This window comes from Solanum dulcamara, chromosome 6 (genome assembly GCF_947179165.1).
Source record: "Solanum dulcamara chromosome 6, daSolDulc1.2, whole genome shotgun sequence".
In the NCBI taxonomy this organism is placed as follows: Eukaryota; Viridiplantae; Streptophyta; class Magnoliopsida; order Solanales; family Solanaceae; genus Solanum; species Solanum dulcamara.
In genome coordinates this window covers 8,934,233-9,078,411 of record NC_077242.1, presented here as the reverse complement: position 1 = coordinate 9,078,411, position 144,179 = coordinate 8,934,233, and the positions used below count along the sequence as shown (strand labels likewise).

Below are 144,179 nucleotides of genomic sequence, written 5' to 3'. Positions count from 1 at the left end.
AAGCCAAGCAAGCTTATCCACCAATGTCTTTCCTTTTTTCGATGCCTCAAAACGTTTCCAATCTATCAAATATATGATATTCATAAATACACAAGTTTGTAGACACCTATATTACTATGTATCTAGCCTAGACTCAATAACCCATCCAAATTTATAATCAAATTCCTAAATTTTGATAACAACTAATATCTCAAGTCTCGTATGCCTAAATCTTAAGTAAGGGTTAAGTCTCAATTTCCTTCAAATATCATAAATTTGATGTTATTCGTATAATACAATACACCTAAGATTTAATTACTTATCTCAATAAATCAAAACATCAATTATAATGTGATAATTGTGAGAATAAATTAATGCGAAAATAAGAAGTAAGGGCGCAGGCGAACAAACTGCAGAACCATTCACAAACCAATTTCCCTATATGTGCAATCTGCACCCATGATTTTTTGTGTTACCAGCCAATTTCTTTTATAGTAAAAATTATTTTCGGGGCGAAAAGGAGCAAAGAAATTGAGTAAGTTGGCAAAAGGATATATAATGGAAAAGTTTTTAAACTGATAACATCATATCTATTATCAAAAGCATGATTAGGATCTTAATTTAATAAACTAAATCATAAATATTAATTTTAACATGGCCAGGTGCACCAGCAAAATTGAGTGGGTAAAGCAACACTATCTCTGCAGCTAGCTTTGACATCAAGACCATGCCTCTGTTGACATGCTACCCAACAGTTGCCCTCTGCCACCTCTCCTCGGCAATGCATTGTAATCCACGGCAGCCCTTCGCTACATTCTTTTGCCTCAATCCCATCAACTGCATAAACAATTTGTAAATCACCAACAAGATAAAGAGTTCAGGTAGCCAATCAACTGAGATATAAGAGTGAGTTAAATTGTCCCATCGACAAGGGTAGCTTAATGCCTTTGCAAATGAGGCATCCGCCTTATACCCTCAAATTTGAGGACCAATTTTTAAGTAATAATAGAATTATTATAAAAATAATTTAAAAAATACATTGTGTCATTCAATTTATTTGACTTAATTTTTTATAGTTAGTTTCAAAAAGAAAGTTTTTTTTTTGTCAATTTTTTTTTTGTATATATATATGACCATAAGATCTGAAAATCTTGTTTATTTATTTTAAATTTCGTATCAAGTCAAAATCAAACAAACTATTGAAACGGATGGAGTACTATTTATAGAAAAATAAACATTTTTATTAAAAAGAAAAAAATAACTTTGCATCTCAAAAAATAATTTTAAATATATTAAAAATTCTGCATTTTAAAAAAAAACTAGAAGAATAAGTTACAAATAAATAAATAAAAGTTTAATGCCTTTAATTTATTTTTGACTTTAGGTCACTAATCAGCTTGAGCCACTCCCCGCCCAGTTAAAAAAGACAACTTTTTATGGTTGTATAAATATACTTCATGACTCAAAAGTTGCTATTTTGTTCGGTTACATAGAAATCTTTTAATTTTTTGCTTCAATCATCATAAAAGTAACTTTGACTTGCAAAATCCTACTCATCAAATACTTTTTAGCCAAATAGATGACGAAATTAAACTACTCAAAAATATGTTTAAGTGACTATTTTAAATCTACCTTCAAAACTTAACCTATAAATCTGGTCAATTATAAATTAAAGGGATGAAAAAGTGAATACCTGATAGAAGAAAAACAATGAATAGAATGCCATAAAGCGATTTTGAGATACTGGGCTTGGCCATTGTATACTATTCTGAGGTTATGAAATTGTTTGTAATTAACATTCTTTCTCTTTATTTATATAGGGGAGGGTTATGAAAAAATTAATTATTTTTTCTTTTGTTATAAGGAAAGTTAATATTAGTTCTACCTATATTGTCGATAGTGAATCCTATTTGCATATTACTTGAGCTTGATTTTCCTCCCTTTATGGTATGTCATTGACTTTTTTGCCAATGATATCACAATTTCCCCCTATTTCCAATAAAAAGTTAGTATATTAGCATTTCTGGTGCTTTAGTTTTTGATAAAACATTCATTCAAGTACTCTCAATACAATATGTTTTGTTAACCTTCCAAAAATTACTGTAGACTTTATATATGGTAAATCCAAATTCATTAGAAAATACTTTTTTCACTATTTGATAAACAATTGTGGTTCATCAATCTGATCAAAATAAAATAAAATTGAGTGTTAAAGTACAAAAAAAAAAAAGACAGTATTACATTCAATTGACAATTAGTATTACTTAAGTAAAGAATTTTTTTTAAAGTATGCATATGAACTATGAAAGTCTTTTATTAATTAAATTTGTAGCTTCTCCCCAAATAAACTACTCTGCAGCTCAGAAGCACGTTTGGTTTTTGGCCATCAAAAAACTTGATTAAATTCATTATAAGTATTTAACCTTCAACAAGAAAATGTGCATATTCTTTGCTAGTGCCTAGTTGCTAATCTTCTTGTAAGTGAATGAATTTATAAGATTAAGCAATTAGGACTTGTTTAGCCTGATTCCGCTGATATCCTTGATGAATATGATCTCACACAAGCTTGATGTACACAAGAACTAACAAATAAACAATGGTGTTGGCGTGCTTGCAAGAATTTGAATAGAATATTAAGTAAAATCTTGTAATGACTCAGCTCTTCATTTTTGGAAATTTAAATAAAATTATTGTTTTATCCCTCTCGATATTGACCCCGAGTCATTTTTGATTGATTTGTACAATTTTATTTTGAGTTTTGAGTAAGAAATTGTGAAATGTGGAAATTTTATGGATTAAGTTGTTCTAAAGTATTTTTTTATGTCTTTTGAAGTTTCAGATCTTGGAATGTAATTTCCTATATTTCATTAGCTCCAGAATGTAGAATTACTTCTATGAGAGTTGTCGGTTTTAGAATTGGAATTGTTTCGGAGATTTGAGGTCCTAATTTGGAATTTATGAAATTTTAGTTTTTGAGTTGACTTTGATCGACAATCGGGGTTCGAATGCTCGGATTGAATTTTCGACAGTTCTTTTAGATTTAGGGGATGATTTTAGGCGTAGAGAAGATCTTGGATGAATTTTCAGAGATCCCGAGCTTGATTTGGTATTTTGAGCCTTAAATTTGATTAAACAGGTTTCAGATCAAGAAAATCTTGGATTCATATTTCGATGGTTCCGTTAAGTCCAGAATGTCGAATTTAGTAGGGTTGCATATATATTTTATTTGTACGGGGTACCGAACAAATCTCGAAGGTCCATTCGGAGTATGTTTGAACTTTGTGGAAGTTGCTGTGTTTTCTGGTGCCTCTGACCTTGCAAAAGCGAGAGGGTGGTGCTTTCACGACCTTTGCTTTTGCAAGACCCTTCGCTTTTGTGAGGGTCGAATTTTTGCTCTGGGATCGCAAAGCGACCCGGAGCCGCTTTTGTGACATCTCGTAACGACCTATCCCCGTTGTTAGGAATAGGCCAATGGGAAAGGAATTTGGCCAGAAAACTTCGGGTAGTAACTTACGAAAAATTTAGCCTTAGCCATGCTAGGATGAATTCCGAGTTTGGTGAGGTCTAGGGTAACCCTGTTATAGGTGGGGTATCAAATCAGTAATCTGAATTAGTTAGTTGATAGTCAAGATGATACGGAGCATTTACGGCTTTGCGGAATCGTATTCAGGCCAGTAAAACTCCCGGAGTTGGACTTATCGTGAAGGGTATAATTTAAGATATCGTGGGAAGTGGGTGTGTTATGAAATGGGAGTTTGGAGCTCAAATTTTGAATTCTCAATTTTTGTGCAACCCGCCAGAGCAGAATTTGTCCCGCCAGAGTGGGGCGGGCATGACTTAAAGACGGGGAAAACCCTAGAACGATTATTTTGACGCCCACTTCGTTCTTAAGAGATCAGAAGCAACCTAGGGCGAATTCTTGCTGATTTCCACCATATTTTGTGTCTAAGGTAAGTAAATCACTCCCTGGCTTCATAATTTGATTCATAGAACCTAGACACTATGGTTGGAATCATTGGGGGAGGGTTTTGGATTGAAACTAATAGTGGGAAATAACACTAGAATGGGGTTAAGATCATGAGTTTTGGCCTAGGAGGGGAAGTTGTAATGACCCTCAAGGTCATTTTTTTGGAATTTTTGTAAAATGACCATTTTACCCCTCCCTTTAGATGCCTCGAGTCGTTTCTAATTGTTGTTGGGTGTTGATTTTAAGAAAATCCTATGAAAAGTTAAGTCCTTGGAAATTTTGAGTTTCATAAGCTTTAAGTATTAAAAAGTGGTATTTGGGGTCAATTAGAGCTACGGGTCTCGGAATGGAATTCCGTTGATTCTAGCAGTTCCGAAATATCGAAATAGGCTTAGGAGACCTTACGGAATCGGATTTGGAGTTGTAAGGAAGATTTGAGGCCTTGAGTTGAGAATTTGAGGAACTTTAAGCAAAGGTTTGACTTTGGTCAACTTTTGGAGTTCCGATGCTCGGAATGGAATTCTGATGACTCCGTTGAATTCGGGAGATGGTTTTTGGTCTAGAAGAAGTGTTGATTGAATTTTTAGAGGTCCCGAGTCCGTTTTGGTATTTTGAAGGCCTAAGTTGGTTTAGTTGCGACTTTTCGAGTTTTGGGCCAACGAAATCTCAAATTCAAATTCTGATGGTTCCATCAGCTCCGGAATGACCAAATTAGGCTAGTAGCATTGTTGGAATTACTATCGAGTCAATCGATACGAGTTTGGGGCCATTTGATGCTTTTGACTTTGAAACTTAGCCTATAGTTGACTTTGGTCAACATTCTTGGAAAACGCGCTCGAATAAAAATTCTGACAGCGCGGTTAATTCCGGAATGTTGATTTTGGTCTAGAACTACCCTTCGTTCGCTTTTCAAGGCTTCCGGACTAATATCGAAGCCCGTTGTGGAATATGACTTAAAATAGCTCTGGGTGTGGGACCCACTTTTTATTAAAATGATCTCGTATGGGAATTCTGAATGTGTCATTGAGTCCGGAACGTCGAATTTAGTGGGATAGCATATTTGTTTTATTTTTATCGAATTCCGAACGAATCCCGAGCACCCCATCAAAGATTTTGGAAAATTCCAAAATCTGAAAATAAAATGCAGCAGCAGGCTTGAGCCAGCAGCAGCCCTTTTGTCTTTTTTTTGGGATTTTTCTCCAACTTTGAACCTTCATAACTTGAGTTCTAGAGCTCCATTTTGGGTGATTCGAAGCCCAGTGTGTTCGGGAAGTTCACGGCTACGCATTGGAGTTCTTGGGGACTGCTAGGTACTCTTCGTTTGAGGTAAATTCACGTTATAGCACCTGCCCTTTCTATTCTCAGAATCAATTTTTGTTGAATTTTGAGAATTTAGTTCTTGACCTATATAAATCCGATTTTGGTGATTCAAGGGTCTAAATTCAAGAGAATTTTGTGAGTAATCTCGTGGTAATATCAGAAATGCGAGGAGAAGCTTCGTTCGAGGTAAAAATGTGTTTTAAGTTACTAATTTAGTCATTTTCGGAATAAAATTTTGTGGAATTTTGGAAGAGTGTATTTTGGTCAATATAACTCCGTTTTGAGTGATTCTTGAGGCTAGATTATGGGGGTTTTCACAAGGAACGTCATGGTGTAATTTTTTTTGATTGACAGATTTTCGTTTTTGAGAAATCGATGTGTAAAGAGGCTGCCTTATATTGTTTTCTTAGTTTGAAAATGTGGAAATTGATTGTTTGATCGTCTTACGTAATTTCCCACCCCGAATTGTGTTATAAATCTGATTTATGAGCTTGGGGTGACGTTTAGAACCTGTTTTGGGGGTCAAATCCAGAATTTCGTATGTGGGTCCCACAATTCCCGCTTTCGACCCCAAAATTGGGCCATCTCTAAAATTATGAAATTAGTGTCTAAACGACCGTATCGACGTTGTGGTTCTATTTTTGACAGCTTGGCAGCGTTCCGAGGCCGTTCGAAAGGAAAAAGCTCCAGCACAGTGATTTGAAGCCCGCGTGTTTGGCCTACAGGTAGGCTACGATTTTACCTATCTTTAGATTGAGCTAGAATGTGTGAAAGCATGTTGAAATAGTTGGAATTTGGATTGGGTAGTTTGATTGTATATCTTAGGTGGTAGAAATCATGCTTTAGGCTTATGATCGGGTTTTCGGATATTTAGAAGCATGTGTATCTTGTCGTTATTTGTTAGTATTATAAGGAGATTTGAATGAGCATGTTGTTGATACTGTGGGGTATGTTGGCCTTAGTATAGGATGTAAACTTGCTTTAGATGTCCCGATGTCGTTCCGATGGACTTAGATCCTTGTAGAATGGTGTAGCGGGCTAGTGCCTGGTAGTTTGGCCTTAGTTAGGCGTTAACCTTGCTCTTAAGAATATCTTCATCCATAAATCGATACAATCGTGACTTTCGTGATGCATCGGCAATATTATATTTCATGATCATTGCACTTGGCTCCGGTTCTATTTTTGGCGGCATAGCAGTTGACTCATTTGGGAAAATATTTTTGGTACTGTTGTATTCTAGTTGGGAAGTAGAATGTTTGGCATCATGGGATAAATTATCTGTGAGCATCCGGGTACCCAGTCCCGACCTCTATTCTGAATTATCGGGGAGCATCCGGGTACCCAGCCCCGGCCTCCGCCGACTTGCTAGTATGATGAGCATCCAGGTATCCAGTCCTGGCCTCGATCATATCGATGTGTTACGGCGAGCATCCTGGTATCAGTCCAAGCCTCGACCGCTCCGATGTAATACAGCGAGCATCCGGGTACCCAGTCCCGGCCTCGACCGCACTTATGTATTATGGTAAGCATCCGGGTACCCAGTCCCGGCCTTTACCACTTTGAACATTCGGGTGAGCCTCTAGGTCCCATTTCCAGCCTCGACCCCTAAGTCACCACTAGATCGATTGACTCTTAGAGATTCTGGGTTTGGAAATGATATAGTACTTCGGCTCTTAACATCGCAGATTCTTGGTTCCTGGCCTTGGTAGTTGTAGCTATTTTGTGTACTCGGCGGGCTTATTGGGGTTCGTCTGAGTTTTTATTTAACTTGCGCACGATTGTCCCGGTTGGGATTATGGGGGCCCAGTTGGGTATAGTTAGCTATAGTTTTCATAGGTAGTACTCTTTTCCCTTTTGATGCTTATGTTGACTCCTATTTAGGCTATTCTTCTTTTTCATATTGTTTTTACCTTTTCTGCTCAGTCGGCCTATGATGCCTACTGGGTACCTGTTGTCTTGGTACTCATATGTAACACCCCTCAAAAATTTTCGCTAAGATTTGAACATTTCTTCACGTGTGGGTAGACTCGAACTGGAGGACTTGTAATTCTACACATGAGTTAGGATTAATTCCTAAGTATTTGAAGTGTGTTAGATGTGTTTAGGGGTCATAAGGGATCTCTAACACCAAGTCGAGTCCAAAGAACTCCAATTGATTAAGTTTTCGGACGAGTTAGTTTAAGGGTCAACTTCAAACGACCATATCTCCTATTATATAAAGAACTGGGTGGCTCACAACCTACCAAATTAAAGGTCTTTGAGTCTTCTTTCCAACGCCACCAAGATTGCAATTTTTGGAGTTCGGAGTCAAACGTTATGGCCATTTTACTACGAACTAGCACTGCAGGAATATTCAGGCCTGGGCGAAATATAGGCTTGGCGCCCCAGTGGCGCGACGCGCCACTATAGCGCCAGAAAACAGCCTCAGTAGTTTGATCCTTGGCGCGACGCGCCACTATTAGATGTGCAGGGTTTTAGGCCTATTTTGGCTTGGCGCTGCAGTGGCGCGACGCGCCACTATAGCGCCAGCAAGACTTTTGCCCAATTTTTCAGATTTTTGAAGAGGGGCAACTTGGACTTTTTCCCTAATTATATATACCTATCCTTGGACGTTTTGGGACCATATTTTCAGTCCCTCTCTCTCTCTAAAAGCCCTAATATTTTCTCTCTTCTTCTTCTTCTTCTTCCCCAAATCCATCTCCAACAAAGGGTGCCTTCAAGAGTTTCAAGGATTCAAGTCTTCCATTAAAGACCTAACATCAAGTTCCTTCAAAGTCTTCAAACAAGGTATGTAAGGCTAACCTAAAATATGGATTGAGTTCTTCCATATGCCCATATATGTGTTGGATAGAAGTTGTGAAAGAGTTGAACCTTCTAAGAAGGTTTTCTTGAAAGTTTTCCTAAACTATGAAAGGTTTTTAAGTACTATTAGTTGATTGATGTTTTTAATGACTTGAGTTACTAAATAGTTAATTTTCATATTATTGACTACAAATGTATCTTTGTAATGGATTTATAGGTATTGACGATTCTCTTGAGTTGAGTTTTGTTGAGAGTATGGGTTCATGTTTCATTCACATGAACCCAAGATGAAATTTCTTGTTATAAATGTCTTGAGGTTGAGATGGATAGTTGTGTGTATATATGTATTGATTGGAATGAAAAGAATGAATTGGTTAGTTAAGAATGTCTCTTTGCTTCTATAAAATGAACATAGGACAAAAAAATAAGGATTTTAGAGTAAATATTTGATGATGATGTAAACGATAATATATGAGGATGATGTGATGATGATGTTTTGATGACGATGTGAGGGATGACGTGAATGGTGCTTATTTAATATGTGTAGAATGATTGATGAAGAGGTATATTGATGAGGATGTTATGTGATGAAGTGGATTGGAGTCTAATGTGATTTTGTGGTATATGATGTGCATAATTTGAGTTGATTGGAGTCTTAGGAATATTTTAAAAATAAATGATCTCTTGAGGAGGAGCTTTAAATAAAGTATTTGTGAACCTTTTTGCATAACCTATTTATACACTATTATGAGTCTAAAGAATTATTAGTTTCATCTTTGATTTAGAAAGGAGTTTAAGTATGAGTTGAGTATGAAGAGCCTTTGAATGAGTTGAGTATCTTTACATTAAAGTATTTATTTTGAGTTTGAGTTGAGGAGTTGAAATTATATTTTGATGTACATAACATTTTCTACATTCATTGGGTCGAGATTGTATAAATTTTTAAAGAGAAGAGTTTGATGATTTGAAATGAGTCGATTTGAAAGAAGGTCCAATGAGACTTGTCATTATGAGTTAATTGAGTTGAAATGAGAACAGAGTTGATGAGGTGACAATGTTCCACATGAAACTAGCCGTGAGGGCTTGTTTGAGATGATTGAAGGAGTTTTATGAGCATGGAGTCATGGGAGGAGTATCGAGCACCGAATTGAGCAAGAGTACAGTCCATACTCGAACCCAATACCTGTGTTGCCAAACGTAGGGGGGATTGAACCGTTAAGTCGGATGCTTCCCCGAGAGATATGTCCTGACATTATAGGACTTGGTTGGATTGGATCCATGAGGTTCGTCGTTCATGCCCTGGCAAGGTATGAACGGGCATGGCAACGACGTCGTTTCGTTGTACCTTCACTGGCTCATAAGTGTTGGTTGTCGGTTAAGAGAAACTCCCATTTAGGTCTTGATAGTGCTCTGAGTCAGTTGAGTTGAGTGAGTTGCTATATGCTTATGAGTTAGTCCTGTCTAAACTATTTCTTGTTAGACTTAGGATACTTGAGTGAGTTGTTACATATTTATTGAGTTGAGTCCTTTGAGTTGAATTGTAAAACGTCGCATAATTTAATTTGCATATTTACTGAGTTGAGTCTCTTGAGCTGATTGTTGAGTTGAATGTTAAGTTGATTGTATACGGTCGGATTGGAGTAGATGAATTGTGATTGGATTGAATAGGATGGTATGTGACTAGATTGGATTTGATTATTGAGTTGATTGTTGAGTTGAGTGTATATAATCGGATTGTACATGATTGAAAGGGATCGAATTGTAAATGATTTGATTTAACTGTATTATACATAATTGGATTGGATTGTATGGTATATGATTGGTCTCTGTCTAAACTGTATCCTTACTTTAGACTTATGATGCCTTGTTGAGTCTCTCTTATCTTTCAATTTGAGATATTTGGATCGCTGCTATTCTTCCTTGAGGTATGTTCCATTCTGCCATTTTACATACCAGTACATTCCATGTACTGACGCCATTTGGCCTGCATCGTTTCATGATGCAGAGACAGGTTTAAGAGATCGTCAATAGGAGTATCATTGGGGATCTATTCGCACTCAGCATAGTGGTGAGTCCTCCCCTACATTCGGAGGACACCGTCTGTGTATTCTTGCATCGAGTTAGCCCTTTTCATTTTGATTTGAGGTAGCCATGAACATGTCATTGGCACCAATTAGATAGTAGTGATAGAGGCTTCATAGACTAGATAGTGATGAGTCGACTGAGTTATTCTTGTCAAACTATTTTTAAATGACAAATATTTTAGTTGATCTGTCGGCCCATGGCCTTTATTCTTTGAATTGAATGGATGATTTGAGTTGCCCGCTAAATTATTCTTTACTTTTAAACTTTCCGCTGAATGAATGAATGAACGGATGTGTGATTAGGCTATGTGGTTCGCTTGGGAGCCAGAAATGGTTTCTGAGTGCCGGTTACGTCTAGGGTACCCTCTCGGGGCGTGACATCATACTACACTCTGCATCTACTTTCGTAATGCAGGACCGAGCACCAGCTATCGACGTGGATAAATCGAGCCTGTTACAGTCAACTTCGGAGACTAGGGTGAGTACTTGGCATTTTTGGATCATTCCTGTCTCCTTCAGTATGGATGACCCATCTTTTGCCTTCTGAGATTAGCCAGTTGATATATATATTTTTGGTCCACTTTTGGGACTTGTACTTGTATTTCATTTTGAAGCAGCTCTGTACTTGTGACTTCCAGATTCTGGGAGGGATCTTTAGTTGTTTAAAACATATTTTGGTTTACTTTCGCTTATTCATTCTGTTTACTTTTATAATTCGATACTCTTATTTAGTTTCTACCCTCAAACCCATTACTTAAAGTTCCGGGTTGACGGATTGGCTTACCTACTAGAGGATTATAGTAGGTGCCATCATGACCTAAGGAATTGGGTCGTGACAGAAGTATGTTATTATTCATGTGAATTAGGTCATTGTATTGATCCTTTATATATATGTGACTTGTTTTAGACCAAGAACAAATAGAACGAACCCAAAAGGGGAAAGTTCTTACATCTTAGAGTGGTTGAACCTCGAATTCGAGGTAGGTGATGGTTTTGTGTATGGGTTTCATGTACTTGCTAAATTACCTCATGGTATGCATATGTGTATATGAATAGGGAAGCATGCTAGAAATTATGTGAAATGATCACTTACTGACTTGATTTGTAATGAACCTGTTCTTGGTGGCATAATGTTGATTACTGAATGTAATTGTGGCTATTTTGTATATTTAGATCGGGTGTCACATTTTGAAACACAATTTGATTAGGTGTCACATTCCGACACACATTTGGATCGGGTGTCACGTTTCGACACAAATTAAGTGTTTGCAGATCTAATGAGAGGATCCTTATATGAAGTTGCATGATATTAAGGTTGTTGAACTGTGATTTTGCTGAGTATTATTTGAGATTAAAATGGTTAAGTTATTCTGTATATATGTGCATGTTATGTTGGGTTTACTTGTCCATGACTCGTTTATTGTCTAACCGCGTGATCCTACCAGTACATTGTTGATTTGTGTATCGATACTACATTTGCTGTCTTTGTTGAGTACATGACATATTTACCCGGCTGCAGAGAGACCTCGATAGGAGAGTGAGAAGTTGTTCGAGTTCAAGGGTGAGCTAATTCTTTTAGGCTGCCGTGAACTCTCTACTATTACTAGTCCTTCTTCTGGAACTTAGATGTTCAGACATTGGTTAATTCTTTACTGACTTTCTTATGGGAACTGTACTCCCTTTATAGACTTGTTAGTTCTTTAGAGTTTTGGTACGAATGAATTTCCGTTCGTAGGATATTTTCACCATGTTTAAGTTGTTGACTATACTTTTCTGAGTTTATGGGGACTCAGGCTTATATCTTTAATTAAGATTGCTTCCACATCCTTATCTTGTTTATCTACTGTGTTTGCTAATAGTTGGGCAGTTGAAAATGGTTCTCCCACCAGAGGGTTAGTATGGATGTCAGCTATGGTGGGTCGGGGTCGTGACACATCTAGGGTGGTTGGCATGAGTTTTTAGGGTTAACCCCATTTTCCCCATTTTTGGGTTTTGGAAAATCCTTTAAGGTGATTTTTTAAGAGACTTTTGCGGTGAATCAATTGGGTAAGTGTTTTTGATCCTAAATCTTCAATTCCCCTTTTATTAATAGTGATTTTAACATCAAAAATTTGATTTTTGATTGGCAAAATATGGATTTTCAAGAACTTGAGTTTTCAAGGTAAGATGGTGATTTTGAGTTCAATAGAACTCCATTTTCGAAATGATTTTCACCAATGGATTCCAAATGCTTTGGGCAATCCATTTATGTAACAATTTTTGAATTCAAACCTTATTTTTGAAATCGAATTTTTTAGCATTTTGACCCATTTGCTCAAATTGTGTAATATGAGTGTTGTTAGTTCCAGAATCTCATTGTGAATACTTGTGCGAGTAGATTGTGTTTATTTGGATACCGTTCGGAAGGGGAAAGTTCAAGTTTTGGTTTGATCGTGATTGATTAAGGCAAGTGAACCTCTAAAACTCCGTAAACCCTGGAGAATTCTTAAATACTCTTCCTGTATGTGTCTCACTCTATTTTTGAACTGGTCGAAATAGTTCGCAACATAAAATGGTTATATCTCTGATTTTTCAAAATTGTTTAGAGCCGCCACCTAATTTTAAGAAAAATATTAGGAAAATTATTTTAAAAAAATATAAATGTAAACTCTATTTTGATTTGTGAAACCGGTGAGATTCTAGGTAAGGATTTTGATTACTCGAGGGGAAGGTGTTAAACATTCCTCAAAGCCTATTCGAAGATAGTCCTTAAATTTAGTTTTAAAAAAATAATCGGGGATATTTGATTATTTATTTGTTTTAGAAAATGTTGATAAGAAAAGTTTTCATTAATTTGAGAAAAAAGGTGAGAATACAAGGCATGTCATACATATGCCTACAATATCCATGAAAAATTTAATAGTAATATATCTATTGTAAAAAAATAAAATACAATAAATAAATGTATTTGAAATATGTGAAAATTTACACTCTCTATGTATAAAAGTTGAGTTTAAAGGGTATGATAATTTGTTACTTTATTTACACATATAGAATTAAGATGTAAAAATAAATAAATAAAAGGCAATAGATAGGATGTAAAATATAGTAATGCGTGTGATGTATAGTAAATATAATTTGAGTAAATATAATTTGAGTAAATATAATTTGAGTAAATATTCGATAAAATAGAGTTTTCATGAAAGTAATAATAACAAAAGTGTTAAAATATTATATAAAATCAAAGATGCATATGTATTTTGTTCAAAGCTTATGAGATCTGATTATTTTATTTATGTGCAAGGATAAAATGTCAACGGATATATATGTAGTACAGTAATGTGTGTATTAAAGTGTGGAAAAAATAACATTCATAAAAGGGATAGTAGATATAGAAAAAATATGTTGTGTATAATAAAATAATACATCAAGTGTAGTAAAAATTAGTGTAAAGTAAAATATATACCTTGTATGTATGACATATATATGTACGTACCTTGCATTTTGAACCTGTTAATAAATCTAAAATCTTGAAATGATACATTAGGGAAACGAATAAAATACCTAGGCTTATACATTTGGTTTGAAGAAAAATAATGATCACTCATATATATATTAAAAATCTAAATGGCCCAAATAGCAACAAATTGTTTTTATAAAGGATTTAATTAAGAGAATCTAAGATGAGATTCATTTTATAATGATATTAGTCTTGCAGAAATATGATATGAAGCCATATCTATTCTTGATAAAAGAAAAAAAATCTATTTTTCCTAGCCTTTAAACTAGTTTTTTAACACATTTAAAAATCATTAACAAATGATATTAGCGCATATACCAAAATGTCTCAAATAAAGAAGAGAGATTAGTATTAATATTCACATATATGCAAATATATATGTAAAGATAAATTAATATATATCAAAAGAAACATAATAAAAAATAGTAACAAGAAAGGACAAGAAATGTTGACTCTTAATTTACAAGAGTCTGAGCTCTATGATAATCCTAATAGCTATTGACCCAATATTTTGGGCCAAAAACGAGATTAAAAGTGAAAACTCCAGCCTTTCGGTTGTACATGAAACATAAGAAGAGAAAAAAAAATTAGCAACTAATAAATAGTGTGACAATATAAAAATGCATACTAACGAGGGCACAAACCAAACACTAATACCAAAGGTTTGGTTAAAATATTACTTTAACATGTAAGAATTTACTGCTTAATTATCCAGAAAACCATGAATTTAATTATTACCAAAAAAGAGAGAGTATATTACATGATTTTTGCAATCTTTCAAGGGTAACAAAAAATTTTGTTACTTTATATATTTTTAACACAATGCGAGATGCACCAAAATAGTTACGGTGAACCTAGTGAACTAATTGTCCTTGACCACTTAGCCTATATACACTCAATCAAAATCATGTAAACATGCTTGGGAAGAGAATTTGAGAATATTAGTACACTGAATGATCTAGTTTAGAAATCATAACATAAACAAGCTAAGTTCTTGAAAGCCAAATAAAGAAATAAATTGTTAAAGCTGGAAACTTAAAATTTTATTAGCAATGCATAACTAGGAGAAAAGGTGGGAGTGTCTACTAGTGCTGACATGATGGCATCCCACAATAACTATGTTATGTGAGAACGTTTTGTTAAAGTAATATATTTCCCTGTTAATCCAAGAAAAAAAAAAGAAACTAACAAAAAAGGACAACGTGTTTATTAGATAGATACCACTTACGTTTAAATACTCCAATCACTTTTTTAAAGTAACAAGAAGCTCAAAAATTCAACTAAAGTGGCATCTACTTTGCAAGCAACATTCACTTTTTTTTTTTACTTTTTAGAAAAAAACTAGAGTGAAAGGTAACAAGCTATTCACAAAAAAGACTTTCATCTATAGTTATTTGGTCTCTCCCATAACACTGAAGACATGTTTTGAGTATAATGTGAAAAAATAAAAAATAATAATAATAAAATAAAATGAGATCAGGAGACACTACATCTAATTATAATATAACAAGGTATGAATCTAAAGAGTTGGTTTAAATACAGCTCACCACCTAAATTAATAAATTCGTACAGTGATAAGTATGAAGCAATTGAATAACAAAAAATGGCTCGAGCAAGATTATTAAATAAACTCTAATCACGAAACGACATCTTATATATTACATGAGTCTATCAGTAATTTCTTTAAATAACACTAATTCTTACTAACCTTCTCTTTTTTTTTTGCATGAACTTACAGAAGACAGAATAACCAAACAGGTTTGTATAGGCAGAGTCAAGATAAATGAGAAAGAACTATTTAATAATTATATTTTTATTTTTAGAAATTGAAGACAAAATGTGAAGAGGAGGGTGATTACAAACCTTGTGTGGAGCAGCAAACTAAGAGCTTTGTCTTCAAGGTCCAAACTTGTCTCAAATTCGAGAATCGGAAAACAACAAAGTAAGAGAGAAAACAATTTCTGAACCAATTCTCAGGTGAGTTTTTAAGGTCCTTTTGAAGTGTGAAATCTGGATCGTTTTGGAGGTGAAAAACCTTATTATTTATAGGCAAATTCGAACTTAAAAATCCAAATTTGAACTTAAATTGAAGGCTTTTATGAGGTACATCAGAGAGAAGGTGAGAAAATATTTCACAAATCTTACTTTTCTTTGTTTTTGACCAATTGTTTGAGCGAAATTTCTGGTGATGATGGTTGGCGGATCTTGTGTGAAGTGAAAGGAGAAGAAAATGAAGGCATGGTCTCTGGTCTTCTTTTTTTTGAAAATATGAAAGTAAAAAATAGAGGTATGGGGGAAGAAGAAAGAAAGAGGAGCGGTGGGTGTGGAAAAAAGAGAAAGGTGAGGAGCGTGAGTGGTGTTTTTCTTCTCTTTGGAGAAGATGATGATAAGGATAGAGAGAGTGAGAAGTGTGAAAATAGTTTTAGGTTTTGGGTGTTGGTAGAAAAAATAAAATTAAAATTAGGGAATTTAGGATTTGGTCAAAAAATTGGTTCAATTAATTAGACTAGAATTATAAATAATTGTCAAGAGAGTGTCTAAATAAATTGGATAAAAAGACTATGCCTTAAATAAATTGGAGGAAAATTGAATAGATTGTCATCTAATTAATAATCATAATATATGTTGAATAAGTAAAATCATAAATTGTATCAAGTAATAACTTTATATATATAAAGTAAATATGCATGTACATACAATGTATATATATATAATGCCCACATGTATATAATACGTACTAAAATAGATGTGTAATATATATTAACATAAATAAGTAAAATATATAATAAACTTAACTAAGTAATAACTTTTATATACGTATACACATAAGGTGTATTAATATATATATATAGTAAATTATAAAATAAACTTAATTAAGTAATACTTTTATATACATAAAATATACATACTAAAATAGACATGTAAAAATATTTTAACGTATGAAACTTATTATTTTAATTTTTTTAATTAATAATAATAATAACAACAATAACTAAAATAAAATCCGTCTTATAAACATGGGAGGACTTGGAAATCGACGGTAATTTATTCATCGGCCATTTTAACTTACAACTCATCCAACAAGTAAGAAAATATGAAACTAAAATTCTAAAACAAAGAAAAATAACTTGAAATGAATAGTGATAATTCAAAACCAAATAAAATAATGTAAAATCAATAACATAATAATTGTTGGGATTAACTATCTGGAAAAAAAAAACCTCTAACGTAATAATAATATAAAACAAAACATTCTAGAGAAAACATGAAAGTGGAATAGTATTCAAATAGCAAGTAAATCAATTTTTTCAATAATGAAAAGCGTAAACATAAAGTAAAAAGTTAAAGGTGTAAAACGAAGAATCAGTAAAATGTTAGAACAAACTTTAAAATTCAACACACACAGTGAACACAATTAAACAAAATTAATCAACTTCTTAATAAAACCCGTCTTTTGAAATAAAGAGGCCTCAAAAATCGACGGAGAGATTTTTTCATTGGCCATCTTTTAATTTATATTTCTCAAACACAGAACCATACGAAACCAGTCAAAATAATATTAAATGAATTGAAGCAACTAACGATAGGTAGTCAAATGCATGAAATTAATCTAGATAAATTAAGAGTAGAAGATGTTGCAGTGAACAAAATAGAGTTGCGATCAAAACTAATATAACATTTAAACAGATTCAAAGACAACAATTCCATAAAATTAAAAGGCAACAAGAATTACTTCTTGGTCAAACTCACAAAAATAAATAAAATAATAAACAATAAAAAGTAACAATAAAATAAAGAAGAATAGACTAGCATTTAATGATCACAAGAAAGACAAGCAGTATCATAAAGCTATAACAGTGAATAAAGAAAGGCCTAAGAAAATAATATAAAATTATGCTAATGGAGCAACATGTGTAGTAGTAGTAACCAAATAGCAATACCCAAATTCAACAAAAATATACAAGTCCCGCAAGAGCATAACAGTAACAATGGAGTCCCCCCCCCACACAAAAATAAAGCAACCAAATGAATAAATAAAACCAATCAAAAATAAAATTTTAAATTTTTAACGTATAACGTATATAAACTTAAACTAAATTTCTTTCTTTTAAAATAGAGAAGCCTCGAAAATCGACGGAGAGATTTTTTCATTGGCCAGTTTAACTTAGCATCTATTCAATATCAATTAAAATAATAACAAATGACAAAATTTATCTAAACATAGAACAAAAATAATTAAAATAATAGGAACGTCCAAACAATAGTGTGAAACGCGCGTGTGTATATATATATATATATATATATATATATATATATATATATATATATATATATATATATATATATATATATATATATATATATATATAAAGTAAATTAAAACACCAAAGAAAATGGCATTCCAATATAATAACAATATAAATCCCAACAAAAATATCAAATCATAAATATATTGGCAGATTAATAAAGTCACAACATCAACATAAAATAAACATAACCAATAAATAAAATAATCATAATAAAGTAGAAAGACAAATAACAGTAAAACAATAATGCAATATCTATCCATGTCACCATCATGATTGGAGCAAGAACTAATGAATAAAATTGTCCAAAATCAACAATAAAAAATAACAAGAAACAGTAGCCATGGATATGAGATAAAATAGAGTAACTATAGAATCAAAAACAGAGAAAAGCAATAACTAAGATTTTCTACTTGAAGATCTTTTTCACCTACTAACATACTCAAAGAACAAGAATATGCATACACGTATATATAATGTAAAAAAAGGGAAAAGATTATGAATATCAAAATAAATAATTTATTGGGCAAAAATTAAATATAAACTCATTTACTTAGTAAATAAATAATTTTTTTGAAAAAATGCCTATTTGTTAAAATGGCAATCCGAAAAGTAATTATAGATCGGTCAAAATTGAATGTCAACAGTAGATGTTGGGGAGTAACGAGAAAGATGATGGGTTCACTACTCGAATGAATTTACCTTAATTATTGAATGAGGTTAATGAAATATGCAATATGTTGATAATGTTGTGTTGAAAAATGTGAATTGTCATGATATTGATATTGATATTGATGTGTAGTCGAAAAAATGCTTTGATAGCTTTGTTGTGATTGTGAATTATTTAAACTTGTCATTTTTCTTCATTATTGTGTGAACATGCCTGTTTGCATTAGTTCTATAAATGGTGATGAGATGGATATGTTATTGATGCCGAGGTCATTGCCGATGAGTGTATTGATGTCGAGGTCATTGCCGGCAAGTGTATTGATATTGAGGTCTTTGTCGGAGAGTGTATAGATGCCGAAATCATTGTCGGCGAGTATATTGATGCCGATGTCATTGCCGGTGAGTGTATTAATACCGAGGTCATTGTAGGAAAGTGTATTGATGTCGAGGTCGTTGCCGGCAAGTGTATTGATATCGAGGTCATTATCGGCGAGTATTATTGATGCCGAGGTCGTTATTGGCAAGTGTATTAATGCCGAGGTCATTGTTAACAATCGGAGCTATCGTTAATCATGATTAAAAAGAAATTTGCAAGAATTTAGCTTGACTGGGTACCACTAGAGCCGGATGATCCCACCTAGGCGGCGCTGTCAAAGCGGGAATAAGGCCGCTAGAGCAGAAAGTCGTAGGACAGAACTTAAGTCACAAATTTTCTTATTTTCCTCACTTCTCCCAAGTGGAGGTTAGAGGCGAGGGTTTCTGCAAAACCCTCCAAAAAAGACTGCTCTTAAATGAAGAAGAGGATGGGAGAGAATCTCAGCTTTTGGAAGGCTTCAGCCCGTGGAATTCAATCTTGTTACATCCCGTACTTTTGTACCTTGGAAGGTTCTTAAGCAACTTAAGTATCTTCAAAGGTTCTTAAGTTTTTGGAAGGATTCTTAAGTTTCTTAAAGCTTCTCAAGCTTCTTAGAAGTTATCATGGGAGTCAGATAGTCCATAACGCTATCAAAAAACTCTAAGGAAGGGAGAATGTGACACTTCATGATAGGAAAGATTGGAAATAGCGTTAAAGACATCAAAATAAATCCATCACTATCTAGTCTATGAAGCCTCTATCTCTACTACCTAAATGGTGTCAATGACAAGTTCATGGCTACTTCAAAAAAACTACTCATAAGCAATAAAAAGAATGAATATGATCCCTCCGAAGGCAAGGAGGTGTCACCACTATCAGGAAAGAAATAGATCTTCAACGAAGCGCCTATTGATGATCTCTAACACCTGTCTCTGCATCATAAAATGATGCAGTTTCAAATGGACGTCAGTATGTGGAATGTACGAGTATGTAATATGGCCGAATAAAATAAAAATACATCAAAGGTTCTCAAGATAGAATGAAACTCACCCAACTCAGTATGATATGTAAGTATAAAATATAACAATGCTTTAAGAAAGACTCAGTAATATGCAACTTGTTCAAAATATGTCATATACTTTCATGTACAATTTGGGAGTCTCTCTTAACCGATAACAATCCCACCACCTATAAGTAGGTGATGCACAACGAACCGACATCGTTGCCACGTCCGTTCAATACTTGCCAAGAGAAAGGATAAATCTACCAATATGTATCCACCAATCAATCAATTCCTATCTTTTCAGGACAATGAAACAGGGAAACATCCGACTTTAACGGTCCAATCCCCTCCTACGCTGGCTACATAGTTATTGCGTTTTACTCTTACTCAATTCGGTGCTCGATACTACTACCAAAACTCAAAATGCTCATGCAACTTAAATAAATCAGTTTAATCAAAACTTCCGACTAGTCTCATTGGACTCCCATCGAAACTCAATTTCATCTCAATCATTATGCTCTTTCAAATCAACTCAATCAAATCCACTCATTGAGATTAAATACTCAACTTTTTAAAATCTCTTTAAAACATGAAATTTTGACCCAAAATAATGCATAGAGAAATCACGATCAAAATGGTTAAAATTGTTAAAGACTCTTTTAATTCAACTCGAGCTCGACTCAAGCTCAAATCAAGTTCTTTCAGAAATATATTTTTGAAAATCAATCATAACTCATTAAAACTTTGTCTCAAAATCATCATTTCTGCTCAAGATATCCATGTTCAAAATAATAAAAAAATTAACTTATGTGAAAACTCAAACTCTTGTACAATCAATGTTCAAAATCAAATATAATCTTCAATTAGGGTTCATGTGTATGAAGACATGAACATGCATCCAAATCAAGTACTCAACCCATGAACAATATCAATACGTATTTTAAATATGTACAAGGAACCAAAAGACAATAGATAACTCAAGAATTCAATTCAAGTGACTCAAAAACTCCAACTTAACTCAACTTGAATCAATAAAGATGAAGGGACACGTGGACGAACTCGGTCCAACGTTGTGTTAGCCTTACATACCTGAATCTTAGGAGTTATTGGATAAAAGTGTTGGGTTTTGAACCTTTTAGCTTGAAGTTGAGAAACCAATCCATGAATTTGTGAATGAGATCTTGAACTTGAAGTCTTTAGATCTCCCAATATTGGAGAAATCCCTTTCTTGAAGTTATTTATATTTGGGAGAAGGAGAATTTGGAATTTTGAGAGTATCTCTACATATAAGAATATTATTAGGTTGAAAGATTGAGAAAAAACACCTTTTAATAAATTCCGTCAGTAATTTCAGCGAGCTGGGGGTCTCCTCGCCGAACCATTCAGCGAGCCGCAAAAGGGTGATTTAGCTTGCACAATCCAACAATTTTTGAAGGATTTCGGGTACTATTTGGCTAGCTATGTCGTGGTTCGACGAACTATTCGGCGAGTCGCCAAATTGGCTGGTGAGCTCGCCGAATTTTCCTTTCCGGACATGCTTATAGAAAACGATCATAACTTTTTACTTTGAACTCCAAAACATATAATCTTGATGGCAATCAAAATAAGACTCAAATACCTTTAATTTGATAGGTCATGGACCACCCAATTAGTTATATTCTATGAGATATGGTTGTTTGAAGTTGACCCTTATACGAACTCATTCAGAAACTTAGCCAATAGAAATTCTTTGGACTTGACTTAGTTTTAGGGATCCCTTATGACCCTAAATCACATCTAATATCCTTTAAATACTTAGAAATTTATACTAACTCATATATAAAATTACAAGTCATTCAGTTCGAATCTACACACATATGAAGAATGGTTCGAGTCTTGGCAAAACAATTTGGGGTGTTACACTATTTTAGATTAATACCCAATTTGTTATAACCAATTCATAACTGGAGATCCATCTAAAATCCGTGCATGAATGTCTATTTAAAAAATATTATTATATTTTATTAACATAATATTTTCTAGTAATTATCCAATTGTCTTGTTCATTCTCTCTTTTTATTCTTTTTTAATCTCTTATTCTTAATTAGGATATCAGAGACTCAAATTTGAAATGAACCTAGATATTCATATCTTTTTAATTTATATTATTATCATGGTGGGGTAAGGGTGTGGATAGGAGAAAAGATTATTTTTTTCTTCATTTATTTTGAATTTTGGATATACACAAAAGAAAAAATGTTATTAAATTATCTTCTATTGAACTGATTATTTCTATATGACTGTCCTTATTATTTTCTTTCTTTTTTCTCCCATATTTTATCATAAGTTTTAAAAAATTAAAATTAAAAATTGTGGACAAGATTTCAAGAAAAAAAAATGGAAGAGAGAGGAAGTGACCAAGTTTAATGGATAAGGGCCTAAAATACCCTTAAATTATTAGATTTGGTATAATATTGCCCTCCCATCCACCTAATGAGTGTGGGCCGTTAAAAATAAAGTATTTTTGAGCCAAAAGGTTGACGTCAGAGGTATTTGGGAGCCAAAAGATGGACGGAGGGTAATTTTGTACCAATTTAAAGAGTTGAAGGGCATTTTAGGCCCTTATCCGATGCAAATAAAGATCATAGAGAGGTGTCACATCACCTTGTCTATGTTTCTTCTTTATACTCCACTCGTTTGAAAAAGAATGACCAAGTTTGATTTGGCACGGAGTTTAAGAAAATAAAGAGACTTTTCAATCACGTGGTCCTAAATTAAAGTTTCGTCAAATGTATCAAAATGCCCTTTAATCTTGTGGCTTTAAACATGTCACGTAGAAAACTGAAATTAAAGTGTTGCTAAAAAGGAAAGGGATCATTCTTTTTGAAAAAGACTAAACATGAAAGTATGTCATTCTTTTGAAAACGAAGTGCGTATAATTATAGATTGAGTTTAACTTTGGTACATTGTCAGTGGATTATTTTCTTACACCATCAGGTAATATTGACCTGCTATTACAGGTTAGTAAATCTTTTTTAGTAATTTTTATTTGTTTATTTAATTTGTAAAAAAATTAAACATTGAATTTTTTTTCTCTATTTTCTCCATCTTCCTGTTTCACCCTCTGTCTAGCTCAGGATTAAATACCAAGAATTTATTACTATTTTCCCATGAAACTTAGTATTTTTTGAAGTGTCAATTTTATTTTTCCACTATTATATTTTCCATAAAACACAATTTTTTTGGATAATTCCCTTCATCTTCCATCACTTTCGAATCTTGTTCCTAGTTACACATTATATTATATATATATTTTGAAACTAAAATTATGTTATAATTATTATAAATGTAAATCTCATGAATTAAGATTTTTTGAAATTAAAAAATGGAAGAAGAACGGAATAATTTTAAAAAAATGGAAGGAATAAAATACAGAAAAGAGAAGAATTGCAACACTCTATCTCTGCCATGACAATAAGGAGAGAAAGTGGTGGACTAGGAAAGGAAATAGTCTAAAAACTAGTAAGAAATTTAGATTACAGTATAATTAGGATTCAAATTACCTTTAATATTTTTCTTAACTTATACTTATAATTTTTTTAAAAAGGTGCAAATATTATTTGAAAAAATTATGGTAATTATCTTTAAAGTTATCTGATGGTGCAAAAAAATCTTGTACACTGACAGTGCACCAAAGTTAAACTCTTATAGATTTATCAAGAATAAAAATAAAATTAAATTTTATACACTGTCAGTATACTAGACTTCTTGCACCATCAGGTAATTTTAAAGGTTATATATTGGATTTTTCATGTAATTATAATTATGCCAAAGCATATTAAAGGAAAATTTAATACTAATTTTAAGTAACCAAAATTCTTTCCTTTTCTGAAGTTATTTACATTTTTCATAGTTTTAATTTTAATCATTTCATAGTATTAATTGTTTTTAATGTTTTTGCACAGCTTTCATCCTAGTAAAGTAATTCTTCAATATCAATTTTTTTTCACAATTTAATTCTAAAGTGTTATTATTATTTTCTCTCAACATCATGGTAACTTAACTACTGAAGTAATTCTTCAACGACCTAAGACATTATAAATTTTAAAAGAAATAATTCTTTACTGTCTCAAATATTTAATTTTTGGAAAAAATAAATTGATGTTCATTATGAATTGCTGTAATTTCATACGAATTGAATTATTTACGATAATAATATTACCAATCAACACTCTCATTTGGAGATTGAAATAAGGAAATTTTTGTATCGATAAATATTACTTTCAATGAATCTAGAAATCTTGCACAACAGTGAGATGATTAAATTTCTTAATCACACACAAAAGCTTGTGAGAAAATCTGACGATTCTACTATATTTTATCTTGAAAACAAATAGAGAACAATACTCCCTCTAGTCCATTTAAAATGTATTTTTAGGCTTTTATTCATTAAAGAGCAAGTGGGACAATGAATTGGATATCCACTTGCAATAGCTTTCCTTTTTCTTGTTTGGGGCCCACTTAAAGTGGGCAATTTGTCCACTATTTTTCTTACTTTCTAGCTTTTTCTAACTATAAAATGCCCGTATTTTGGCATTGAAATATACACACACAGATATATACAAGGCAATTTCCTCTCTTTCTCATTTTATTTCACTATCTCTCTTTCCAATTAATTTACAAAGATAGTTTATTTTATAATACGTTATCAGCACAATGCTCTAATTTTTCAGAAAATTAACTTCTATATCAGGTATATCTACTGAAGAAATTAATTTTTTTGTTTTCTTTGTTATTTTTAAAATTAATTTTTATCATGTCAAACTTGTCAAAATTGGAAGTTGTAGCACTTGATATTTCTGGCAAAAATTATTTGTCATGAATAATTGATGCTAAAATCCACCTTACCGCTAAGGGTCTTGGTGATACTATAATTGAAGAAAATACAGCATCAAGTCAGGACAAAACAAAGAATATAATTTTCCTTTGTCATCATCTAGATGAAAGCCTAAAGGTTAAATACTTGACAATGAAAGATCCACTTGAATTGTGGAAAGACTTAAAAGGAAGGTATGACCACCTCAGGGCAACAGTATTGTCAAGGGCTCATTATGAGTGGATGCACTTACGGTTTCAAGATTTTTTAAAACTGTAATTGAGTATAATTCTATTGTATTTAGAATAACTTCCCAATTAAAATTATGTGAGAAAACTATAAATGATGAGGACATGTTGGAAAAGACACAAACTACTTTCAAGCCTCTAATGTGATATTACAGCAGCAATATCGTGACAAAGATTTTCAAAAATACTCTGAATTGATCTCATGCCTTCTGGTGGCTGAGCAATATAATATCCTTTTAATTAAAAAATCATGAAGCCTGTTTCACTAGAACTGCTTCATTACCGGAAGCAAATATGGTAGAAGCATATGGCTAATCTAAAAGAAGACAAAATAAAAATCAAGGCCACAATGATAATAATCATCATGGTGGTGGTCAACATAAAAGGGAGAACAATATGAGTTCTCAAAGTGGACCTTCAAGAAGTAACTGTCATCGTTGTGGCATGAAAGGCCACTAAAAAAATGAATGTCAGACGCCTGAGCATTTTGTAAGACTTTATCAAAATTCTTTTAAAAGAAAGGCAAATAAAGGTGGTGCCTCTAATGCTCGAATAGAGTCACACTTGGCGTTTGAAAATAATATTGAGGCAAGACCTTTGCATAATGATAATATTGAGGCAAATCTGGCTTTGAAGGATGACGATTTTAATGACCTCAATGATATTACTCATTTGGAGGTTGAAGACTTCTTTAAGGATTATAATTGATGTTTAATTTCATTGTATGATTTTTAATATGTTGTCATTTTTATGTATTTTGAATTATCGTGTTTTACATTTATCTATTTAAAAAAAAAAGGACTTATGTTTTTCTCGCAATATTTTCTAGCAATATTGTTACTTATTTTATCTCTTATAATGTATTTTTAATTTTATTTTATGAAGATAAATAAATTTCTCAATCTTCAATTGGATCCAAAATGAGTAATGGAGATATGTGTCTTTTGGATAGTGTCATAACTCATACGATATTAAAAGTAAAGAAATATTTTTGTTATTTAATTATGAAAAAAGCCTATGTTAATACAATATCTGGTAGTACAAAATTGATTGAAGGCTCTGAAAAAGTGACCTTATTCCTACCTGGAGAAACGATATTGGTAATTAATAATGCATTATATTGTAGTAAGTCTAAAAATACTTGTTAAGTTTCAAGGTTATTCACCAAAATGGCTATCATATTGAGACTGTGAATGAAGAAAATGTTGAATACCTTTATATTACTACAATAAATATGGAGAAGAAAATTGTGCACAAAAAATTACCTACACTTTCTTCTGGATTGTACCATACAAATATTGGTACTGTTGAATCACATGCCATATTAAACAAAAGGTTTACTGATTCTAATAATTTTATCATTTGGCATGACCAGTTGGGCCATCCCGGTTATAATATGATGCGCAGAATTATTAAGAATTCACATGGACACACTTTGAAGAATTGGAAAATTCTTCAATTTAAGGAATTCTCTTGTGTTGCTTGTTACCAAGGAAAATTAATTATTAAACCATCAGAAACTAAGGTTGGAATTGATTCCCCTGCGTTTTTGGACGTATATAGGGTGATATATGTGGGCCAATTCACCCTTCATGTGGATCATTTAAATATTATATGGTCTTGATAGATGCATCTATACGATGGTAACATGTGTGCTTGTTATCAACTCACAACATGGATTTTGCGAGATTGTTAGCTCAAATTATAAGGTTAAGAGCACAATTTCCAGATTATGCAATAAAGACAATTCATCTTGATAATGTTGGTAAATTTATATCTCAATCCTTTAATGATTATTATATGCCGGTTGGAATAAAAGTTGAGTATCTGAGTGCTCATGTTCATACTCAAAATGGTCTAGCAGAATCATTAATTAAACGCCTTCAATTGATAGCTAGACCATTACTAATGAGGAAAAAACTTCCTCTCTCGGTATGGGGGCATGCTATTTTGCATGCAGCAGCACTTGTGCGCATGAGGCCAACAAATTTTCATGAATTTTCCCTATTACAGTTAGCGTTTAAAAGGAAGCCAAATATATCCCATCTTACAATATTTGGGTGTGCGGTATATGTCTCAATTGCTCCACCGTACCGCACAAAGTTGGTTCCCCAAAGAAGGTTGGGAATATATGTTGGGTATGAATTTCCTTCTATTATAAAATATTTGGAATCTATGACTGGAGATTTATTTAAGGCAAGATTCGCTGATTGTCATTTTGATGAACCAGTATACCCAACATTAGGGGGAGAACATAAACAATTGGAAAATGAGATAGATTGAAATTCATTATCACTATCTCATTTAGATCCTCGAACAAATCAATGTGAGCAAGAAGTTCAAAAGATGATTTATTTGTAGAATATTACAAATCAACTACCGGATGCATTTACTAACCTTCCACGGGTTACTAAATCGCATATCCCAACTGCTAATATTCAAGTTTGAGTTGATGTCCCAGTAGGACAACTTGTTCAGGTAAATAATCTAGGCCACACTTAAAACGTGGAAGACCAATTGGTTTCAAAAATAAAAATCCTCGAAAAAGGAAAGGAATAAATGATCAAGATGATCATAATTTGAAGACAAGTGCTCAAGAAGTGCCCAGAGACACAACAAATGGTGATACCACAAAGGAGGTCCAAGTACTTGAAAATAATGAGAATGAAGAAATCTCAATAAATTATGTCTCGACAGGAAAACGGTGGATCCGAAATGATATTGTGGTCGATAATATTTTTTCTTATAATGTTGCCATTGAAATAATGCAACAAGATAAGGATCTTGAACCAAAATCTGTTGATGAATGTAGATAGAGAAATAATTGGCCAAAATAAAAGAATGCAATTCAAGCAGAGTTAACTTCACTTGAAAAAAGTGAAGTTTTCGGATCAATAATCCGAACACCTGAAGGTGTCAGGCCAGTAGGGTACAAATTGTTTTTTTTGTGTAAATGAAATGAAAAGGGTGAAGTCGTAAGATATAAAGCATGACTTGTAGCCCAAGATTTTTCGCAGAGGCCTGACATTGACTATATGGAAACATATTTCCCTGTGGTGGATGCAATTACCTTCAGGTATCTAATGAATTTGGTAGTTCATGAAAAGCTTGAAATGCACCTAATGGACGTGGTCACTACCTATTTATATGCTCATTGGACCACGACATTTTTTATGAAAATTACCAAAGGGTTCAAAGTGCCTGAAGCATACAAGGATTCTCAAAAAACTTGCTCAATAAAGCTTCAGAAATCCTTATACGGGTTGAAACAATCAGGGCGAATATGGTACAATCATTTTAGCAAATATTTGCTAAAAGAAGGATATAAAAATGATCAAATTTGCCCTTGTATCTTTATGAATAGGTCTGGATCTGAATTTGTCATAATAGTAGTATATGCTGATGATTTGAATATTATTAGAACTTCGAAAGAACTTTCAAAGGTAGTAAAATATCTGAAAAAGGAGTTTGAAATGAAAGATCTTGGAAAGATAATTTGTCTTGGTCTACAAATTGAATATTTTACAAATGGGATATTTGTCCATCAGTCAACATGTAATGAAAATATTTTAAAGAGGTTTTATATGGATAAAGCACATCCATTGAGTACCTCAATGATTGTGAGATCTCTTGATATTAATACAGATCCATTTCGACCTTATTAAAAAAATGAAGAGCTTGTTGGTGCTGAAATACCACACCGTAGTGCAATTGGTGCTTTAATATATTGTCACGACCCGAATTCGGGTGTGATGGCACTCATCTCAACCCACCGAGATAAGTCAGCCTAATACCCAACGAAAGTAGATGCGGAAGAAAAAGAAAAGAATCAAAATTTAACTTAAGCGAAAACACGTAAAAGAAACTCAACATCCCCCAAGATTGGTTGTCACGTGTACAAGCCACTAATTTATTATCAAAGTACGACAAGAAATACAGTCATAATGTCTTTGTCTCTAGAATAGGACTAAAACATAAGAAAAGAGCAAGAGGTGTCCGCTAGATAGATGTAACAGTTACCTCGACACTCGGAATGATGGCCTCGGATGTAGTAGAAAATGCTAGAAGATCAAGCAGGTCCGGGCTCACAACCTACACAAGTGTGGAAGCAAGGGGTGAGTACCAAACAACACGGTACTCAGCAAGTGGATAACTAAAACTAAGCAAAGCTTAATAGAAACAAGTACTCCTGTCCTCCCAACCGAACCTCCTTAACTACAACCTGCATAAAATCAGCCCAACTCTACACTTGTACAATAACAACAGTATTACAGTCTATAAATTCTCATCAATGAATCATACCAAGTCAAGTTCAACATACACAGAGCAATATAGGGGTAAACACAAATTCACAAATGTCAGAAAGGTGCAATGCAATGCAATGAAATGATGCATGTCTTTCCTATCGGTACACATCCGCTGAATCACAGTCCGGAACCCATGGGGGACATTTCTGTCCATGTAACCTGCCACGGAGCGTGTGGCCCGTCCCCTCAATATATATATCTTACCACGGAGCGTGTGGCCCGACCCCTTTATTTCATAATACCCGCCACGGAGCGTGTGGCCTGACCCCTTTGTTCATATTACCTGCCACGGAGCGTGTGGCCCGACCCCCTTTTGTTTCATATCATTTTCAGTATCAACACAATATGTCAGAACCAGGGCAATCAATTCATGTTCATATAATTCACGATAATAACATGACAACCATAATAATTTTTTATATCTCACATCAACATAGTCATTTCACATGTCCAAAATCACAACATATCAATTCCACCAATACATGTCATTAGATCACCATTTTATACCCTCATCTCCATTTTTTTAAGGTCAATCATACAGTCAATAATCCAGTCCAATTTTTATTACTCCCTAGTATATATGACACGGAAATACAAGCATCTATAAGCTTAAACTGAGGTTTAGAAATTCACTTGCCTTAATTAATCAAGCAATCACTCCGGAACTTGAGCCTTCCCTTTTCGTTGGGCCTCCAAATCAATGTAATCTAGTCAAATAAGTAGTCACAATAAGAATTTGAAACTAACATTACCCATATTACCATATGTCTAGCCTAAATCCAAAAATTTATCCAACGCTATAATCGGGTTCCTAATCTTAATGCCAATTAACATGTCATCTCTCATATTTTCTAAGCTACACGTCTATGATTAGGTCTCAAATTCTCCAAATATCATAAACCTAATGGTGTTCATATAATACAACACATCTAATATTAAATTATCTATCTCAATATATAAAAACTTAATTTATATTTTGATAACGAAGTAAGAATAACCAAAATTGAAGCCACTGGTCGAAACCAATGGCAGCAATCAGGTGCATAGTCATCGTTCCCCCACCACAATTAGTATCCAACATACTGCTAAGAAAGAACAAAAAAAATAACAAAACAAAACATATATCTTGGTGCTTTAATATATCTTGCCAATAATTCTAGACCGGATATAGCTTTCTTAGTAAACTTGTTAGCAAGATCTAGTTCTTACCCAACGCGTAGACATTGAAATGAAATTAAGCATATATTCAGATACCTCCGAGGGACCATTGATATGGGATTATTTTATTCAAATGAATCCACGTTATAATTAATTGGTTACGCAGATGCGGATATTTGTCTGATCCCCATAAAAGTCAGTCGCAGACAGACTATTTATTTACGTGTGGTGGTACAACTATATCATGACGTTCAACAAAGCAAACTATGGTTGCCACTTCTTCAAATCATACAGAGATAATAACCATTCATGAAGCAAGTCGAGAATGTATTTGATTAAGATCTATAGCTCAACACATTCAAGAAACATGTGGTCTTTCTTTGAAAAGAGATGTTCCAATAATATTGTATGAATACAATGTTGCATGTATAGCTCAACTGAAGGGAAGATACATCAAAAGAGACAGAACAAAATATATTTCATCAAAATTCTTTTTCACTCATGATCTTCAAAAGAAGGGTGAAATAGATGTCCAACAAGTTCATTCAAGTGATAATTTGGCAGATATGTTCACCAAAGCATTGCCAACTTCAACCTTTGAGAAAATGAGATACAAAATTGAAATGCGTCATCTTCAAGATATTAAGTGATGTTTTCATCAGGGGAAGCAAAATACGCACTGTACTTTTTTTTCCTTAGCCGAGGTTTTATCCCACTGGATTTTTCTGGTAAGGTTTTTAATAAGGCAGTACTCAAGACGTATTACTAGATCTGTGTACTCTTTTTCCTTCACTATGCTTTTTCCCATTGGGTTTTTTCTAGTAAGGTTTTAATGAAACACATTTCACGTGGACATCCAAGGGGGAGTGTTAAAGAGAAAGTGGGACAATGAATTGGATATCCACTTGCAATTGCTTTCCTTTTTCTTGTGTGGGGCCCACTTAAAGTGGGCAATTTTCTCACTATTTTTCTTACTTTCTAGCTTTTTCTATCTATAAAATGCCCGTATTTTGGCATTGAAATATACACACATAGATATATATAAAGCAATTTCCTCTTCTTTCTCATTTTATCTCACTATCTCTCTTTTCAATTAATTTACAAAGTTAGTTTATTTTATAATATTTTTACTTTTGGGTTGGTGATAGCCAATTCGAGTTTTCCAAAAAATGAGGACCACCTGGTAACCTTTCGGAGTGCGGTGGCTAAGACTCAGATATATTTTTTTATTCCTTAGGAAGGATGATAAAGGCCTGTGCAAAGACTGGAAGGTCATTCGGATCGACAACCTTACGACCCGACATAAGTTCTTGATGATGGATTTAGGGATCAAGAAGACGAGGAAGAAGAGGATTGGGGATGACCGACCTAGGATCAGATGAGGGAGTTTGACCAAGGCTAGCGCACTAGAAATGGAAGAGAAATTGAAGGATATGGGGGCCTGTGATAGTAGTGGGGATGTGAACACTATGTGGGATAGGATGGCTAGCTGTATTAGGGTTGTAGCAAGAGAAGTGTTGGGAGTCTCGACAGGTAGCCATGGCCAGCATCGAGGGGACTGGTGGTGGAATGGAGAAGTGCAAGGGAAGGTGGAAATAAAGAAGATCACGTATGCGAAGCTGATAGAAATCAATGATGAGGCAGAGAAGTGGACGAATAGGGTACTTTATAAGATAGCGAGGAAGGAGGCGAAGTCGGCGGTTTCGACGATAAAAACGACAACTTTTGAATGCCTTTATGCTGAACTAGAAGAAAAAGGCGGGGACAGGAAATTATTCAAGCTAGCCAGGGTACGGGAGAGAAGGGCACGGAATGTGGATCAAGTGAAGTGCATTAAGGACGAGCATGGAAAAGTTTTGGTAGAGAAGACCCTCATTAAATAGAGATGGCAGTCATACTTCCATAAACTCTAGAACGAAGAAGGGGACAAAGAGATTGTGTTGGGAGATTTGGAACATATAGGGAGGCTTCATAATTTTGGATGTTGCAGGAGTATTTCGGTCGAAGAGGTTAAGGGTGTTGTGCGTAGGATGCGCTGGGGATGAGCGACCGGACCTGACGAGATTTCTGGGGAATTTTGGAAGAGCGCGACCTTGGTAGGTTTAAAGTGGCTGACTAGGTTATTTAATGTCATCTTTAGGACAACAACGATGCCCAAAGAATGGAGGTCGATCGTAATGATCCCTATATACAAAAATAAGGGGGATATCAAGAGCTGCAACAACTATAAAGTTATCAAGCTTCTAAGTCATACTATGAAAGTGTGGAAAAGAATGGTGGAGATGAGGGTTATGAGAGGCGTGTCTATTTCAAAGAATCAGTTCGGATTTATGACGGGACGCTCAACTACAGAAGCCATTCATCTTATGAGGAGACTGGTGGAGCAGTATAGGGAGAGAAAGTGGGACTTACATATGGTATTCATAGATCTAGAAAAGGCTTATGATAAAGTTCTACGAGAGATACTATGGAGATGTTTGGAGGCTAAAGGTGCACCTGTGGTGTACATTAGGGTGATCAAGGATATGTATGAGGGTGTCAAAACCAGGATAAGGACAGTAGGAGGGGACACAGAGCACTTTCCAGTTGTGATGGGGTTGCATTAAGGATCAACCCTTAGTCCATTTTTATTTGCCTTGGTGATGGATGGATTGACACGACAAATTCAAGGTGAGGTATCATGGTGTATGCTTTTTGCGAATGACACAGTCCTTATTGATGAGAATCGTAGTAGAGTTAACGCTAAGCTGGAGGATTGGAGACATACCTTGGATTCTAAAGAGTTTAAGCTGAGTAGGACCAAGACAGAGTACTTAGAGTGCAAGTTCAGTTAGACACCTCAAAAGGCTGGCGCGGAAGTTAGGTTTAGTGACCAGGCCATCCAAAAGAAAAGTACTTTCAGTACCTTGGGTCTATCCTGCAAAGCAGCGGGGAGATTAACGATGATGTCACACATCGTATTGGGGCAGGGTGGATAAAATAGAGGCTCGCTTTCGGTGTGCTCTGTGACAAGAAGGTGCCACCACAACCTAAGGGCAAGTTCTACAAAGTGGTGGTTAGACCGACTATGTTTTATGGGGCGGAGTGTTGGCTAGTTAAGGTCTCTCATGTTCAAAAGATGAAAGTAGCCGAAATGAAAATGTTGAGATGGATGTGTGGGCATACCAGGAGCGATAGGATTAGAAATGAGGCTATCTGGGACAAGGTAGGAGTGGCCTCGGTGGAAGACAAGATGCCAAAAATGCGACTGAGATGGTTTGGGCATGTGAAGAGTAGAGACGCAGATGTCCCAGTGAGGAGGTGTAAGAGGTTGGCCATTGATGGTTTCAGAAGAGGTAAGGGTAGGCCGAAGAAGTATTGGAGAGAGGTGATTAGACAGGACATGACGCAGTTACAGCTTACCGAAGACATGACCTTAGATAATAGGGTGTGGAGGACCCACATTAGGGTGGAAGGCTAGTACATAGTCTCGTTATTCTTCCATATTAGTAGGCGCATTAATCTTACACCATAGTAGTTGTAGTTCTACTCATTTCTCTTGTGGAAGACTCAAATTAGGATAAAATGTTAGGTGACTTAATCTTACACCATAGTAGTTGTAGTTCTACTCATTGTTTATTGCCATTTGATTTCTGCATTGTATTATTGTTTATAGGTATGGGGTCATTCTACTGTGATTATCTTATTTATTTATAGTAGTTAATGCCTCTTTCTTTCCATACTATTCTATCATGACTTTCTCACTTTTGCTATTTCTTGTTTTCATTTTGTTTTCGATATGCTTGTCCCTATCTGACCTTTTATCTTGTTTTCCTCTCTTGAGCCGAGGGTCTTTCGAAAATAGCCGTCCTACCTTTCAAGGTGGGGTTAGGTCTGCGTACACTCTACCCTCCCCAAACCCTACATGGTGGGACTATATTGGGTTTGTTGTTATTGTTGTTGTATAGTTCAAATTAAGTGAATTATTCAAAGTTCAAGAGAATTGTTGGGATTTTTCGTTTTACATATCTAATTAGGAATGAATCTGGAAAACTTGCGCAATAGTGAGATGATTAAATTCCTTAAGCACACACAAAAACTTGTGAGGTCAAAATAATTTCTCAACACGATTAAAAAATATTTTGATAGAATCAAACATATATCTTCTCTTTAAGACAATATGATTTAAAGTCTTTTTCACTTTCTTAAAGTCGATGCCAAATCAAAATCAGACAAACAAATTAAAACAAAATCAAGAAATATTGTTGCTTATAAATGAATCAAACAAAACATAGACCTTTGAGAATATTGTATGGATCGGAGTAGACATCATTAAATTAAGGGAGTAGTAGTATTTGTTTGGGATTAACAAGGCCAGCTACACCGGCAAAATGCAGTAGGTAAAGATGGGTCTTTCCAGCAACTAGCTTTGACGCTTAAACCGTGCCTAGTTTGACATTCGTTCCAGCATTGCCCGCCAGGCTCGCTTCCTTCGCAATCTGTTGTCACCCACGGCAGCCCTTCGCTACATTCTTTTGACTCAACCCCTATACACGCATCAAAATTTTTTGTTAATGTCAAATCATTGTTAGTAGTCTTTTACGATGTTCGTTTCAATTTGTTTGACTAGACATAATAAAGTTTTGAAAAAATACATTATTATTTTTGAAATAAATACCTGAGAGAAGAAACACAACGAAAAGAAAGCCATAAAGGGATTTTGAGACGCTAGGCTTGTCCATTTGTTGAATATTTTGAGGTTGTGAAATTGTGTCTTATGAGTACTTCTTTCTCTTCATTTATAGAAGAGGTTTGGAATGTTTATGGAAAAATTAATATTACTTCTATGTTTATTTTGTAGGTTTTTTCTATAGTCAATCTTATATGCAAAATCTTGATTTTTCTTTATTTATGGTATGTCATTTACTTCTCCAGACCATTTGATTATTTTTCCTTACACACACCTCCTATGATTTCTGCTTCTTTAGTCTTGAAATTACGTACCATAATACCATTTCACAATTTTCCTTTACTGGTTGAAGAACTCAAAAATAAGTTAGCATATATTTGGAGATTTTTATACATTAAATGTGAATATTACGTATCATTGATTTAGGACTACATTAATGGTATAATATAATTCAATTTTTAGCTTTGAAGATAGTCAAATTGATTTTTGAAAAATAAATCAAATGTACGAATAAATCATATACAAACAGAATAATTATATATAAATTCTGAATTTATACACTTATGAATTTTTCATAACTTATACAAATCAAATATATTAACAAATCGTTTACAAATAGCTAAGGTAAACATATACAAATTTTGGATTTATACAATTAGAAACCAAATTATACAAATTCTGAATTTATTCAATGTGGAACCGAATTATACAAATTAAATAGCAAAATTGATTAAAATATAACCACATTTAATAATACTTAAGTACATAATAACCATTAAATATTTGCTATTTCACCCAATTTCTCAAGTTTACCACGATGTACTTGGGCCGACTTGGACTAACCTTTAACAGGCCCCCCAAATTAAATAGGGCTAATTTCATATATGTATCGAAAAGTTATTAGTTTACCAAAAATATAGTTATATTTCCATTTACACAAAAAAATAGCCAAAAATAGGCCATGAGCTGAACACTACAAGACACAATTTGGCCCAGAGCTTTTTTTGCTGAACACTACAGGGCTCAATTCGGTCCAAGGCCATTAAACTTTTTTTGCTTTCTTTCCTTTTCTTTTTAATTTTTTCTTTGCAGTGATGATTTTTTTAAAAAATAAATTTTATTTTTCTGTTTTTTTGCTGCGGTTTTTTAAATAAAAAATATCCTCTTTTTTTCAAAAAAAAATTCATGATTTTTTTTTCATCTATCAATATTGTATAAATGGTGTAAAAACATGCATATATATAATACACAAATAATTATGTAGTGTATATGTAATGTATTAATTTTTTATAAATAAATATGTAATGTATCGATATTGTATAAATATTACATAAACGTGTATCAATATTATATAAATGATGTATAAACATGTATATATGATGTATAAATAATTATGTAGTGTATATGTAATATATTGATATTATATAAATGTGCATAATCATGTATCGATATTATATAAATAATTATGTAATGTATCGATATTTATTTGACTATCATGCATTCTCACCTTAATAAATAAAAGAATAAACAAAAAAATAAAACGACACAAATACTCATTTTTTCCACAAAAAAAGTGAAACAATTATCAAGAAACAAAAATAAAAAAGGACAACATAAATAAATAAATTAAAGCAACGGCTTTCTTTTTAAAAGAGCATAACAATTTTTTTTAAATAAGAAAACAAATGGCTCACTTTCTTTGCATAGCCGAGTGACCATTGACCATTTTTTTGGTAAGATAAAAAACATGACTATTTTTTAAAAAAAACAAAAGGGTTGAATGGTCACTGACTGTAATTTTCCCAATTAAATAATGTGTTGGGCTGGAATGACATTATATAACTCACAAGAGCTAGAGCCTTTACCTTTTTAGTTTTGGGTAACTTACACAAATCTCACTATTTTAGGAGCTAATTATTTTTTTTTCTCATAACTTTACCTTATTAAATAAAATGTCATAAATAATGGGATGATGATACATAGGAAAACCTTTATTAGAAATATGGACAATTACTTTTGGAAATTTAAATCAATCAAATCCTTTAATTTAACAAGGAGGAAATCAAGGAATGTATCTGTGTTTAATTAATTTTATTTTATTACTTTTTAAAATAATAAATTTATTAATATCATTAATAAAAGACGAAAACATGTATATCTTGGTTATGTAATTTGATTAATTATGTTTTATTACTCTTAAAATAATAAATTCATTAATTTTGATGTATCTATTATCAATATAATGTATCAAACAAACTAAACACTAAGATTCGTATGTGTACAGTTGCACCTATATATTTATATGTATCATCAACACGTGCTAATCTCTTATTTAATATGAACAAGTAGACTATGATACATGGACGCACAAGTACATTCATATGTATCATAAAAATATCTAGTATTAATTTAATGTATATGTTATATATATCTATTTATATGTATCTAGTATTCATTTTATATATCAAATATCAATTTCATATGTTATATCCAAAAATATGTATAGAGTATTAAAAATATGTATCTCGAATACATGCTAAGCAGATATATTTAATTATGTGTATCTAAATATGATATGTAACTAATACACATGAATTTAGAAACATATCACGACTATAGAGTATTTATCATATCACTAATATACTCAAATACATGTGTATAATTGACAATGTATCACTAATCTACACATCTAACTATGAAAACAAAAAGAGTGGAAAAGACGTCCAATTAACAGGTGAGTCTATTGCAGACGCATCACCATAGTGTTGAAAAAAATAAACTTGTTTACATTATTTGCTTTGTTCACATTATATTTAATTTAGTTTATGAACTAATAGATTAATGTATTAGAAGATACAAGAATTGGTAGAAAAGTCTAGAATTGTTATAAAAATAAACTGTATTTAGCAAAGAAAAGCGGAGAGAATAAAAGAAGAGAAGGAAGAGCAGAAGAAAGAAAGATGAAAGCCGTGTATGTATTGTGTTCACTGTCTCTACATTTTACATTGCAATTGGGCATATTTATAGTAGTGAAAGAAAGCAAGTGGTGGACAAGTGGACCCCACATAGAAGATAAAATAATTGAAGTGGACAATCCACTTGCCCATTTGTTGTTTAACACTCCCTCTTGGATGTCCACGTAAAAAAAATGTTTTACAACAAACAATAAACATTGTTACACTGAACATCCATAGATGTTGTGCCTCGTTAAAACCTTACTAGAAAAACCCAGTGGGAAAAAGCCTAGTGAAGGAAAAAGAGTACACACATTTGGTAATACGCCTTGAGTGCTGCCTCATTAAAAACCTTACCAGAAAAACCCAGTGGGACAAAATCATGGTTAAGGAAAAAAGAGTGCAACGCGTATTTTCTCCCCCTGATGAAAACTTCATTTGATATTTTGGAGACGACACATTCCAATCTTATATCTTAGCTTTTCAAAAGTTGATGTTGGTAATGCCTTTGTGAATAAATCTGCAAGATTATCACTTGAACGAACTTGTTGTACATCTATATCACCATTCTTCTGTAGATCATGTATGAAGAATAATTTTGGTGAAATATGTTTCGTTCTGTCTCTTTTTATGAAGCCACTTTTTAATTGAGCTATGCATGCGGCATTGTCTTCGAATATAATTGTAGGTATTTTAACATCATTTTCCAGACCGCATCTTTCTTTGATGAACTGTATCATCGATCTCAACCACACACATTCTCTACTTGCTTCATGAATTGCTATTATTTTAGCATGATTTGAAGAAGTAGCAACAATAGACTGCTTTGTAGATCGCCATGATATAGCAGTTCCTCCGTGTGTAAACAGATAGCCTGTATGAGATCGAGCTTTATGTGGGTCTGATAAATAACCTGCATCTGCATAACCAATAAGGTCTGCGCAACCTTTGTTAGTATAAAACAAACTCATATCAATAGTACCCTTCAGGTATCGTAAAATATGTTTGATACCATTTCAATGCCTTCGCGTTGGGGTTGAACTATACCTTGCCAGCAAATTAACTGAGAATATTATATCAGGCCTCGTTGCGTTAGCAAGGTACATAAGTGCACCAATAGCACTCAAATATGGTACCTCAGGACCAAGAATTTCTTCATCCTCTTCTAGAGGTCGAAATTGATCTTTTTCCACTTCAAGTGATCGAACAACCATTGGAGTACTTAATGGATGTGCTTTATCCATGTAAAATCTTTTTAAGATTTTCTCAGTGTAGGCAGATTGGTGGACAAAAATCCCGTCTGCTAAATATTCAATTTGCAGACCTAGACAAAGTTTTGTCTTTCCAAGGTCTTTCATCTCAAATTCTTTCTTTAGATACTCAATCGCCTTTTGGACCTTTTCAGGAGTTCCAATGAGATTTATGTCATCAACATAAACGGCGAGTATAACAAACTCTGATTTCGTTTTCTTAATAAAAATACATGGACAAATAACATTATTTATATAACCTTCATTTATTAAGTACTCACTTAGGCGATTATACCATATACGCCTTGATTGTTTCAGATCATATAATAATCTTTGCAGTTTTATTGAGTACATCTCTCGAGACTTATTACATGCTTCAGGCAATTTTAATCCTTTTGGGATTTTCATGTAAATTTCATTATCAAGTGAACCATAAAGGTAAGTTGTAACTACATCCATTAGATATATATCAAGATTTTTATATACAGCTAAACTGATGAGATATCGAAATATTATTCCATTCATAATGAGTGAATATGTTTCTTCATAGTTGACCCCGGGTCTTTGAGAGAATCTTTGTGCAACAAGGCGTGCCTTATATCTTACAATTTCATTTTTCTCATTTCGTTTTCGCACAAAAATCCATTTATATCCAACTGTTTCACACCTTCGGGGGTTTGGACTACAGGTCCAAAAACTTCACGTTTAGCAAGTGAATCTAATTTTGATTGAATTGCCTTTTGCCATTCTGGCCAATCACATCTACATCGACATTCTTCGACCGATTTAGGCTCAATATTTTCACTATCTTGCATAAGGTTAATTGCAACATTATATGCAAAAATATTATCAACTGTGATTTTTGATCGATCTAAATTTATCTCATCATCGGTATAACTTATTGAAAATTCTTCCTTCACTTGAGTCTCGGGTTCACTGATTTCTTCAGGAATATCAGGATTACTCAAATATTGACCTCCTTCAAGAGGTTTTTGTATAGTATCATCTTTATTATTTTTTATGCTTCTCTTTCTAGGATTTTTATCCTTTAAACCCAGTGGTCTACTATGTTTCTGGCGTGTTTGGGATTCAGAAGCTATGATACTTGTAGATGGTCCTTTTGGGACATCAATCCGGATAGGCACATTCTCTGCAGGGATATGTGACTTAGTTATCCATTTTAAATCAGTAAATGCATCTGGCATTTGATTTGCTATTCTCTGTAAGTGGATGATCTTCTAGACTTCCTGCTCACATGTACGGGTGCGTAGATCAAAATGAGATAGTGATAAAACTTTCCATGCAATTTCTTTTTCTTTTACGGGTTCCTTTTTGTCTCCCCTTAATGGCGAGAAAATTATTTCATCAAATCGACAATCTGCAAATCGAGCAGTGAATAAGTCTCCAATCAATGGTTCAAGATATCGAATTATGGAGGGTGAGTCAAACCCAACATATATGCCCAATCTTCGTTGAGGGCCTATCTTGGTACGTTGTGGTGTGCTACAGAAACGCATACTGCACAACTAAAATTTTTTAGATGGGCTATATTTGGCTTATGACCAAATACTAATTGTAACGGAGAGTATTTATTATAATGTGTCGGTCGGAGACGTACAAGTGTTGCTGCATGTAAGATAGCATGACCCCAAACAGTAATTGACAATTTTATTTTCATTAGCAGAGGTCTTGCTATCAATTGTATGCGCTTTATAAATGACTCTGCAAGACCATTTTGAGTATGAACATGAGTAACAGAATGTTCAATTTGTATTCCAATTGATAAGCAATAATCATTAAAAGCTTGGGATGTAAATTCTCCAGCATTATCAAGGCGAATGGCCTTAATTAGATAATCTGGGAATTGCGCTCTCAATCTTATTATTTGTGCTAACAACTTCGCAAATACCAGATTGTGAGATGATAACAGGCACACGTGAGACCATCTAGATGATGCATTTATTAGTACCATAAAATATCTAAACAATCTACTAGGTGGATGAATAGGTCCACATATATCTCAATGTATACGCTCTAAAAAGCTAGGAGATTCGATGCCAACCTTCAGGATCGATGGTCTGGCAATTAATTTACCTTGATAACAAGCAGCACATGAAAATTCATCATTTATAAGAATCTTTTGGTTCTTTAACGGATGTCTAGTTGAATTTTCAAGAATTTGTCTCATCATTATTGATCCAGGATGACCTATTCGATCATGCCATAGCACAAATGTATTTGGATCAGTAAACTTCTGGTTTACGATCATATGTGTTTCAATTGCACTAATATTTGCATAATATAGGCCAGATGACAGAGTTAGTAATTTTTCCAAAATATATTTCTAGCCTGAGACACTCTTGGTTATACCAAGATATTCAATATTCATTTCATTTAGTGTCTCAACATGATATCCATTTCTGCGGATATCTTTAAAACTTAACAAGTTTCTTGGGAATTTAGAAGAAAATAGTGCATCTTCTATAACAATTTTTGTCCCCTTAGGCCAAATTATAGTAGTTCTTTCGGAGCCTTCTATCATTTTTGAATTACCAGAAATTGTAGTAACATTTGTTTTTCTTCTTAGCAAGTTAGAAAAATATTTCTCGTATTTAAATATAGCATGGGTTGTTCCACTATCAATTACACAAATATCCTCGTGATTGATCATTGATCCAAATAAAATTTGAGGCATTTCCATATTTTCTTCAATAAGAAATAAAATAAGTATTAACAAATGGTACATTACACAAATTTTATTTATTTACATTGACTAGGAAAATACAAACATCATATTTAATACAGATAAGAAGAAAAATATTTACAGATTATTAGTTCGATCAATATTCATATTTTCATCTGAAAAATTAAAGAAATCAGCTACATCCAAATACATGGGCTCAATATTATCTTCAGAGATAAAATTTATCTCTGAATTATTTTCTGCCCTCTTTAATGATGCCTGATATAGCTGAATCAAACGTTTTGACGACCGGCAAGTCCGCGACCAGTGCCCTACACCTCTACATCTATGACATACACTTTCTGGATTATTCTTCGATAAAGCTTTTGGCATTTTACCCTGTCTTTTATATTGCTGATCATTTCTCGGTGTCAGCCGAGTATCATGATTAAAATTCCTTCTTTGATCACGACTACAACCACGATCACGACTGGGGCCATAGCCTCTTTTTCGTTGGTTATAATTTGCTTGATTTACTTCAGGGAGTGGCAAAGAACCAACGGGCCGACTATCATGATTTTTCATTAATAGTTCACTGTGGCGTTCAACAATCAGAAGGTGAGAAAGTAATTCAGAATATTTTTTAAATTCTTTTTCGCGATATTGCTGCTGCAGGAGCATATTCGTGGTGGAAATATGGAGTATGTCTTTTCAAGTTTATCTTGCTCAGTGATCTCTTCTCCACATAAATTTAACTGAGCTATAATTCTAAACAGAGCAGAATTATATTCAGTTATATTTTTGAAATCTAGTAATCTCATATTTAGCCAATCATGATGAGCTTGTGGAAGCATTCCCAACTTTAGGTGGTCATATCTTTCTTTTAAGTTTTTTCATAATTTAAGGGGGTCTTTTAATGTGAGATATTGTAATTTTAGCCCCTCGTCAAGATGGTGGCGGAGAAATATCATGGCTTTAGCATGGTCTTGATTGGATGTCGTGTTGTCATCTTTAATAGTGTCTGCCAGACCCATTGATTCTAAATGAATTTCGGCATCAAGTGCCCATGATGAGTAGCCTTTTCCAGAGATATCAAGAACAGTAAATTCAAGTTTGGAAATATTTGTCATTTTATGAAAATAAAATTAAATAAAATTCTTACCGCTTTTTAATAAAACTCTTACCGCTTTTTGTTACCTTGAAAAAATAGTCGGAGCCTCGTGCTGATAACATGTTATAAAAATAAACTGTATTTAGCAAAGAAAAGCGGAGAGAATAAAAGAAGAGAAGGAAGAGCATAAGAAAGAAAGATGAAAGTCGTGTATGTATTGTGTTCACTGTCTCTACATTTTACATTACAATTGGGCATATTTATAGTAGTGAAAGAAAGCAAGTGATGGACAAGTGGACCCCACATAGAAGATAAAATAATTAAAGTGGACAATCCACTTGCCCATTTGTTGTTTAACAAGAATAAGTCTAGTTAGTTTTATTTATGAACTTTGAGGATGTGAAGTATTAATTATGATACATGTATGTTAGGCTAGATACATGGATGAATTCACCTATAAATAGTCATGCAATCTAGCCATATTGAAGTAAGAAAAGTTGAAGAGAAAATCATTTTTCTTCCACTTTTCTTTTATTAAGTATTGAGTATTATTTGTGTTGTCTTTCTCTCTTAAATTTTTAACATTTGATATCAGAGCTGGTGTGTTTGAAAGACAACAAAACATAGAGAAAAAATGAGTAACACTAATGGAATTCCATTTCAAGTTCCGATAGTCACCAAAGAAAATTATGAAAGTTGGTGCATCCGAATGAAGGCTTTGCTTGGAGCCTATGATGTATGAAAAATTGTGGAGAGTGGCGTTAAAAAAGAAGAGGATGTCGCTGCCACAAAGAATAAAGACCAAAAGGCACTCACAATCATCCATCAAAGTTTGGATGAAAAGATGTTCGACAAGATTGCAAATGCAATCAACTCCAAGAAAGCATGAGATATTCTTCAAACCTCCTTTAAAGGTTTGGACAAGGTTAAAAAGGTTAGTCTCCAAACTTTAAGAGGAGAATTTGAATCGCTGCTAATGAAGGAATCCAAATTAGTTTTGGATTATATTTCAAGAGTCTTGGCGGTTGTCAATCAAATGAAGAGATATGGAGAAGTGTTGAATGATGATAGGGTTGTTGCAAAAATATTACGATCCCTAGATTCAAAATTTAATTATTTTATTGTTGCTATTGAAGAGTCCAAGGACTTGGACACCATAATCATAAAAGAACTCACGAATTATTTTCAAGCACATGAAGAAAAGTTGAAGAAACCGAAATAAGAATCGATTGAACAAGCTTTGCAAGTGAAACTTTCTTTGTAGGAGAAAGATGAAAGGCGTGGCTCACGACAAAGCGATCGTGGGCGTGGAAAAGGTCGTGGTAGAGGATAAAGAGGTGGTAGTCAACATCCGATCAAAGAAAAAAGAAGTCAAGACTCCAACCAAGAAAGAAGCCGTAGAAAAGGTAGAGGATGGAGGTCAAATCAAGAAAGGTATGACAAATCAAATATTGAGTATCATACTTGTCATAAATATGGTTATTTTTCATGGGAATGTAAAAATAATTTGTAGAAGATAAATAATTTTGTGGAGAGACAAAATGAAGATGAAGATGACACTTTACTCAGGCATGTAAAGAAAAAGAAAGTGTAAAAAGAAATAAATGGTACCTTAATTCCGGTGCAGCTAGTCACATTTACAGAAAAAGCATTTAGTTGTTGAGATTGAGGAATTTAATGGTGGCAACATCACTCTTGGAGACTCTTCAAAAGTTCAAATCAAAGAAAAATGTACGATTTTAATTCATTTGAAAGATGGATGTCATCAATTTATCTCCAATGTTATGTATATACCGGAGATGAAAAGTAATATTCTGAGTTTAGGACAACTTTTGGAGAAAAATTATGACATTAATTTGAAAGATAAATAATTGACCCTCAAAAGATGAAAATGGGAGATTGTTAGCCAGAGTTCCCATGGCTAAAAAAATATTTGTGTTGAATCTTCAAAGTGACCTAATGTCATATTATCTTGGCATTAAAGTGGAGCAGAAGAATGATGACATCTTTATTTCTCAAGAAGAATATGAAAAGGAGATTCTTAAGAAATTTGAGTTGGAGAATTGCAAGCCTGTTAGCACGCCGTGGATTGTGAAATTAGACTGTACAATCGTGAAAATGGAGAAAATATAAATCCCACATATTTCAAGAGTCTTGTTGAAAGCTTAAGGTACTTAACTTGTACGAGACCCGATATTATTTTTGGTGTTGAACTTGTTAGTCACTTTATGGAAAGTCCAACAACTTCTCATTTAAAAGCAGCCAACAAAATACTCTGGTACATCAAAGGTACACTTGATTATGGAATTTTTTATGCATCTTCCAAGAACTTCAAGCTTGTTGGCTATTGTGATAGGATTGGGCTGGTGATGTTGATGATCGAAAAAGTACTACTAGATTTGTTTTCTTTTTTGAAAATTCTGCATTTACATGAAATTCGAAGAAGCAACCAATAGTGGCTTTGTCTACGTATGAAGCAGATCGAATATGTAGCAGCTTTTTCTTGTGTTTGTCATGCAATTTGGCCAAGGAGTTTGTTGAAAGAACTTAACCAACCACAAGAAGATACAACTAAGATTTATATTGATAACCAATCAGCCATTGCGTTGGCCAAGAACCCGGTGTTTATGAAAGGAGAAAACATATTGATACTAAGTATCATTTCATTAGAGATTGCATATAGAAGAAGAAGGTAGAGCTTGAGTTTGTGAAATCTCAAGACTAAGTTGCAGACATTTTCACCAAGCCGTTGAAGGTTGATATTTTTCAGAAGCTGCGAATAGCTCTTGGAGTAGTGAATCAAGTTTAAGAGGGGATGTTGAAAAAATAAACTTGTTCATATTATTTACTTTGTTCACATTATATTTAATTTAGTTCATGAACTAGTAGATTAATGTATTAGGAGATACATGAATTGGTGAAAAAGTCTAGATTAAGTCTAGTTAGTTTTATTCATGAACTTGGAGGATGTGAAGTATTAATCATGATACATGTATGCTAAGCTAGATACATGGATGAATTCACCTATAAATAGTCATGTAATCTAGTCATATTGAAGTAAGAAAAGTTGAATAGAAAATCATCTTTCCTCCACTTCTCTTCTACTAAGTATTGAGTATTATTTGTGTTGACATTTTTTCTATTACATTACGAAATAATGAAATGAGTTCGTATAGGCATTTTGGATGCTGCTAGTGAAATGGCCCTTCTAGCTATATTTTTTGTTACTCCACCCATTTCATAAAGTATTCACCCCGATTTAACAACTGCTAACCAATATTCAGGGGATCCTTTTCCTGAACCCATACGTGTTTCTGTCTTTCTCTCCCAAATTTCCAACACATAAACCCTGTCATGATCATTCTCCAAGCCATAGTCCATCATCTGACGGTACTCAAGATCGAACACAAATTTTGGCATCCCAATCTCATTCCTCCTCACATGTTCCCATAGATAATCAACCATGTTCACACACCTCAATTTTCCATTCAAGATTCAAACTATCTTGTAGATTGATAGAAGAAATCGTTTGAGGGAGAAAGAAGAAAGAGCGAGAATTTAACAAGACTAGTTTTTAGGGAATTGAGTACCGGAATATATCTAACCTAAAAAATAGTACAAAAATTATTAATTAGCGGTAATATATATAGATACTTAAAAGTATAAATAAGATTAGTATATATGATATGGATGTATGTCTAATAAGATACTTAAGCCTTTTGATTGGGTATTATTGGTGATTTAAACTCGCAATTTCAAGGCTAGAGGTGAAATAAGGCGCTTACTATATGAGTAACCCCTCTTGTTCTAGGTTGAAAATAAAAAAAAAAAAGGAATTATTTATGGAAGAGCTGTATAATTGACTATGAGCTTTGTGGTGCACAGGGGTCAGGCTAGTGACAGATAAACTACTACCTGTTTGAATTGTCTTTCAGGGCATGAATAATGGAAAATGGACCCATTCGTGTGTGGAAAAATTGTACAATATTCCAAGAAAGAACGGACCTGTCCACATTAATTAGGTATTGGATCATACTACTCCTAGAGTATTTTTTTATACCCAATTAGCCAAAGGACTCCCAACTTTTCCAAAATAAAAACACCAAATTGTTTGTTTCAATATTTTGATGTGCTTTAATTTAGGGCAAGTATTAGCAAGATACACTATTTAAGGAATCACCTCAAAAATGAAAGATCTTTTGTCACAACGTGAGGATGGTTTGAACAATAAATATAATTTCGATTTTTTTGTTGAAAATTATTCTGCAAAAAGAAGGATAGCTAATATAATTCAAGATGAAGCTGGGAATTGAAGGTACGTACCTTATAATACCTTCGGGAAGATATATAGAGAGATATTGATGCGGCTCAATCTGAAGACATGGCTATGTATATGATTAGCCATGTGATTTTGGATTGAGCCGTGTCAATATCCCTCTTCCTCTTTAATTTCTACATACTTTATATATGTCTTCTTCTCAACGCTTATTCTTGCTATGGTAAGTTACTCGAGATTTATTTAATTACTCGTAGGTAGTTGTTTTATTTCATGTGTGCCTCTTTGCCCATACAATTTTATTGTTTTTTCACTAATTTCTGGTTTTTAATTAGTTTTAATTTCTTCTTGCATATATAATCTTTGATACCATTCTTTTGTTGCCTTTCGTTGATAAACGTTTTTTGGATTAAATCAAATCCAATACATGAATGAATCGATCGAGGAGCTAGCACGGAGCTCATGGAAATTGTTATGTTGGTGTATATGCATTTTATTTATTAAAATAAAATATTAAGTGCATATTTTAGTGGATATAAATTGACAAAAATGTGGTCAATTATTCTTGGCGTAACTTATGTAACCACTAAATCATGTTCTACCTCATTATGCCTTGTAACATATGTAACTTCCAAGGCATAATTCCTCCATTCATTTACCTACATTATTATCCACTTTATTTCTATTCAAGACAAGAAAGAATTTCTCACTTATATATAGTGGTGTTTCTACCTTTGTGAAGTAGATGAAGAAAAAAAAAGAATGAGAAGAAATATGTTAAGTGTAATAAAATATTGTAGTGTGTAATAGTGAGAGAGAGTTGAGACAAAGAAAATATTCTAAGTCTTCAACTATATTCACTATACAAAAGAGAGTAATTATATGTGGAAGGAATGTGCTCTTTTTGTGGAGCTTTGAACTCTTCAACTAATTCGGAGTTGTTTGAGTCATACATGTTAGTAGACTTGAATCTCCTTAAAGAGAGCGAGATATCCGCACCTCAGCCTAAATATATTTTATTTTCAACTTTAATTTATTGTAATTGTGATATATTACACCAACACTTGTGTTGCATGAATTTCTTTTTGCTTCTTAAGGTAATTGCAACCTACTTTTGCTTATATTGTTAATTAGGGTAATTGATACTTCTAGTTTGCAGGCCAGTTTGAACACAATAGAATAACATGCTTAATAATTTGAATTTCAAGGCAGCCGACAGATATTCTGGTTACTAAAACTAATAGTTATTATTTTAACTTTTTTTTATTCTAATTTTTTTCAATAAAATAAGCGCCTTTTCTGAAATAATAAGTACTTAGATAAGTGATCATCCGAAAAAATTAGCTCCAAAAATTCTTAAGTTGAGTGTCACAGATAACGAAACTGCAAATTTCAGTGTGGGAATATTGTAGCCTCGAGCTAGTGCACTTGAACCTTCTGGTTAATATTGAGACATATATTTTCTTAAAAAATATATTTGTTTGACGTTAATGAAGCATCATCGACGCATCATGTTTTGCTATGAAACAACTTTTGGTTTAATTTGCAGGAATTGACATGATTAAAATACGCATCTACGTGATTTAACTCCATTAAATAATTTGTAAAGATGACAAAAATTTCATATCATAAGTCCCACTTTTGAGAGATACGTCTGGATTTGGAGACAAAATGTTTTTTTTTTTTGGTAGCATTCACCTTTTTCTATTTCTCCAGATTTCTTTTTACATGGACATAGACACCAATATTTCAATTTAATCGGTCAATTTCAATTTGAAAATTTAAAATTTCACTTATTTGATTCAATTTTTGATTTTAATTAATTAAATTCGATTAATCAAAAAATCAATATTGAAATTTTTATTACACTACACTCTAAATATAGTTATATACTTGTATATTGAAATTTTTATTACACTAAAAAAAAAAGGGCAGCCCGGTGCACTAAAGCTCCCGCTATGCGCAGAGTCCGGGGAAAAGCCTGACCACAAGGGTCTATTGTACGCAGCCTTACCTTGCATTTCTGCCAGAAATTGTTTCTAAGGCTTGAACTCGTAACCTCCTGGTCACATGGCAACAACTTTACACTACACTCTAAATATAGTTATATACTTGTATATACAGGCTGAGCCCAATGACCATTGTGGCCCAATTTGAGAATTGGGAGTGACCCAATTCAAATGCCTATAGAGAACTCTATATCCAAACCCAATTCCAAATTACTTTAGAAATCAGAATTGAAGACGTCCTCTAAATAAATTGAAATCCCTAGTTCTCATATTTGTTTTTAACTTATTGTTTTTATTTGTAATTGAAAATGTTTGTATCATTGTTTTATTGTAGAACACGTTTACTAGTAGTGTGTTTTTCGAAATGACAAAAAATTAGCAACGAACCGACCGAAATAAATCGAACCAAAATTATATAAACAAAATCGAATTGAATTTATTTCAGTTTGATTTGAATTAATTTTTTCACAAATTGAAAATCGAAAAATCGAACCGGTCTGAAATTATAAAAAAAAAACGAATTGAATTTATTTCAATTTGAATTAATATTTTCACAAATCAAAAATCAAAAAACCGAATCGAAATTTGTAAAAATCAAAAAACCGAATCGAAATTTGTAAAATCGAACCGGACCGAACCACTAACTACTATGATTTATTATTCACTCTGTTCCACGGTCTATATGCTCTCTCCGTTTCATTTAGCTGTTATTTTAGTTCAAAAAATTTCACTTCCAAGAGTTTAAATCTAAAATTGTCGATTATTGTTTCCAACCATACCCCTAACATTAAAGAAATATGCACAATATTTAAGAAGAAAAATCAATCAACCTTAATCGAATAGCAGTAACTTTTTTTTTTGTTGATAATTGAATATATTTATTACCAAACAAGTATTACGTAGAGTACTGTATCAAACTGTTAGCACTAGGCATCCCTTCATATATCGACAATCTGCAAGTTACAAGAGTTTACACCAGGGCATTAGAATGTATCTGTCTAGATTAAACAGAGTTTCTTTTAATCTCAATCTTCCGCCTCTTTATATTTACATAAGCCCTACACCAAAATGAAAAGATAGAAACCACTTTCTGGCCGGTGCGCATCGCGGCATATAGCCAAGTTCAGTTTAAAATGAGTCTGATCCTCAATTAATCCACTTTTATATGTGGAGATAGGAGAGACTCTGGATAAACATATTTCTTTAATCCAGTCACATCCAAAAGTATCTTGCTGGGGGCCTCTGTTGCTGGTTTCCCTGGCCCGGGGATCAAGAACCAACGTTGGAACCAATCTACAATCTCGGGGAAAAAAAGTACGTAGATGAATAATGTCTTGAACCATGGTGGCTCTGTTAGATACTTGTCTCCACGGCATGCACTTTCCACTATTGATCTCGCACACTTTTCCACGGGCAATACTGGAGTCACGCTCATTTCAACCTGGTACCAATCACAACAAATTCGATGATCTAATTCAAATGAACAAAAGTACACATCGTGTTAAGAATTAGTTAGATATAATTGAATGTTAGTGATCAGTTTGTTAGTTTGTGCAGGGAAGTGATCAGTTTGTTAGTTAGTGCAGTGAGCTGGAAGTTGTTATAAGTTTGTTATGTAACTAACTTCTAGCTGTCACTTAGTTGGCAAAATGCACATGGTGACAAATTTTGTGCTTATAAAAGCAGGTACTTCTCCTTCATTGAGATATATGAAAATAAGATCAAAAGGTTCCTCTCAGTTCATTCTCTATTTTTCTGTTTCTGCATTCTCTTCCATGGAAGATCAAGCTTCCATGGACTCCATTGCACAATTGTAAAAGTTTTCATGGTATTAGAGCAACGGCATTGGGATCGTATCAGCAGCTGCGTACAGATTCAAAATCAATCTCGAAGTTGCTGCATAAGTTTCTGTTATGGCAGAATTAACAGTTGCTACTTTACCACACAGTCATCCTCTTTATCTTCATTCTTCTTATATACCAGGAACATCTTTGATTCCAATAAAACTCAAAGGACCTGAAAACTATGGTCTATGGAGTAGATCACTACGCATTGCATTGTTAGTGAAGAACAAGCTTGGATTTGTGGATCGAACCTGCTTAAAAGGATCATTCAAGGGAGAATTAGAAGCTCAATGGGAAAGGTGTAATGCTGTGGTACTGTCGTGGCTTAGCAGTACTGTAGCTTCAGAATTAATCACTACAATTGTATATGCTTCGAATGCAAAATGAGTTTGGGATGACTTCAGAAAAAGGTTTGATAAGTCGAATCTCACCAGAGTCTATCAGCTATGGGACTAAAACAAGGTACAGATTCTGTCACAGTTTATTACTCAAAATTGAGAGATTTATGGGATGAATTAGATGTATTAGTACCAGCTCCTATGTGTAGTTGTGATGAAGCCAAGCCCTATATTGAACACTTACGTCAGCAGAGGTTGTTAATGTTTCTAATGGGCTTGAATGAATTGTATAGTCATGTGAGGAGTGATATATTGCTCAAGGTAGTCGTGCCTACTGTTAATCAGGCATATGCCAGAGTCATACAAGAGGAAAGTTAGAGATCACTAGGTGTAGTGGACATCAACAAGGAGCCTCTTACTATGCTAGTCAATAGAAGACAAGGATTACAAGGAAAGAAGTTGTTGGATAATCCCTGTGCACACTGTGGATATAGGAATCATCTATCCAAGGATTGTTATAGGATAGTAGGATATCCTACAGATTTCAAAAGAAAAAGGAAGCAGGAACAAGGCAATACTCAAGTAGGAAACACTGGGTATAGAACTAGCAACAATAATCATTATGCAGGATCTGGTTCCAGACCATATGCTAACTATGTTACTGCTGAAGGAGAAGGACATGAACTTACTCTCACCGAAGATGAATATAACTATGTGAAGAATTTGAGACATAATAAACCTACAGAAGCTAGTGTAGAAGATGGTGAATGCAAGGCCAATTTGGCAGGTAATGTGTCACTGACACCTTCTACTTATGATCATGATTGGATCATTGATTCAGGTGCCACTCATCATATAGCATCTTCTAAGGATCTGCTAGATGAATTGAATTGTCTAAGTGATCAAAAGTCAAATATTGTCCAATTACCTACCGGGAATAGAGCTCATATTACAAGTACAGGCAGCTCCACTATTTTGGGAAGTTATAAAGTGAAGAATGTATTACATGTGCCTCATTTCAAGTATAACTTGCTATCAGTTGCCAAGCTGACTAAAGATCTGTCCTATAGTGTTAGTTTTTTCCCTAACTTATGTGTATTGCAGGACCTCTCCAGTGGGAAGGTGATTGGGATTGGTAGAATATATGATGGTCTTTACTTGTTGAAGGATACAATCAAAGCAGTGGTAAATGCTGCAGTGAAGGATGATAGCTTAACCACATTGTGGCATCTGAGACTTGGCCATCCATCTATCACAGTCATGCAATACATACCATCTCTTAACATTCAACTATCTGAGAAACCATGTTGTCACATATGTCCTCAAGCAAATCAAAGTAGGCCAGCATTTCATGATAGCTTACATAAGTCTAGTTGCATTTTCCAATTGTTACATGTAGATGTTTGGGGTACTTATAAAACTCCAACTTATGATAAGAAACAGTACTTTGTTACCATAGTAGATGACTACAACAGGTTTACTTGGGCCTGTTTAATCCACTCAAAGGTTGAAGTTCAGTCTGTAATAAAAAACTTTCTGGTAATGGTGAACACTCAGTTTGGTGTTAAAGTGAAAGTGTTAAGGTCTGACAATGGCACAGAATTTGTGAATTCAAAATGTAGAGAACTATTTGCTTCTCTTGGTATTGTACATCAAACCTCTTGTGCATACACACCCCAACAGAATAAGGAGGTTGAAAGAAAGCATAAACACATATTGAATACTGCTAGGGCCTTAAAATTTCAGGCTGGTATACCTATTTCTTATTGGGGACACTGTATAAAGGAAGCATTTTATTTGATTAACAAAACTCCCTCAGCAGGTTTACAAGGAAAATCTCCCCATGAATTGCTATATGGTACTCAACCAAAGTTAAGTCACTTGAAAGTATTTGGTTGTCTTTGTTTCATTTTTGTGCTACCTAGATCAGATAAGTTTGCTCCAATAGCCAAGAAAGGAGTTTTCATGGGGTATGCAGAAACACAAAAAGGATATAGAGTTCTTGATTTAGAAACTCATTCCTTTCATATTAGCAGAGATGTCACATTTGCAGAACTTCAGTTTCCATTCAAAACTATCTCCAAACATCAAGACTCAGATATTTCTGAAGATGATGCATTTCATCTTTTCCTTGATGATCATACTACTAGTCTTTTGCCATCTGATCCTATTGATACCTCTCAAGATGAGAATTCTCATAGTGACTCAGATGAAGTTCTTCCACCTGAAAAGGTTGTAGTTCCTCCAGTTGCAGAAGATAGTGCCATACAAAGTCTTGCCCTTTCAAATTCACCTGTTCTTGATCCTTCAGCTGCAGAACCATCCACACCTGTAATGATTCCTTCTGAGTCTACCAATGCCAGACCAAGTAGGTCTCTTAAACCACCTATTTGGCACAAGGATTACCTTGTACCCAAGTTTTCCAAACAAGCTCACAATGCTTGTCTTGATCCTATTCAAGACTAATCATTCCTTACTGCTCTTTCAACTACTTCTGAGCCTTCTAGTTTCAAGGAAGCCTCTAAGAGCAAAGAGTAGATTATAGCTATGCAAGATGAAATTGCTTCTTTGGAGCTAAATGGTACTTGGACAGCAGTAGGTCTTCCTCCTGGCAAAAGGGCCATTGGATCTAAATGGGTATACAAGGTTAAACTTAAGGCTAATGGTGAAGTTGAAAGGTACAAAGAAAAGCTGGTTGCTAAAGGCTATAGCCAGCAAGAGGGTCTAGACTATCATGAAACATTCTCTCCTGTAGCTAAAATAGTAACAGTTAGGACTGTCATAAGTGTGGCAGCTTCACACAACTGGCCTCTTCACCAAATGGATGTGCATAATGCTTTTAAGCAAGGTGATCTTCTTGAGGATGTTTATATGGAGCTGCCTCAGTGTTTTCAGAGGCAGGGGGAGTATAAGGTGTGTAAGCTACTTAAATCCTTATATGGTCTGAAACAGGCTTCCAGGCAATGGAACTTGAAGCTCACTGAAGCTCTATTAAAAACTGGTTACTCACAAAGTCCTTATGATCATTCTTTATTTACTAAGAAGAATGGTGCAAACATAGCAGTTATTCTCATATGTGTGGATGACTTACTCATAACAGGAAATAATGGGAAGATGATACAATAGTTGAAAGATTCATTTCATAGCAATTTCAAGATGAAAGATCTTGGTGATCTCAAATATTTTCTAGGAATTGAGATCATGAGGTCCAAAGAAGGTATATTACTTAATCAAAGAAAATATGCACTTGAGTTAATCTCAGACACTGGGCTTAGTGGTGCAAAGCAGTAAATACACCTTTAGAAGCAAACACTAAACTCACCACAGTGGAGTATGACGAAATAACTGGAGCAAAGGAGGATCCTTTGCTCCAGGATGCCACAGGTTATCAAAGATTGGTTGGAAGACTCTTGTATCTTGCCATTACAAGGCTTGATATCAGTTTTGCTATACAAGTATTGTCACAATTTATGCAGCAGCCTAAAGTTTCACACTGGGAAGCAACTTTAAGGTTGGTCAGATATATCAAAAGTAACCCTGGTCAAGGGATACTGCTAAGTACTAAAAAGAGCCTAGAGCTTGAGGCATATTCTGATTCAGATTGGGAAGCTTGTCCTAATACTAGAAGGTCTGTAACTGGATACATGGTCAAGCTAGGAGACTCACTTATATCCTGGAAGTCTAAGAAACAACACACTGTGAGCAGAAGTTCAGCAGAGGCTGAATATAGAAGTATGGCTGGAGCTGTTGCAGAGGTGATCTGATTGCTAGGAGTACTGAAGGATCTGAAAGTCAACATTGTCACACCTGTAAGATTACATTGTGATAGCAAGGCAGCAATCCAAATTGCTGCTAATCCCATATTCCATGAGAGGACTGAACACATAGAAATTGATTGCCATTTTGTAAGGGAAAGGATCAAGAATGGGTTGATACTGCCCACCTATGTTAATACTAAACAACAGTCTGCTGATGTACTGACAAAGAGCCTAGGAGCAGCTTCTCATCATATGTTACTATCCAAGCATGGAGTCTTCAACATATACTAAGACTAAAGCTTGAGAGGGAGTGTTAAGAATTAGTTAGATATAATTGAATGTTAGTGATCAGTTTGTTAGTTAGTGCAGTGAAGTGATCAGTTTGTTAGTTAGTACAGTGAGCTGGAAGTTGTTATAAGTTTGTTATGTAACTAACTTCCAGCTGTCACTGAGTTAGTTGGCAAAATGCACATGGTGCAAAATGTATTGCTTATAAAAGGAGGTACTTCTCCTTCATTGAGATATATGAAAATAAGATCAAAAGATTCCTCTCAGTTCATTCTCTGTTTCTGCATTCTCTTCCATGGAAGATCAAGCTTCCATGGACTCCATTGCACAATTGTAAAAGTTTTCACATCGTCTCACTTATACCTTAAGGGGTCGTTTGGTTTGGATATAAGTTAGGATGGAATTAGTTATGTTGGGATAAGTTATGTTGAGAGTAGTTTTTGTTGCTTGTTTGGTTTGTCATATTCAAAATTATATTCATTGCATAATTTCTAAGAATAAGTTGTTTGTTTACAACAATACTCTCCACCTTATTTAGTTTATTTTTCTTACATTTTCTTTGCAAGTTTTAATTATTCATTCTTTAAAATTAAATTTTCATCTTATTTAACTTAAATATTTTTATGTATGTATTATCATGATTTTACCGTGTGTTTTTAAAAATTAAACTTTCATCTTATTTAACTTAAAAATAAAACTTCCATCTTATTTAGTTTTAAATAAAATTTCCATCTTATTTAACTTAAAAATAAAACTTTCACCTTATTTAGCTTAAAAAAGAAACTTTCATCTTATTTAGCTTAAAAATAAAACTTTCATTTTAAGCTTATTAAAGTAAAATAAATTTTATTATTAAAATTATCGACATTTAAAAGCTATCTACATTTTAACAGATATATAAAATATAATTTTTAAGTGAGTAATAAACTATTTAATTAAAAATGTGTAATTTAGTAATGAAGTCAACATTTTAAAAGAAATCAAAATATAAATAAACATAAGAATTAGACAAATAAATTCAACTTATAATATATTAATAAATAGAAATTGTATTTATAAAATGTAATTTTTTAATAGAAAAATATATTATCATAAAAATAACAATTAACTAAGGTTGTGAATGTTATTATAAATGTTGTTAAAACTTATGTTAATATACACGAATATAAAAAGTGATGTATAAAAGAGAGTTTAAGAGAGTATTTTTGTTATTTTACATACTGTATCCTAGGATAAGTTATCCTGGGATTACTAATCCATTCTCCTTGAGGGATAACTTATCCCAGTACTAATTGTTAATCCTGGGATCAGGGGCGGATCTAGCATGTAATTAGGGGGTTCATCCGAACCCCCTTCGGCGAAAAATTATACTATTTATACATGGTTAAAATATTTTTTTATGTATAAATAGTAGATGTCGAACCCCCTTCGTCTAGTTCGTGTGTCTACTTTTTCAGATTTTGAACCCCCTTATTAAAAATCCTGGGTCCGCCACTACCTGGGATAAGTTATCCCATCCATTGCAACCAAACAAGAGATTTAAGGACACTTAAAAATTATCCCAGAATTAAACTCTCTTATTCACCACACCAAATGACCTCTAAATGTTAGATGAGGTGATCACACAACTTGGACACAATTTAGCATTTGATATATAAAAGCTTGACATTTATAATCAAAAGAAGAAGAAACTTACATCTCTCATTACTTGGTCTACTTCCAACTTGCCTTCGGTTGTGAGAAATTTGCCTTTAGTCATCTCAGATTCGGTTAGTCCTGGAGTGACAATCGTAATCCCAATTTGTGTCCCAAGTTCTACCCGCAACGTCTCCAAGAAACTAATCAATGCAGCTTTACTTGCCTGTAGTAACACTAAGAACCCGTTTGGATGAACTTAAAAAAAGTAACTTTTATGTATGAAGTGCTTTTAGAACTTTGAAGTGATTAAAGTTATTTTTATAAATAAGCAGTTGAGTGTTTGGATAAAAGTGTTTAAATGAGGAAAATGATGTGAATTTTAGGGTTAAAAGAATAAAAAGGGTAGTTTGAAAATTTAGTTAAAATATAAGGGATATAAAAGTAATTTCCATGGTCAAAGAAAATGACTTTAAGCACTTAGAAAAAAAAAAGTTAGGAATCCTAACTTTTTATTTTTGTCTGACTTTAAGAACTTTATGGCTTAAAGTTAGCATTAGGCAAACACGTTCAAAAGCTAAAAAAGGGCTCAACCAACTTAAAGCTCATCCAAACGGACTCTAAATTAACTTCAAAGTGAACTAGGCATTAAATAAAGTCATAGCCAGATTAATATTACACTATAGAAGCTGATTCTGGCTGCAGGTAAATAACCAGCTGATGAAGTGATTCCTATGATTTTGCCCTTGGTTTCCTTCAAATGGGGAATAGCAAAATGTGTAGTATAAACTGCGCCCCAGAAATTTATATCCTGAACGTATAGAATACACCGAATTAATCTCTGAATTTTTTATCCACAATATTCATAAATCGAACAAACTCGAAGACATGTACACAATTTGTGCAACAATGACATGCCCAATTACCATTGCAGGTGCAGCATTGGTGACCTCTACAAGGTCCTCAAACATGTATAGGGGCGTCACAGCAGCATTGCTCACCAGATGATCCACTACATGAAAGCAATAAAATCATTTTCACTTAAACATAGTTGATTTAACTTTTTTGCATAATATAATATAAGTTCGTTCGAGGTCTAATTTATTAGTTTTCCACACTTACATCTACCAAAATTGCTTATGGCTTCTTCGATTAATCGCTGGCAATCTTCAACTTTGGAAACATCAGCATGTACAGATATAACATGTGGAGATCCAAGCCAATAGGCCATGTCTGCTACTTGCTCAAGACTCTTGCGCCTTCGTGCCGCAAGGACTAAACGTGCACCTTTCTTAGCATATTCATAGGCTAAGTGCTTCAATTACATAACAAACTCAAATTAATTAACCAAGCCTTGCATATAGAGTTCTTTTTTAAAAGGACCTATTCCTCTAATAATGATGATTAATCTAGCAAAGAATTTAAGTTATATATACCGCTAGTGTAATTACCTATCAATGTAGTTAGATCAGAAGTCTCAAATGAATGGATTGAACCAAATTTAGTCGCGTCAAAAATAAATTGGGTTTGTAACTGGGAAAAAGATTACTTGAGTTGAATTAAAATGGATTGGAGTCAAAGATGGCTAAACAATCTTGACAATGGGGCTTATTCCCACTTGCCTAACTCTTATCAAAAAATTACTTTCTTATAATTTGTCTAATTACCAAATGAAATTAGTTTCCTATTTATTATTATTGGTATATATAACGTATAAAAAATTAAAAATATTTGAAGTAATAAGAATTCTAATTAATTTAGGTTACATATTTAGCTCAAAATCAACTGTGCCCTTAACCGGACGAATCAAAATGAACCGACTAAATAAGTGAATAATTTTGGATGGTCGAACCAATCATTTTTTTCGGGGACTAATTTAGTCACCGTAGCTTAAATTTATTATGTAAATATTTTCTTAAACTCATTCAGAAAAAGTGTAGAAATTAATGTTGGGTACAAAATTACCTCGCCAATACCAGAAGAGGCACCTGTGATGACAACAACTTTATCGACTACGTTTTCAGTAAATATAGAACGGTAAATGAAGTGAAGAAACTTGAGAAAAAGATATAGAGGCATGAAGTGGATGAGTGCTGTTGTTGCAATATGAGGTAAATAAGTATTCAATAATTTGTGGATCAAATTCAAGATGAACTCCATGGCTAAAGAATATTGGAGCTTTTTTTGCAGCAAGCTGGCCTTGTTTATTTTCATTTGTAAGTGGGAGGACATAGGACGTGGCAGCAAAAAATACGCAGGAACTGACACGTACACCTCTTCCTTAATTGATACTTCAACTTTTTTAGAATATTTAATTGGAAGGAAATTTATTTATTTATTAAAAAAAACTAAATAAATAATAATCTGGCTTTAAACCCTAATCAAATTTTGGGGCCTAAACACAAATTTCTTAGAAAGACTTTATTTTTTAGCTGATATATATAAATTGAATAAGTATAACATATTTAGTATAATTCTATAAATAAGGTTTGGAGAAATAGGGTGTACGTTGACCTTATGTAGTAAGAACGTAAATAATGTAAATTTTTAATATAAAATTAGAATAATAAAATTTGATAAAAAATTTAAAAAGCTCATATAATAATATTGAAATAGTGTTGCATTGAATTTTATAAGTTGATATAATAATATAAAAATAGTATTAATTTGTAGTGCTTGAAGTTTAAAGAAGACACCAAAAAATAACGTTGATTTTTTTTCATAAAGACAACAATAAGTTGTTTTAAAAAAATGTATATCTCATGAAAAATTTATATCTTGAATTTGAAAAATAAACATATTCAAGTGACTTTATACAACCTATCATGATGGTATCCAAATATCCATCAAGACTTTATGCATTAATACAATCAATAAAGCGAATAGATTCATTGTATTTCATAGTATTAAAATGAATACAGTACATTGAATGTGTATACAACTTATTCATCAAGACTGTATATGTTGATACAATCATTAGAGACAAAAGAAGCATATGCGTTTTTGCTTGAAAATTATCTGATATGGATTAGTCATGCAAAACAACATAAAGCATGTCTTTAGTTACATGGGGCGATCAAAATAGGGTAACCCAACAAATTTTTATAATTTTTTGTGGGTCAATTTGAATTGCATATATATTAATTTAAATTTTGATGGGTTAAACTAATAATTAAGTGAGTCAATAATCAGCTCAAATTTGAATAGATTGGGTGAATTATATTTTTATGGGTTAATTTATTATCTAAACAAATCATAAACGTTTCTATAACTATAAATCGGGTCATTAAGAATAAAATAAAATTTAAAACTAAACTAATTATTTATATTTTAAAAAAAAAGCATTGACATTCTTTTTGGGATAGATTAGAGAAAGTATGTCAATTAAAACTGACCAGAGGTATTATTTGTTATAAATTCATGTCCATTACTTGTAAATGGGAGCTGTAGGAGAAAACTGACACATGGTATGATTGTTCTCTTGATTAAATTGTGCCAAACAATATCTTTTGAAAGTTAATTTAGATTCCAAGTTTTTAGGTATCTATCTCTAGTGTACATATACTAATCGCCTCTATGTTTTGAACAATGAGCATTACAAATAAGAGAGCTCGAAAATATGATCCGATCCGAACTCTTGAAATTGAAATAAGTTCAATGATGGATTGAGAAATCTTTGATGATCTCTTCTATTTGGGGAATTCGCTTTAAAATCGTCCGCCTTACCCCAACGCCAAGTATAAAGTTGAGATAGAGCGTCTCCGATCCCCTGGTTCCTGGTGGGACATTTTTAGAAGAAATTGCCACTTCATAGTGCAACCTGTTGTCTGCCACTTTTATTTTTTTGTGGGGATTAATTCATTGCTGAAAGAGACTCTGGATAAACATATTCATGTAATCCAGTCAAATTCACAAGTGTCTTACTGGGTGCCTCGGTTGCTGGTTTCCCTGGCCCCGGGATCAAGAACCAACGTTGGAACCAATCTACAACCTAGGGAAAAAAAAAAGAGTGTAGATGAATACTGTCTTGAACCATGATGGCTCTGTTAGATACTTGTCTCCACGGCAAGCACTTTTCACTGCTGATCGCGCATACTTTTTCCACTTGCAATACTGGAGTCACGCTCATGTCAACCTGGCAACAATCGCAACAAATTCTATGATACTACTATCTTCCTTGACAATTATAAGTGCACATCTCAAAAGAAGTAACTTACATCTCTCATTACTTGGTCCACTTCCAACTTGCCTTCTGTTGTGAGAAATTTCCCTTAAGATATTTCGGAATCGATTAGTCCCGGAGTGACAATTGTAATACCAATTTGTGTCCCAAGTTCCACCGGTAATGTCTTGTAGAAACTAATCAATGCAGCTTTACTTGCCTGTATTAACACACTAAATAAAACATATTATATGAACGTGCGCGCTTAATAATAATGTGCAAGTCAAAGTCAAAGTCATAGCTAGATTAATATACATTATAGAAGCTGATTCTGGCTGCAGGTGAACAACCACCTAAAGAAGTGATTGCTATGATTTTTCCTTTGTTTTCCTTCAAATGGTGAATGGAAAAATGTGTAGTATAAACTGAGCACCAGAAATTTATGTCCTGAGAATATAATATAAGGCCCAATCAATCTCCAAAATGTTCATAAAACGAACAAATTTCGAGACATTTATGCAGAGCAATGATATAAGAGTTACCATTGCAGGTGCAGCTTTGTTGACTTTGACAAAGTTCTCAAACATGTACACGGGCACCACACCCGCATAAGTCACCAGATTTAAACACACTAACCCTTTAATTACCCGTCAATATATTTAGTTCAAAAAACAGGTATCGAATGGGTGGATTGAGTTGAATTTAAACAACTCGAAATGAGGTAAGTTAATGCATGGGCAACCAATCCTAGTTTGAAAAAAAGGTGTTGAATGAACTGATTGAGTTGAACTTGAACAAATCAAAATAAGTTAAGTTAATAAATGGACAATTTGTCCTAAATAAAAACTGAAATGTCGAATGAGCGAATTGAGTTGAATTTGAACGGATCAAGCTGATTTAAGTTAATGAACGTGCAACCTGTCCAAAGGTTACTAGCTAGAGCTGAAGTGAACCGAACCGAAATGCACTAAACAATAAATTATAATCCAAATATTACCAAATTTTAGTATTTTTATGTTTTTTTGGTAGAATTTTTTAAAATTTCTTTTTGACAAGATTGGACCATCTTAGCTCAAATTAACCCAAATTTTAAATGAATTTAATTGAACGAATCAAAATAAGTTAAGCTATCAAAAGTTGGGTTACTAATCTCACCAATACCAGAAGATGCCCAAGTGATAGACAATAACTTTGGCAACAACGTTTTTGATAAATAGAGAACGAAAGATGAAGTGACAAATAGCAAGAGATATAAAGGAATGAAGCGTGGATGAGTGCAGTAATTTCCACATGAGATAAAAAAGTGTTCAATATTTTATGAATCAAATTCAAGATAAGCTTCATGGCTAGATCAAAGCTTTTAACTTCTTGCAGCTAGCAATCCTTGTTTTCAATTCCCCTTTGTTTGACCATTACATTACAAAATTCAGAAAATCATATCACCGAAAGTGATATAAGAAAATTAAAAATTAAATTATTTTTAGTTATAAAACGTCATTATTATGCAAAACAAGATAAAAGGGTAACTTGATCATCAAGAATAGTACTCATAGACTTAAATATAACCAGTTTTATTAGGTTTTCCCTAGAGAAGGCTCCCCCAATCATGTTAGTGAAGTATGTTGTATGTGTGAACAAAAGTCTTACATTTGAAGTAGAAGATCTAATTCAAATACTTAGTTTGCAGGATCATTGAATTCGTTTCACTAGTTAGAAAGTACAATTACATATAAAGACGAACTACACTATATAAAGTCACAGTCTATAATTGTGTATATGTTACACTTGTTCACTTTTCAGAGAAGATCTTCACAAAAAATTTCACTTGAACTTTACAGGAATTGGAGAAGGTAGAAGGTAGAAGGAAGAAGAAAGTGTTTTTTTTTTAGAAAAGATACATTGTTTTTCTAAAGGAGAAACCTTTTATAATCCTAAAGGAATACAATTTTTCAAATAATTGTGTTTCTTCCCTTTAAATTAATAAATTAAATATATACCATTTATATATTATTTATTTATTAATATGGATCCGGATTGACCCACATGGGTGATCCGATCCAATTTCCTTTAGAAGTTGAAAAGATTGGAAAGCTATATATAAGATGTAGAATTTCTTAATGGTGTGAGACATTTTGATGAAATTTATACGGACTTGATTTAAAGCAAACAATATCAGTATATTCGAGGTGACTGAGCCGAACAAAGTAGAACGCGGGCCGAATCAGAAAGACTTCTCAAGGTTCATATTAAGAAAAAGAGAGTAAGCAAAAGAGGGGGCAACTCTCAATCCGACCATTCAATTCACTCCAATGGACCTGCATGATTATGTAGTCAAAACAATTTCATTATTTTGTATATTATAAGGGGAATGAATAAAATTTCAACTTTAAATAAAGATTATCTCGGACTCACATCCTGAAATACTTGCGCGCACATATTTATTATAAGCTGGATAGGTAATCAAAATTCTCTCAGCAAAAACTCTTCAAATGGTTATTATGATAATTGACGCATTCAGAACGCCTAGTTGATTTTGTAGAATTGTGCATCTTGGTTTGACATAAAATGCAACTTAGCAGATATTTTCGGTCTCTCAACTCTCAACTGAGGGAGGATCAGGAATTTTATTTTATGGGACACTATTTGATTTGACACAGTGTTTTAAAAAAGAGAGGAATATTTTTAAAATTTGTGATCTAAAATAATTTTTGGATATTTGTGTGGTTGTAAATCGGTCATCAAGGATAAAAACGAAATTTTAAAGTTAATTTATTTTTTAATTATAGTAAGATGACATTTTTTTCTAAATGGACTAAAAAGAAAAATGTGTCACATAAAATGGGATAGAGAGAGTAAGAATTGATGCATGTATTAGTAATATGTAATTATTATAAGAAAATTTATATATTACTTTATGCTGATATTAATTATACAAAGTTTGTTAATTCATGAATCACTTATTTTATCTTTTATCTTGTATAAAATAATACATAAATTACCTCATAATTTAATCTTTGTATAACTCACCTTTGAACCAGCTACCAAGCACGTATGTTTGGAAAGTCATATACAATATATTTTTTGTAAAAACTACATATTTATTATTATTACCTATACTTTCAAAATATTACGTTTCTTACTACTAATTAAGAGTTTTCTTCCAATATATTGAGTAAAATACACTTAGATACATGTATTTTTACTATCAGATACACTAAAATAGAGAGAGAAGTGAGCGAGATATCGATGTATCTCAAATACATGTAAATCACACTAGATACATGCATTTGCTTATATCTAGCATGATTAGCATGAATTTGAGATATCGAATATATGCGAGAGTGACAAGCGAGATGGTAGAGAGACAAGCGAGATTTGTCATGTATCCCATGAATCCACTTGTATATAATATATCTAGAACAACTTACGTCTAATTTTGACTTTATATATCCGAAGATATATTTATTTAGATATATTTAAATGTATCTAAACGCACAAAAATATAATAAAATATATAATATTATAAATTAGAATATATCTAAATAATTAAATTCTAAACGAATTTACTTAAATTTCCTATACCTTTTTTCATAGGAAAATTTCTCCTGGACCTCTGTTGCGCATGAAAAAGAGCCCCCCTACCCTCCCCCCCCAAAAAAATAAATAAATTGTGGTGTGAGCATATGACACACTTCCCCTCCACAAATCCAAATTTGTGAATTATCCATTCTCACATCCCCAATCTTCTCTATCCCCTTATTAACCAAAAGCCGTCCAACTTCATATTAATCCCTTTCAAACTCTCACCAAAATCATCATCAAAAAACAGAAACATGATTATAAATCTTTCCTCTTCTTCTCCTTCTTCTTGTTCTCTCTCCCTCTCAACATGCATTAATTCCAAGTCACATATTTCAAGATTCCAATTAAGGACCAAGACTCACTTCTCTAAATCTCTATCTTTCTCCTCCTCTTCAACTTTTCATTCCAAGAATCAATTTTTACATGAAAAGAACAGACACCCACTTGGTAAAAGGAGAAATTTCAGGAGTTGGGTAATTCCTGGATTTGATTTTGGTGGCAATTTTGAGAGTACACAGTCAGTTTTGGAAGCAGTTGGTGTGTTGACAGCTATTATTGTAGTTCATGAAAGTGGTCATTTTCTTGCTGCTTATCTTCAGGGTATCCATGTAAGTAAATTTGCTGTTGGGTTTGGTCCAATTTTAGCTAAATTTAATGCTAAAAATGTAGAGTACTCACTTAGAGCATTTCCTCTTGGTGGGTTTGTGGGTTTTCCTGATAATGATCCTGATAGTGATATTCCCCCTGATGACAAGAATCTGCTTAAAAATAGGCCTATATTTGACAGGGTTATTGTTATTTCAGCTGGAGTAATAGCTAATATAATCTTTGCTTATGTGATAATATTTACACAAGTGTTGTTAGTTGGGTTGCCTGTGCAAGAATCCTTCCCTGGGGTTCTTGTGCCTGATGTTAGGCCTTTTTCAGCTGCATCTAGAGATGGATTGCTTCCTGGTGATGTAATTTTAGGTCTTAATGGAATTGACTTGGGGAAAAATGGACCTAGTTTGGTCTCTGAGGTTGTTGATTTCATCAAGAAAAGCCCAAAGAGAAATGTGTTGCTGAAAATAGGGAGAGGAGAAGGGAGTGTTGATGTTAGAGTCACACCTGATGAGAATTCGGATGGTACGGGTAGGATTGGAGTTCAACTGTCACCAAATTTCAAGATTTCGAAAGTTCAGCCAAAGAATATACTTGAAGCATTTAGCTTCTCTGGAAGAGAGTTTTGGGGTCTCACATACAATGTTTTGGACAGCTTGAAACAGACGTTTATGAACTTCTCACAAACCGCAAGTAAGGTATCAGGTCCTGTTGCCATCATAGCTGTTGGTGCAGAAGTTGCAAAATCAAACGTTGATGGCCTTTATCAATTTGCTGCTGTTCTGAATATCAACCTTGCTGTGATTAATCTCCTTCCTTTGCCGGCTTTGGATGGGGGTACTTTGGCGTTGATTCTCGTAGAAGCAGCTAGAGGTGGAAAAAAACTTCCTTTAGAAGTAGAGCAAGGGATTATGTCATCTGGAATCATGTTTGTGCTAATTGTTGGACTGTTCCTTCTTGTCCGTGATACTCTGAACCTTGATTTTATCAGGGATTTGTTATAAACAGTTGTCTATAAGTTCATAAATCTGGAAGAATTGATTAGAGAATTTTACGGACAACTATTAAGAACAGTAAGAAGCTACTGGTTCAAGGAGATGATTCACCCATGATTGTTGAACATAGGTCTTCTTTCCAAGACAAACTTTGCAAGGTGCTGGCTTCTCCTTGATTTCAGTTTATTTCAGATACATGGATATTTCTGAATTCTGCCACATTGTCTTCAGTTGTGTTGGTATCACTGGCTCGAAAGAGAAACCCCTTGCTCGTTTCACAGCTATACATGTATATGGAAATTTATACAAGTGCAATGTTTTACTTTCATATTCTTATTGTTTCTATTGAAGCTGAGGAAACGAGAGAAGGAACTGTTCTAAAACTTGGCAAACTAGTGATAAAATTTGGTTATAGGTTTCCTTTTGTCTAAAGAACCTATTTTAACACAAAGTTAAACTTGACTTCTCCTGTTTCTCTTTCCTTGAATTGTGTAGTGCAGCATTTTGTTTATGTCTAAATTATTATAGATGATACAGATTTGGCTTCTTCCTCTTCTCTTGGACTGGTTCATTATGTAGAAAAATGATGTATTTTCTTGTAGTCTTGTGTATTCTATATTGTATTTTCTACACTCTGATGATGCATGACAAGTCTTATGCTCGGTTAATGATCACGTAAGAATGTTGTTAGCTGGAAATAAGGTTGTTACTGCAGTTCAGCCATGTTCATTTCATAATTCGGAAACAACTCCAACTAAGGAGTTGTATACAGGGGTTCACAACCAAGGGATGCACAAATAAGTTGCCACCATGAACCAAGGATGGGAAGGATTGAGTATAGAGCTTCTTTTTTATTTTGAGGGTAGTTGGCAAGAGCTGTAACTGCTTACAATGCAGTTGATTCGGAAACATACATCAGGACAGTTGTTGTTGGGTGGGGTGGGGGTGGAGGTGTGTAGGAAGATCAGGCCACCGATCTTGCTCCACTTTATACTAAGTGAGGGTGGTTGGGTCTGTCATCCGTCATAAAGTTAGTACGCCAAGCAGCTTCAGATTCTGTTGTGCTGGTGCATGAAACAAGCACACAATAACTGCGTAAATCTTCGCTCTCTAGTGTTTTATGGCTTATTGCAATTTAAATGAGATAACGTATGTTATTATAGACTATTTTCTCTTCCTCATGACCAAACTAGTTTAGTATGTTGTATAAGGAAACAACTCCCAGCATAAAACTCTACATTATTAATAATTTAATTTTCGATATTGAATTCTACATAACTAATAGCTTCACAATATATAGGAAATTTCTGTGTGATTTTATGTGACAGAATATTATAAAATAAAAGAATATATGCATCAATAATATCATTATTTTATTTTATTTCCAACTTCTAGATTTACTCGCCTTATGTATATTTGAATTTGAACTTTTGTGTTCTACTTGAATGCTTCATCTCCCTCATACTTTCTCGACCCTTTCTTATGATTGTGTTATTCTTCACTTATAGTTTTTTTTGGGTTCAACTTTCGTCATCTCCCACCAATTCAGGGACGGATCCATGTTGAACTTTTCGGGTGCTCGAGCACCCATTGATCTCGTATCAAACTATTTAATATTTATATAGAAATTTAATAAAAACTCTATAAAAGTAAATAGTTAGCACCCAATTAATAAGTAGTCTATTGGTGCAATAGTTGTTTGTGGGTGCTCAAAGTTCATTATTAACTCTATTGTGTCACGAGATTGATTCCCACAATGGCTACTTTTTAAAATTTTAAAGACCCAAACTCTGTGCCAATTGTTCTCGGTTTCTGTAGATGTTCTTTTGCTAATTTTTTCGAAAAAAACTTTTTCATTATTCAAAATAATATTTATTGTAGTTTTTCGTTTAAATTCTCTTTGCTATTGTGTTTATAAATGATTGTCTCTTTTATGACAAGTCATAAAATTGCTTACTTTTATTTTGTGATTGGTAGCTGAGGGGAGCACCCACGACCTTAAAATCTTGGATTTCACTGGGTTGTTGTTGTTGTTGTTGCCATTGCCATCAATAACATGTATTGGATAACTCTGTCCATCAAGGCGAGGACAAATGGAAAAAATCACTTAGTATTTTAGTTTCCGTTAAAATTTGAATTTGAAACTTCGTGATTTTCAACCGTTTCATTTACCACTAACTAGGTCATTTCCTTGGTTCCTTTTTTTTTTACTTTATAGTTGATGTGGATGATGTTGGTGAGATTTGTTATCAGTTGTCACATAAAGATAGGAGGCCAAAAAATTATCTAAAGAGGTTTAAATAGATACTATAAAATCATCCCTTAAATTTGAATTTTATATCAAAATGAATTTTTTAACCTTCTTTGTCATTACGTAAAAGAAATTATATTAAGGAACTTTGACAGTATATATATAATAAAAAGATATTTTTTATTATTTATACGACATAATTTTTCGACGGGAAAAATTCGTAGTGTGCAATAAATTTTTTATAGTGGTGGTTTGGAGTGTTGATCGCCTCTGTTTTTGTTCCTTAGCCTGAGTTGGTTGGGGTAAACATCTCAGCATCTTATTTTGATCTCCCCATTTAAGTGATATTTGCTTTTATTAAAAAAAAAATCACGAATTTTTATTTCCTCATTGAAACACATATGATTTAAATTTTAGTCAATTTATCATAACTTTCAATCATGCATAATCAAGTGCAGACATACATGAAAAAATAAAAAGGGTGCTAATAAGCTTGTTATTATTTTGATAAATTGATAATTAAGATTTTGCTCTTTATGATACATAAAATTAATATTTCAGATTTTAATTTATTAGAAATGATATGGGTGTTAAAATTTGAAAAATAAGGAAATTATTTTTTGCTAAAATATTTAAGAGCCAATTTAACCATGTGTTTTAGTCATGTATGACTACACAATCATAAATGAAAAAAAAAATGAAAATGGCGTTAAATTGATTTGTCAGGTTTTATTATCATGAAAAATATAAGATTGCGATTTGTTCTTTATTATACAAAAATTGTGTTTCAAATTTGAGTTTATTTAGAGTAAATTTGAGTGTTCAAATTAGAATAACAAAATTATTATTATTTTGCAAAAAGATGCACATGCTTGAAATCAGCCACGTGTAACTAATTCGTTTTTTGCACTCATTCAATTTCTAATGTAGTCGGCATTTCGTTCATATATGATTGAAACACATATTAAAATTGACTAAAATTTTAATTGTGCATCTGAAATTTTTTCATGTAAGCAAGCACTTTGAAACACACCTTAAATTGGCTAAATTTGAGGTAATCTTTATATACACTTCAAACACAAATTTTCAACCACAGTCACGTATGTCTGAATTACTTTCAAAAATGGGTTAACTTGCAAAAAAAAAAATACAAAGAGAAAATAAGTTAAATTGTGACCCCTAAGTGGGTACTTGTGCACTTCGATGAAGTTTGTTTGTAATATTTGAATTTATGTTCAAAATTGATCTTATTTGAAGTAGTTTTAGGTGTTGAAATTTAAAGAAAAAAAATTTAATTAGCAAAACAAATTTAAATACACATTATTGAGAAATAAGACAATCTTTTCATGTACTTTAAACGTGAATTTTCAACCTAGATCACATATGCCTTAATTATTTATAAAATCAGATAAACTTGTAAAAGAATAAATAAATGTATATATACACTTTGAATGGTAATTGCACAAAACTTAGCCCAAATCCCTCCTTGGCCTTTTTCTCCTTCTTGAACATGTGTAAGTTGTTGGAATCAGTTAAAAATATATAAATACAAAGTGATTTGAACTTATATAAGAAAAAAAAAATAGATCTTAAAAATCACTTTGTGACATGTGTATATAACATTATATATCGTGTGTGTCATTATATATCACATGATATATCATTTGTGTCACTGTATATCACGCATACTTTCATGAATTCAACTGTGATATGTTATATCATGTTGTATATTGTATATACTTTCAGAAATAAATTACATAATCTGTAATAAAGCACATAAGTCATGCAATTATCACCCAGATTACAATAATTCTTGATCTAATTCAAAACACCCTGAATTCTCCACATTTAACCATTACTTAGCCGCAACACACAGTTGCAGAAATCAATCGCAGACAGACTATCTCTGTCTAAACAATTCACATGAAATCAGAAAGAGGACAGATTCCGAACTTGAAATAGACTACCACGAATTCTCCTTTTTATGTTTTATAAAGAAGAACGATAGCCTTTTCTTTTCACAAATTACAATGTTGTAATACTATTCACCGTTTCATTTTTTTTATGAAGTCGTTCATCCTTTCCCTCATGTAGATGGTTTATTTAGGGTGATTGGGTTTGGGTATATTAATTAGGGTGTTAGTAAACTGATGGTTTAGATAATTATTTGTGTGGGTCTTCTTTAATTTAGGTGATTTTTTTTATGAGTTAAATTTAAGTGAATAATTAGATAGATGCACAGAATGAGGACACGTGTCTATCTGTTAGTGTGAAGGATACAATTGCTCCACTTTTTGCACGGCAAGGCTTTGGTGTCTCAATAGTATAACAAAGGGTATATACACATACCATTTAGAGATAAGTGTCAAAAACACATCTACACTATCATATTTTTTTGAGCTTCATACATAAACTATTGGGACCTAAACTATCATTTACTAGTTTGAAAAACACACATCAGTGGTGTGTGTAATACACTCTCTCTTTTATTTGAAAAAATCTTGCCACATGACATTTTACATGAATAAAATATTTCATCTTGACAAAATAAAATAAACTTTTAATATTAGTTAAAATTTAAAGATCAAAGTATTACTATCCGAGAAAAAAGAAATTATTTTTTAAAATAAAATTTAAAATATTTTTCTCACCAACTCTACCACCTCCCCCTACCCCATCCACCCCGTCCCCAAACCCCACCCCCCGACAATCCCCCGCCCTTTTATTTTTTTAAATTTCTTTTATAAAATATTTTTGAAAAAATCTGACTCCTCCCCACTCCTTCCTAAAAAAATTAATACTATTTTTATTTTTAAAAATAAATAAAATTCTACTCACTCCATCTAATCCTACGCTTCTAATTTATTTTTATTTTTTTATATATTTTTCTCGTTTCGTGTTAGATATGTACATATATTTATAGAAACATATTTTTTTCTACTTGTATACTGAATATAACAAAAATAAAAATTTTATTTTAAAAAAAGTCCTGCGGCAAGTAAACGATATATATATAAAGCGAAGGATTAGGTGGGTGGAATAGAATTATTTCTTTTAAAAAATATTAAGACAATATCTAAATTATTATATGAGGGGGGGGGGGTTTACGGTGAGAGGAAGTGATGAAGTGGGGTAAGAAAAATATTTTATATTTAAGTTTATAAGAAAATTTTTGGGATGGTAATACGTTAATATTTAACTTTAACTAATACTAATAATTTATTTAATTTTTGTTAATGTGAAATGTTTTGTCCATGTGGAGTGTGATGTGACAACTTTTTTTTAAAATAAAAGAGAGAGTGTATTAAACACACCATGATGAGAGTGTAATAAAAGAGAAGAGATGTGTGTTTCTCAGACTAATAAGTGATAATTTAGGTATGAAACTCAAACTCCCAATAGTTTAGGTATAAAACTCAAAAAAGGATAGTTTAAGTGTGTTTTGACATTTTATCCCTACTATTTACGATAGTTTAAGAGTATATTTGTTATTTTTCCCTAAGTTAAATGACGATTTCAAATCAAATAGGCGTACCTTTCGTCCTCATATTATTGAGATGCAGAAAATCCAATAGTCATATTCTAGAAATAAATTACATAATCTGTAATAGAGCAGATAACTCGTGCTTTTATCACCAGATTACAATAATTCTTGATCTAATTCAAAAATTAAGATGGTCAAAAAAAAATTTAGTTAATTAATTTGATTCAATATTTTTATGTAGATGAAAGAATAGTACTTAAATTTAAAATAATATTCTTTTCTAAACCTTTTTCTTTTCAAAATGTCACCAACAAATAGTTTCTATATCTAGATTACAAAATTCACTTTTTTTTGTTTTAGATATTTAGAGTGCATTAGTGGACCTATATTTATATTTATGATGTCATTATATATCATCTTCCAATGTTCTTATATTGTAATGCATTAAGTGAAATTCTGGAATAAATTGTATCCTGATATATACACAAAAGATAACACAATTGTAATTTGTATAATTTGTTGTCTAACTCGATGTTTAGTATTTATATTGAGAATTCATAAACTAAAGTTCTCCCCTTTGCCTTAACTAAACAGTTGCGTAAGGTCCATTAAAGAGGTCTACTACTGAATTTTTTTCGTTTTTGGAGTTTGAACTTGAAATCTCTAGCTAAGGATAAAGATATCTTATTTATTCACTACAACAGAAAGTAACATAAAAAAAAATTCCCCCCTCCCTCAGCCTAGGGATAGACATGGTACAATAGATATCAAATTAACTACTATAATCGATTTTTTTGTTACCATAATTTCGATATCAAATTATTAACAGTAAAAATAGTAATTCGGTTACTCTTGCATTTCTATAAACTATTTTAAAAGAATATTTTTCTTGGTGAGTGTCTATCGAAAATAACCTCTATCCACAAGAATAGAAATAAGGTCTACATACATCTCATCTTTCTCAAATTCACTTATGGGACTATATATATTGGGTATGTCGTTGTTGTTGGCATGTGTTTTTAAAAAAATTGGTATTCGAAACAATATTCATATTTGTAGAAAGAATATTGAAATATCAAACTATATAGTTACATATACATGAATTCATTATTATTATTATTATAATAAAAAATATAAACTTGTATAAGGACAAAACTAAGAGGCCGTTTGGATTGACTTATAAGCTGTTTTTAGCTTTTTTTGAGTATTTGGCTGGCCAACTTAAAGTCATTTTGTGCTTAAAATAAGCCCCAATAAATAGTTGGCTTTATTTGGATGAACTTATTTTAAGCATTTTATAAATTGAAAACAGCTTATAAGTCAAAAAAAAAAGTTGGCCTGCTTTCAACTTCTTTTTTTTTAACTTATAAGCAGTTTTCAACTTATAAACTGATTAAAAATAAGTCAATCCAAACAGGCTATAAGTGTTTAGATGTTGAAATTTTAACTACTCCATTTTGATTAAAATATTCTTTTTGTGTAATTGATTAACGAAGAAATTTGTTTGTACTATTTTTTGAATATTTCTACATGTCTAAGGTGGTAGTATTATACAATTGAAACGTTTCTTGAAAAATCAAAATTGTATTTCTCTATTATAAAAGCATATGTTAGTCAAGTCAAATAAACTATGATTATTGATTTACCGCACCACAAAATATCAAAATCGAAATTACCAAACGGACATTTTCAATACCATACTATGTCCACCCTTCGGCCAACCTTACCCTCGGGAAAAAAACAAGGAAGAAGAGATATACTTTAATTGCCAAATTCAAAAATAGTTCCATAAAATTATTAACTTACATGATTAAAAATGCAAATTATTATACTTGTAGAACTCATTAAGGTAAGTGAATATAAAATCATGGATCAAGAAGGGAGAACGAAATATTGTGGCATTGAGCTTGCAAGCCGGGAAGCACCCCCTATAAATAATCACTACCTCTCACTTTTCTTCACACACAAACAAACACTTCATTTTCCAATATTTTCATATATGTCTTTCTCTTATCCCCCTCCCCCACCCCCACCCCCATCCCAGCTCCATCTAGTTTCTTTCATCCCTAAAAACATTTTTAATATTCATTCTTTAACTTAGATATCATATACCCTTTTCTTCTCATTTGCTCTTTCTCATCTAGTTCTCCTTAAAGGCTTAAATCAACCACAAAAAGTAGAAGAAAGAAAGAACAAGAGACAAAGAAGCTTATTTTGGTTTATCCTCCTTCCATATCAAATTGTGAGTAAGCCCAATTACCCAAAAATAAAGAGTTCTAAATGTTTTCTCCTCTTTCAAAGTTTTGTACATGGAAAAGTCATTTCTAGCATCACCTGCATACACACAAAAGATTGAAAAATGCTAACAAGTGTTTATATTTAGATTAATCAGGCTAGTAAAAACTAGATAGATATCAGATCGTTTTATAAAAAAATGTGTGTTATATTTTCTCATGTTTTTTTATTTATTTTTTTGCAGAAAAAGGAAGGGTTGATGGCCCCAGATGATAGAGGAATGAAGAGCGGTGGAGGGAGAAATGGTGGAGGAGGCAAGCAGGCGCTAAAGAAAGGGCCATGGACAACAACAGAGGATGGGATTTTAATGGACTACGTGAAGAAACATGGAGAAGGGAATTGGAACGCTGTTCAAAGGAATTCAGGATTGATGAGATGTGGAAAAAGTTGTAGGTTAAGATGGGCTAATCATCTTAGACCTCATCTTAAGAAAGGTGCATTTTCTCTTGAGGAGGAAAGAATTATTATAGATCTTCATGCTAAACTTGGCAACAAATGGGCTCGCATGGCTGCTCAGGTTAAATTTATTTTCAATTTTTTCTTTCTCTTTTCATATATGTCGGAACAACAAAACAATCGCTGTTCTTACATCTATGTCCTTTGTGCATATATATAGGATCTTGTATGTTTCTATTTTCTAGCCTTGTATTGATTTTACAAACAAAACTAATCATTTTCCTTAAAGGGATCCCTTGGAGAGTTGTTAATTAGCTTCTGATTCATTTAGTTTTGTTGGTTTCTTTTGATCTCGGTTATTATTCTATTCGTATATCGCCATGCGTGTGGATTTTTGGGTTTAATTTGTTATAGATGGTTATCTCGCTATTATTATCATTTCTCTATTGAATCTTTACTTCAATTTGGGCATTGACTTCATTAATTTTATCTTCTTGATTCATTTAGTGTTGTTGGTTTCTCTTGGTGTTGGTCTTTATTCGATTCATACTTTATCGCCATGCGTATGGAGTTTTGGATTTAATTTGTTATAGATGTTTATCTCATTATCATTATCATTTCTCTATTGAATCTTAACTTCAATTTGGATCTTGACCTCATAAATTTACAAGTTTTTTTTTTGTCTTTCGATCTAATTAATGATAATTTATCTAATTATATTAATATTTATTTCATTGATTACAGCTACCTGGAAGGACAGACAATGAGATCAAAAATTATTGGAACACAAGGCTTAAGAGAAGACAAAGAGCTGGTTTGCCTATATACCCTCAAGAATTACAATCACAAAACCAACAAGAAAACAATAAACCCCAAAGCCTTATTTCTTCACCATTTGATCCCCAAAGGGCAACTTATAACAATCCTCCCCCTCTTTCCCTTTTGAATGTCTTCAATCCTTCAACCATGAAACCCCCTTTTACACATCAATTCCCCCTTAATTGTAACAACATTTTTCGCGATCCTCCTAAAGGCCTTTCCTTGACATCACCGTCATCTATGAGAAATTCACCTTTTTTGTCAGCTTCAGCATCTATGCCTAACAACAATTTTGGTCATGCCTTATCCAATTTAGTGTCAGTGCCATCATTTCAACAGAACTATCCGAATTTTAGCTTAACAACAAGGCCTTTCATGGGAATTCCTTCGAATCAAAATGAATTAATCTCCGGTATGGATATTAATTCTATTAATTACCCATCAGGGCAATCATTAATGACTGCATCATCTTCTGAGAATACATGCAGTGATTTTGGTTCAAGCGATGTTAATAATTATGCAAATGTTGTTGGATTATCGCGAGGAAATAGTGGATTATTAGAAGATTTGTTGGAGGAGTCTCAGGTTGTAACTCGACCTACGAAAATTGAAGAGAATAATCGTCTTGATTTAAATGAAAAAGGAAAATTATTGTTGGAAGATTATGGCTTAGAGGAAAAAGAGGGAGATCATCAAGATGAAGCCATTTTAACTGAAGAATCAGTCTACAGCTTTGCTCATGGTGGTGATATCACCCTGAATAACAACTCTGAAAGCTCCAGTCCCCATCCCAATGCATCTTCAGGTAAATAATTAAATTACGATTTACAAAATAATAGTAATTAGCTGTGAAATTTGTCGCTTATCTCTTTTTTTCCTTTCAAGTGATTAGAAAATAAAAAAAGTAGTTAGTATATTCAAAATGATTACACATTCCCTCTTATCTGTTCATTTTTAGTGGTTCGTCATATTAAAAATAATATTATTATTTTTAATTTTTACTTGTCCATTTAACACATCATAAGAAAAAATATTTTTTTTCTATTTTTACTCGTAATATTAGTTACTTATTCCACAAATTATTTTACAAGATTTTTTTTGAAATGCTAATAGTCATGGGTTTATAATAAAAACACTTTATTTATTATTTTTATAAAGAAAGTACAAAGTACATTACGCACAAATAAAAATGAATGGAGGTATATTTTTACAAAATATTATCTCAATTCATTCTATTTCATAGATCCGGGAGTGTGATATATTTTCGAAGTCAATTACTAACAGCATTCTTACAATCCGTAAATAGGATTAACAACCGTTTTTGTCATTTATCGACAAAAAATGTCCGTTGCTAATTCCAGCTCATACCATAGACAAACTCTACAATAATAATAATTCTTTTTCTTTTTTTCTTTCTATGCAGTATTTTGAAGTAACTTTTAATTTTTTGCTTGTTATAGGGATATTCTTGAGAAAGGAAGGTTCATTACAAGGAATTAATCAAGTGGATGAGGAGCTAATGTGCTTTTTTGATTTTCCTCTAGATCAGGATGAACAAGTTCCAAATTGGTATGAGGAAAGTGATGACAAAAAAAATAATTCAAAAATTGGTGCTGATGATCACAAAGCTGAAAGTCTAGCTGAGGATTCTTCCAAATCACAAGTGGTAATAACAACAACATCAGGGCCAAAGAAGCATGATTGGGAACTTGGAGGGTGTTGTTGGAACAACATGCCTTCTTTTTTGTTAGAATAAATGGGGAAAAAAACCATTGATATAGAGGTTAAGGAAAATGGCAAAGATTGAGGGATTCTGATGTCACCTCTCTTTCCTTTTTTTTAGAAAACCTTGGGTTGAGATATATTTATAGGTATATTTGATCGATGATCAATCGTTTGGGATTGTCCTGGATTATTTGTTGTTTTTGTTGAGTCAGAGTAGTCTAGTTTTAGGGTATGTTGTTGCTCGAATTCTTTAGAAATGTTGTCGAGCGCATGTTTAGATCTTCAAAAAAAAATAGTGCATTCTAGAGAATCTCGCATAGAGTTTAACAATAATTTTAAAAAATCCAAGCAATATAAATTTTAGAGCAGTCAGTCCAGACAGTTGTTCTATGAACAACAAACAGGCTAGATGTGTTAAGCTTGTTTTACCTATTGGTTTCTTATGAACTATATATATGGGAAATTAAAAGTTATGTTAGTTGAGACTGAAATTGTTGTTATTTTTTTTTTTTGGCACGGTCTAGTGCCAAAGAGTTGGATGCCGCATTTTGAAATATGTGTGTTGGGTATGGCAAAAAATAATTTTTGGATCAATTTCGATACACTCAACACAAAATTACTTATCTGGCTCTCATTTGGAATAAGATTCATCTCATTTCCACTTAAAATAATATTTGTGTATTATTTTCTCTTAGGAAATTTAGAAAATCCTAAGATCACCAAATCCAAATAAAAAAAATTACAAGAGGATAAATATCTCCTCAAGAAAATAACAATCTAGTTCCAAGTATTTATGTACGTACCATTCATTAGTTAATAATTAGTTGTAACATGTGATTAACTACTTGTTTTTTTATTATTATTTTACTTAACTTATGTAATATTTGATACGCCCTTTAATATGTAAAATAGACAAGTGTTCATTTTTAGTATTTTTAGTATCGGATGTTTTCTTATATTAAATAATTTTTAGTATCGGCGGTTTAACCACTTCGTATTAATATGAATATTTTAGCGATAACCCCAATAAAATTATACCTATAAAAGTGGCTTTAACATTAGTATTAGTATTTCACTCCTAATTATAAGTGGCTTTAACATTTTACCCAATTTAGTATTACTTGTTAGTAAACTGTATTGTAAATATTAAAACCAGTAACAACAAGTAAAAGTAATAAAACACAAAATCTGAAAAATTAATGCAGAAACAGAATCGAGCCCACTGAATGCATAGTGTGTCCTTAAGGAAATTATTCCCCTCAAAGTACCCGAGGTTTTGGAATTTTTCCTCCCAGGATAGAACGATTTACTCACCAAAGTAGAGGTACTGCAAATCTTTGATGACTGCGAACCACTTGAAGGATGTATATCACACGATTTTAGAAAGTGCAGAAAGAAGAAGAAGAAGATGGTATGTTCAGAATTTCGTATGGAACATTCTGAAGATTAACAGATATATATAGACTGTTTACACATTTTCAGAAAAGGCACATGTTAGGAAAAGGTTTGCCTGTTGAGAAGGTTTGCAACTTTTCGGACAAGGTTGCAACCATTCAAAAATCCGTTGGAAAAAACGGAGGGAAATTTTAAATTAATCCGGAAAAGAAACGGGTCGCGGGTCATGATTTTTTTTTCTCACTTAATTAATTAAATAAATAAATAATATTAATTAATTAAAATTTAAAGAAAATTTGGTCCAAAAAGATTATCAATCAATCATATCAATTGACCAAATCCAAATCCAAATCCAAATCCAAATCCAAATCCAAATCCAAATCCAAATCCAAATCCGAAGCCGTAGCTGTAGCCGTAGCTGTAGCCGTAGCCGAAGTCGAGTCGAGCCGAGCCGAGCGAGCGACGACGACGACGGCGCGAGGGGAGACCCTCTTCTTGACCCTTTAGCAACATGAAGGAGTGCTTCTACTTTTAAGTAGGAGACTTTTCATTTCCACCACCTATGTGGGACCAAAGCTTATTTAATAAATCAAGAGAGAACATATCATTTCCTCTCCACTTCTTTTTCCCTCAATTTCCCATTCAACCTATCAATTAAACCCAACAATCCCCCACATGAATGAGGAATGTCTACAAGATAAAGGAATGCACGGATAAGTGTGTGATATACAAGCGAAGATTAATTGCATCTGGATAAGTAGGTTTCCCTTTGAACTTTCCATAGTGAACTTATATAGGATATACTCGATCAATCGGTAGATGCGATATCTTTGAACCGTCAAACTTTGTTGTATAACTAGACAACATAAGTCACACAATCAATCATTAACCATCTATGGTTCTCACGGTTGTGTTCGTTTCAGCCATGAACACCGCCTGGTTTCGTGAATGCATAGAGAATGGGCCTTTACTGTCATTCCCCTTGAAGCGGCTTATACTTCACATTCACATAGGTGATTTCTAAACGTGTAGTCCTATAGACACACTATCTAGTCATTTTCCGTCAGATTTAGATAATCATTAAAAAACCTTTAAAGCTTTATTAACTCATTAAAAAGCCTTAAGGTTTTATCCTTTGTTTCTGAACATTGTCATCATCACGAGAATGGGTTGAGTTATTTGACAATGTTGAACCGTCAATCATAACTTTGTTTGATCTCTTTGAACCTAGTTCTTGGGATCTCCAGTCTACTAGGTAGAGTTACCGCCATGTTGACTTGTCCTAGGCCTTAACCACATTCCTCTCGATGATCTTTCAACAGCCTCTCTAGATAAGCCTTTTGTTAGTGGATCCGATATATTATCTCTTGACTTTACGTAGTCAATAGTGATAACACCACTAGAGAGTAGTTGTCTAACAGTATTGTGTCGCCGTCGAATGTGACGCGATTTTCCATTATACATAACATTTCCTGCCCTTCATATTGCCGCTTGGCTATCACAATGTATACATATGGGTGCCAAAGGTTTGGGCCAAAATGGAATATCTTCCAAAAAATTTCGAAGCCATTCAGCTTCTTCACCAGCCTTGTCTAAAGCTATAAATTCAGACTCCATTGTAGAGCGGGCGATGCATGTCTGTTTTGATGATTTCCAAGACACTGCTCCTCCACCAACGGTGAAAACATATCCACTTGTGGATTTAACTTCAGATGATCCGGTGATCCAGTTTGCATCACTATATCCCTCAATTACTGCGGGATATTTATTATAATGCAAAGCATAGTTTTGGGTGTGTTTCAAATACCCCAAGACTCGTTTCATTGCCATCCAATGAGTTTGATTAAGATTATTTGCGAATCGACTCAACTTGCTAATAGCACATGCTATATCTGGTCGTGTACAATTCATAATATACATCAAACTTCCCAAAACTCGTGCATAGTCCAATTGTGAGTCACTTTTATCTTCATTCTTTTGAAGTGCAAAACTTACATCAATTGGAGTTTTTGCAACATTAAAATTTAAATATTTAAACTTATCAAGTATATTTTCAATATAATGTGATTGTGATAATGCTAGACCTTGTGGAGTTTTATGGATCCTTATTCCTAAGATTAAGTCAGCAACCCCTATGTCTTTCATGTCAAATTTGCTAGCAAGCATACGCTTCGTAGCATTTATATTGGCAATGTCTTTACTCATTATCAACATGTCATCAACATATAAACAAACAATGACTTCATGATTTGGAGTATTTTAAATGTAAACACATTTGTCACACTCATTAATCTTAAATCCATTTGCCAACATTGTTTGGTCAAATTTTGCATGCCATTGTTTAGGTGCTTGTTTAAGTCCATAAAGTGACTTAACAAGTTTGCACACTTTCCTTTCTTTACCTGGAACTATGAAACCCTCAGGTTGTTCCATGTAAATTTCTTCCTCCAATTCTCCATTTAAGAAAGCCATCTTAACATCCATTTGATGAATTTCAAGACCATATACAGCTGCAAGTGCCACTAACACCTGAATAGACGTTATTCTTGTTACCGACGAGTATGTGTCAAAGTAATCAAGACCTTCTTTTTGTCTATAACCTTTGACCACAAGTCTTGCCTTATATTTATCAATAGTGCCATCAGCTTTCATTTTCCTTTTAAATATCTATTTTGATCCTAAAGGTTTATTTCCAGGAGGAAGATCAACCAATTCCCATGTATGGTTATTCAAAATTGATTGAATCTCCCTATTGATTGCCTCTTTCCAAAATGCTGAATCAGAAGAAGACATTGCAGCTTTAAATGTTTGAGGCTCATTTTCAAGCAAGAATGTCACAAAATCTGGTCCAAAGGAAGTAGATATCTTTTGACGTTTGCTACGCCTTGGATCCTCTTCGGATGGTTTACTTTCCTTTTGAACTTCTCTTGGTCGTTTAGATCTTTCACTTGAGGATTCACTTTTAGTTTTATACGGATAAATATTTTCAAAAAATTCAGCATTATCTGATTCAATTACCGTATTAACATTAATTTCAGGATTGTCCGATTTGTGAACCAAAAATCGACAAGCTTTGCTGTTTGTAGCATAGCCAATAAAAACACAATCCACGGTCTTTGGTCCGATTTTTACCCTTTTGGGCAAAGGAACTTGGACCTTTGCTAAACACCCCCACACTTTGAAGTATTTTAAGTTGGGTTTTCTTTCTTTCCATAGTTCATATGGAATAGTTTGTGTTTTGCTGTGGGGTACTTTGTTGAGTATTCGATTAGCTGTAAGGATAGCTTTCCCCCACAAGTTCTGCGGTAAACCGGAACTTATTAATAAAGCATTCATCATTTCTTTTAATGTTCGGTTTTTCCTTTCCGCAACTCCATTTGATTGAGGTGTGTAGGGGGCAGTAGTTTGATGAATAATTCCATATTCTAAACATATCTTTTCAAAAGGAGATTCGTATTCTCCACCCCTATCATTTCTAATCATTTTTATCTTTTTATTCAATTGATTTTCTACTTCGTTCTTGTATTGCTTAAATGCATCAATTGCTTCATCCTTACTATTAAGCAAATATACATAACAATATCGAGTGCAATCGTCAATAAAAGTTATAAAATACTTCTTTCCACCACGAGTTGGTGTAGACTTCATATCACAAATGTCTGTGTGAATCAATTCTAAGGGACTAGAATTCCGTTCAATAGATTTATAAGGATGCCTAGCATACTTAGATTCAACACATACTTGACATTTTGATTTATTGCAATCAAAGTTAGGCAATATATTTAAATTAATCAGTTTTCGCAAGATTTTATGATTGACATGTCCTAAACGTGAATGCCATAAATTATTTGACTCAAGTAAGTAAGAAGAAACTTGAACTTTATTATCATCAACAACCATTACATTTAGTTTGAAAAGACCCTCAGTGAGGTAGCCTTTTCCTAGATACATTTCATTCTTACTGACAACTACTTTGTCTGAAACTAGAACACACTTGAATCCATTCTTGATAAGAAGGCCGGCAGACACCAAATTCTTTCGCATTTCTGGAACATGATACACTTTGTTCAGTGTCACCACCTTGCCGGATGTCATTTTCAGAAATACTCTCCCATATCCTTCAATCTTTGCAGTTGCAGAATTTCCCATATAGATCGTCGCATCAGGTGCTGCAGGGGAATAAGTAGAGAAGGCTTCTCGGACTGCACACACATGCGAAGTAGCTCCTGAATCAAGCCACCATTCTTTGGGATTACCTACTAGGTTGCATTCTGATAGCATTGCACACAGATCATCAATACCTTCTTTATTTTCCACCATATTGGCTTGTCCCTTTCTCTTGTCCTTTTTTGGAAGACGACAATCTGGAGCTTTGTGTCCAACTTTCCCACAATTATAACAATTGCCCTTGAACTTTTTCTTGTTCTGCTCCTGATTCTTTCTAAAAGGTTGCTTCCTTTTCATATTCTTTGGAGCAGCATCTTCAACGATGTTCGCTCCCATAATTGCTGAATTTCCACGCAACTTCTTTTCTGCTGTTTTGTTATCTTCCTCAATCTTGAGACGAATCACAAGATCTTCCAACTTCATTTCCTTACGCTTGTGCTTTAGATAATTTTTGAAATCTCTCCACGAATGAGGCAATTTTTCTATCATCGCAGCCACTTGAAATGCTTCATTAACTACCATACCTTCAGCAATAAGGTCATGAAAAATAAGTTGTAGTTCTTGAACTTGGGTTCCAACAGTTCTGCTATCTATCATTTTATAGTCTAGGAACTTAGCAACCACAAATTTTTTCAAGCATGCGTCTTTAGTCTTGTACTTCTTCTCAAGTGCATCCCATAATTCTTTAGAAGTTTTCACATCACTATAGACATTGTACAAATCATCATCCAAAGCACTTAGGATGTAGCCCTTGCATAGAAAATCTGTCTGTGTCCATGCCTCAGTAATCATAAATTTTTCATTGGCCGGCATATCAGCCGCGGGCACAGGAGAATCTTCATTAGTGAACTTCTGCATACCAAGAGTGGTAAGCCAAAAGAACACCCTTTGTTGCCATCCTTTGAAGTTGGCTCCAGAAAATTTTTCTGGTTTTTCTGCCGGTGGCACAGAAGTGCGGCTTGTTGCAGCAGCAGTTGCAGAAGTAGTAGCAGTATCACTTGTCATTTCTTTTCACTGTCAAAATAGATAAACTGTGTTAATATTTCAGAATATCAGACCTTTTACAAAAACAACGATGAAGTTTTTATACTCTTCAAATCGTTGTACAAGTATGAACTTTAATATTCCAACGAAGTTTTTATACTCTTCAAATCAAAATATTTAATTCATACGGAGTAGAAAACCACACAGATTTTAGTCTCCAAAGATAGAATACAGTTTGATTAGAAAACAATAATAATAATAATTTCCTTAAGATTGTTAGTAAATTGTATTGTAAATATTAAAACCAGTAACAACAAGTAAAAGTAATAAAACACAGAATCTGAAAAATTAATGCAGAAACAGAATCGAGCCCACTGAATGCACAGTGTGTCCTTAAGGAAATTATTCCCCTCAAAGTACCCGAGGTTTTGGAATTTTTCCTCTCAGGATAGAACGATTTACTCACCAAAGTAGAGGTATCTTTGATGACTGCGAACCACTTGAAGGATGTATATCACACGATTTTAGAAAGTGCAGAAAGAAGAAGAAGAAGAAGAAGAAGAAGAAATTAAATAAATAAATAATATTAATTAATTAAAATTTAAAGAAAATTTGGTCCAAAAAGATTATCAATCAATCCTATCAATTGACCAAATCCGAAGCCGAAGCCGAAGCCGAAGCCGAAGCCGAAGCCGAAGCCGAAGCCGAAGCCGAGCGAGCGACGACGACGACGGCGCGAGGGGAGACCCTCTTCTTGACCCTTTAGCAACATGAAGGAGTGCTTCTACTTTTAAGTAGGAGACTTTTCATTTCCACCACCTATGTGGGACCAAAGCTTATTTAATAAATCAAGAGAGAACATATCATTTCCTCTCCACTTCTTTTTCCCTCAATTTCTCATTCAACCTATCAATTAAACCCAACATTACTTTCAATATTTTTTAGGTTACACAGACTAGCATCTATGTCTCTCTATTGTGACAGCTTCTCTCTTTTCAATTTTAAATTTGATTATGATAAAGATAGATAATTAATATCTTTTCCACAATTTATTGCATGGATTTTTCGAAGAAATTCGAACAATTCTGTCTTAAACAAAAGTGATTAATATAAAAATTTGTGTTGCATTTTTATTCTTGCTACTATTTCTATTTTATAAATATAATATATATATGAGTAGTATTTATCGATTAAATCAACAACTTAATTTTTAAGGACTAAAAATTAATTAATCGAAAATCAAAAATAAATATCTTATTAAGTTTATTGTCGATTGAGCATGTTCACAAATTGAAAATCAATAAAATAAATCGATAATACATAAAATTGAATCAGATCAATCGATGTACACTCCTAAAATAAAAATTAATATAATAGATAAATAAAAATAAATATATATTTTCTTTCGTTGTTATCGGCCCCAATAAGAGAGCTAGACTTGGATAACATCCTTCTTTATCCGGAATCTCGCAGAAACGTGGTGATGTGTGTCATTACTAAATTTAGAATTTTACTGATGCCATAAGCCATAACTCATAAGAATATTAATTCATTATTCTTCAAACCATTTTATAAAAAACAATTTAATATAATATAGTACTTAGCTACCAAGACGCGTCTATTTTTATCATTTCAATATTCCCTATTAAAGGTTCATGCATACCATCAATTTCCCAAACCATCCTTCACTTTTAATTTCTCCTTTATTCTATTTTCTTTTTTTCAAATAAAGTCAATTAGCCAACCTTATTATAAAGAGAAGAAAAATAAATAAACAACTTGTTGACGGAATTGGCATGTTTCACGTTCGATGTCATTGTATTTGGTACTTTATTATTGAAACTTTACCGGTATAAATTTGACGTTATATATATATATAATATATGCTTTTTAAGGGTTTGGGGATTGTGTACCATACGTCAAAGCTATGCTAACGTTATGCCCATAATCCCATAGGATATATAGACGATTTTAATTTGATTCATTATCTTCAGAACATAGACCTTATTTTTTGGTTTTGTGTGATTCATATGAAAAGCGCAATTAAGTCTATAAAAATTAAATCCTAAAAAGAGAGAGAGAGAGGATTATGGGCAATGTCCAAAATAAAAAGGGAAATCCATAGTTTTCGTAATGTCCAAAATACAATGAACAGGCCATGCAACTCATGCTGTAATGACTTGCATAATTTCCTCCTTTTGTTCTTATAATTAGGAATTCTTCATCCTAAAACATTTAGCAACTTTTGAATTGTGTGATATACTTTCTTACCACTTAAGCTTTTAAAGATGGTCACACAACAAAAATAAAATAAAATATTTTCACGTACTTTCGGTTCACTAAAAAAAGGAATAATTATTATTATACCACAAAAAAAGAAACTATTTATCATTGGATACTCCATTACTTTTATATCCCTTGTTTTTAACTATCTCTCGAATTTGATACCATCAAAGTATAATATACTCTGATGGTATCAAAGAGGAACAAGGGAAGGGGCACTGACATAAATACACGTTTGATATCATAATAGTATATATATACTCCGATGTTATCAAGAAGGAAGAGACAGTGCTTCAGCGAAACTATTTGATACCATCAGAGTATAATATACTTTGATGGTATCAAAGATGAGAAGTGATGCTGATGTCAACATGAAGTCATGCACAGAATTAAAAGAAAGAAAATGGGGTAAAAGAATAAATAGTTTGGGTCATGAGTCTATTAAGGATAAATAATTTGAGGGGTCCAATTTGGATAATTAGTTTCATAATTGATCTATTTTGGATAGTTTTCCCTTACAAAAGAACATACATCTCAATACAAAATATTGCATCTATATAGTCATATCGATCATTTTACACTCATATAGCTAACTTTTATTCTGCAACAATATTTATATACATGATATACATTATTATATATTTATTATATACAATATAGAATTCTTATATAAAAAAATATATAATATATTTATACTCACTTTTACGTACATTGTGATAATGAATAAATAGAAACTGCTTCGACTCACGAAAAATGGCTCAAAAGCATTATAAGTAGTTCGAATCTTCTTCCAGCTTCAAATTGTAATCACAACTTCATGATGACATCCTTAATCATTCAACGAACTCCAACCATCAATATATCAAACAATTCAATAAATCACAATATCCTCCATCACAAGTTTTTTAAGCCCTAATAAAGAAGTTTTCAAAATTTTCACTTAAATTCACCCAACAATATAAAGGGCCTAATATATCCCTCAATTTTGCTATTATACAAGGCAACGAGGAGATTGACGATGATGTCACACATCGTATTGGGGAAGGATGGATGAAATGGAGGCTCGCTTTCGGAGTGCTATGTGACAAGAAGGTGCCACCACAACTTAAGAACAAGTTCTACAAAGTGGTGGTTAGACCGGCTATGTTGTATGGGGCGGACTGTTGGCCAGTTAAGATCTCTCACGTCCAAAGGATGAAAGTTGCCGAGATGAGAATGTTAAGATAGATGTGTGAGCACACCAGGAGCGACAAGATTAGAAATGAGGCTATCCGGGACAAGGTAGGAGTGGCCTTGGTGGAAGACAAGATGCGGGAAATACGACTGAGATAGTTTGGGCATGTGAAGAGGAGAGACACAGATGTCCCAGTGTGGAGGTGTGAGAGGTTGGCCATGAATAGTTTCAGAAGAGGTAGGGGTAGGCCGAAGAAATATTGGAGAGAGGTGATTAGATAGAATATGGCGCAGTTACAGCTTACCAAGGACATGACCTTAGATAGGAGGGTATGGAGGACCCACAATTCCTTGTGCTCTGATTTATGTTATTATCTATTACGGTTTGTACTTTGATTACTCTATTTTACCTGTGTCGCTTTCGTTATTTGCTCTCCCATATCTCTTTGAATTTCTTAACCTTATCTGACCTCTTTTATGCTTTTATTGAGCCAATGGTCTTTCGAAAACAGTTGTCCTACCTTAGTAGGAGTAAGGCTTGCATACATTTTACCCTTCCCAGACCCCACATTGTGAGATTTCACTGGGTTGTTGTTGTTGTATACCTTTCGTAATGAAAGTAATTTATATATACTCTTATTGTTATATAAATGACTCACATATACCATTTTTTTTAACGGAAGTGAAAAAAAACATATAGAGGTATATTTGATCCTTTTCATTATACGTGATTTTATTTTTACTTTTTATTTTCAACGACTAATTTGAATTTAATTTTTTGATAGTCAAATTTTTTATGTTTCACTAATTTTCTTATAAAATTTATTATAGATGCCCTTATATATTTTTCTCACGATCCCGACTTGCCGTGAATGGCACCCACTTTAACTCTTCAGTGGGAGAACCATTCTAACAAACCAACAACAATAATCGCAATGTATGCACAAGCTTAAATATGCGAAAGCAAGTTTAAATCAAAGATAAATGCTGAGTTCCCATAAACTCAAAAATCAACTAGTTATCAACCCAAATTATACGAAAGTAAACACACCCTAGGAATTGAAAGTCGTCCGTACCAAAAGTCTAACTAATAGTTAGTATAAGAAGGGAAACACACCCAAAAACGAGACATAATATTAAAATAGTGTCTGAATCTTAGTCCTGGAAAAGGGACTAGAACATATAAGAGTCCATGGCAGCTTGAAACAAACAGTTCAACCTTAAACTCGAACAAGCTCACTCTTCTAACCGAGGTCTCTCCGCAGCCGACTGAATATGCCATGTACTCAACAAAATGTCAGAGCAAGAATAATATCAGTACACAAAAACAGCGGTGTACTAGTAGGATCATGCGGTTAGCCAGTAAGTGAATCATAGATAAGTAAATTCAACACAATAAGGATATACATATACAGAATAAGTCAACTAGTCTCAAGTTCAACTATATTCAGCAATATTACAAATCAATATCCTCCACATATTATAACTTCACACAGAGGTCCTCTCAGGGGATCTACAAATAATTAATTTTGTGTCAAAATATGACACCTGATCAAAATATGTGTCGAAACATGACACCCGATCCAATTATGTGTTGGAACGTGACACCCGATTCAATTATGTGTCGAAATGTGACACTCAATCCAAATATGTGTCAGAACGTAACACCTGATCCAAACATACCACAATCACAATTACATTCAGTATGTACAACATTTATATCACCAAGAATAGGTTCATCACAAAAACAGGCCAGCAAGTGATCATTTCACACATAATCTATCATGTTTCCCTATTCATATATACGTATGCATATCATAAACCAATTTAGTAAGTATATGAAACACATATGGAAAACTAGACCATCACCTACCTCAAATTCAAGCTTCAACAACCTTACAATGTAAAAGCCTTCCCTTTTCGAGTTCGTTCTTCTCGTTCTTGGTCTAGAAAATAATAAATACATATAAAGGATCAACACAATAGGCTAAATATCATGAAATATAACACAATTCACACCCTAGGCCAAACTCATGATTCTAACCTCACCCTAGGGCTATTTTTCACCATAGATTTTTCAGTTCAAACCCTCCCCAATGATTACCCACCATATTTTCTAGGTTCTAGGAATCAAAGTATGAATTTATGTAGTAAAATCTTTACCTTAAACGTGGAAATCCATGAAAACTTGGTAGAATTCACCCTGGGTCGCCTCTCAAAGTCCAAAAAATTGATTTTGCAGAAAAAGACCATTTCTAGACTTTGTCACGATTTAAATCGCGACTGTTCCGCTCTGGCGGGACCCATCTCACTCTGGCAGCCCCGCTCTAGAGGGATATGTGGAAATATTGAGCTCGGAGTTTGTGCTCCAAGCCCCTATTTCACAACACACTCCCTTCCAATGACGTATTAAAATATACCATTTACGCCAACTTCAATTTTGGGAGTTTTACTCGTCCGAATGCGATTCCGCGAGATCGTAAATGCTCCATATCATCCTGGCTATCAGCCTATCCAATCAAATTAGAGGTTTGACCTCCCATCATTCACATGATCACCCTAGACTTCACCTGACTCAGAATTCGTCCAAGTCTGGCCTAGGCTAAGTTTTTTCGAAGTTACTACCCGAAGTTTTCTAGCACGAAATCCTTCTCCATTGGCCTATTCCTAACAAAAGGGACAGGTCATTACAAATTTTTTTACAGATACAAAAATTAAATTATTATATAGCCGCAAAAAGTAATTTTAAATTACAATATAGTAACAAAAAAATTAGTTGTAATTTTTTTTTCTCGTTTTCATTCACATATCTTTCTTTTTATTATTCTTATTTTTACACTAAATGTAACACCCCAATTTATTTTTAAGAATTATTTATTTATTTATTTTAAGTTATGTTTTTGGATGATCTGACTTTAGGAGGACATAACCCTATCAAAATTTGAAAATTTGGGAAAACCCATAAAATGAAAGTTGTAGATAATTGAAATACCTTTCCAACCATAGGTCATGTGCTTATATATGACATCGAAATAAAAAGTTATGGACATTGTAAGGCAGAAGGGTCAAGATGGGAAGAAAGTTTGGCCCAACCCGATTCCAAGTCGGGTCAGCCCATATTTCTTACCATGTAAGAGACAAGTTCAGCCTTATCTCTTTCCTTTCATTCAATATACTTCCAGAACACCATAGAAATATAGAGAGATAGAGAGAGAGAGAATTAAAAGTCATTTTTGACCCAAATTCGAGTCCCGATTTCCGAAGCTCGTGAAGAGAGAAACGTTGCACGTTGCGTTGTCTTCATTTTGAGCTAAAAATCAGAGAAGAAGGAGTGTATTAAGGTGGTTGAATTATACTTTAAGGTAAGATTTAGGTGTTGTTTTTCCTTATTATCAAGCTTGTTTAGAGATTTAACGGATTAGAACGGAGAAAATAGTGTTATAAACTTGTTTGTTGCTTTGTTGGAATTTATGGATTAGGGGATGTTTTGGTTGGATTAAATGGGTGTAATTAGTTAAGTTATGAAGTAGAATGATTGTTTATATTGTTGTGGATGTTCTTGATAAGTTGTTGTTGTCGAAATTGGGGGAATAAACTTTGGTTGCAAACCCGTTTTTGGTTGGGACTGCTGTTAGTAATTGTAGTATAACTCCTTGTGTAAAACTTATTTTTGAGTGATTCAAGATGTTTTGGAAAGCTATTTCATAGGGCTATAACGTTTATTTAGGATCCAAAATCCAGTTTTGCTTTTATTGACTCGAAAAAGGGTGATGAAGTACAGGGGAGGTACTGCCCAGATTTTGGTATAAAAATCCTACATGGACTGCTGTGGGTATTTTGAGCATATCTTGTTGTACATAATTGTTGTAGGGGTGATTCAAAGTTGTATATGACCCTAAGACATATATCTATAACTTTCTTTGAGGACACAAAGCCTAATTATCCCATTTACCCCTTCTAAACTGAGCAGCAATACAAGACAGTAGTGTTGCCCAGAATTTCCGTTTTGATACTTTGGGTTGATTTTCAGTGATTTTATGTTTAGTTTCGATATGCTGGAACTTTTAAACTTAAGTAGATATTTGATTGTGTATTTAAGGTGTATATTCTCTTATACAAGCTAAGAGGAACTGTTTGACGAAGTGGATTTTGGTTGATCTATGACATAGAGAAATTGAACTCCTCGAGTGGTGGTAGAACTTGTTGTGTGCTAAAACGCCAAGGTTCGTGTATAAACTTGAACTTGAAATATTTTATTTTTCTGAAATTTGAAGTATTTTGTTGGGTTGTTTCCTTAATCCTTGTTTTGTATTTTGGTATGACTATTATCTCAAGTATTGCAAAACTTTCGTTGAATCGCTCACTTGTACGAATTGCTTGATCATTTTGCATTCTTGTTGGGAATTTGTCCTTCTTGTTACGGTGACTTGTCATCGATATTGGCATGCCTCTCGATTCAGATCTTGCCCATCTTGACTTTGGATTTACATTTCGTCTTGATGATGGATTTTCGTCTATTTTTTAGTACGAGTGAAAAGCCACTTTCAACATGGTCTTTGATCTTCTTGATATTGGGTGACGACCCATCTTGATATGGACACTTCTTGATTTTGGGGCTTCGATCCGTCTTGATATTGATTGTGCTTAGTGTGAAGGCATGACGTACATATGGGGTGAAATTGATTATTTGACTACTCTTTTGAATTGAATTATAAGCATTCTTGGTACTTAAGCCTTTGAATATTAGTATTGGTATTTTGAAACTCTCTAAGATTTGTATTCGATACTTGATATACTTGTTCACTTGGACTTAATGCTACCTTATTGAACCGCTTATGATGAAAAAGGAAATTGAGAATTTTTAATGGCTCTAAGTCCAAAGGTTATACACCACTAAGCTTTATGCTTAGCGATAGTTGTTTCCTATCGTAGGTGATGTGCGAGACGGGATATGAAGATGGTCATGTGGAGTAGACTTTTTGGAAGCTATTTTGAAGATCACATATGCATATACATCTAGTTTTTGTATATTATTTTGGGGACTTGTACATGATACATGTGTGGCACTTATGTACGAAATTTTGAAGGCTTGTAACTTGAACCAAGTGACTAATTTTGTTATTTTAGAGTGTGCTTTTAACTCAAGTTATGCAATGTACTAGGTTATATTTTGACTTGTCATTATGCACGAAGGAAGATAATATTTTTGTGATAATTACTTATTTGAAGTTTTGTGTATTTTATGGACCTGCAGTATTGTTGAATTGGTAATCATTTCTTTAAATAAAACTCCTATATCGTATTTTAATAAGTTTTTTTTAGGGTAAAATAATAGTAATAATTAGTTTTTGTTTCGTAAGTGGTATTCTCCTAAAAGGGGATGCTACACTAAAGAATGAAAAAGAAAAAAGAAAATAAAAATTAGAAACTCAAATAATAATAAACAAAGATATCAAAAAATAATTTGTGTGTGAAAAAAGATTAATTATACCCTTGAACTTTGCTTGAGGGATCATATATATCCTTACATGGATTTTTTAAAAAAATTAAAAATTAAAAAAATAAATTTAACACTAATTTTTTTACTTCCGTTAGATGAAAGATATATGTGAGTCACTTTTGTAATGGTAGTGATATATATTAGTCACTTTTGTAATAGTGAGGGTATATATATCCACTTTTGTAAAGAGAATATATCAACTCTAAATGACAAAGTTAAGAGATATATTAGGCTCTATTGCTTAAATTTAATTTGTGATGATAAACATAAATATCACTCCCAATCAGTTTCTAAGCATAAAAATGACAATCATAATCACAAACTAAGGAATTATTGCCTTTTCTTTAAGTATTTTAAATTAAATACAGATGAAAATGAATTTTTAAAATTCCAAATAGTTTTCAAAACATACTTTTAAATTATTGTTTTGTGGGAGGAGGGGGTAGGGGTGGTCAGTAATTGGGGGATAGGGATGGTCAGCGGTTGGGTGGGATAAAAGAAATTAAAAATTTTAATATTTAAGTATTTTTTAAAAATAATTTTTTAAAATTTTAATTTTTTGGTTGGGGAGGGGAAGGGGGCGCTGGGAGTTGGTTTGGGGTATGGAGGGTCGGGGTAATGTGGGGGTAAGAAAAAAAATGTAATTTGAGGTTGGATGAGAGTTTTGGAGGGAAGTCATTTTTCTTAAATTTGAGAAAAATAGACTAATTTAAAAAAAAAATCAAAATATTTAAACCAATCAAAAAAGAGAAAATTAGACCAAACACACAAAGTTGCTTCAAATTCTTGGTAGTTTGCGGTTCTTTATTTTCTAACATTTATGCGATATTTATTATAGTACATTACATAATTACATTTGAACAAATAGTCTCAATTTCCTATAAATCATTTATCCAAGATCACGCACAAAATACAGTGATGCGCCTTTTACTAAATTTAGAATCTGCAGATGACCTCATACCTGGAATTTCAGAAAGTTTGAAAATAATAATGATGGCGCCTTTAATTACTAAATTGTTGTATTTTAATAGAAGTCTATTTTGCATTTACAAGTCTAGTTTGTTCCAAAATAAGCATCATCTTAAAGAAGAAAAATATTCAGAAATAAGTGTCACTTTAGAATTCAAGACAAATATTATATCTTATACTCCATTTTCTTGGTGATGTATAATTTTCAAGAATATTTATTAAATAGAAATAACTTAACAAATTAGATATTATATTTATTAATTTAATAATGAATATAATTTTAACTAAGATAATACTTATTTCGGGACAGAGAAATTATTTTTTCAGTTAAAAAGGCATATTAATATAGATATTTAATCCGCAAAAAATGGGAGGATCTCTCCTCCCATAATAGTGTCGTTATTACAAACTTGGCCAAAAGACTAGCCTTCAGTAATAGGGTTATGCAAACAAGTTTTTCTACTAAAATAAGTCCCAACTATATCTACCCAAATATGCTTTTTTGCTGCCATAGGTGGGATCATTAACGCTTCTCCTTCATTCAAGTCACCAGACCTCACTCCTTCCTTGCACAGGATGTCCACTACTCTGTTTTGTTCCCTGAATATATAGATCAACAATGCATTCCCTAACATCTGAATCAATAACTTGCACTCAAGAATAATGTTAGTAAATAGAGAATTACCATGATTTATCATTCTGATTACCTCTGTGGAGTCAATGTTGATTTCCAGAGGATTAAAATTATTTTGAAAGGCTATGTTGAGGCCTTTGTGGAAGGCTTGCAGCTCTGCAAGCACTGGGTTTCTGTGAGGGATCTTTTGCATGAAACCAATGCACCAGTCGCCTCTATGATTTTTAATTACCCCACTTATACCACCCATGTTGGTGGAGTTAACAGTGGCCCCATCAGTGTTAAGCATGAAGTGTCCTGTGATAGGCGGATTCTATTTGACTTGAATGATGTCGGATGACAAGATGGTATTCGGTCACTTGGTTAAGGACTTTAGAGAATGAGATACTATCTTTTTTCTGATTAAAAACTTTCTCATTATGTTGGATTCAAATATTCCAGAAGCAAAAAGGGATAAGAGCTTCCCAGGTAATGGTTTTATTATAGTGTGTGCCTTTGCTCTCTTTCCAAATGGATTTCCAGTTGTCACAAGTGGTGGATGAGATATTAATGGTCCAGTGGAGCGTGGTATTGAGTTTTGTCACGATCCGATCTAGGGCCTAATCGTAACACGACGATCGAAACCCTGAAGGGCTCCAACCAAGCCATGTACATATCATAAGCATACATAAGGTAAAATTTTAAAAGCAGAAACATCATAAGAGAGCCTAAACCATGAATAGAAATCTGAAAATGTTTTATGATAACATAGACTCAAACATATGTCCAATGAGATGCCTCTAAACATGAGTAAGGGCGGGGGCTAAGACATGTCCCTAGCTCACCCTCAATATACAACATAAGCAAAAGTCTTTTGAAAAGAGAATAGTAACCAACTTGAAACTAGTCCCCGGTCAATGAGGACTCACCACAACACCTTCGGATAGGAACGCCTACTAGTTACGTGGACGATAAGGATCTTCAACCTCAACCCCTATATTATGAGACAATGTAGGCAAAAAGTAGGCATTAGTACGTTGGAATGTACTAAGTATGAGGGCGTGACATGCAACGTAAATCATGGAATACAAAGGTCAAGTAAAACACATGTTAAGTTGGAATACGTAAAGTCATAAGAAAATTATATTGACCAAAGCATTTAAAAGCATAAGTTCAAAATCATAACATACTTAAGAAATCATACATATGTGGGATAGGAACCATAACCGACAATAAGACTATGCGAGCTATAATATGGAATTCGATGATACCCACATCGAGAAGGAGGAGGCTACTTTGCCAAGGTAGACTCCTAATCATGAACATGTTCTTTTTATGGATCCACTAGCTAGGCCATCAAGGCAACCTACGGTGGCACGTAGTTTATGGGATATGAGCCTGCTACTAAGGCTTTTGGTAGGGCCCCCACCTCAAGTCCACTCGGTGCTAAGTCAAATCCCACGAAATACATACATAACATAAGATCATAATATCATATATCATAGTCATGTTCATAGGCTTGAAATCATAAAGTAACTCATTTTCATAACATACTTGTAATGTGAGAATTTTCCTTTCATCATTACAATCATTTTTGCATAACTCATATCAATAGACCTTAGATCACCACATAGGATCCTAAGTCACCTTACTTCATAACTTGCATGAAATTCATACCTTGAAACATACTTAGAATTCATGATCATCATGGAAACACATAGTCATAATTCATACTTTGAAAATTCATTACCATAGCTTGAATCTTGAAATTAGGGCATGACTATAATGCATGTTCAATTGACTTGAAAATCATGAAATTTACTTGAAAACATGCACAATCATAAAGTTTATATCAGTTCATACATAATTTATATAGCTAATATCTTTTAGAAGTATGAATCAAAATACTCATAATTTACATCATGAACCCTAGAAATCAAAGTAGGAGAATTCATGAAAAAACTCTTCAATTTAATTCAATAACCATCAAATTATATCAAAATAGACTTATGATCATTCTTTAAATTAAAATTCATTCAATTGGACTAGAGATCACAAAACTCGTAAAATATCATACTTTAATTTGATAAAAAACTTGAGAAATTGATTGGGCTTCATGGAAGAAAGGATCCATGAATCAATAACCACATACATTGAGTGAGAACACCAATTAATTTGGAAGAACTTGAGAGTTTTGATGGAGAAATTGAGTGAATTTACTTTGAAGTCTTTAATGAAACCCTTGAGAGCCTTTTTGTAGACAGAGAAATATTTGATAGATGAATTGTAGAATAATGAATTGAATTAGAGGTTTAGGTAAATTTATAGAGTTGAATTAGATACTAAAAACGTTAAGGTTCATTAACTAATAATTTGGAAAAAGTCTAAAACGCCCTAAAAAAACTAAATTCGGCCAAGACACTCTCCCGGGTCCGCGACGCGAACCTGTCGCGACCAAGTCGGCCAGAAGACTGTCCCCAGGTCTGTGACGTGGTCCTTTTATGGACTACTCTGTCTTGTGCGTCTTTTCAGGTCCACGACGCGATCCTGTCGCGGACCACACTGTTTTGTGGTTTCTTCGAAAATCTTTCTTCCGTTCTACGGGGCCTAAAAATCCACTGATACCATTTTCCCGCAGGTTTTGACCCCCTGATCGATAATACGAACTCGGATTTTCCAAAAAAAAATAAGAATAATATGTTACACGAGCGGCCTATTTCCAAGGCATTATTAAGGTATATATATGTATGTATATATATATTATTTTATTTTAATTCTGAGGGTTGTTACAAGTTTACATCTTCCTAAAACTTGGACGCATTAGGGCACTTGAAGAAGATGTGTTTGATGTCTTCCGCAAAGAGGTTGCAGAAAGTACAAGTAGGATTTAAGGAAATCCCAATTCTGTGGAGGTATTTGCTTGTGGGGAGCCTACCAAGATATAGTAGTCCAAGGAATGTTTCAATTTTGTTGGGGCCAACAATTTTCAAAATTCAATTGAAGTTCCTGAGAGGATGTGGTGGATTATTGGTGGAGGAGTTATGGATAAGCATGTAGGCTGATTTGGAGGGTGAAATGTCCCCTTGAGGTGAGGTTCCATCCTAGCTTGTCATTGGCATGCCATTCAGGGTGGAGTTGAATGGAGTTGATGTTACTGATCAGGATGTCAGAGAACTGAAAAGAACTGTCATTGAGATCCCATTTCTCATTCTTCTAGATGTTAAGGACTTTAGGATTCTCTTCCCCCATATTTAGAGGGCCATGGAGGGTGTTCCTAATGGAATCTTGGTTAGGGATCCATTTTTCATGGATTAGACTGACATTCATACCATTAAGAATAGACCACATATGTCCACCTAAGCTATCTTTCCAACCGTTCAGGGCACATGTCCAAGTTCTAGAATTTGGGCATTTTCTCTAGTTCAGATTGTTCTTAAAATGTTTAGAGAGGAGGACATTACTCTACAAACTGTTTGGGTTATAAAAGAGTCTCCAGGCTAGACTAGCATGGAAAGTTTTATTCCTGATTTCACTCTTTTGAATTCTCAATCCACCTATATCTTTGGAGTCAGTGACTGTGTCCCAGCTTATTTAGTGGAGCTTTCTTTTCTCCATGTTGGATCCTCAGATGAAGTCCCTTTGGATTTTGTCAATGGTGTTGTTGACTTTGATGGAAATTTTAATGAATTACATGATGTGATTGGGTATACTACGAAGGAATACCTTGGCAAGGATAGTTTTGCCAGTCATATTCATGAATTTGATTTGCCAGCCAGCAAACTTATTGTTCATGTTGTCAATAATGAACTGAAAGTCACTATTAATAGGCTTCTTTTGAAAGATAGGGAATCCCAGGTACTTACCAAATGTGTTTCTAGGCTTCATGTTTAGGATAGTACAACAAGATTTGGCAATATCAATGTTACAGTTAGAGCAGAAGATGACTTTGAACTTATTGGTGTTGATGCTTTGCCCAAATTTGGCATAGAAATCCTTAAGGGTATTAAGAATGGAAGAACAGTTGGCTTGGTTAGCTCTGGCAAAGAGGGTTAGGCCATCAGCAAAAAAGAGTTGGGACAGTTTGGGGCCTTTATGGGAAATTTTGATGGGAGTCCAAAGATTGATGGAACCTTCTTATTAATGTCTCTACAAAGTCTTTCCATACAGAGGATAAAAAAGTAAGAGGAGATGGGGTTATCTTGTCTAATTCCTTTTTAAGGTTTGAAGGAATTAATTTTCTCACCATTGACCAGAACACAGATGGAACTTCCACTAACACAAGACATAATGAGCTTACTAAGACCGGGGGAAGTTAAATTATTTGAGCGTACTCCTGATGAAAGACCATTCAAGCATGTCAAAGGCCTTTTCCAAATCAATTTTGAGGATCATATTGGCATATTTCCTTTTCATTCTTTTGAAATGGGAGATGTATTCTTGGACAATAATGGCATTGTCTGAGGCTCTTTTGTTAGAGATGAAACTGGTTTGGCATGGACCAATAATGTGGTTATGGAGAGACTTGATCCTGTTAACCACAATTTTGGTCACAAGCTTATAAACAGTGTTACAGAGTCCAATGGGTCTGTAATTCTTAAAAGTGGTAGAATCAAAGCATTTAGGGATGAGCACACGGAGGGTCTGATTTACAATCTCAGGCATAAGGTTACTGTAGAAGACCTCTTTACAGAAAGCTGAGGTTTTGCTCCTAACCAAGTCTCAATACTTTTGGTAAAAAAGGGGGTACAGGCCATCAGGCCTAGAGGCTTTAAAAATGATGAAGGACTTGATAGTTGTGAGAATTTTAGAGTCCTGGAGGGAGGTCAAGTCTGAGACTGTCTTTGCTAGGAATAGAGGAATTATTGATGAGGTAATCATTCTCAATGAGATGAGAGTGCAGGAGACTAGTAGTGAAAATGGAGGAGAAGTATGATTGAACATAGAACGCAATGTCTTTTTTGGTGCAGAAGACATGATGGCCTACAGATCCTATTCTTCCTTCTTCTATTAAGAGTGGATGTATGGAAGAATCTAGTATTAGCATCTCCTTGGCTAATTCAGTTGATTCTAGATGTGGTTCTCCAAAAGTCCTCTTTAAATTTGAGGAGAGTGTCATACTCAATCGGGAGTTCATTCTCTAGGTCATAGAGAAAAGCACTATTATAGTAATTAGGGGAATTCTGGATGCCTTGGAGTCTGGCAGTGCTTTTCTTCATTTTGCAGAAAATGTTACCAAAGGTAGATCTGGCCATGGTTTGGAAAAGGTCAATGGCTTTAGGAAGGACTTCAAAGTTGTCAAAGCTCTGATATACAAGATTCCTAAAGATGGGATGGCCACACCACATAGGCTCAAGCCTAAAAGGCTTCTTAAGATTGTTAGTATGGGAGGGACTAAGATTAACCTTCAGAGGATAGTGATCAGACTTAGTTTTAGGAAGATGGGTAATAGTGGAGTAGGGGAATCTAATAACAAAAGAGTTATTTTCTAAGCATCTATATAATCTCTCCAAGATAAGGCTACACCTATTTCTATATCTCATATTGGTTCTGGTGTAGTTACACCCTTTTAACCCTATGTCCATCAAGTTACAATTGTCAAGGCAGTTTTTGAAAAAGGCATCTCTATAATTATTAATTTGGTTACCACCTCTTTTCTTATTCACTTTAAGGATTTCATGAAATTACATCCCATAAACCAATCTCCTTTAACATTTCTAGAAGATTGGAGAGTACCACAGTCTAACCCTAGCATCAAAGTCATTACTAGCATAGAATGCAGTAATAAGCCAAGGATTAGGGTCTGGGATTACCTAGACCATGGCGTGAATACTCTGGCTAGTGATGGAGTTATCCTCAAGCATGAGAATCTCCTTCTTCCACATTATCACCATCCCAACAAAGAGGCCCTCGGCCGGAGACTGAATGTACGCATCGTAGCGTTGAACTTCGGTAAGGTGTTTGTGGTCGGTCATCCAAGTGTCTAGAAGAATAACCATCACCGTTTTATCTGTCTTGACCATGGATTCGCAGTGCCTCCTAAAGTTTGCACTGTTGCACCCCTAACATTCCAGATTATGAAATTCATTGGCATTTCTGGGGACGATGACTGTGTTAAGGGCTTCTTCCCCTTGCTCACCTAGGGAGGTCTCTAAAGATCTATCCACGATTTTATGGAGAAGGCTATTGGGAAGTTGCCTCTTTCGCTCCTCAGTTTCATGAAGAATAGGGTTAGATATTTTGGTCCGAATATGACATAAGCTTCTCTTAATAGGCCCTTGAGTTCATTTCTTATGGGTTTTTCCAATACGACGACTTGAATTCTTTGCTCCCCAAGGGAGGCTAGGAGAAGTTCCAATTCCTCCTTGCTTTTCTTTATTATTTTGCCTTCTGTCTGAGGGAGAGCTGGGAGTGGCATTTGCTGAGCTAGGGGAACAAAGGTCGGGTTCGGTAGTTTATTTGATGGAGGCTTCATAGGAAAAAATGGAGTGTTCTGAAATATTTGTGACATGAGGAGGTTGAGTTCCGCCATTGATAATGGGTTTGGGGAACCCATGATTTGCGCATGTAGCAGGGCTTGGGACCAGACCAGTTATTCCACATTGTCTATGCATGATTCAAGCCTTCTTTCACAATGTGGGCTAGGAAGGCAGGGTTCTGGATGAGGAGGGTGATCGATTTCTCATGTGCTTTTTTGGAAGTAGATGGTTTCTGTTTCCTAGAATTTTAGGGGGAGTGAACTTGACAGCTCCTTAGAATATGTCCCATTTTTCCACAACATGTACATAGGGTCCCTTCCCCCTCGTAGATGACCTTCTGAACATGGTTCCCAATTTGGATGGAGTTTTTGACAGGGGAATTCAGCGGAACTTATATGCAGAGTCTCGTGTACCTACCTCGTAACATTGAGGAGGTGTATGTATCAATTTTTAGCAGCTTGCCCAGTTTCCTATCGATTTTTTCTAGAATATTCTTGTCGTAGAACTCCATTGGTAGTTGTGGCAGTCTAGTCCAAATTGTTGTGTGGGATACAGTGGCAGCTTCTGGGACAAAGTTTGGCTCCCATCTCTTGACGGATAGAAAGCTTCCTACGAAAAACCACAATCCTTGGTGAAGAGCTTTGCTCATTTTTTCTTCCATGTTGAATTAGGCAATGTAGAGTCCCACCCCAAGTCTATAGGGGTGAGGGGTGAGGTGGGTTTCCACATTTCTGTAAATTTATTTTTCAGATAAGCATGGGCCACTTTCCTCCCAAATAGTTTAACTATCAGAGAGTTTTACCAAGGGCTGTAGATCCTTGCCTTTTCTTCTTCCGTGAGGACAATGGGTTCGGTGGAAGGTTTCGTGTCTCCTTCGACATATTGCTCTCCGAGTGTATACGAGAGATTCAGTTCCTTTCCTTTATTGAGGAGGACTTCCTTAAAGGGACAGAGGAATATTACTCCTTATGTCCATATTTACTTGCCCACTATACTAAAAGTAGATGTCCAACAATACTTGTCCAATTTATGAAATGAAAAGATAATTTTACACTTAGTTCCTAATTTACCCTCATCATTAATTATAGTCATTTTTCTATTACATTTTTCAAGACATTATATTTGTTATATTCAAAAGGTGATATGGTAAAATTCTCCTTCTATTTATGATTTTTTAAGAAGTGTGCAAAATCAAAAATGGAAAAGTACTTTAATTAGTTGATGATATCCTTTGCAAGTTGCAAGGGATAAAGCAAATGTCCACATACCAAATTGGCATATCATCACCCTTGTTCTATACAATTTGTGTATTTTTGGCACTTATACGTATATACATTTTATCGTGTCAACGGACGTATGAATATGCTTTATTTATGATTTTAGGGACGTGGTCTTACGTCAAAGTAATGCTCCCTTAATGCCCATAGGCCCTTAACAGAAATCGAATATTATCTTTAAAAACAATACGAAATTAAAAAATATAGCTCATGAACTTTTTTGATCCATATCCATCGAAATTGTGTTATAAAAGTATATTATTTTCTATGTCAGCAGAGAAAGAAGGATACGTAAAAGAAAATAAGCTGAAATGATTATTATTTCACTTATAATTTTATATAGTGCCTCCAATTTAATAGAATATTGTCTTAATACTCTTAATCCAGAATTTAGAGGGTCCCATATCGATGTGAACCCACAAACTCATATCTTTACATTGTTTTCTCAAATTGTTTGATTATGTGTAATTACCCTTAAGGTCATTTTTTTGAAATTTTTGTAAAATGATCATTTTATTTATCTCTTTAGATGCCCCGAGTCATTTCTAATTGTTATCGGGTGTTGATTTTTAGAAAATTCTATGAAAAGTTAAGTCCTTGAAAATTTTGAGTTTCATAAGCTTTAAGTATTAAAAAGTGGTATTTTGGGTCAATTGGAGCTACGGGTCTCGGAATGGAATTCCGTCGATTCCAGCAGCTCCGAAATATCGAAATAGGCTTAGGAGACTTTACGGAATCAGTTTTGGAGCTGTAACGAAGATTTGAGGCCTTGAGTTGAGAATTTGAGGAACTTTAAGCCAAGGTTTGACTTTGGTCAACTTTTGGAGTTCCGATGCTCGGAATGGAATTTCGACAACTCCGTTGGATTCAGGAGATGATTTTTGGTCTAGAAGAAGTGTTGGTTGAATTTTTAGAGGTTCCGAGTCCATTTTGGTATTTTGAAGGCCTAAGTTAGTTTAGTTGCGACTTTTTGAGTTTTGGGTCAACGAGATCTCGGATTCAAATTCTGATGGTTTCATCAGCTCCGGAATGACCAAATTAGGCTAGTAACACTATTGAAATGACTATCGAGGCAATTGATACGAGTTTGGGGCCATTTGGCGCTTTTGACTTTGAAACTTAGCCTATAGTTGACTTTGGTCAACATTCTTGGAAAACGCACTCGAATAAAATTCTGACAGCGCGGCTAGTTCTGGAATATTAATTTTGGTCAGGAACGACCTTTTGTTCACTTTCCGAGGCTTCCGGGCAAATATCGAGGCCCGTTGTGGAAAATGGCTCTTGGGTGTGGGACCTATTTTTTAATAAAATGATCTCGTATGGAATTATGAATGCGTCATTGAGTTCGTAATGTCGAATTTAGTGGGGTAGCATATTTAGTTTATTTTTATCGGATTCCGAACGAATTCCGAGCACCCCATCGGAGATTTTGGAGATTTTCCAAAATCTCATTTTGACAGCAGCTGGTGCAATCCCATTTTGGGGATTTTTCTCCAACTTTAAAACCCCATAACTTGAGTTATATAACTCCAAATTAGGTGATTCAAAAGGCAAAATTGTGAGGTTTTTCGTGGAGAACGCATTGGAGAGATTGAAAACTGATTTAGAGCATTCGATTCAGGTAAAAATCGCGATTTTAATTGCAGCTGTGTCCATTTTCGGATTTAGTTTTTGAAGAACTTTGAGTAATTGTTTCTTGACTTATATAAATCCGATTTTGGTGATTCAAGGGTCTAATTTCAAGAGAATTTTGTGAGGAATCTCAGAAAATGCGAGAAGAAGCTTCGTTCGAGGTAAAAATGTGTTTTAAGTTACTGATTTAGTCATTTTCGGAATAAAATTTTATGGAATTTTGGAAGAGTGTATCTTGGTCAATATAACTCCTTTTTGAGTGATTCTTGAGGCTAGATTGTGGGGGTTTTCGCAAGGAACGTCATGGTATAATTTGTTTTGATTGAAAGATTTTCGTTTTTGAGAAATCGACGTGTAAAGAGGCTGCCTTATATCGTTTTCTTAGTTTAAAAATGTGGAAATTGATTTTTGATCGTCTTACGTAACTCCCCACCCCGAATTATGTTATAAATCTGGTTTGTGAGCTTGGGGTGACGTTTAGAACCTGTTTTGGGGGTCAAATCCAGAATTTCGTATGTGGGTCCACAAATCCCGTTTTCGACCCCAAAATTGGTCCGTCTCCAAAAATTATGAAATTAGTGTATAAACGACCGTATTGACGTCGTGGTTCTATTTTTGACAGCTTGGAAATATTCTGAGGTAGTTCGGAAGGAAAAATCTCCGACACAGTGATTTAGAGCCCGCATGTTTAGCTTACAAGTAGGCTACGGTTTTACCTTTCTTTAGATTGAGCTGGAAAGTGTGAAAGCATGTTGAAATAGTTGGAATTTGGGTTGGGTAGTTTGATTGTATATCTTAGGTGTTAGAATTCATGCTTTAGGCTTATTATCGAGTTTTCGGATATTTAGAAGCATGTGTATCTTGTCATTATTTGTTAGCATTACAAGGAGAGTTGAATGAGTATGTTGTTGATACGGTGGGGTATGTTGTCCTTAGTAGAGGATGTAAACTTGCTTTAGATATCCCGGCGTCGCTCCGGTAGACTTAGATCCTTGTAGAATGGTGTAGTGGGCTGGTGCCTGGTAGTTTGGCCTTAGCTAGGTGTTACTCTTGCTCTTAAATATACCATCAGCCATAACTCGGTATAATCGTGACTTTCGTGATGCGTCGACAACACTAGATTTCGTGATCGTTGACTTTGGCTCCGGTTTTAATTTTGGCGGCATATTGGTTGACTCATCGGGATGGAGATTCTCGGTACTATTATTGTTTAGTTGGAAAGGAGAATATTCGGCACCATAGGATAAAATATCTATGAGCATCCGGGTACCCAGTCCCGGCCTCCATTCTGAATTATCGGGGAGCATCCGGGTACCCAGCCCCGGCCTCCGCTGACTTGCTAGTATGACGAGCATCCGGGTATCCAGTCCTGGCCTCGATCATATCGATGTGTTACAGCGAGCATCCTGGTACCAGTCCAAGCCTCGACCGCACCGATGTAATACGGCGAGCATCCGGGTACCCAGTCCTGGCCTCGACCGCACTTATGTATTATGCCAAGCATCCGAGTACCCAGTCTCGGCCTTGACCACTTTGAACATTCGGGTGAGCCTCTAGGTCCCAGTCCCAGCCTCGACCCCTAAGTCACCACTAGATCGATTGACTCTTAGAGATTCTGGGTTTGGAAATGATATAGTACTTCGGCTCCTAACATCGCAGATTTTTGGTTCCTAGCCTTGGTAGTTGTAGCTATCCTGTGTACTCGGCGGGCTTATGGGGGTTCGTCCGAATTTTTATTTAACTTGCGCACGAGTGTCCCGGTTGGGCTTATGGGGGCCCAGTTGGGTATAATTAGCTGTAGTTTTCATAGGTAGTACTCTTTTCCCTTTTGATGCTTATGTTGACTCCTATTTAGGCTATTCTTCTTTTTCATATTGTTTTTACCTTTTCTGCTCAGTCGGCCTATGATGCCTACTAGGTACCTGTTGTCTTGGTACTCATACTACACTCTGCATCTACTTTTGTGATGTAGGACCGAGCACCAGCTATCGTCGTGGATAAATTGAGTCTGTTGCAGTCAACTTCGGAGACTAGGGTTGAGTACTTGGCGTTTTTAGATCATTCCTGTCTCCTTCAGCATGAATGGCCCGTCTTTTGCCTTCTGAGACTAGCCAGCTGTTTTATATCTTTTCGGTCCACTTTCGGGACTTGTACTCGTATTTTATTTTGTAGCAGCTCTGTACTTGTGACTTCCAGGTTCTATGAGGGATCTTTAGTTGTTTAAAACATGTTTTGGTTTACTTTCGCTTATTCATTTTGTTTACTTTTATAATTCGATGCTCTTATATAGTTTCTGCCCTCAAACACATTACTTGAAGTTCCGAGTTAACGGGTTGGCTTACCTACTAAAGGGTTATAGTAGGTGACATCATGACCTAAGGAATTGGATCGTGACATTATGCTTATAAGTGGATTAAATAAGCTCATAAAGATTTTTTTGGCTAGTATATATAAATAAAAATAAATATTTGATAAATATTAAAAGTGTTTTAAAGTCAAAATCAACTAAATATCAAGTTGATCACCCTCAACTTAATATCAATTTATTGTTTTATAACTCATTTAGCACTTTTGACTTGACCAGATTTTTAATGATCTTATCTTTAATATTTTTTATTATTTTTCAAATACTCTTTCTAAGACTACTACTTTTTAATTCTCTCTCTAGCATATTTCCTTGTCATTGATTTCTAAGAAAATACTTTTGGTACTTTATCATATAAACATTAGTTTAGGAGACTTACGAATTTCTCCTTTACGAAAGTAAATTTGCATTAAGCATAGCTTGAGTTACCATCGGTAGGAATCATCACAAAGTGGAAGAGTTACTTGGTTCTACAACCTAGACGTTTTTGGAAGATGAAGAATTTTTTGATAGAACCCTAGCCATTACACTAATATTGAATATTCCTATTCTTCCGACACTTATAATGTTGTATTTATACATTATAGGCTAGAGTTTAAGAGATGGAGCTAATTAGCACTCCTTATAAATGAATTGAATCCAATAATTATTTTCAACAACTTTTAAATTTATATTTTTTTTGTATATAATTTCAAGGATATTTGAGTCATTTTAATAGATAAATGCTTATTAGCACCTTTAACCAAATACACTAATTAACGACTTATTATTAGCTTTTGTACTTCTATCAATACACATAATTACTCATTTATAAAATTTATTCCACCATCTAAAAATAGTTTTTAGCACTTGATGCTTATTATTTATTAACTACTTTTGATCAGCTAACTCAAATGACTATATTATCTTACTACAAGGTTAAAGGAAAATAAATAAAAATAAGCTCAGCTTTTGGATCCATAGACATCAAATAACTTGTTTGAAATTAAATTAAGTGCATCATGACATATATGAAAATATAAAAGGTGTATTTGGAGCTGAGTTATATTACAGAGCGTGCAGATTGTAATTTATTTTGCTTTTTACACCTTCAATCTAATTTATATGCTAATTAACTAGCTTTTTTTGTTTGATTAAAAAAAAATATCAAGGCAAAAAGAAAAAGAAGCATCTTTGGAAGTACAGAGGAGTTGGCTGAGGAGGATTAAAGAAACAGGAAGGTCGATACTTTTACAATTTGAACATGTTATAACATATCAATTCGGGAGAAGATTAGAGTGATTTTTGTGATGGACAAGACGAGAAGAGAGGTTGAGATGATTCGAACATATGAAGAGGAGGTGTGTGGATGTGCCAGTAAGAAAGTGAGAGAGGTTGGCTACAGCAAGAGTAAGGTAGAGGTAGGTCGAAATAAAACCGGGGGAAGATAATTAGATAGAACATGATACAACATTTGGTTACTGAGGACATGACCTTTAATAGGAAGGTTTGGAGATCGAGGATTAGAGTAGAAAGTTAGTACGTACTACGTAGCCAATGTTATTGCCCCTTTTTTGGAAGAGGTAGGAAGCTAACCTCCTCTTCTCTTGATCTCCTTATTAGTAGTAGGGCAGTCCGGTACACTTAAGGTTTCGCTATGCGCAGGATCCGGGAAAGGGCCCGACTACAAGGATTTATTGAGACAAGAGTAAGATATGTACATCTTATCTTACTAAACTTTACTTATGAAATCATATTAAATATGCTATTGCTATAACATATAACATATCTAGTTTATTCATAAATAAAAATTTCAAACATTAAATAATCTCTAAGTTGAGCCCAATAATTTTAAAAGTTCAACTCTCATACTAGACTTATTCTTTTTGAAGTGATAAAGTTGTGGAGGAAAGAAGGGTTTGAACTAAATTGAGCGTTATTTGAAAAAAAAAAATAGAAAATATAACAGAAAAAGATTATTCTAAGCTAGCGTTTAATCATAAAGTTTCAAATTTTTTTGATAAGTTATTTTTGGGTTAAGTTTTGGGTGAAGTTTCACCGTGCATTTATTGATCATAAATTTTGAGAAAAATATTTGGCTTTTAAAAAAAATAATTTATACCCATAAATTATTAAAATTATTAAAATCATCATAAGTTTGTATAATTATTTTATAATTTCGTTAAAAATAACCTTATAACATAATAGATGACAATCAAAAACAACAATATAGGCAAGAGCAGTACAATAATCACACTCTCAAACTTGTCACTGATTCAGGATAAATTTAACCTTATTAAAATCAAGTTGTTCCTTTTTATGGAGTTTGTTGTAGATAGATATTAATTGGGATTAATAGATGATGGGTATTTTATAAAATATAAAAAAATTGGGGTAATTTTTAAAAATTCGAAATACTAGGATTTGACCCAAATTCTAATTTTTTTTCTAGACTTTGTAATTTGATATATTTGTTAAATATATTTGTCAAGTAATATTAAATTATATGATCAAATAATAATTCTCAAAAAAAAATCAAATTTTTTTCAACTATATTTGTGATCAAACGGCAGAGTGCAAAAGGGGCACTAAATACTAGCTAGCTGCCCAAAGGTTAAAAAAACTAGCAGGCCGAGTCCCTATTAATTTACAATTGGGCTTTTATATAGTGTTCATCAACCCTTCTCGTCCCCTTTCTTCTCTGCTACACTCCTATCTCATCCTCCTACTCTTCCTTCCTTCTGATGAAAAACGAAAATCAAACTAGTTGGACTGATAAATGGGGCAACAAAAGCGGTAACAAAAAGATGGAGAAAGTGACGGCGGTGGCGGCGGCGGGGTACGACAAGGCAAAGGCGGCGGCGGCTATCGGAGCAGTGAAGGCTAAGGCGGCGGCTGTCGTCGGTGCTAGCAAGGTGAAGAGTGGAACTTCTACTGGATTCAAATGGATTAAGGAGAAATGGCAGAAGAGAAATTCAGCTAAATAATTTGTTAAATTAGGAGATTATTAGAAAAAAAGGTGGTAGATTTGTAGCGATTTTACTTTATGGGTTTGAATTTAGTGGATTTCTGCAAAAAGAAAAAATTGTATTACATGAGTACTTGATTCCTTTCGTCTAATGAAATTTCAATTTGGTTTTAACACATCAATATCCTTTAAATTTATGAGTAAATTTCATTCAAATATTTGAATTATAATTTATTTTAATTGAATACGTATTTTAATCATACATTGTCCAAATTTTCAGGAAAAGAATTATTCATATTGTCAAGTGTATATTGAGTAATTAATTAACCACATTAAATATGTTGTATGATTCAAAATGAATGAATTTTTTAAATTTCAAAAATGTATTAATTATTTACCCCCAAATTACACTTCTTCTTAATAGCATTTTCAACTACTTTTAAATCTCAAATAATGACCATCTCTATTTGTAAAAAAGAATTTAGGAAGAATCAAAAGAATGATATTGACAAACTATTTTTTAATTAATATTTTTAAATTATTATAAAATAAATTAACTTAGCAAAATAAGAAATAGGGAGTAAGAGAAAATAGAAAGGAGCAAATGAATTTTTTTCTATGTATATTTATATTTGCAGTGGCTATTTATAACCACTGCAAATGAAGAAAGCAACAAATTGATATAAGTTGATTCCTCAACTTGGTGGGACAAAAATTAGTGGAGGAGAAAAAATAGAAGAAAAAGAGGGAAATGTAGAAGGGAAAAAGGGGTAGGGAAAGTGACATCCAATTACATACTACTCCCTCTTAGATGTCCACGTGTAATTAAAAAAACTTTACAAGAAACAATATACATAGTTATCGTAAACATCCATAAATATTGTGCCTCGTTAAAACCTTACTAGAAAAAATCCAGTGGGAAAAAGCCTAGTGAAGGAAAAAGAATACATACATCTGGTAATACGCCTTGAATGCTGCCTCATTAAAAGCCTTACCAGGAAAAACCCAATAGGACAAAACCTTGGTTAAGGAAAAAAGAGTGCAACGCGTATTTTACTCCCCCTGCTGAAAACTTCATTTGATATTTTGGAGACGACGCATTTCAACCTTATATCTTAGCTTCTCAAAAGTTGATGTTGATATTACCTTAGTGAATAAATCTGCAAAATTATCACTTGAACGAACTTGTTGTACATCAATATCACCATTCTTCTGGAGATCATGTGTAAAGAATAATTTTGGTGAAATATGTTTCGTTCTGTCTCCTTTTATGAAGCTACTTTTCAATTGAGCTATGCATGCGGCATTGTCTTCGAATATAATTATGGGTACTTTGACATCATTTTCTAGACCGCATATTTCTTTGATGAACTGTATCATCGATCTCAACTACACACATTCTCTACTTGCTTCATGAATTGTTATTATTTCATCATGATTTGAAGAAGTAGCAACAATAGACTGCTTTGAAGATCGTTATGATATAGCAGTTCCTTCGTGTGTAAATAGATAGCATGACTGAGATCGAGCTTTATGTTGGTCTGACAAATAACCTACATCTGTATAATCAATAAGGTCTGCACAACCTTTGTTAGTATAAAACAAACTCATATCAATAGTACCCTTTAGATATCGCAAAATATGTTTGATACCGTTCCAATGCCTTCGCGTTGGAGATGAACTATACCTTGCCCGCAAATTAACAGAAAATGTTATCTCAGGTCTGATTGCATTAGCAAGATACATAAGTGCATTAATAGCACTGACATATGGTACTTCAGGACCAACAAGTTCTTCATTCTCTTCTATGGGTCGAAATGGATCTTTATCCACTTCAAATAAACGAACAACTATTAGAGTACTTAATGGATATGCTTTGTCCATGTAAAATTATTTTATGATTTTTTCGGTGTAGGCAGATTGGTGGACAAAGATCTCATCTGCTAAATGTTCAATTTGCAGACCTAGACAAAGTTTTGTCTTTCCAAAGTCTTTCATCTGAAATTCTTTCTTTAGATATTCAACCGCCTTTCGGACCTCTTCAAGGGTTCCAATTAGATTTATGTCATCAACATAAACGGCGAGTATAACAAACTCTGATTCCATTTTCTTAATAAAACACATGGACAAATGACATCATTTATATAACCTTCATTTATCAAGTACTCACTAAGGCGATTATATCATATACGCCCTGATTATTTCAAACCATATAATAATATTTGCAGTTTTATTGAATACATCTCCCGAAACTTAGTACATGCTTCAAGCAATTTTAATCCTTCTAGATTTTTCATGTAAATTTCATTATCAAGTGAACCATAAAGGTAAGTTGTAACTATATCCATTAAATGTATTTCAAGATTTTTATGTACAGCTAAATTGATAAAATATCAAAAAGTTCTTCCATCCATAACAAGTGAATATGTTACTTCATAGTTGATCCCGGGTCTTTGAGAGAATCCTTGTGCAACAAGGCGTGTCTTGTATCTTACAATTTCATTTCTCTTATTTTATTTTCGCACAAAAACCCATTTATAGCCAACTGATTTTACACCTTCAGGAGTTTGGACTACAGGTCCAAAAACCTCACGTTTAGCAAGTGAGTCTAATTCTGATTGAATTGCCTTTTGTCATTCTGGCCAATCATATCTATGTCGACATTATTTGACGGAATTAGGCTCAAGACTTTCACAATCTTGTATGAGCTTAATTGCAATATTATATGCAAAAATAGTATCCGCCGTAATTTTTGATTGATCTAAATTTATCTTATCACCGGTAGAACTTATTGAAAGTTCTTCGTTCACTTGAGTCTCGAGTTCACCGATTTCTTCAAAAATATCAGGATTACTAAAATTTTGACCTTCTTCGAGGGGTTCTTTAGTAGCATCATTTTTGTTATTCCTTATGCTTTTCTTTCTAGGGATTTTATCCTTTGAACCCAACGGTCTACCATGCTTCAAGTGTGTTTGAGATTCAGAAGCTATGATACTAGTAGATGGTCCTTTTGGAACATCAATCCGGTTAGGCATATTCACTGCAAGGATATATGACTTAGTTATCCATTTCAAATCAGTAAATGCATCTGACATTTGATTTGCTATATTCTGTAAGTGGATGATGTTCTGGACCTCCTACTCACATGTGCGGGTATGTGGATCAAAATGAGATAGTGATGAAACCTTCCACGCAATTTTTCTTGCGAGGTCTTTTTCTCTCCCCCTAATGGCAGAAAAATTATTTCATCTAATCGATAATCTGCAAATCGAGCAGTAAATAAGTCTCCTGTCAACGGTTCAAGGTAGCGAATTATAGAAGGTAAGTCAAACCCAACATATATGCACAACCTTCATTGAGAGCCCATCTTTGTACGTTGTGGTGGTACTAGATGCACGTATACCGCAAAACCAAAAATTTGTAGATGTGCTATATTTAGCTCATGACCAAATACTAATTATGATGGAGAGTATTTATTATAATGTGTCGGTCTGAGACGTACAAGTGCTGCTGCATGTAAGATAGCATGACCTCAAAAAGTAATTGACAATTTTCTTTTCATTAGTAGAGGTTTGACTATCAATTGTATGTGCTTAATAAATAACTCTGCAAGGCCATTTTGAGTATGAACATGAGCAACAGAATGTTCAATTTTTATCCCAATTGATAAACAATAATCATCAAAAGTTTGAGATGTAAATTCTCCAACATTATCAAGGTGAATAGTCTTAATTGGATAATCTCGGAATTGCGCCCTTAATCTTATTATTTGTGCTAACATCTTCATAAATGCCAGGTTACGAGATGATAAGATCCACACATGAGCTCATTTAGATGATGCATCTATTAGGACCATAAAATATTTAAACAATCCATTAGGTGGATGAATAGGTCCACATATATCTCTGTGTATACGCTTTTTAAAGTCAGGAGATTCGATGCCAACCTTCAGGATTGATGGTCTGGCAATTAATTTGCCTTGATAACAAGCAACGCATGAAAATTCATCATTCGTAAGAATCTTCTGGTTCTTTAACGAATATCCGGTTGAATTTTTAAGAATTCGTCTCATCATTATTGATCCAGGATGACCTATTCGATCATGCCATAGCATAAATGTATTTAGATTAGTAAACTTTTGATTTACGATCATATGTGCTTCAATTGCACTATTTTTTGCATAATATAGGCCAGCCAAAAAAGTTGATAATTTTTCCAAAATATATTTCTGGCCTGAGACACTCTTAGTTATACAAAGATATTCAGTATTCATTTCATTTAGTGTCTCAATATGATATTTATTTCTGTGGATATCTTTAAAATTTAACAAGTTTCTTGGGGATTTAGAAGAGAATAGTGCATCGTCTATAACAATCTTTGTCCCCTTAGCCAGAAATATAGTAGCTCTTCCGGAGCCTTCAATCATTTTTGAATTACCAGAAATTGTAGTAACATTTACTTTTCTTCTAAGCAAGTTGGAAAAATATTTCTCGTCTTTAAAAATGGCATGAGTTGTTCCACTATCAATTACACAAATATCCTCGTGATTAATCATTGATCCAAACAAAATTTGAGGCATATCCACATTTCCCCTTTTGTTACCTTCTTAAAAATATAGCTCAAAGCGATGGAGACTCGTGCTGATAACGTGTTATAAAATAAATTAACTTAGCAAAATAAGAAGTAGAGAGTAAGAGAAAATAGAAAGGAGCAAATGAATTTTCTTTTATGTATCTTTACATTTGCAGTGGCTATTTATATCCACTGCAAATGAAGAAAGCAATAAATTGAGACAAGTTAATTCCTCAACTTGGTGGGACAAAAGTTAGTGGAGGAGAAAAAATCGAAGAAAAAGAGGAAAAACGTAGAAGGAAAAAAGGGGTAGAAAAAGTGACATCCAATTACATAATATAAATATCTTTCTTAAAAGGTTTGTTACACCTAATAATTATATTGGATTAGAAGGTGTACACAAAAGCCCAATTGAGCTTACAATTATGCGATGTTACGTAACTTTTCTTACGCATTAACTTAGCTATGAATTGAGCACTTAAAAACACTTAATTATACTCCCTCAATCCAATATTAATTGTCATGTTTATTAAAAATATTTGTCTCAAAATAGTTGTCAATTTAAACAATTAAGAGAGAATTGATTATCTGTTTTCAACTTTGCCCTTAACATCAATTATTCTAGAATTAAGAGACACGTACATAGATATATATCAAAGAATTAATAAGGGGTATATTAGTCAAATAACACTCCTAATTAATATTTTCTTAAGGATTGTGTAAAACTTTATCATGACAACTAAAATGGGATGGGGGGAATAGGGGTGTACAAAAACCGAATCGAAAAAAAATGTTATTGGTTTATTGCTATTGAGTTAACAGTTAAAAATTATTGGGTTACTGGTTCGGTGTAGATTTTTTAATATTGGATTATTGGTAAATCGATAACCCATTAAGACTATAATAATTTACCATTTTAATATTTACTCATACACAAATATCAAACAAAAAATATAAATATAAATATATAATCACTATATCATATTATCAATGTCCTACACAATTCACAGTTCACACTGTATTTATCCTTTAGGCTTTGCCGCTTTAGGTTTACAACGTCAAAACTCAAAACCTAAAGAGCTAAGAACAACGACGGCTATGGTTTGCAAGTTGCAACGACAACGACAAGGGTTAGGCGACGGCTAAGGCTGTGAATTGTGAGTTTGATTTCTCTTTTTTAAAAAATTCTCTTCTTCTCTTTTTTTGATTTCTCCTCTTCTCCGTATCCATTTTCTCAAAAAATTCTACTTCGCTGGTAAATTTGAATTCGTTGGTAAACAATTAGGAGATTATTTCATCCTAATTGGGGTTAAATCTGATGAGCATTTGAATATTTTTCTTAAGAAACTTTTTTTCCTTTTTAAGTAAAGTTCAAGATTTTCGAAAATTGTTGGAGCAGTCGTATTTTTGTTTTAAAAATATTTTCTTATTGGTTAAACCAAAAATCGAACCGATAACAAATATCTTATTGATTTGATTATCGATTTAGTGTATTTAAAAATTAAAAATCGATAAACCAAATTGATAATACTTAAAATCGAACCAAACCGATTGAAACACACCCTAAAGAGGGAGTGTATTCAAATGCTCAATTAGAGCAAGCGGGAAATCATGCTTACTTTTAACCGGGTTAGTACTTTACTGGTTTGCCTCCCTCTTGGGTTTGTGGGCTTGGCTTGGTTGGAAAGGTAAAGAATTGCACTTGTAGTCAGTTTTCACCGTCTTTTTTTTTAATTAAAAGAAGTTTTCACCGTATTATTTGTCGTATTAAAAAAAAATCAAATTATTTAATTTCTAATAAGTATTGACAAACTTCAAATAAAACCTTTCTCAGATAAACAGAGAGCTCTCCTGATTATTAATTTTTTCAAATCATAACATTTCAGCGCAAATGTGACTTACTGTAATTTGAGTCTAAAGTTAGGCTCGGTAGTTTAAATTTTAGACATATGAGTCTGAAATTCGAGACTATCAGACCAAACTTCAAACAATAATTTGTATTTTAGATGTGTATATCTTAATTTGATCCCGAATTGGTTAAACTCACAAAAACTTATGAACTTCGAATATATTTTCAATAGAAGTTGCCCCAAATCGACTATCTGTACACTTACCCCTCAGAAAGTAACTGGTCCAGCCCATATTATTGTGTCCAAGCCTCCCTAGTCCCTACACTTCAAATGTCTGTCGGTAAATTTTATCAACTTGACAAAAGTACTAAATATTATGTTGGTAATAATTTAATTAACTCAATGACAGAAAGGTGACACAAAAATTTTCATGTTGTTGAAGATATAATGAACACTTGAGTTGGGTAGTTGTTACTACAAAGCTAGACAAATAATCCTTTAATGAGCTATAATTTGATAATTTTGTCCTTAACTGAACCAAATTGTTGAGCACAAACACATTGCATTTACTTCAAACTCACCATTCTTCTGAACAAACCAAAAGAAGGCGTGCTTAAAATTGTCATGATTTTTTCTGCGCTTGAGGAAAAAAAAAGAGATTTTGTATGTTTAGTCTTTGGTTGGACAAGAATTCCCCACCACAACATAGTACACATGGATTTGCATTCAAGGGCGTAGCATAATGATCCACAGAACCGTGAGATTTCAGATTTAAAATTTTAGTTACTTTCTTCTTATATGCTCAAGCTTTGATAGATAGAATTTTATTATATTGTTTTTTCATCCTATTCTAGTATTAAATAACTCTATAAAGTAATAAGACTCAAATTTAGACTTTCAAAATATCATAAACAAAGTTAGTTAAGTGAAATACACCCCTAATAAAAAATTTCTTTGAGGTTCTGTTAAGTCAATATAGGTCAAATAAAATGAAACGGACACGGAGTAATTTGTAGAGCGCCAATAAGAAAAGGTGATTTGAATGCAAGTTTATTTTTATTTTTGAAACAGAACCAAACATCCTCTGGCCTACTAGTCCATGCTCATTAAATGAAATGGCATTGAATAGCTTCAGATTTGTCTCCCATTTGAGTCTTCTTTTCACGATTCTTTCACCTCCTTTACTTAATTTTCCAACTTCCTTTCTAGTTGAGTAGTTGGCTCTATTTAATGCCTACTTCAATTTAATGCTACTACCATTTCCCCCCCTTGTTCCTTAAGTTCAATTCCTCCCCTCACAATTTTCACAATTTCCCCCCATTCTCCTTGCCTTTCATCTTTCAAAATCATAGTATAGTAACAAGTAATGAAAGAGGGAAATTGGAAGAGGATATGTTGAAGTTGCAAGGTATATCATACGAGATGTTGGTGCGGTTCAATGAGAAAACAGTTGTCAAACAAGATTTGACCCTACTTTTTGATTGAGCCGTGCCAATATCACGTGTCGCTACTTTAAAATTTCTAAGTCTTATATATATAACTTGAGTGAAAGGAATATAATGTTCCCTCGTCAAGTATTTTTTTATTGGTAGGTCGCATCCAATATTATTATTATTATTATTATTATTATTATTATTATTATTATTATTATTATTATTTCGTTATTATTCTTTCTGTCATCTACCATCACTATCTCGTAAGTAGGTTGAGAAGTGTTTTTGTTATTTTTTACTAGAAAAAAGATAAAGCTAAATAAACAGATTATCATTGAAATTTCAGTTTGAAACTCGTGTAATTAATCTATTTTTCTTGTGGTTAACTTTTTCAATAATAGTATTTAAAGAGTCGTTGCATAATTTATGAATTCTGCTTATTAGAGACCAAAATACAAGAATATTTTATGCTCATACCGCGCCTTCTGATGAAAGGAGGAGAGGATGGATATTGTTTAGTACAACATTCATTCCTAAGCGCTACTACTAGTTAAGACTAAAAGCTAGTAGTGAGACTTTTACTCTGTAGCCTTATCTAGCAAAAAGCCTGTTAAAATGTGTGTTGGTTGTAGGCAAGGGTGGAGCTTCAGAGAAATACGAGGGTTCGAACGAACTCAATTACTTTTAAATATCGATATTCATTTCTTAGTTTGACGATTATTATATATCAGATTAAAATTATTATCTAAACTCATAAACTTCAAATCCTGACTCTGCCTCCGAGAGTAAGAGTAAGAATGATACGTGATTCAGAATTCTGGTTGAGTTAGAAGCCTAAGGTTATATTGTTTTGAATCTATGTTTCTTTAGACAAAAGGAAGATAGGAGTGTCCCAAGCACAGATTTTATTTTTTTTACATCAAACCAAATAATTTAACCTTAAGATTTGAGAATACATATAATCATGAATAAGTAACAAATGTATACATGCTAGGTATATGTGTTGTATTCATTGATTTGACGTACATATTGGATGTGAGTAAATTTTGTTACTTCAAACATAAATATTATTTTTTGTGTTTTAATTTGTTTGTCTGATTTTGACTTGACACAAAATTTAAAAAAATAAAAAAGATTTTTGAATTTTGTGAATGTAAAATATCACATGAAAAAATAAAATTAAAAAATTTGTTTCTCCGCTTTCCACTTCCCTTCCTCTTATGACTGCTCAAACTATTATCAATAAAGGAAAGATATATTCTTTTCTACACACACTAAAAAGGAAAAAAAAATATCGAAACAGACAGAGTAATAAGAAAAGGAACAAAGCTAACTAAAAAGTTCCTTTTTTCCAGCAAAATTTAAGTTCATTAAAATGTGGTGTTGCTATGCTTATTTTACCAAGTAATTTTACTGTAAAATCTGTAAAACTTAGCATATAAATATTTTCTAATACTCCCTGAGGTCCCATTGTTACTTTGTTTTTTGCTTCTCGAGATTCAAATTGTGAGTTTTGACTAATACTTTAAAAAATATATTTTTATCATATAAATATAAGAAGAATTGTAATTTAAATCATTTTGTATTTTTTTTAATATCTAAATTTTAATTGTAAATATTAAGCTGACCTAATTTAATTTAGTTTCAAAAATTAGTCAAATTCATTCTAAAATTAAAAAATGATAGTTATTTTGGGAGGGAATATCAAATTGTAGGATATATATAAACTGCAGGGCTAGCTAGTTCTCTGTGTTAGTGTGTTTCACTATACCAAGCTTTTTGAGCCTTTTTTTTCTTTTTTGATTTTTTACTAGGTTTTTATATTCGTATTAAAGTTCAATTAAATTTGTATTTCACGCATTGCAATGCTCATTTTCTGGGGGCAACGCTCCCAATAAGATCTTTTCTATTCTTAGGGGCTCGAACTCAAATTTTCTGATTAAGAATGGAGAAATTTCAACCATCCACTGCAACCTTAGTAGTTTTTTGAGTGTTGGTAGTTGCAATAATCATCTACTCATCTTAAAGAGTAATATTTGCTTATTTTCCCATGAATAATATTGTAGAGGTTCCAATTTAGTTCCAACACTTTGTGATACTATTGTTGTTTCTCTTCTTTTGCCCTAACCAAAATAACAAATCAACAGGAAGATTTGTTCTGCTTTATATGTCCATAAAACAATTGGATGTAAAACATAAACATATATATATATGTGTGTGTGTGTGTGTGAGTGTGATGTTGCTATTTTGGATTAACTATTATCTCTATTTATTGAATTGTAGTATAATAAATAACTTTTATGCATAAATTTCTTGTAGTGGTAGTCTTTTTGAAACTATAAAAAGAGTAAAACCATGTAAATGATTGGGAAAAGTTCTGTTTTTCTCTTCGATTGGGACAAACTTGTAGATGCAATTTCTTTTTCATTAAAAAAACTGATTGGTTATAAGTTATAATCAATTATTCGCTCAAATTTGCTTCAACATTTCTTTTAATGAAAGATATGTCTAAATATAGCTTTAATTTTGAATATCCTATTTCAATTCAACTTCAAAAATGCTTTTTAAAATATCATCAAATTCATTTTCAAACGCCTGAGGTTACTGTTACTTGGTAAGTATTAGAAAATGAGACTGCGGCAACGTATGAGTATTTCAATACTTAGCATTTTGGCCCCTATTCACAACATTTGGCTTTTACATACCAGGGACCAGATTGAAACTTTAGTCAATCCTTGGGGACTGAATAAGTAATTTACTAGAGGTCATTTCTAAATCTCTATGTTGGACTAAACTAGATGATTTTATTAAGTTGAATGAGCATTTGAGGAATTAATTCGATATGTGACAGAAAGTTAAAGAAATTATCATCCAAATTTCAGTCTTCCTTCCTCTTTCTTCCATGATTAATGAGCCATTAAAGTTTTAAAAGCTTGATTTAAAAATTTGACATACAGCAAATGTGAATCTGTTTGAGCAAATTATATATCAAAAAATTTAAAATATCGAGAGGATTTCATTTCTAAAATTTGGAACTATTTAGAGGTGATTTTGAGTTGGTCGGAATTGAAAAGTCAATATATATTTCAAGTATAGTTAAAATACATTCAGCTTTTTGAGTATATCATAATGTATAATCAGTGTATAACTCATGTATAGATAAGTTATATTGTATAGTCAATTTATACTTTTTATGACTTGTGGTTAGTTTTTATGTAAATAAAAATATGATTATTTTTATCGTAAACTAATTACTTTATTGTATATATTTAAAACTATTCCAGTTATATTTAAGGAATACACACATGATCTTAAAACATCTTTAATGTATATACATATATAAATATGTACTCTATTATATAAGAAATTATAATTGATAAATATGTGTATTTTTATCAGTTTGGTTTGACTTTTCTTGATTAATAAGAAACACAATGCAAATATTATCATTTTTTAAAAATTTAATGTCATATTAAATTGATTTTACTCAACCTATCAATTTGAAAAATTTCCCTCTCATTGATGCCACCAATTCCCCTACTTGTATTTATAAAACCAATCAATCCAATTGTTAAAGAATTTAGACATCATTCTCATTGATTTGACAAATGTGTCATGTAATACATTTAAGAGAAACCTGCAAGAAAAGAGTACTATCTTGAACTATTAGTTGTAACATCACCTAATACTTGTTAGTAGTTGAGATATCAACTAATATTGCCTACTATTTAATAAAATGGATCCCTTACCACATATATTTTTGAGTGAATTATTGGCAATATCATTCCTTAATGTATCTTGTTCAACTAATATAAAAAATATGCTTTACCAAATAGCAACAATGACAAAAACGAAAGATGGGAGCTAATTCAAGATTTGAACTTTATAGATTCTAATTTCTCAAATGGCGATCTCAAGTGGTAGTAACCATTTCATAATTTCATTATGGTGCATTATTGGAGTGAAATGCAATGTCTCCACCACATTTCAGCAAATAAAGAGAGTTCACAAGTTGGTGGAAGGGGAGCAGGTCCACCTAAAAAATGACTTGCATTTATTAAGAATTTCACAATCCAATGAACTATGACTTACATTTTAGCCTAGTAGTAACACAAGAAAGAGTGGTGAGAGCCACTGCCTGCTTCTTTTGCAAGCGGTTTGGCAGTCGTTCTTCTCTACAAAAACGGAGAACGTTTCCCAGCTAGGCCCTCGGTACTCTTTCTTTAGTGTTCCCTCCCTCTCTTCCCTGCTATATCTTTCTCTCGATCCACTTCTCCCTTCGTGTATATCATATGTATATCTGTACTCTAGCAATAAAATGAGAAATTTTGACTTAAAGCATCTATGCCATCTCCTTCCTGAGTTTGGAAGAAATTAATGCATGTGCTCAGATTGCAGCTTTCCATAAAGCCTTCTCCCCCTCCCCACACCGCTTGTGGACCTCCTTTAACCTGTCAATGGACCTGCATATCCCGCTGCAGGTCCAGTCAAATGAAGCAACACAGACGTTGCCTGCCTGAGCCTTCCATTCACAATCTGCAGCAATAGTGTAATGCCTTATATAAAATTTGATAATACGGAGACGTAACTGAATAGATTTATGAGTCATAACATGCTGGAATTAACTAGGTCAGATATGTCCACAATTACATTCCACATAAGTATAACTCAAAAAAAAAAAAAGGAAAACGTTTTACCTGGTGGAGTTCCACAACATAATCTGCGATCATCTATATGCTGCACGTCAAGTCCAATGAACCAAGCTCCCAGTGACACATCCTCATTGGCATACTTATGTAGTACATGCCTGCAAGCGTCCGAAAAGATTATGATCAGAATTTCAAAAGAAAAGGGAAATATTCTATTAGGATGGTTTTCAGTTCATGTACTTGGGGAAAAAAAAATAAAGAAAGGAAAATACTAAACTGGTTCACTGATATGTAGGAAGCCAGGTCCTTCGAAATGGCATATATTTGGCCAGTAGCATGACGGAAATACTTGTTTCCCGTCTCTCCAAATTTCCAATATTCCGGCTCATGGTATCTTACTCCCCTGTTCAATAGAAAAGAATAAGATGCTAAAGTAATGTTAATTAAAATTAAATTCATTGAGAAAATAAACTGCTTACTTCTGAGCTAGCACAGGACCAGATTTCATGCACCCAATGTACACACGAGGCTTCTTACGATGCCTTACCAGTGTTTCTGCTAGTGTACCTGACAATAGAAAGACAAAATGAGTTCGATCTAGCAAAGAAAATAAACTAGTCAAGGGACACCACTCGTATCTGCACTAACGAGTAAGTAAATTTTTAACAAACTTTATCCAGCTTCCTCTTAGGATGTATGCTATAAAAAAATTATATGTTAATTTATTACGGGAAAGTAAGATATATAAGATGAGTACAGTATTGCCAATGTGGAATGAAAATGTCAAAAATTCAGTTACCTATATTTACATGGACATCATCATCGACTTTGACATAATATTCTGCATCCCAAAGCTTAACAGCAGTAGCAAAGTAAGTCTTTGTCTTCGCGGACAATTCTAGATAACCCTCGACATGATCCTGTTTAAAGGCAGCAGAGTTATGTACCAACTTTTATTTATGAAGACAATGTCATATAATTACTACATATTGAGGTAAGTATAGATAGAGGATTACCAAGCGCAAGAAATCACCATGCTTCCTGTCCTCAGCTTCAATAGCTCGGTCCAGTATACCCCCTAATGTGGCACTGTACAAGAATTTTATAGCTTTGTTAGTCAGCACATTAAAATTCAATGTTGTTTATTCATCTGTAGAGAAAACCGATAAACATTTGCAACTTCTTAAGTTATGACCAATGGACCAAATGAAATTCAGTTGAAGTACTCAAGCACTAAACTAAAAGAGGGACCCTTGCCCAGAAGAAGACAGCATGTTGCACTATATATATATATATATATATATATATATTGCTTAATTTCAGAGTACAAGTTAAATCTATCGGCAAGCCCAGATGTACTTCCTCTTGCTGCTTTGACAGATATTAGTTCCAAAACTCAACTTAAGGCAGTATAGGCGGCCCATGTATATTGGTTCATACACAGCAGTAGAATTTGTCTGATGTACCTTAAAGCTCCTAAATACAGACCAGTATCAAATGTACTTAACAGATCCCAATTACATGGCGCTCGAATATAAATCAAATGAATATTCCAGTTACATGGGAACTCCAATATAGTGACCACCCATCAGAAAATTAAATCAACACTTCAGACACAAGTTACAGTTGACTGAACTGCAGGAACAGGACGAAAGAAATACGCGACTAGATGAACTTTTGATTAACAGAAGCAATATGAGTATGCAAACACCTACCCGTGACCAATGACAAAGCGCATGATGATTCCTTTCTCTTCTTCCAGCTTCTTTCTTTTCTCACCTATGTGGGATATTTTAAACAAGGTCAGATATCAGACAGAAGTAATCTAGGAGTGAAAAAAAGCATGGAAATAGTCCATACCCTGTGGCATCCATGTAGCACGAACCGAATCCCTTCTTTTTCTGCTACTAAATGCGGTGTTTATTCCTACCACCATAAAATATTTTCTCTTTTTAGGTGAATCGCCCTTCTCAATGTCTCCTGATATAGGAGCACCACTAAGAATCGACTCCTGAGCTGACTTTGCAGCTGCCAATTCCATCTCCAAATTTGAAATTGTTTTGTCTAACGTCCTGTATAAGATGTGCAGTTATTAGTCAGCATTCAGATCTCAATGCAAGTTACACTTAAACTCACTCCCTCGGTTTCAATTTATTCGTCTTACTTTCCTTTTTAGCCCGCTTATAAAGGAACGCCTCATTCCTTTTTTGGCAACTCTTTAATTTCAATTTTTCACGTGGCATGTTTAAAGACCATAATATTAAAGGACATTTTGGTACATTTTACACATCTTTAGTTTCAAGACCATAAGATTCAAAAGTCATTTTTACTTTTTTAAACTCCATGTCAAGTTAAAACCAAGCAAACATATTGAATCGGAGCAGTACTAAACAATTGTTGGAAACAAAAAGAGCGTTGAGCAGAACTCACTGAAGAGCATGATGTGTCTTAGAAACTTCCCCGAAAACATCTTTGGATACCAGTTTTACATCTTTCTGCTGTAACTAAAACAACACAAGATCGAATTTAAGATATCGAGTGTAAGGGGACTAAACAAGATTGAGGCTTAACTCGGAGATTTGCGTTCAAAAACTAGACTGTAAATACTCACAAATTTTGTATTGCAACCTTCTGAAATTAAGTTTAGTCTTTCAGCTTCTACTGCAGCTGTTCTTGTAATACCGCCTTTTGTTTCAGGAATCGTCCACATTCTGCAACAACAAATACTTATGTTATTGTGGAATAGAATCATTTTTCCAAAAGTATTAATCCACAAAGAAAGATCATTTTCCGTATAATATTTGCAATATCAAAAGAGTAATGGTCCAGTTCCTTTTTCTCAAAAATTCCTAAATCCTTATTCCTATATGACATTCAGCATATTTATTATTTAAACATAGTTGAAGATTTCATGGTTCAAATAGTGATCAAAGGTTTATTTTGAGGCCTAAAATACACAGTTCTGTAAAATCTCAACCAGAACGTAATTACAGATCTATACCTGCTTTTTCCATTTTATTTTTCAAATTGCCAATAAACAAAAAGGAAAAAATAGGGAAAAATATCAGATAGAAAATTCCAGGGTTGATTTCTCATATGCTCGGTCAACTAAGTATAGTTATTATTTCAAAAAGTCTTTTTTCTTCTGAATTCCAATTTTCTTAAACAAAGAAAGTGTTTTCATGCCATAATTATGAGTGACCTCTGGAAATAGCTAAAGCTGTACAATATCATTCTTGAAATAACAATTTTACCAAAAATTCTTCCCACCAGATTCACAATGGATTAAGTAAGAAAAAAGGGAAAGATAATCAAAAATTGGTTGAATTCACAAAGTATCAAATGTAAAATTACCTGGCAGTGAAGAACATTCCAGCACAAAAACTACCTATACAAAGAAAAAGAGTCCATTTTTGAGAAATAACACTTCTTGAAGTCCCTTCAACTCTGTTCTTGAAAGTCATTTCCACAAGCCAATACACCCTTTTTGATCAAAAACCCATATGCAAAACTCAAAAACAGAACAAAATCAATGACACCCACAAAGCAAAAAGAAGCTATAATCTCCAAATTTGAATTCTTGGAACAAACTTTGAGGAAGATTCAGTGCTATAGGAAGGAAAAAAAGGATGCCTTGTTCTCACTTCTAATTTGTTCCTTTCTTTTATCTTTTGCTTTGTTCCCTCTACTCTCTCTCTCTCTCTCTCTCGCGAGATATATACACTAATTGTTTACATATATATAACTACTTGTGGTACACTTTGCAGGCAAGGGACTTGGAATACAAGTGAGAGGAGACTTACTAACTGCCCCAGTTTCATATTACTACTAAATTTACCAAAAGGTCCCTTGTCAGTACTATGGACCATTAATATCACTTTTATTTAAATTGGGATCAGATTCTTGAATAACTTGTAACAGTTTTTTTTCTATACTAATGTGATATGAATCCCCTTTTCCTTTGTTTTTTTAGGTTTTCGCTTAGTGTTAAATACTCGCATTGAAATTCGAATTAAATTTAGATCATGCACAACATAATTTAATTGGAGATGACACTTCCAACATGATTTTTTCCATACTCAAAAATTAAGTTTGATGTCTAGTTAAGAATGAAGTAATCTCACACTGCACCACAAACACATGTTAGTTCTTTTCCTTTTTTAAAAAACTTCTGTTGAATGTGAATATATGCTTGACAGTTTAGTTTCAAAGACAGGGGAATCAATACAGGGACATACATTAATATGTGAGATTAATGGAATACATATTAATCACTTGACATGTGTAACCACGATGACTATAACAACATACTCAGTGAAATTTTACTAGTGGGATCTGGAAAGGGTAAGTATACGTAGACCTTACTATTAACTCATAAAAATAGAAAGGTTGTTTCCGAAAGATCCACGACTCGAATCACATATATTAATATGTGAGATTAATGGAATACATATTAATCACTTGACATGTGTAACGACATTTGGCTGAATTATTTTTCAAGCGGTTGTCTAAAGGAAAATTATAGAAAAAAATAATAATTAAATTTAGTACAAATTAAATATTAGTATCCAAATAAAATACCCCTTAAAAACTTTGTCTATTTTTATGTTCGATTTCTACTGTTTTTTTCTTAAAGGGATAAAAGATTATCAAGTTTCAACTTTGTTTCTCTTGTGGGCCTTAATCTAGTAAACTTCCTATTTTGTACTTCAGTTAGTTATCTTCATTCTTAAAAAATGGTTACTCTTTAACACATTACATTATATTTAACTTATTTTATAAAATGTAACCTTGATGATGCTTAGACTAGAAAAATAGTTACTTTGATTTAACTTCTTTGTTTCTTCTCCTCTTTTTGTGAATGTTTGGATATGGTTCTAGAAAATTGTTTTCGAACATATTTTTGTCCGTGTTTAGGCTTAATCATTGTTTTAAAGTGGAAAACAAATTTCTTGAGCCATGCTTTTTCCTCCCCACTAAATTTATAAAATAATTCTTTAGAAAGAGGTTATTAGATATGATATGATGCTCTTCATCTTTTGCACTTATTAAGGACATGATTCTTGATGGAAATATATGCTTTCTCTCATATTTGTTTTGATATGCTTTACTTGAGTCGAGCGTCTATCGAAAATAATATATTTATCTTTACAAAATATAAATAAGATTGCGTACAAACCGCTTTTTCCAAATTTCACTTGTGAAATTTTACTGAGTATATAATTATTGTTGTAGTAGTTGTCCAAAAGAACAAATCACTAGTATTTGTTCTAGAAAAAGAATTGAAGTTTCATTTCTCGTAAACATTCCATTTTTATTTTATTTTTTGCACAAATTACACCGAGCAAGACATTTTTTGTGTTGTGTAGTGTATTTTTCAGTTTCAAAAGTATTCTTTTAATGATGAATGATATAGGAGTACAACATATATAGATTTCCTTGTCATCGAGATTATTCTATTTATATTAAAATTATCATTTTAAATATGAAAAGAAACAAAAAGTACCTACTCGGATAGCAACATATAATTCATTATTAATTAATTAATAAATAAGTTTTTCTATATCTACCAATCGGACTTGCCGTATAATTCTCGCCATTAAATTATTTTAAAGGCCCTTTTATAACCATTTATTGGGATGATTTCGGTTACAAGCTTACAAAAAAAACAAAATTGAATTCAACGTCTAGCATAAAGATGTAATCCATCATTGATTATATAAGAAGAGTTGTTAACCAAATAAAAAAGAAAAGAGTTTTTTTTTTCCTTCTCTTCATATATGCTACAAAAATAGCAATAAAGAGGTCGACTACTTGTGGTCCTTTTATTAGAGAAAAACTATTATGAAGCCATGAATGTGAGTCTGGTCATAATAATTGGAGTACGTACAGAAGTAGTAGTTAGTCCTTTTTCATTTATAAAAAAAAAGGGAAAAGGTCCTGACATACCTCTTAATTTTGTCATTTCGAACTGATATACTTTCGTTATGAAAGTGGATCATATATATTTCTATCGTTACACAAATGACTCACATGCCAACCCGCCCGCCTCCCGACCGTTATAAAAATAGCTTACATATACCCTTTTCATTTTAAAGAAGTGAAAAAAAAATTGATTTTTATTTTTTTTAAAAAAAACATGTATGGTGTATATTATTTTTTTGAGAAAGTAAAAAAAATAATAAAAAATATATATACCCATACATGTGAATTTTTATTTTAGCAAAGTTTAGGGGTATATATAATCTTTTTCACGCATGAATTATTTTTTGATTTTTTTGATTATCATTATTTGAGTTTCTAATTCTTATTTTATTTTTACTTTTTTCATTCTTTGGTGTAAATATAAGATAAATAAAAAAAAGTGTGAACGGAAAAAAGAGAAAATAATTTAAAACTATTTTTTGTTGTAATTAAAACTATTTTTTGGTGTAATTAAAACTATTTTTTTGCAGTTATATTGTAATTTAAAACTATTTTTTGTTGCTATATTGTAATTTAGTTTTTGTATTTATAAAAAAAAATGGGGGAATTATAATAAATTGTACAATAAAAGTAGTGAAAAAAAAAAATTTGATCATCAAAATAATAAATTCAAATTAGTCATTGAATCAAAAAATTCAAAAAAATAAATTATGAGTGAGAAAGATCAAATATACCCCTATATGTATTATTTTTTTAATAAAAACTTTAAAAAAATAATTTAAAATTATTTTTTCACTTCCGTTAGAAGAAAAAGGTACAAGTGAGCCATTTATGTAACAATATGGATATATATGAGTCACTTTCATAATAAGGGGTATATCAACTCTAAATGACAAAGTTTAAAGGTATATCAGACCCTTTTTCCAAAAAAAAATTAAGTGTGTTTTAAGATTAACAAAATCAAAAGGGAGAAATTATATGCACATTGATAGATACATGCTTCACTATATATATATATTCCTTTTAATTTAGTCAAATAGTATAATCACATATTTCAAATACGAATTACGTACATTATATATATAAAATCACATTCTATGAATGTATTTGTTATAAAAAAATCATTCTCGAATTTTGCAAAAGATACTTCGTGAGAATTCCTTTTCTTGAATGAGAGTTTTGCTATAACATCTTAGAGTGACGTAATGATTTTGGAAAATCCTAATTGTTGTGTATATTCTTCATTTTAAATATATAAGCAATTATATATCTACTTGTTTTTCACAACATGAATCGAGACCTACTTGGAATGATCCGAATCTAATTCTTTAATGATGATTAGTTTTTCACAATTTTCAAAAGTAAAATCCTATATATTTAAGCTTAATATAAAGTCAATCTCTTAACAATTTTTTTGTTAAGATAGTCTATATTTAGAGACTAGATCTAAGTCATATTTCAATAAAACCTCATTTTTTAATAAAGTGTTCCAATCAAACATTTTTGATATAAATTTTGATTATTCTTTTTGCACGTATTTTCATTTATCTATGAGATAGTTAAGTAGACCACGTAAAACATGCCATCTTATTTTTTTATATGCATTAACCTCAAGTAGAAATATGTTAGGGTTTTACGATCTATTTAGACGAATGTGTATTAAATAAAGAAAATGACATATATTTATGTGATTACGTAACTACCTAATAAACGAATAAGAACACGTGGAAGAAAAATTCTAAGAATTGAAATGAAAGTGGCTAATTCGAATACTTTATTAGGGATTGATTTGTTAAATTGAAACAAACTTAATTTGAATGTCTACATTAAAATATCATGATATATGACAAGTTTAAAGTGCTGATTATGAACTAAGCCCCTTTTAACCAAAATATGTTAAGAAAAAGGGTACTATATAATAGTACTAAGTGCTTATTATCTACTCTTGGTTGACAAATTCAATGAAGCTATACCGCGTTACAATTTCAAAGTCAATATGGTCTTAGCTAGTGTTTTTTTTTTTTTGACTACATGTGGTCTAGCTTGCTTAGTTTGTTCATCTATATAAATAACCCCGTTGACTGCATTCCTACATGTATTTTTTAATTGACTTCAAAAATAAACAGTGGTGGAAAAAGAGGGACTTATTGATTGTTATTATTATTATTATTACAAAGGGGAAAATAAAGTAGAAGGTACAGAATTTAATTTCTTTGACTTCAATCTTTTATTTATTTTTAAAAAATTATTAATATAAACCTAGCATCTCAAAAGAAACAGAATTAAGAAGCAATAAACTTCATATTTTTCCTTATCATGGAAAAAGAAAAGGAAAACAAAGTCTTCTTCATATGACCACATGTGGTGCTCTATTTGGTTATCTAACTCTAACAACTTTCTTTCTTTTAAAACTATAAAAAATAATTTTAAAAATTCTTCAGTAAAGTCATTATTGGGCCCTTATGATTTGTCATAATTTGACTAAATATGAAGACTCATATAATAATTAGCTTAAATCGTTTGCAAGATCATATAATGTGAAGCTAATGAAAAATAGTAGTCCTACTAAGGATATGGGGAGAGTATAATTAGAAGGTACATGGGTAGGTATGATTTGTTTTTTTATTAAAAAATAACTAAATTAATTATGTCGGTTTATTACTTATAAATTAAATTAAATCAATTTAATGTCGGTTTTTTCGGTTTCAATTTTAGTCGGTTCTTTCAGTTTTTTCAACTTTTCTGTTTTTTCTTACAATTACACCGTGATTGAAAAATAGATCAAATTGAAGAGGTTATTCCCTTGATCGTGTAATTTAATGTTGCACTTGAAATTCTCAATTGAAGATTGTTTCCTTGATCGTGTGATTATATTGCTTAATGACATTTCAAAGACACTTGAATAAGTAAAATCGAAAAAAATAAGATGTACAATGTCATCTTCAAGACATTGTCTTAGAAAAATATATCAAAAACTCACGAAAAAATACAAGGCATATCAATTTTTTTAGTCATATTACAATCTCAACTATGAAATAATATATGTAAATATTGAAAGTTATAAACTAATTTAAAAAATAGTTACAAAGCATATTATAATTAACATTTTTTTGTGTATAAGAAAATAAAATTATATATGTATTATGTCGATTTGACTTTTTTTTATTAATACCAAATAAAATCAACAATGATCGGCTTATTTTTTTCAACGTCAAATCAAACCACAAGTTAATTTTTTTTGTCTCTTTGATTTAGTTCGTCGGTTCGATTTGATTTGATGGTTTGATTTGTACACCCCTAAATATAATGTATGCAGATCTCACCATCATTTCGTGGAGACACCGATGGACTCTTATTTTTTAGTAATGTTTTATTTTCTTGTATAATTGGACTCAATTGTACCAAATTCTTCATAGATAAAATTAAAAAGAAAATATTTTTGAACCCAAAAAAAAATGGTCAAAAAAAGAAAAAAATTGAATATAGCACGTGAGAATGGATCTAGAAATGGGACACGTGGCCCATAATTAGTGGAGTCCACATTGCTCAGAGGACCTTACCTTGTTAATTAATCAGGTAACAGCCTCCATTCTGTCCCACGTGGAAGCTGCTAATTGATGGGACCACCTCACGAGCTCCCTGACGCGTGTCATTATGTTGTAATTTCTACCTCAGCGGCTTTGCGATGATTCTGTGGACAACAACCGCAAACGGCCCATCCCGGCTTCCTTGTGCTCTCAAGGCTAATATCGTCTTTTCGTCATCTATTCTCGTAACATAATTTGAATCAATACAAAATTTTAAAATTTACAGTCTTAAATGTGATGTTGTAACTTTTTCGTTCAATTTATATAAAGATGTTTAACCGATCAATTTTGTTTTTTTTAAAAAAAATTATGATATGAAACAAGTCAAAAATATTTGTATGATTATAAAATAATTTTAGTAAAAATAAATAAAAAATTTTAAGTTAAATTATCCCGGACTAACTAAAAGGATGAATATGTTGGAAAGGAAGGAGTAACATTATGTGATTATAAATTTTTTCAAACTTATGGCCTTACGAATATTATAACATGTAACTATCAACGGTATGGTGCAGCGGATGAGATTGTTTTTTTCTTAATCAGAAATTTTAAATTTGAATACTGGATATTGAAAAATCGTTGATAGAGAGTGCTTCCCTGGAATGAGACCTTTATGCGACATGCATTCATATTAGTCGATCTCCAATGTTGATATCGAACATCGGATGAAAAATAAAAGAAAGTGTATTATGAGAAGTATTATAATTTTTTTTTATTGAGAGTAACGTAAAAATGCAAAATTAATTCCTTTTAAAAAAGAACCTGTTGATCGAGTAAAGAAAATATCATATGAACTGGAATGGTTGGGTCTAATTAATCCGGATGTCTCATATTTATGCGACAGTTACCAAAACGACTAACGTACGTCTCCATTTCTTCTTGTGGACATGATTAATTGAGGTTCCACTTAATTATCAAAAACATCACTCCTTTTTATTAGAATAAAGCAAAATAAAGAGGCCTGTAAAAACACTTACGGCTTATCATTTTACTGTTGATAATAAAGATATTTTTTGATATTTTGAATATATTTATTTAACTTTTATATATATATATATATTAAAAGCATGTTATATTTTTTTACTTTTCACTCAATTATCTTCGAGCCTAGCAAACAGACTAATCAAAAATTGACACATGAAAATATGATTTTTGAAAATATGATTTTTTATCATGGCACGAACATCCTTGAATCACTATCATCAATACGTCTTTTGTCTCAAGTATAATGTGAATTACCTTTGCTTGTGATCGGCCGACTATGTCGATAATTGAGTTTAAACTCGGCATAATTAATTTTTATATAAAATAATATATAAACTTTCTCATAGTTAATTTCTTTTCTGCAATGGAAAAAAAAAAGCAGATTTGACTCTATTTCTGATTTAATATATGCATAATTCAAACCAACTATCAAACGATTCCTTTTAACACCCAATCGTACACCAATGGAGCAGTGTGAGCCATTCTATAGATTTGTGAACAATTATAAAAAATTAATTGGATAAAATTGGCCAGCAAGAACCACGAAAAATGTCGGCTATGAACAAAACAGAGTCCTCAGGTGTCGGCAAAAAGAATTCAATAATTACAATTATTCATGGCTTATATTAATCCTCCTGCTGTACTTATAATGCAAAGATTTTTGGATTTTTCTCCAATTTCAAAAAATAATCTCGTTGATTCAAATATATCCAGCGTTATAGTTTATGCTTAAGATAACTAACCTTATTAATTATATTATTAATTCAAACTCAGATCTCTAATTTCAAGGACATTTTCACGTACATTTAGTTGGAAGGGAAGTTTTAAAATGATATATTTTGGGAAAAAACAAATGCAATGCATGTGAATATTTGTATGAAAGAGTGAGAAGGAATTATTTGAGAAGAGGAACTTGCAAGTGCGCATTTGTACTTATTATTAGTGATGATAGTGCTGTATGGAATATGAGATGTGACCTCATAATCTAAGTTTTTTTAGTAGGAAAAAACACATGAAATCTAATCAAAGTCATATGAACCACGAGGAGGGAGACTATAATATAATTCTTCCTTCCGTAATCATATTATTTGTCATCGTTATTGTTCACTTCTTCTTTTATTTTAAACATATCTTTTTTATTTTTGTGTCTTATTCGATACTTGATTTTAATATGTTTTACTTGAATCGAATATTTATCAGAATTACATTTTTACCTTCATAAGATAAAAATAAATTTGTGTACACACTATCTTATTTAAATTTTACTTGTGAGACTACACTGAATATATATTATTGTTGTTGAAAAAAAATAGAGGGAAGAGAAATATAATACACTTTTTAGATTTACATCGGGTGGAGCTCTATATGAGTTGCATACTCAGTCAAATTCATTGGTTTTCGTTTAAATCATATGTTTATATTAAGAATTTATTGAATATATACATATTATTTAGTATTGTAGAACTCAATAACTTAAAATGATTAGAATTTTAAACCCGTATACTTTAAATCTCAACTTCAATATTTATTTGACATTCCTAGATCATAGTATAAGAAAAAGTATTAGTTTACTCCCCTCGTTCAATTCTCTTTAATTTTTTTTGCTTATCCGGGGTTATTTTTGACTAACTTTAGTTAAATAAGATAATTAGATAGGTGTGGCCTCTTTCTCATCTCAAAACAGTGAAGATATAGTATATTTTAAGGAATATTTTGGAGTACATTTATTTTTAATTAAGAAGAGAAACCTTAAATTCATCCTTCAATTTTTTTAATGTAATAAGAGAAAGGTTAATAGCATTGGTCCTTCAATTATTAAAAGAATTTAATTTTAGTCTTTGTGATATCTGATTAGACACAGTTAATTTTCAAATATTTGAATATGCCCTTTTGATCCTTTAACTTGTGAATTTTCACAAATTTTTAGGATTATTAACCGTTCCACTATTTAATAATTTATTTATTATGTTAAACTTGTATTATTATTTTATAATGAGGGCAATTTACTTCTATAAATACACCAAATATAACATATTTCCTATGTAAAGGAATTAAAAGACATTTTGATTAATTAAATTAAAAATTAAATATGATAAATTATATATCACAAAAAACTAAAATTAAATTTATCAAATAGCCAAAGAACCAAAAATGTTATTCTCAATTCAGTTCGATTCAAATTACAATTGTTGTCTTTTTAATGGAATGAGTTCAGTGGTTAATTTTGCCGGCAATGGTTTCCTGAACAATTAATTTCCTCATCTGCTATTAGTCAAAAATAGTTGAATGCATGTTTATCTAGTTTTTTTTTTTTTTGGCTCAATACATCAATAATTCTTTAAATTTATCAGTCGTCCATCAATTTTATTTAAATTTTCAAATTGTTGCTTATTCTAATTGAACAATTATATATATGAGAAAGTGTTTCTACTCGATACGTTCGATTCAAATTTTGAAATAAAAAAAATATTTTATGTATTATGTAGATAAGTTAATTTCTTAACATATATCACATTCTTTAATTATATGCATTAACCTCAATAAACAATAATACATCAGGCCTCTGTCCCAATTATGTAAACGTAATTATCTAATCGATATGTTTGAGATAGAACATGCACAAAAGTTTTTCAAATTAAAATTTGAATCGAAAGTATCTAATAAGATGCTCCGAATTTACGTACTAATAAGTTTAAGAAATTATCAATGTATTGTATAGACATTGCAAAACAAAAAACAAAAAAGGAGGATGACAGGAAGGGGGGCAAAAGGTTAGGGGCTTATTTGTAAGATACGTTGCTTGTGCTGGTAGAATTATGTCACTTTATTGAAGTAGAAGCTCTGCATAAATCTCATATTCACAACTTACAATACTATTTTACTTTTGGGTTTGGGCCATGCTACCTAGCTGCCAATTTGCCATTTAAATGCACCTAAATTCTTGGCATGGTGGCTGCTTTCTGCATGTGCTTCCATCTGCTATTGAAATTAAAGCTCTACCTATTTCAATCACCTACTATTAAATTGGAGTTTTTTCCTATATTTTTTGAAAGAGTTGTGTTATAATATGTTCCAATATACATTGTACATACGATTTTTGAAATGGAGTTTCCCATACTCTTCATTTTTTTTTCTTTTAATCCCATAGGTGAAAGAGTAGAATGGAAGAATATATTTTTGTAAAGTAGTTTTATTAAAATAAATTAGATCTATCAAAAAATGAAGAGTACCCTATCTATCTATCGTTACAAACTCGCTTCGAGCCTAGTCAGTATTGGGGTGGGGTTGGGATTGATTTGATTGATCACCGAAAAAAAATGATTCTTATCTCATTCGTCAATATGACATGGATTTCTTCACTTACATTGCATTTAGTATTCGACTATTGACTCAGAGACATTATCTCATCCCTTCTTACCTGAAAAAGTAGGGATACATTACGTTCTTGAATCGATAACCATCTTGCTTGCGATATTAATATTTTCAGTGTGTATATTCACGACAATCTCATTTCTTTGGACGATATTAATTAGAAGGTGGTCGTTCTACATAACTTCACCCGCGCTATGCCTATTCCAAACGTCTTTACTTCTTTGCATACGCATCATTCAAGAAGTCTTATAAATTTAGTGAAAGACTGCTAATCTACAAGAAATTAGCTAAAAGACAGATTTATAACAATTTTGATTTTAATGGATTTTAGATAATAGAAAATGTAACTTATTGGGTTTTATTGATTAATTATATATACATATTAAGTAACTTTTTAATACAAATATAATTAAGTTTGAGCATAAAGCTATCGGATTATGTGAACTCGAAATCGAAGTTATAGCTTAGCCCCTAATGAATATGATTAGCATATGTTAAAACATATCTGTTGAGTTTCCCACATTGATTGTGAGATTATTTAAATTCATGATTTTGGGCAATTCTCATATTCAAATTAATCATGAGCTAATTTAGCTTTAGGGTTGAATAATTAGGTCCAAAATCTATTTTATTAATAGGGAAACTTACATAAATATACTATATTAAGGAAATATTTATCATTTGTAGCAACAACATTTTTTTCAATGAACACTTATATTATATATATAATATAATTTTAATACATATTACTGTAATAATTTATAAAACACATATAATACAAGTTTTATTTATGGATAATATATCTATCACACACTTTAATACATTTATAATACATTGTGTCAATTTCTTACCAAATAAGTCAAACATAATATATTTTAAAACACTTATAATACATTTATATTGCATGCATAGTTCACTTTTAATACATGACAGATTTATCATAATATTGCTATATATTGCTATAAATGGTAATAAATAAAATATATCGTTAAAATCAGTAATTATTTATTAAAAAGTGCTTATCCAAATAATTTTTTCTTATTAATATGGTATCAGAGTAGTATATATTCATTCCTATTTTTAGTTATCCATGTTGGATCACATCTTATATTCATGTCCATGCTTCAGACGTTCGATCATGTATGTGATGTCCGTATGGGAGGGAATTGCTTCTCACGTGTGAGATTATATATTAAGCTCCTTATGATTTTCAACGATCTTCACCTCATGAAATAGTAGTATTTGGGGGTTAAGTTAGACTAAATATTTATTTTTTTAACAATATCAAACATGCAGAAATTATGGAAGAGGCTAGTAGTTTTCAAAAATAAAAATTATCCGATATTCGATAACCACTTTAAAGTCCAACTAATTTAAATTTATGTCTGACACTCCTATCTTAAAGGTAATTCTCGTTCAAACCTCTAATTAAAAAAACAAACTTAATTACCATTCCATCATAATCTTTGGATATGATTGCTTATCTTTGGAGGGCAAAAAAATGTGCATGATATATTTGTATCAATCGTTTCGCTCCATTGTTCTTGAGATAGAATATTTACAAAAACAATTAAGTTAAGGGAAAATTAATTACATGTATTTTAAATATCATTGAAATACGTATATATAATCAATTGATGTACAGTCGTACGTAAACCATATGCTACTTTAGATTATTAATAGAGTTTGTTGATTAATCATATGTTTGGTGTAGTGGTCCTAGCTAGGAAATAAATCACAAAAATTAAAGAAACTACAGCTGGTCCAATTCCGATCCCCCAAAGAATCATGTGAGGGAAGGTGGTGATTGTAGACCATACAGCCAAGATTCATGTGATGCAACATGGGAATTTTCTCATCAGATAAACAAAAAGAAATAATTAGATCCGTATAGAAATTAATATTAAAGATGGTTAAAGCAAAAATTATATACATGAAGGTTTTCAGTGAGGGGCATATTGTTTTATTTTTGATTTTTCATTTGGTGTTCGATACTCATATTGGAGCTTGATTAATATGGATTTGCACCGCATAGGGCCCATTTCAGTTGGAAGCACTCCCTATCAAGGATTTTTTCATTACCCAAGGCTCAAATTCGAACTTTGATTAAGTGCCTGTGTGGATCGGCTTATTTTAGGTGCTTTTGAGCCAAAATAAATTTTAAGCAGTTTTGAAGTGTTTGGATAATATTTAAAAGTGCTTATAAACACTTATTTTTAAGCCAAAATCCATAAGTTAGAAATTCTAACTTATGACTTTTGGCTTATAAGTCACAAGCCAAAACAATCCAACCGGGCTCTAAGAGAAGAGCAACTCATTAATCCACTGCAATACATCTTTGGTGGTCGAACATAGTCTGTAGTATAATTAGGAAGATCTCAAACTGAGAAGAGAATACTCTCCGATAAAAATATTATATTTTAGAGAAGATTAATTAAAATGTGAATGAATGAAAATGCAAGTACGATTAATTTTTGCAATTGTGAAATTGAGCAACGTAAAAAATGGACCTTGATAACTCAATCTTAAAATCAAGTAACTAGCTCATGCAGAGAAGATATCACTCATTGCTTAAACTATCGATGTAAGACTCCTTACACCCCTCCTCACATCCAAAACTAGACATCTGAAGCATGAGAATTGGGGCCAACACTGGAAAACAAGTATTGAGAAGAGTCTTGAGTTGATATCATGATAAAAAATAAATGGATCTTAATCGTAATTCAACCCTAAAAACTCAAGAGATGAGGGTTGTCTTAATCATATTAAACAGATCACTTATCCATTAAAAAATCAATGTGAAACTCTTGACAAACAATAAAGTAAGAAAATGGAAAATAGACTTAATTATAACGACGATACAAATTATATATTATTTCGAGGTTGTGTGACATGTTCAAAATAATCAAAGCTTCTATATTTCTGAACGAAAATTGATCCTTGAAGGCGTCCAAGGTGAAAGTAAAGCCTCCTTAATATTAGTCACAACTCCTTTATTGAAAGGATTTTTAGCGCTTCCGTACTGCTGCCTAAAATTCTCATAAGCTGTCTGCCACAATAAACCAAATAAAAGGATCACATCAGAGGATATTAGTTTCAGTACATATGAGTTAAATTCCTAACAAAAATTTCAGTATATAACTTATAATCTGGATTAATCGGATCAGTAGGTTATGAATATTAAATGATAAGACAAAACGAAACTTATATTAATGTACTTGACATGTTATAATAGCATATAATCTGTATTACTTTCCATGCTGATTATTATTTGCAAATTTATGATTGATTACCTATCCTTTTAATAATCTAATAATTCACTTACATAAAAATTAAACTCAATCATAGTGTGACATTCTAATTTTGGCTTCTTAGTCATTGAACTTTAATCTTAGGAATAATAGTCGCAAATGGCCGGGTTGGCGGATTAAGAACAGGTCAACATAAAATGAGTTCTAATTTGACTGTCCTATATTACATATAGGAAAAAGTGGGTTTGAGTGACAACAAACGGATTGGGTAACAGATGGTTTAATTTATTGACTCATATTATAAATGATATTCTACTTAAGAATTCACTATCTGGATAAAACTCAATAATTTGATAACTGATTTACAAGGCATATTTCGCATTATTATTTATCTTCATCAAGATCTGACCTGACCACGATCAAAAAACCGATTCCATCCCTAGGAATCGAGTCCCATGACCCATATTCTTAAGGATCAAATATGGGTTGAAACCCAAATTTTCACCACTTACAAAAATCACTCCTCAACCCACTAAAATATGGACGAGTTGAACAGATTAATCAAATAAATAAAATATGAGCTCATTTTATCAGCGCTACCCATAAACAATACATTAGATATTGGTAAGTGAAATTGAGATCAACCTGATTTGTAGCAATGAGATACACATGATAACAAGTCAATCCACCAACAAAACACGCAGCAACAAAACTAAAGCATGCCAACGTCAATGTCTCCGGGCAATCTCGCACCAAACCAATCAAACCATTGCCATTGCCACCATTCTTTTGTTGAATCTTTAGACATGAGAAACCAAATATGTAGACGAAGTAAACATTTGCAATAACCAATAGCAACACATAAAGTCGATAATTCCTCTGCATAAATAGGAATAAACAAAACAAAATTATTAGATGCAAAATATTTATTTATCGATCTTCTTTCGTAGATTTAAAAAATTATACATACCAGTCCAATGCATTGACCAATCCAAGGGCAATGATGGTCAAATTTATCGACGCAATTATCACACACAATGCAATGGCAGCTCCTAGCCGGACGATATATGTTACAAATACGGCAGTATTTTAATTTCAATTCCAAACCATTTACAAACACTCTTTTGCTTCTTACTCTCCCATTTTGTGTCGATTCAGGGGATGGTGATTCATCGTTTCTCGGAATAATTTCAGGATCAATGACACTAACCATTATTAAGTTTGCAAAAACCTGCATTTTAATGAAATATATCATATATTATTAGTCAAAGAAGAATAAGAATTATAGAAAGTTTAGTTCAGTGACTCACAATTAAGGTCAATAGCACACAGAAACTGTTTATGATGTTGGAATTTTTTGATAAATACTTTGCAACATAAACAGAAAAAACCAAACTTGATAGACTAATACAGACTATAGTTAATAGCAATCGTCTTGGATCCGGCCCACATATCAGTAACCCTTTGAGATAAAATACCTGCATAATTGGAACAATTCAAGCCAAATTTAGAACTAGTAGAATTCGGAAAAAAAAACTCCTCTGTATTTGTGAAGTGATGTAATCGAACACAAACAGTAATAACATACTTACATTTTTTCCTGGCCAAACGTGATAAAGTCTGACTCGTTTCATTTGATCTCCACGACGATCTTGTGGTACATTCTCATCGTTATGCTTTCTAATTACAACAATCTTACGCCATAAGGTGAATAATATTTTCTTAATTTTTGCAACAAAATCAATCTCAACTTCCTCTATCGATGAATTCAGTGATTCTGCTGATTCGGTAACCGTCTCCACGAGTAAAATTTCTGGATTCGTTTCATTTTCTTCAATAGATTGTTGCAGGGAAGCCATTATTCACTTGTGCAATGAAAAGTTCAAAGGCGGGTGTTTAAAATTTGAACCATTATCATTTATCAGTAACTAACTTCTGAAAAAATGAATTTTAGGCTTGGGCCTACTTGTTGGGCCAGATTATTGATCCACAAAGTATACACATTGGGGAGAAGTGGGTAAATTCCCACTTTTAACACATGCTGTCAAATATTAATCACTATTTTAAAAGCCATCAACACATTCAATCACTCTGTTGACATGGAAAAAGTTTTAGACAAAAAATCTTCTACTTAAACAAGGAACCCAAAACCGAGTGAATACTGAATAGTGAGTCAGTCATAAACAATTATTGATTGGATAGGTACGATCAATCCATTCTAACTACAAATATATATATTAAAAAAATCCTATTTACTTTTTCACCTCATGAACGATTCATGTGGTTCAAACGTTTATAAGTTCAAAACGATTCATGGTGTTCAAGAATTTACTAGAGTTTCAAACCTCATGACAATTCATAATGTTCAAACTTTTTGTAAGTTCAAAACTAAGGAACAATTAATGGAGTTAAGATTTTTATACGTTTCAAAACTTAAGAACGATTCATGGGGTTCAAAATTTATAATTTTTTGCGCTTTAAGTAGGGCTATGTTTGTTGAAATTTTATCTTCATATTCAAATATAGCTATTTCTCTATCATTGTTCAAACGACTAGCTAAAAACTTATAGCAAACTCGAAAACTGGCCATCCCACTTGACTTTTACTTGTGGAGTAAGGAAAGAGTTCAGTAATATATGTCTTGGGCCTGGATCAAGTATTTGGGCCAAATTTGATTTTGAAATAGAAGCAGAGCCAACAGTCCAACAACAAGACATTTTCTACAACGACGACAAGCCGCCACAATCAGTATAAGACTCCGATTTCAAATTGCACAGTGAAATGCACGTACAAAAAGTGAAAGAAGAATCAGAGAATCATTGAAATGGAGAACAAGGAAAGTTTGAAGCTTGTTGTTAAACTCACTATAGCTACTTGTCTTACAGTAGCCATTTCCATATTCATAGCAAAAAGCTATCACAAAGTTCGAAAACACAACAGGAAGAAGCAACAAAAGAAGCATTCATGTTATCTTAATGCTGAAATCAAATCTCAATCTTCTTTCAAACGAGTTCTTGCCGATAACTCCTATTCTCAATTCAAACACCTCAAGCTTGACAACAGCAATGGTACTGCAATATAATTTATCTATTTTTACCTTTTTTTGAAACCCTAGCTGAATTATTGTGAATGTATGTGATAGATGATTCTACAAATTTGCATCCGTATAAGGAGCAGATTACCGAGTTGATGAAGAGTTCAAATGTTGAATTTATGGAGCATTTTGGTGGAAATTTTGAAGATTTTACGATGCGTGAATCATATGTATGGGTTGAGAGTGACTCTCAATTGCTGGAGCTTGCGAAGGTGTTGAGTAAGGAGAGAGTGTTTGCAGTTGATACAGAGCAGCATAGTTTGAGATCATTTTTAGGCTTCACAGCTCTAGTTCAGGTTTTGTTCTTCGCTTGATTAATCATGTGCTTCCCATTGCTTGCAATACTTGCTCAAATAGTAACCATTTGCAAGTTGTGCTTAAAGTGTTGTTAAATGTCCTCGACGGAAATCAAAGTTTTTTACTGAGATTTATGTCATTGATGGATGCATTTACATTGTTGTCAACTTTAATCACTCAAAATTGTAACGAATGCTCCACTTCCGTGCCTCAATCTCTGCTCCCTTCTACTGTTACCATAAGTTATCTACATACCAACCAAACACTTTAAAATTATTTTCTAGGGAAAAACAATTTATACATCATAATGTACCTTTTGCATGTTCTGAGCAGATATCAACTGAAAGGGAAGATTATCTTGTGGATACAATAGCTCTGCATGATGTAATGGCAATTCTTCGGCCTGTATTTGCCAATACGGAAATTTGCAAGGTGACCTTGTTTATTTATGAGCTGATTAATGGTTATGTTATGTTTATTATTTAATATATAAAATGCAAGCTGGTAACTCAGCACTGTACCAGAAAGGTATTTCACAACCCACACTTGTGGTGCATAGTGCTTATCAGAATAGCTAGCCTTTTGCTTCTTCCTAATACTCCCTCCATCCATGTTTACTTGTCCATGTTTGGCATACTACTGGAGAAGCACTAAATAAAATGATAATTTTACTATATCAGCCCTAATTATTATAAGCAAAGGCAAATCTAGAATTTCTACAACATGGATGCACCACTAAAAACAAGAAGAAAAAAATGTATTAAATAACTCAACATCCAACCAAGTGCACCATAGCCTTGTTATAGCATGGGTGCCAGCAGATAATATTATACCAATTTTAGAAAATATATTCATAAAGTATCTAGTTTTACGGAGAGACCATGGGTTCACGTGCCCCATTTTTAGTATATAAATTCACCACTGATTATAAGTCTATCTCACTCCTTGGGAAATGAATTGGAAGTAATTAAGTACTCAATGATAAGGGTAAAATAGGTATAAAGTGGTAAATTATCTCTTGGTTTTTCAAACTGGACAAGTAAAATTGAACATCTATTTTTAGTATAACGGACAAGTAAAAGTGGACGGAGCGAGTAGTTCTCAAGTGACTCATCAAAAGGTGTTGTTTTCCCTGTTATAGGTATTCCATGGTGCAGATAACGATGTTCTATGGCTTCAACGGGATTTCCACATATATGTTGTTAATTTATTTGACACTGCAAAGGTAAGGTGTCAAGTTAATGTATGTTCTTTTGTCTGATGAAGTGAAGATTTTAACTGAAGATGCCTAGTGTGTTTTTCTTGTGTATGATTGACAATGATGTTTCTTATTTAGTTTTAAGCTTCTGGTGTTTTGTTTTATTCCAGGCTTGTGATGTGTTGTCTAAACCACAAAGGTCTTTGGCATATTTGCTGGATACGTACTGTGGCATTGTCACAAATAAACTATTACAGGTATAGAAAGAAGCTTGCTGGATACATCATCTTCTTTTACATACTTTTCTATTTCCTCCATGGGTAGCTGTTGCTATCTTTACTGTTGATGAGTTGTGATGGATGGATTTTTTTAATCTGTATTTCTTTATTATTATCAGTGTCATTTTTTTGGTGGATTTGATTTCTGAGTGGAACTTAGGAATGTAATAGATTTTCATAGAATTATGGAAAGGAATACGATAATGCTGTGTGGGTTCCAGATTGTATTTA

The 144,179-nt window shown here is 33.0% G+C and overlaps 6 protein-coding genes, 1 long non-coding RNA gene and 1 pseudogene across 10 annotated transcripts in view; 4 read left to right on the top strand and 4 right to left on the bottom strand.

Annotated features, from left to right (window-relative positions):
- Positions 1-50,655: 50,655 nt before the first annotated feature.
- Positions 50,656-59,531, bottom strand: LOC129892569 (11-beta-hydroxysteroid dehydrogenase A-like). The gene is made up of 6 exons (XM_055968149.1): positions 59,334-59,531; positions 58,491-58,683; positions 58,295-58,380; positions 58,048-58,179; positions 57,430-57,594; positions 50,656-50,946 (listed from the first exon to the last, which is right to left on the bottom strand). The coding sequence occupies exons 1-6, from the start codon at positions 59,526-59,528 to the stop codon at positions 50,656-50,658; spliced, it is 1,062 nt and encodes a 353-aa protein (XP_055824124.1). The 5' UTR covers positions 59,529-59,531.
- A 1,690-nt stretch (positions 59,532-61,221) lies between these two features.
- Positions 61,222-64,597, bottom strand: LOC129892676 (11-beta-hydroxysteroid dehydrogenase-like 6; annotated as a pseudogene).
- A 629-nt stretch (positions 64,598-65,226) lies between these two features.
- Positions 65,227-67,185, top strand: LOC129892397 (probable membrane metalloprotease ARASP2, chloroplastic). Its single transcript, XM_055967967.1, has one exon. The coding sequence runs from the start codon at positions 65,364-65,366 to the stop codon at positions 66,714-66,716; it is 1,353 nt and encodes a 450-aa protein (XP_055823942.1). The 5' UTR covers positions 65,227-65,363; the 3' UTR covers positions 66,717-67,185.
- A 7,751-nt stretch (positions 67,186-74,936) lies between these two features.
- LOC129892652 (transcription factor MYB97-like) lies at positions 74,937-77,708 on the top strand. The gene is made up of 3 exons (XM_055968239.1): positions 74,937-75,254; positions 75,878-76,757; positions 77,413-77,708. The coding sequence occupies exons 1-3, from the start codon at positions 74,937-74,939 to the stop codon at positions 77,706-77,708; spliced, it is 1,494 nt and encodes a 497-aa protein (XP_055824214.1).
- A 13,981-nt stretch (positions 77,709-91,689) lies between these two features.
- Positions 91,690-92,860, top strand: LOC129892536 (uncharacterized). The gene is made up of 2 exons (XR_008767340.1): positions 91,690-91,902; positions 92,612-92,860. It is a non-coding gene; the product is annotated as an uncharacterized LOC129892536 (long non-coding RNA).
- A 28,484-nt stretch (positions 92,861-121,344) lies between these two features.
- LOC129892323 (probable beta-1,3-galactosyltransferase 2) lies at positions 121,345-125,686 on the bottom strand. 2 transcript variants are annotated; one of them, XM_055967894.1, is made up of 11 exons: positions 125,317-125,686; positions 124,574-124,673; positions 124,393-124,460; positions 123,823-124,034; positions 123,678-123,741; positions 122,979-123,051; positions 122,762-122,882; positions 122,442-122,529; positions 122,240-122,365; positions 122,011-122,120; positions 121,345-121,849 (listed from the first exon to the last, which is right to left on the bottom strand). In XM_055967894.1, the coding sequence occupies exons 1-11, from the start codon at positions 125,424-125,426 to the stop codon at positions 121,701-121,703; spliced, it is 1,221 nt and encodes a 406-aa protein (XP_055823869.1). In that variant the 5' UTR covers positions 125,427-125,686; the 3' UTR covers positions 121,345-121,700. The 2 variants fall into 2 exon arrangements, with proteins under 2 accessions (XP_055823869.1, XP_055823868.1); XM_055967893.1 differs by having other exon boundaries at positions 124,393-124,466; positions 125,317-125,685.
- Positions 125,687-138,744: 13,058 nt separating this feature from the next.
- LOC129891755 (probable protein S-acyltransferase 6) lies at positions 138,745-140,940 on the bottom strand. The gene is made up of 5 exons (XM_055967234.1): positions 140,674-140,940; positions 140,392-140,559; positions 140,052-140,312; positions 139,727-139,960; positions 138,745-138,879 (listed from the first exon to the last, which is right to left on the bottom strand). The coding sequence occupies exons 1-5, from the start codon at positions 140,938-140,940 to the stop codon at positions 138,745-138,747; spliced, it is 1,065 nt and encodes a 354-aa protein (XP_055823209.1).
- Positions 140,941-141,816: 876 nt separating this feature from the next.
- LOC129891913 (protein RRP6-like 3) overlaps positions 141,817-144,179 on the top strand; it is an 11,340-nt gene continuing 8,977 nt past the window's right edge. For all 3 annotated transcript variants that reach the window (XM_055967395.1, XM_055967394.1, XM_055967396.1), the window contains exons 1-5: positions 141,817-142,149; positions 142,224-142,471; positions 142,806-142,904; positions 143,614-143,697; positions 143,841-143,927. In XM_055967395.1, the coding sequence (XP_055823370.1) occupies positions 141,906-142,149; positions 142,224-142,471; positions 142,806-142,904; positions 143,614-143,697; positions 143,841-143,927 (762 nt within the window). In that variant the 5' untranslated portion in view covers positions 141,817-141,905. The remainder of the gene's footprint in view (positions 142,150-142,223; positions 142,472-142,805; positions 142,905-143,613; positions 143,698-143,840; positions 143,928-144,179) is intronic.

What these genes read in the sequence shown, in the direction of transcription:
- LOC129892652 (XM_055968239.1), top strand. Translation starts at nt 74,937, where the DNA reads ATGGCCCCAGATGATAGAGGAATGAAGAGCGGTGGAGGGAGAAATGGT. An exon ending in GGGCTCGCATGGCTGCTCAG is followed by an intron (nt 75,255 to 75,877) that starts GTTAAATTTATT and finishes CATTGATTACAG; the next exon opens with CTACCTGGAAGGACAGACAA. An exon ending in CCATCCCAATGCATCTTCAG is followed by an intron (nt 76,758 to 77,412) that starts GTAAATAATTAA and finishes TGCTTGTTATAG; the next exon opens with GGATATTCTTGAGAAAGGAA.
- LOC129892323 (XM_055967893.1), bottom strand. Translation starts at nt 125,426, where the DNA reads ATGACTTTCAAGAACAGAGTTGAAGGGACTTCAAGAAGTGTTATTTCT. An exon ending in ATGGTGATTTCTTGCGCTTG is followed by an intron (nt 122,883 to 122,978) that starts GTAATCCTCTAT and finishes GCCTTTAAACAG; the next exon opens with GATCATGTCGAGGGTTATCT. An exon ending in TCCTACATATCAGTGAACCA is followed by an intron (nt 122,121 to 122,239) that starts GTTTAGTATTTT and finishes GGACGCTTGCAG; the next exon opens with GCATGTACTACATAAGTATG.
- LOC129892569 (XM_055968149.1), bottom strand. Translation starts at nt 59,528, where the DNA reads ATGGAGTTCATCTTGAATTTGATCCACAAATTATTGAATACTTATTTA. An exon ending in CCAATGCTGCACCTGCAATG is followed by an intron (nt 58,180 to 58,294) that starts GTAATTGGGCAT and finishes CTATACGTTCAG; the next exon opens with GATATAAATTTCTGGGGCGC. An exon ending in CCAGAATCAGCTTCTATAGT is followed by an intron (nt 57,595 to 58,047) that starts GTAATATTAATC and finishes GTGTTACTACAG; the next exon opens with GCAAGTAAAGCTGCATTGAT.
- LOC129891755 (XM_055967234.1), bottom strand. Translation starts at nt 140,940, where the DNA reads ATGGCTTCCCTGCAACAATCTATTGAAGAAAATGAAACGAATCCAGAA. An exon ending in ACGTTTGGCCAGGAAAAAAT is followed by an intron (nt 140,560 to 140,673) that starts GTAAGTATGTTA and finishes CCAATTATGCAG; the next exon opens with GTATTTTATCTCAAAGGGTT. An exon ending in ATCTCATTGCTACAAATCAG is followed by an intron (nt 138,880 to 139,726) that starts GTTGATCTCAAT and finishes TTATTGTGGCAG; the next exon opens with ACAGCTTATGAGAATTTTAG.
- LOC129892397 (XM_055967967.1), top strand. Translation starts at nt 65,364, where the DNA reads ATGATTATAAATCTTTCCTCTTCTTCTCCTTCTTCTTGTTCTCTCTCC.